The sequence below is a fragment of the Salmo trutta genome, chromosome 15 (genome assembly GCF_901001165.1).
Source record: "Salmo trutta chromosome 15, fSalTru1.1, whole genome shotgun sequence".
Taxonomy (NCBI): Eukaryota; Metazoa; Chordata; class Actinopteri; order Salmoniformes; family Salmonidae; genus Salmo; species Salmo trutta.
Genome location: NC_042971.1, coordinates 10,380,600 through 10,524,778, shown reverse-complemented (window position 1 = coordinate 10,524,778; position 144,179 = coordinate 10,380,600). Strand labels below are relative to the sequence as shown.

General features: G+C 41.5%; 2 protein-coding genes across 6 annotated transcripts; one reads left to right on the top strand and one right to left on the bottom strand.

The window, feature by feature from the left end:
- Window positions 1-279: 279 nt before the first annotated feature.
- On the top strand, window positions 280-1,513 carry LOC115148215 (insulin). Its single transcript, XM_029690187.1, has 3 exons — window positions 280-362; window positions 748-934; window positions 1,217-1,513. The coding sequence occupies exons 2-3, from the start codon at window positions 760-762 to the stop codon at window positions 1,357-1,359; spliced, it is 318 nt and encodes a 105-aa protein (XP_029546047.1). The 5' UTR covers window positions 280-362; window positions 748-759; the 3' UTR covers window positions 1,360-1,513.
- A 27,524-nt stretch (window positions 1,514-29,037) lies between these two features.
- On the bottom strand, window positions 29,038-122,903 carry LOC115148454 (glutamate receptor 1). Of its 5 annotated transcripts, none has more exons than XM_029690355.1 (16): window positions 122,477-122,903; window positions 122,137-122,271; window positions 89,850-90,089; window positions 68,672-68,859; window positions 61,748-61,801; window positions 59,305-59,463; window positions 59,029-59,196; window positions 58,370-58,474; window positions 57,379-57,489; window positions 53,405-53,611; window positions 49,905-50,395; window positions 38,240-38,438; window positions 37,685-37,932; window positions 34,976-35,090; window positions 32,763-32,897; window positions 29,038-31,151 (listed from the first exon to the last, which is right to left on the bottom strand). In XM_029690355.1, exons 1-16 carry the CDS (start codon window positions 122,559-122,561, stop codon window positions 30,987-30,989), a joined length of 2,805 nt encoding a protein of 934 aa, XP_029546215.1. In that variant the 5' UTR covers window positions 122,562-122,903; the 3' UTR covers window positions 29,038-30,986. The 5 variants fall into 5 exon arrangements, 4 of the variants coding, with proteins under 4 accessions (XP_029546215.1, XP_029546216.1, XP_029546217.1 ...); XM_029690356.1 differs by lacking the exon at window positions 34,976-35,090 and adding an exon at window positions 34,330-34,444; XR_003866678.1 differs by lacking the exon at window positions 29,038-31,151 and adding an exon at window positions 34,330-34,444 and having other exon boundaries at window positions 32,874-32,897.
- Window positions 122,904-144,179: the final 21,276 nt, after the last annotated feature.

Genomic DNA, 144,179 nt, shown 5'->3' with positions numbered 1-144,179 from the left:
GAATCAGGAGCAGGTAGACCATACACAGGTCACCAATCCCTGAAATCCTCTGTACATCTCAGACACAGGTCACATTAGTTATGTCCGATTCACTGGCCCTCTGCTTGGACCACTAATGTCCCTTAGTAAGACAAACATGCCTAACGAGGCGAACAATTGGATTGCCACTTACCATTTGATTTCATTGAGTGACTTCTCTTTTTTCCGCTGACACTGGCAAAGACCGCAGGCCCTTGTTCCGAGACCCGTCTGCTCCAGGGGTATAAATGGGGAGATGACCTGGTGTTCTGCCTCAGCTAATTCTTCTCTCAGCATTTTTGCTACTCTTCAATAGAGCTTCTTCACCACCACCAACTCCATAGGTAAGAGCTTAGGGGTCTATGTGTTTCACTGGAGGATTGGGAACGACAGGAGGGTTAGCGTGGTAGAGCTTGGGAATGCAACTAGAATATGAAAATGCCTCAGAACTCTTACTGTTTTCGTTGAACAAATGTATTTTTATGTACTATGTACTTTACTTCATCTAGTACCCAACAACTGTAGTTTTGTTGATGTAGGGATATGGTTTATTTTAGAACATATTGAATGACAATATATCAACAGGATATGGGTTGTCAGCATTACACAAAATGAGTAATATCAATCCAAGAACTAGAATAGAGATTGTTCTCATACATTGCATGAAGCTCCCATAGTGTACTGTAAGCAGTGTGAATATATCTGTTTCATTGTGTTTCCTTCCTCGAGCCTACCATCACTATGGCCTTCTGGCTCCAAGCTGCGTCTCTGCTGGTGCTGCTGGCACTCTCCCCCGGGGCAGACGCTGCAGCTGCCCAGCACCTGTGTGGCTCTCACCTGGTGGACGCCCTCTATCTGGTGTGTGGAGAGAAAGGATTCTTTTACAACCCAAAGAGAGATGTGGATCCCCTTATAGGCAAGACACCTCTAGCACTGTCTGAATTCAAAGACTTCATAGCTGCTCGAATACTCAACTTGATCTAAGACCACAAACTACTTTCCTGTTTTTGTGTGTGTAGAAATAGCACGTAGGAAACTCATGGTCACTATGAAGAACAATGTTGTGGAACCTACAAATATTTAAATGAATGTGAAGGCAATGATGAGACAGGAAAAGGCATATACAGTAGTCCATACAACATATGCTGGTTTATGTTGTGGTATAGCACTCACTCAAAATATTTTTCTCCTCTTGCAGGGTTCCTCTCTCCAAAATCAGCCCAGGAGAATGAAGAGTACCCCTTCAAAGACCAGATGGAGATGATGGTAAAGAGAGGTATTGTAGAGCAGTGCTGTCACAAGCCCTGCAACATCTTCGACCTGCAGAACTACTGCAACTGAGGCCTGTCGCACCACTTAGCCTGCTTTCACCCACTGCCACGGTCAAATTCTCAGAGACAGCATCCTATTTCAAAGATTTGCAAACATGTAGTGCAAACAAGAAATGGTCTAGACGTGTTTTATTTTTCCCAGAAAATAAAGTTATATGAAATTAGCAAGGACTTTGAGTTTTGCTTTTATGAATGGGCCTTACGTTCTGAGTAGGCTACTATGACTTCTGTGCAATTTGTGGTTTTGAGTTTACATATATTGTAAATGCATATTGCGGTAATTCAGACATGTTCATATCATGTCCTCTTAGTTGCCTCGATTGTGGTACTATGCAGCTAAGAGCGGCCTTGCACAATGACCATTTTGTTCCCCCTTTTTCTCCCAGGTATTGCATTCTTTTGACTGTCTACCTTATCATAATCAACTAATATTACAGTGTTTTCAAATCTATTATGCTCTTTGCTAACATCATTCAGTGTTTTTGAGATAGGCCTATGCACAGCTTCATTCACCTTGCTACTGTGCTTGGTTCATTCACCATCATGTTATAGCTCTCAGACAAGCTTTTGGTTTATGAAACTTTATTTAGTATTTGCTAATTATTATGCATTTTTCTGTCTTTAAAATTCATTCATTATTCACTTCTGAAATCTTAATCACGTGGGCCCAGTTTTTCAAAACTTTTCATCTGGATCTGAGTGGTCCGGATTCAGATCGATCGGGCTGTTTTTTAGAAGAAGAAAAAATACTGATATAACCCTCTCACCAAAGGTTCAGATAAATCAGCATGGAAATAATTGTGAAAAGGATGAACTTGTATGAAATTGACTCGTTAGGGGGGAAATGAGAAGCTAGGAATATTACTAATAGATATTTAAAGGCTAAGATTCCTGTTTCCAGAATGTTTTCCCATGTAATAAGAATAAATGCAGTATGACTCAATAAAAATACAACCACACACTGAATACAATTTGACTTGGATGTGTTATTACTGTTATGAAGAAAGACAATCAGAAATACAATACAATATATAAAAAAATTATAAATAAAACCTCCAGGTATTAGAGTACACTGTTAAAACTCAGTCACTGACACTGTTCGATCTAGCTTGCAAGCTAATGTTGGCGCGCATTGGAGATTAAAGAATGTTGATAGAAGACGATTCAGCGAATGAATGGGAAACCAAATGTTACTGGGAAACCATGTAGGCTTTCTGTGACATGTAGCATAGCAAAGTCCTTTTCAGTTTGATTATTGCCACTAAAATGCCACAGGAATCCTTACAAAAAGTAGGAATGTTCATTCAAATTGTTAACATGTTACATGTTCGCCACAGACGGAAGCCTTGTTGAACTTATCTCCGGTTACATTAATTCACATGAAAGTAAACTTACATTAGTTCACATGAACGTAAACGTCAAAACACTTACATTGAATTAAAACCAACCCTAATTCTTAAACTATTGGCATGTTGTTTCTTTGAAGATTGCACATGAAAGTAGCATAAATGTTTGATGCGATGCAAACAACAGGCTTTACCAAAATAGGCACGTCCTCATGACAAGTAAACTAGTGTAAAGAACATAATGTACAAACACAGGCAATGTGTCATTCCTTGTTTTCTGTTGCCTAGAGTATCTAAAAGGGCCTGAGTACTGCCTGTCAATGCAATAGAATGGCGAATCTTGATCATTTCCTGTGTTCTCTATGTTCTGTTTTTCCTGCAGTGGTCTCTGCGAGTTTGTATACAGCTTGCAACTCTTTATGTCAGACTTTTCTGATGCACCATCACTCGAGACTCCAAAGCATAGATCTACAGGTAACCTTGCTTCACGGCCAACATGATAAAGTACAGAGAATATCCGGTTGCTTTGTTCTGAGTGCAATTGTACGAATATACAAGATGTCTCAGGTTGAGGATCACCATAATGGTTAAATACTTCTCCCACAACCCTTTTGCAACCATGGATACTTTCTGATTCTTAGTAGGAAAGACAAGCATGTCTGATATAGCGATCTGTAATGACTAGGACATTTGCTGTGTTACTGGAATCTGGTTCAATGGACAGGAAATCCATGCAGACAAGATCCAAAGGTCCGTCACTATGTTTATGAGACAAAGGAGCAACTATTTAGTCTTTCTATAGATACAGTGAGCACAGGACATGCAGTAGTCTTTGACCTCTGGTTTCATATGTGGCCACTAGAAACTGTCTCTTACTAATCCATAAGTATTGTCGAAACCCCAGATGACCTGAGTCACCGTGTAGTGACTTCAACACATGGAGTGACTTCAACACCAAACTTCTCTGGCAGAAGTAGCTGCTTTCAGTGAGGTCTGTTTGGAGGATTTGCATAGCAAAATATATAGCAAATAGAAATCCAATATGGACGGTGTTAAGATTTATATGCGAGGGGTTGCATGGAGCTGTAGGGTGAGACGAATAACAACAAGAACACAAATGTAAAAGATTCTGAGTCTGTAAAATGTATATAGGTCCAGAACTTTGTGAAATTGCACAGTTAAAAATATATAGCAAATAGAAATCAAACTGGATGGACATCAGAAATAGATGGGAGAGGTGGAGGTTAGAGGAAGGCCAGGACTAAAAACAAACCAAATATAACTATTGTAAAATAGATTGTGTCAGTAAAAAGTATATAGTATGTATAAGCTGGAAGTAGAAGCCTAAGTGTTTTGTATGTATGTATGTACGTATGTATGTATGTATACATATATACATATATATATACATATATATACATATACATATATACATACAAATCCCGCAAACCCTACCACCCTTCCCCTAAATGGAGAAAACTAATAAACAAACTATAGTTTTGGCAAGCCGGTCAGGACATCTACTTTAAGCATGACACAAGTCATTTTTCCAACAATTGTTTACAGACAGATTATTTCCCTTATAATTCACAGTATCACAATTCCAGTTGGTCAGAAGTTTACATACACTAAGTTGACTGTGCCTTTAAAACAGCTTGGAAAATTCCAGAAAATGATGTCATGGCTTTAGAAGCTTCTGATAGGCTAATTGACATCATTTGAGTCAATTGGAGGTGTACCTGTGGATGTATTTCAAGGCCTACCTTCAAACTCAGTGCCTCTTTGCTTAACATCATGGGAAAATTTTTAAAAAATCACCCAAGACCTCAGAACAAATATTGGAGACCTCCACAAGTCTGGTTCATCCTTGGGAGCAATTTCCAAACGCCTGAAGGTACCACGTTCATCTGTACAAACAATAGTACGCAAGTATAAACACCATTTGACCACGCAGCCGTCATACCGCTCAGGAAGGAGACACGTTCTGTCTCCTAGAGATGAACGTACTTTGGTGCGAAAAGTACAAATCAATCCCAGAACAACAGCAAATTACCTTGTGAAGATGCTGGAGGAAACAGGTACAACAGTATCTATATCCACAGTAAAACGAGTCCTATATTCACATAACCTGAAAGGCTGCTCAGCAAGTAAGAAGCCACTTCTCCAAAACCGCCATAAAAAAGTCAGACTACAGTTTGCAACTGCACATGGGGACAAACATCATACTTTTTGTTGAAATGTCTTCTGGTCTGATGAAACAAAAATATAACTGTTTGACAATAATGACCATCGTTATGTTTGGAGGAAAAAGGGGGAGGCTTGCAAGCCGAAGAATACCATCCCAACCGTGAAGCACGGGGGTGGCAGCATCATGTTTTGGGGTGCTTTGCTGCAGGAGGGATTGGTGCACTTCACAAAATAGATGGCATCATGAGGGGGGAAAATTATGTGAATATATTGAAGCAAAATCTCAAGACATCAGTCAGGAAGTTAAAGCTTAGTCGCAAATGGGTCTTCCAAATGGACAGCATACTTCCAAAGTTGTGGCAAAATGGCTTAAGGACAACAAAGTCAAGGTATTGGGGTGGCCATCACAAAGCCCTGACCTCAATCCCATCGAAAATGTGTGGGCAGAACTTAGAAAGTGTGTGCGAGCAAGGAGGCCTACAAACCTGACTCAGTTACACCAGCTCTGTCAGAAGGAATGGGCCAAAATTCACCCAACTTATTGTTGGAAGCTTGTGGAAGGCTACCCGAAACGTTTGACCTAAGTTAAACAATTTAAAGGCAATGCTACCAAATACTAATTGAGTGTATGTAAACTTATTTTTACTTGTATTAAATGTCAGGAATTGTGAAAAACTGAGCTGAAATGTGTTTGGCTAAGGTGTGTGTAAACTTCCGACTTCAACTGTATATATATAAATATATTTACTAAACAAATATATGGGGGATTGGAAATTATGCAGACAATTAAGTTGATGGAAGTTACAATCTGTCCGCAAAATTAAAGCTGATCTACCCCTAATACATTTAAAAAGTGTACAGCACTCTGTCTTCAATCTTTAGTTTCTCCCATTCTTTTAGGAATAGAGAGATGTCTGAGATGCCTGTGTTCATGACTCTCGTGATATCATATTTTGCTAGAGCTGACCACATCTCACCAATGCAGGGATCTTTTGTTAAGACGCTGACAGCTCACGTGGACTCATCTTTGGCAACTGATGAGCGAGCACTCAATATAGTCAGGTTGCAGTATGATTGAGGAGTCGGTCTGATCCAAAGGGTTGGAACCAAAATAATTTTTCTATTGTTTCGTTCTGAACAGAAGCATTTTTTTTTCCGTTCGGCTGTTCCGAGCAGCAAAATAAAGTTCTGAACCGGTTCAAACCCAAAAAAAGTTCTCCATCACTCTCCTTGGTCAAATAGCCCTTACACAGCCTGGAGGTGTGTTTTGGGTCATTGTCCTGTTGAAAAACAAATGACAGTCCCACTAAGCGCAAACCAGATGGGATGGCATATCGCTGCAGAGTGCTGTGGTAGCCATGCTGGTTAAGTGTGCCTTGAATTGTTAATAAATCACAGACAGTGTCACCAGCAAATCACCCCCACACCATCACATCTCCTCCTCCATGCTTCATGGTTGGAAACACGCATGCGGAAATAATCCGTTCACCTACTCTGCATCTCACAAAGACACGGCGGTTGGAACCAAATATCTCAAATTTGGACTCATCATACCAAAGGAGAGATTTCCACCGGTCTAATGTCAATTGCTTGTGTTTCTTGGCCCAAACAAGTCTCTTCTTATTAATGGTGTCCTTTAGTTGTGGTTTCTTTGCAGTAATTCGACCATGAAGGCCTGATTCACAAAGTCTCCTCTGAACAGTTATAACTCTGGGTCTTCCTTTCCTGTGGCGGTCCTCAGTTTGGTGATGGTTTTTGCAACTGCACTTGAAGAAACTTTCAAAGTTCTTGAAATGTTCCACATTGACTGACCTTCATGTCTTAAAGTAATGATGGACTGTTGTTTCTCTTTGCTTATTTGAGCTGTTCTTGCCATAATATGGACTTGGTCTTTTACCAAATAGGGCTATCTTCTGTATACCACCTCTACCTTGACACAACACAACTGACTGGCTGAAACGCATTAAGAAGGAAAGAAATTCCATATATTAACTTTTAACAAGGCACAACTGTTAATTGAAATGCATTCCAGTTGACTACCTCATGAAGCTGGTTGAGAGAATGCCAAGCGTGTGCAAAGCTGTCATCAAGGCAAAGGGGAGCTACTTTGAAGAATCTCAAATATAAAATGATTATTGAGGTGTTTAATACTTTTTTGGTTACTACGTGATTCCATATGTGTTATTTCATAGTTCTGATGTCTTCACTACTTTCTACAATGTAGAAAATAGTACAAATAAAGAAAAACCCAGACAAGTACTTTGTTGGAAGCCACAATCTATTTGCATTATTAAAGCTGATTTACACCCGAAAAAAAATCTAGAAAAAATTACTTCACCAATGGATAGAGCAGCTTGCTATGGAGTGGGCAAGCTATGTATATCCATTGGACAGACAAGTGTAGTGTATGGTGCGACATGCGACTGAAATTTTGCGTGTGAGGAGAGCGCTGGACATGAAGTTCTGGGCCTCTTCTTGTTATGACATGCATCATTTGAATTATCTGTTGTCACCTCAAACATTTCTCCGTACAGGTAATTGTGCAGTTTACCAACGACGGCCCACTTCAAAACTTGAAATTCAAAGTTCAGACGGGGATGAACTTCTACTGATTAATGTGACTGGACGCCGGATTTGATCCTTGTATTCTCGTTACAGTATTCCGCCTAACGCTTAGCCGCTTACACCGATTTGTAGTATATATGGCTTTCAAGAGCCTGCACCAACCTGCACCTGTGCCGACACAGTGTCTGGTCTCGGCCATGTGGTTACTGCTTCAATCATTGATGGATCTATAGCCATTCGATCTTGGGAAACTGTGTCCAACATAGTTGACTGACTTCAGCAGAATTGACAAGGCAACGCTATTTGAAGAATCTCAAATATAAAATTTGTTTAACACTTTTTTGGTTACTACATGTTTCTATATGTGTTATTTCATAGTTTTGATGTCTTCACTATTATTGTACAATGTAGAAAATAGTCAAAATAAAGGAAAAACCCTTGAATGAGTAGGTGTTCTTAAACTTTTGACCGGTAGTGTAGGCCTACTGCAGCTCTAACTGGTTATGATGCACAAGTCTGTGTAGAGTACTGGCCTGAGTACTGCCTGTCAATGCAATAGAATCCTACTCCAATGTGCTTTGCCTACAACAAAATCTCTTCCATAGTTAGTTTTGCATACTAAAGCTTGCATAGTTTGTTTTGATTCAGTATGTTGCATTGAACGTGGCTAATGTTGCGTTGATTCGATCACAAATCCCAAAGTAAAGGGAAACGTTGATAGTGTTAACTAACGGAGAAAACAAGAAAGTTGAGTGAAGTTCAATCTCGTCCTTCTCTGCACAGGCTGCTTTCACGAGCAGTTTAGAGGTAATATTGCTCATAAGCCTCTTCGATGGTAGGATGAACTCTTAGTGTGCTCAGGCAGTCTTCACGTCCTTTCTCTTTGCAAGCCGTCATTAGCCTTCTTACCACATAAATGTTCATAGCAACCAGGATAGAGACTTACGCTTCCATGGCAGTGTCTGGACAAACCAACACAAGTGCTTCAATTGCCTCTGCTGCACCTACTACTGATTCTGAAAACTCTAACTTCAGCATCAAATAACCATCGTAGGGGTATGAGAGGACGGAGCTGCTCCAGACAGTATTCCGGGCAGGTCCTTGTCTATGACATCCTTCAATCCCAAGAAGCGTTCAGCTGTAAATATGATGATATTGATCTTTCTTGAGTTCTTATGGACTCTGGCAGTGCAGTTTATCACCATAGCAATAAATGCCAAAAATGATTATTTCACTATGAGGGTATCTGGATCCTACAGCTGACAAACAGAACTAGACTGTGGTGTCTCCGCCATGACAACTGACACACTTGCACTTTCTTTCACTATTTTGGGATTACTTCTCTGTAAATGTAATTTGCCTGATGATGCGCTAGCGGAGAAGGGTGATTCCTCACAAAACTGGAACAAAAAAAGACCATAGAGAGGTTTGTTGGAGGAAAGACATTGTTGACATATTTGACATTTATATCTTAAAGCATAATTGAGAAATCATTTATTGACTTTATTGAATATTTGAGACATTTTGGCCTCACTTAAGACACCATAATGTTTAATCTGTAGGTGCTACAAAGCAAAAGTAGGTGTCATATGGAGGTTTACAGCTTGCTCTGTAACATGAGTATATTCTTACTTAAATGTATGGATTCTGAAAAATATATAGAAAATAAACAGTTTTTTGATTTGGCAAATGTTTCTACATATTCTAGAACATAAAATACTCTACAACTGCAAAGTATTGAAAGGGGCATGGAATTGATTAGATGTGAAAGCAAAGCGCTGTATTTTGACGGAGGAAATTGGGCAAGCCAGACATACATATATACACATATACCTGAGCAGGTCAGGTTGACTTGTTTGTTTTGTTTGTCCACACTGGATGCCATAATAACCCTGTAGCATCGATTTGTTTTGGTTAAACATTTTATTTCTGCTTGGAATGAAAAGTCCATCCAAACTGTGTGGATAGAGAAGGAGCGCATTATTTTATACATCTCTTTTATTTTACCTTTATTTAACTTGGCAAGTCAGTTAAGAACAAATTCTTATTTTCAATGACATCCTATTAACAGTGGGTTGTTCAAGGGCAGAACAACAGATTTGTACCTTGTCAGCTCGGGGATTTGAACTTGCAACCTTGCGGTTACTAGCCCAACGCTCTTATTATTATTATTATTACTACTATTACTATTACTACTACTACTACTACTACTACTACTACTACTACTACTACTACTACTACTACTACTACTACTACTACTACTACTACTACTACTACTACTACTACTACTACTACTACTACTACTACTACTACTACTACTACTACTACTACTACTACTACTACTACTACTACTACTACTACTACTACTACTACTACTACGAGAGCTGTTGGATAGTAGCTTTAATCAACACAATGCAAGATCTTAATTTATCTGAGGATTCATGCCAAAACGGTAAGTTTACAGGCTTACACTTCTATATCATTATATTAAATGTAGGCTATTTCCTCTTTTTGAATGGAGGCCTACAGTATTTAGAATGCTTGTAGGTTATTGATTTACAGTAGTCTTATTCGTGAAGGGCGTTGTTGGCAGAGCCTAGAAAAGAAGAACTGTTGGGTTGACATACATGAATACACATAAAGCTGAAATAAAAAAAATATGATATTGTCAGAACGTCTTCATTTTGACCAGGACACATTTTAGGATAACAGCAGCTGATTTTGTGTGTGTTTTTAAAATGTTTTTGAATATTAAGTTTGGTTGTTCATGTCCTTGAAATATTGTGAAAGGCCAATTTTCAGGACATACCACTTGAAATGTCCATATAATTGGTGATTTCTAAACTCACGAGAATAGTCATCCGTGTGTTTAAGAACACCTTCGTTGACAGAGAAAACATGTCTTTGCATCATGCTACCAAAGTGTGGGCCTTTTTCAAATAGTGAGGTCATGTATTGAACTACAGAAACTGTCAGTCTCACTAACATGAAATGTCACATGGATTTCTAAAGTATCTTCTTACATTTTTGTCCTTCCGAAGAAATTGAGCCTCATTTTATTTGACCATTACAATATTTAATTGGGCTTTGTGTGGATAGGCTAGTGTTGATAAAAAAACAACATGAATACAATGGTATCATTCCGATAATTGTCATGGTTTTAACTGGTGTGACATAACAATCAGTCATCAAATAACCTCAGTAAAGATAGTCCTTAATTAAAACAATAACAAAGCGGATACCCTGTCACTGTTTCGGTAAAAAGGGATAAGCCTGGAGAAATGTAACCATTCTCAAATTCATAGACAGAGCTATGGATGCAAGGACTGACCATCCATGATATCCAAATGATAGTTTTAACCATGTTTTGAGGTTATACAATATTTGTTTACATTTACATTGTTTATAAACATAGCCCCCTTTTTTTCTATTTTCACCTAAATGACATACCCAAATCTAACTGCCTGTAGCTCAGGCCCTGAAGCAAGGATATGCATATTATTGGTACCATTTGAAAGGAAACACTTTGAAGTTTGTGGAAATGTTAACTGAATGTAGGAGAATATAACACAATGGATCTGGTAGAAGAAAATACAAAGAATAAACCAACCTGTCTTTTTCTACCACCATCTTTGAAATGCAAGAGATAGGTCTTAGTTATAGCCATCACTCTGTTTGCAATTCCGATAGTGTCCACAAGATGGCAGCAGTGTATGTGCAACGTTTCAGATGGATAACTTGAAAAATGAGTGAACAACAAGACTTTTAGTGTGAAGTCCCCAGGTACATTTGGGCAAATCGTGAAGGAGACATTCACATTCATATTCAATTTTTCTGCAAGAATATCGTCAAATCTATATACTTGGACTTTGATTTAGCTTTCCAAGTATTAGTAGCCATATTATAAGTTCAACATTTGCAAACAACCAATTTTCATAACTTCATAACTCTGAATATCCTTATAATTTTTGTCCAAAATGAAAAGGCATGCTGTAGGTAAGGTAAGGTAAGTAGCTATATTTTACGACATATACATGGTTTCCGGATACTCCCGTAAAGCCCAGCTCATTGGCTATCTAGCTAGCTTTGTTTGACCCCGATTGGTGCTTATTTGACAAAGGTACAGTTGTTCAAGTGATGGCCGCTCGCGTCATCGGCGTGCCATGAAGGCTTCGCTCTCTGACCAAATATGGTGTCCTATAGGACATACTATAACCCTAATGAAATAGTGAAGTCTAGTTACCTTCTAGGATCTCTGAGGAACAGATAGGAATGTGATTTGACTCATTTAAACAACGTTTAGGGTGAGATTTGCACAGATTCCTTTCTTGCAAATTGAACGAGTGGAAATACAAAATCGATCGTGCATGCTATATGGATCTTTTTAGGATATGAAAAAGGATTTTATCTAACAAAACAACACTTCATGTTATCTCTGGGACCCTTTGGATGATAAATCAGCGCATGATTTCAGAATGTAAGTACACATTTCACCTTCAGAGGTGAATTTATCAAACCACAAATCACAAAGAAAAAAGTGTTTTGTTGTTAGGAGGTCTCCTCAAACAATAGCATGCCATTTTTTCGCAGTAATAGCTACTGTAAATTGGACAGTGAAGTTATATTAACAAGAATTTAAGCTTTGAGCTGATATAATACACTTATATGTACCAATGTTTGTTGTGTATCTCAAATTTGCGATCTTGACAAAACGTGCTGCATGATTTACAACTGTCCCGTTGACGGAACGTCGATCCTTAAATGATACAATGTTTGTTTACATTTACATTGTTTACAAACATTGGAATAAAACAAGCTTATATTTTGGGTTCTGATTGGGTATTACAGTTGAACAAATGGGTATATATTATTCATTTATAAGTCCAAAGATGGACATCAACTAAGGATTCTAGCTTTAAAGGCCCAGTGCAGTCAAAAAAAACAATTTTGAAAAGACCGCCTGAAATGTTTGCCTGTTTTGGTGGGATGGAGTTATCTCCTGCCTTGTGACATCACCAGGTGCTGAATTAGTTAATAGACCAATAAGAAAGAGAGTTCCAAACCTCTCTGCCAATAACAGCTAATTTTCAGTTTTCCCCTCCCAACTCAGACCACTCCCAGACAGTCGTAACAAAATTATTGCTTGCAAAATTGCTCTTTTCCAAGTTATTTTTGCTTCTTTTTGACAATTTTAATTGAAAACATTCACAGTAAGGTACTTAATTGTTATCCAGAAATTATTTGATGTTCATATAAAAATGGCTGCATTGGACCTTTAAGCAATCTGCATCTCTATGTAGTCCATTATCTCTGTTGCTCATTTTAATTTGAACTGGGTGTTTTGGATTGGTTTCTTTTCAACAGATATTCTGATAGCAGGAATATACTTTATTTTACAGAAATACCAGGTATTTACTTAAAAAGTACATGGTAAATACACAATAATAGCATCATAGCTTTTATAAAGCTATAATGTTAAAAGTTACTGCACTCTGCTTGTTTTTCCAGGTTCCATAATGAGGCTGCTGTGTCTGTCAAAGACTGCTGTGTGTCTAGTCAATGGGGAGACAGGCTTACTTAACACCTCGTTCACTGACAATCACAATGCCACTGAGACAGGGCTATCAGCCGTCGGCAACAATTGGAGCAGTTATAACTTCTGGATTGGTTTGACCCTGGCGGTGCTGTCTGCCTTCCTGATTGGAGGAAGTGTGATGCTGAAGAAGAAGGCTCTGCTTCGTCTAGCCTATTTTTTTGCTCCTTTGCACCCCAGTATCTCAACTTGCACATCTATAACTCCAGTGTTTAATTGCTAAATTGTAATTATTTCGCCACTACGGCCTATTTATTGCCTTACCTCCCTAATCTCTACATTTGCACACACTGTATATATATTTTTCTAGTGTGTTATTGACTGTACGTTTGTTTATCCCATGTGTAACTCTGTGTTGTTTGTGTCGCATTGCTTTGCTTTATCTTTGACAGGTCGCAGTTGTAAATGAGAACTTGTTATCAACTGGCCCAACTGGTTAAATAAAGGTAAAATAAAAAATAGCTTGTGAGTGTCAAGAGCAGGTGAGTGTCTTCTCAGGAAACAATGTTTAAGGGTGTAGAAAAACAAAAAGACATCTACAGTATAGGGCTTTGTTCCTGTTCATTGAAATGAAGTGGTATCAACTGACAGTAGTTCTTGCACTATGACCTTACAGCATGATATTTCAGCTATCCATAAGGAAAGGGAAATTGAACAGTACATCCAGCCACTCTTAAAGGTTGTTGTAGCACTCGAAACTAGGCACGAACCCTGACCGGAGCAATGCGCTGTCTATAAAGGGTTCTCTTAGTCAGTTATATAACATTTGATTGCACAAACTGTACTAGCATGAAGGATTTCTGAGGGCATGAAACAACTTTATGGCCTTTACAGGAGGTTGTCTGTGTTTGTGCAATTGAAGGTGGTCATGGAAATGTAAAGGACTGGCTATGGTGGGGTGGCCTTCTAACCAGTGAGTTTGTTTTGTCAAGTAGCAAAATCTACTCTCAATATTCGCCAGAAGCACTGTAGGGCTGGAAATTGCCAGGGACCTCACAATACAATATTATCACCATACTTAGGTGCCGATACGATATGTATTGTGATTCTCACAGTTCTATGTGTATTGCGATTCGATACTGTGATTTAATTGCAATTTGATGTTCCAAACATAATGCTCACCATTATGTCTGCTGCAGAGAGACGAGAGAGAGCATGATACATTTTTCGGATCAGTCATGGAATTAAAAGTACTGTAAACATGTTGGCTCACTATTTAAAAAGGAGAACAGTCTATAGGATGAAAATACATTCGTTTTCACTCAGGTACAGCCAACAAGCTACTAGTGTTAGCTAACGCTACCGAACAATTTATTTATTTTTTACAAATCGATACTTGGAGTCAAAGTAATAATATTGCGATATGTAACTGTATAAATATTTTCCCCTCATCACTAACTATATGTCATGTGGGAATACTTGCATTTTATGAGTAGTTTCACTATATTTCTGTTGGGTTACATAAATGTTTGTTCTTTTCTGCTTCCCACAGTGGGTGCCGGCGAAGCGGCCAACTTTGCAGCATACACGTTTGCCCCAGCTAGTGTGTTGACTCCTTTGGGTACTCTGAGTGTCCTTATCAGGTACCCTTACCTCTCTGTTACCTGGCTTATATCTACATACAGCTAGCTATCATTGCATTCTCTCTGGTGCCTCACTTTCCATGACTGTGAAAAACCGAATACCTATGTCACAAACCAGGTACCCATCCAACATTTTTATGCGAGTAACAAGCAAAGTACATGTCAGATAAAAAAATGTCACGACAGGCCTGATGGAAACAGAACATTTGTCTGTAAACTTTCCAAATGTCGACAAAACAAAATATGCTAGACAAGAAGTGATCTTTTTGTGTCGGTAAAATTAATTATGCGAGAAATTTGGGTGGGAATGCTTTTATGTGCAAATATTGATATAATAACTATCATATCGAAGTAAACTTGGAGTCACGCGATGACATGTTGTGTGGTCGTCCCACAACGACTCGTCGGGAAAGCGTGTAGTTTATTATAGAGTAAATAAATGATGATGAACTTCACAGAGTGGTGAAAGTGCAAGGTGATGAGCTTGATGGTCCTTTCCAATTAATATTGAGGGTCTAATTCTGGTGACATAATCATCTATGCTTGGCTGCCATCTGACAAATAACATTTTAATTTTGTCCATAATAATTTCATCATGTAAGCTATACCTGCACTGCATCGGCGAGCTGTTGGCGAGAGAGCCTGTGCCAATACCAAAATGTGCACAGTTGCTATACACTGAGTGTACAAAATATTACGAGCACCTGCTCTTTCCATGACATAGATTGACCAGGTGAATCCAGGTGAAAGATATGATCCGTTATTGATGTCACTTGTTAAATCCACTTCCATCAGTGTAGATAAAGTGGAGGAGACAGGTTAAAGGATTTTTAAGCCTTAAAACAAATGAGACATGGATGGTGTATGTGTGTCATTCAGAGCGTGAATTAGCAAGACAAAATATTTAAATGCCTTTGAACATGGTATGGTAGTTGGTGCCAGGCGAAACGGTTTCAGTGTGTCAAGAACTGCAACGCTGCTGGGTTTCTCATGCTCAACAGTTTCCCGTGTGTATCAAGAATGGTCCACCACCCAAAGGACATCAAGCCAGCTTGACACAACTGTCAAGTCACCATGGGCCGATGAATTGAGGCTGTTCTAAGGAGATGTTTCTAATGTTTTGTGAGAAATGCACCATTTTTTGTGAGAGCAGAGTTGAAAATGCCATGGAATATTTTTTTATTCGGTACATGGTATTTTTATGTGCTATACCTCATCAAGCACAGCCTTTTATCTGCTACAAGTCAATTTGATGGAAACACATCTCTGGTGGGAAAATGCGCATATTGTTTATATGCACATTTTAGAATATTCGCATGAAAATCTGTTGCCAATTAGATGGAAACCTAGCTAATGTTATCATGTTGTACCCTTATGTTGGTATATGTGAACAAGTGCTGAGTGATTAGTGCTTTTTGAGGTCTGTTCATTCTTTTTTTTACATTAAATGCGCTATGCATTATGTGGGTTCAATGCTGTAACAACACAGAATAAAACAATTAATACAAGTCTCATGATGGTAGTGACTGTTCAATACTGCTTATCACTTATTTACCATCATTTATTCACATTTGTTTTATTTGATGACTTAATTATTTCATTCCAAGTCATCATCTCATCTCTATAGAGCTGCTGCCTATGCTGTCTGACAAATAAAAAACATTATTTTAGTTCTTCAAAGTAAATCAACTTAAATCTCGTTTACCTCATTTCTACCACCATGTTACATGTGCATTAAGAGAAAAAAAAACTCTAGACCACCTTTACTTGCTCAATACGGAAGTGGTCAGATGACGCAGATGCTAAGCTACAGGACTGGTTTGCTAGCACAGACTGGAATATGTTCCGGGACTCATCCGATGGCATCGAGGAGTATACCACATCAGTCACCGGGTTCATCAATAAGTGCATCAATGACATTGTCCCCACAGTGACCGTACGTACATAACCCAAATAGAAGCCATGGATTACAGGCAACTTCCTCACTGAGCTAAAGGGTAGAGCTGCCGCTTTCAAGGATCGGGACTCCAACCCACCGTAGCCTATGTGAGTAAGACCTTTAAACAGGTCAATATTCACAAGGCAGCAGGGCCAGACAGATTACCAGGATGTGTGCACCAAGCATGCGCTGACCAACTGGCAAGCGTCTTCACTGACATTTTCAACCTGTCCCTGGCCGAGTCTGTAATACCTACAGTTGAAGAAACAAAACGACCATTCATTGTGTAGCTGGGACCCTTGGGATTGCAAACAGAGGAAGATCTTCAAAGGTAAGTGATTTATTTTATCGCTATTTGTGATTTTGTGACGCCTGTGCTGGTTTGAAAAGGTATTTTGATGTGGCGCACTGTCCTCAGATAATCGCATGGTATGCTTTCGCCGTAAGGCCTTTTTGAAATCTGACAACGCGGTTGAATTAACAAGTAGCTAAGCTTTTAAATGATGTAAGACACTTGTATTTTCATGAATGTTTAATATTACAATTTTGAATTTCGCACTCTGCAATTTCACCGGATGTTGTCGTAGTGGAACGCTAGCGGTACACCGAGCCGTAAGAGGGCTTGTAAGTAAGCATTTCACGGTAAGGTCTACACATGTTGTATTCGGCGCATGTGACAAATAACATTTAATTAGATTTTTAGCTTCTTTACATATCTTTTGTAGAGGCATTGTTTTGTCTGAGTCACTTCATTGTGTGTGTGTGTTCGTGTGTGCTGGTGTCTGTGCGCACACGTGTGTGTGCCTGTACATGCGTGTGTGTGTTTGTTTTAGGAATTGGAGTCTAATAATTCAATCCACAGTATGTAGGATCTAATAATTTTGCTACAATATGAACACTATGATATTCCTCTTTGTAAACAGGATCCAGTACCATTTAAAAGTGAAATAATTACTGTAATGTGAAGTCATTATCCTTTTTCAACAATTTTCCTTAAAATAAGGTCAAGTGATTGAATGCCAACACAGAACCCCTTAAACTGTAACAGTGCAGTTGAACATTGAATTAATATTCAGTAAGTTATTCAGTGTACTTGTTTTGGCCTCCTAACTATATTCCACATTGTGACAAACATGTTTCCCTGCTTTCTTTCCAGGAGGAGGTGTGAACTGGTCCCAGTCAACAAAGAAGTGTCAGGTGTCTGCAGCACTGAGCTTTGTCAGGAGCAGAGCAGACTAACGATGTGGGTTTGTTATTAACGGCTGAGCTGAGAGCGGGACCATACTCTCTCAGACAGAGCCCAGGGACAGGTTGCTATAGAGCCCTCAGAAAGGTAACATACTAACATAATATCAACCCTACATAAAAAATACTACAGTTTACTATAAAATACTATACTACACTACGTAGTATGCCTCGATCATGTAGTGTTTAGTATATAATATTGTAGTATACTGTAGAATACTATACCACACACTGTATTGATATGCTAATATCAAGTTTGCATATGTCCCGCCCCTTTCCCTCCCTCTTAATCCAAATTGTGCCACCCATGACTGAAAAATTTACTGGCCAAGTATAGATCATATATTGTGATCCTTACATGTTATAAGGGAAAAAAGCAGAAGCACTGAACTGGTCAGACTGCAATCTGACTGACTGACCTACCTAGAGGTTATGGACAATTTGCACTTTTAGAGTTTGTCCAGTAAGGAGAAAGCCCCAAAAACAAAAAAATATATCATTAATATTACAGCATAATTTTCCACATGGGACGCAAATACACAAATGAGGGTTTCAGTGTGACTACACCATCACTGAAGTATCTAAAACCCACAGGTCATGTAAGGGTTAATGGGTAGCCTAGTGTTACTAAGAGATTGATTCTATCATATGGTGAACTAAGCCTGCTCTGGTTCCTTGTGTATCACTATCCCAGTTTCAGCAAGGTGTACTGTGGAGAGGAGTGCACGTTTCCCCCATCCTCACACTTCAATCCCTGTTCCCTTATGAAAATCCTCATCATATCCAATTATCTGATAGTAATTCAAAATAATACCACCAATAATTTGTTAAAACGCTCGTGGTCACGGTCTGTTCTTTACATTAATTGTATGACTTTTAAATGATAATCGAAGCCTTGGAGTTTTAGAACATTAATGGCTCATGTTTCACATTGGGCATTTAATATTAAGCATACAGTAGAAAATAAAGCTTGACTGATAGCCAAACTTAACAGCTCCAATAAAAGCACCAAGACATAATGATGTCACAAGCAATACACAAGATGTCCAGTAGATGGCGTTCCGCACCCAGTTATAGACAAGTCTAACCATTCTTCTGGTTTAGGCTGCTTATCACCCATACTACCATAGACGACAAGAACACAATACCAGCATGCAGAATAACAGATATGTTAAGTTCGTACATATCATATCATACAGCTTAGACTCTTAAGAGAAATGCCTACTTAGGGTGTATTAGGGACTATTGTACTATCTTAATATAGACGCATTAGCAGCCTACACATTAGTGACAGACATTATGAACCAGTCAGCATCAGTCAAAGGTCAGGGTTGTGGCTTAGAACAAAGTAGTTTAACTGCAACACAGATGTCAATAGAATTGTTGTCCACGATTTAGTTAATCCGCTCTTTGACTGTGAAGGGAGTTTATACTTGTGTGATAATGTCCCAGAAGCACAAGCAATATGGATATATATGACTTTCTATACTTTCCTTCAATTTGCAATCAGTATAGCTAAGAGATGATCATCTTGTGTTTTTCTTCTCCAATCATCGGCATTATGATTATGAGGAAGGGCTGATTATGTCGAAGGCTGAGGAGGAGAAGGACTCATTCTGTTCTGTAATAGAAAAAATAGAAGATATCGCTGTTGTTTGCTTCATTGACCATAATGTAGTGTTGATGAAGTTATTAGTCTCAGTCATTCATCAGCCAGTGCGTCAGTGAGCTCATCACACCCTGTTCCTCCTCATGTTTATCAACCAGTTGGTTTCTGCCTTTGATGGTCATTTAAATCCCTAATCTTCTCACAGGGATTTGTCTCGCCGCCACTCAACTTGAAACAACATTTTGGTCACGGTAATATATTATGTTGTGCTTCCCTCCTTCAATCGTTCTAGTTGTATATAGTGACAAAAACATGTTATTATCTGAAAGTGACAAAAGATTAAATGCATAGGCCTTCATAAGTCTGTGCATATTTCCTTTTTGTAAAATGCCTTTTGTTCACCCTCATTGTGTGTTGTGTTAATTACTGCGATCACTCACCATTGAGTCCCGCTCGGGGTTTCAGCTGCCTCCCACTCAAATGAAGGATGCACAGAAACTAAATGATCAACTAAACCACACTATAAATTGTCTACCGCTGGCTAGATTGTACCAAGTGGAGACATCTTTGTAATATACTCATAAAGCTTACATGTAGCTAACCATTACGTGCAGTAAGTACAGTGCATTCGGAAAGTATTCACTTTTTGACTTTTTCCACATTTTGTTACGTTACAGCCTTATTCTAAAATTGATTAAATAAAACAATTCCTCGTCAATCTACACATAATACACCATAATTACAAAGCGAAAACAGGTTTTTAAAAATGTTTGCAAAAGTATAAAAAATACAAAACAGAAATAACTTATTTACATACTGTAAGTATTCAGACCCTTTGCTATGAGACTCGAATTGAGCTCAGTTGCATCCTGTTTCCATTGATCATCCTTGAAATGTTTCTACAACTTGATTGGAGTCCACTTGTAGTAAATTCAATTGATTGGACATGATTTGGAAAGGCACACACCTGTTCATATAAGGTCCCACAGTTGACAGTGCATGTCAGAGCAAAAAAGACAGGATAGTGTCGAGGCACAGATCTGGTTAAGGGTACCAAAATTATTCTGCAGCATTGAAGGTCCCCAAAAACACAATGGCCTCCATCATTCTTAAGTGGAAGAAGTTTGTAACCACCAAGAGTCTTCCGAGAGCTGGCCGCTCGGCCAAACTGAGCAATCTGGGGAGAAGAGCCTTAGTCAAGGAGGTGACCAAGAACCCGATGGTCACTCTGACAGAGATCCAGAGTTCCTCTGTGGAGATGGGAGAAAGTTACAGAAGGATAACCATCTCTGCAGCACTCCATCCATTCAGGCCTTTATTGCAGAGTGGCCAGACGGAAGCCACTCCTCAGTAAAAGGCACATGACTGCCCACTTGGAGTTTGCCAAAAGGCACCTAACGAGACCTCTCAGACCTGAGAAACAAGATTCTCTGGTCTGATGAAACCCTGATTGAACACTTTGGCCTGAATGCCAAGTGTCACATCTGGAGGAAACCTGACAGAATCCCTACGGTGAAAATGGTGGAGGCAGCATCATGCTGTGGGGATGTTTTTCAGCGGCAGGGACTAGGAGACTAGTCAGGATCGAGGGAAAGATGAACGGAGAAAAGTACAGAGAGATCCTTGATGAAAACCTGCTCCAGAGCGCTCAGGACCTAAGACTGAGCCAAAGACCTTCCAGGACCTAAGACCTTCCAACAGGACAATGCAGGAGTGGCTTCGTGACAAGTCTCTGAATGTCCTTGAGTGGCCCAGCCATAGCCCGGAATTAAACCCAATCGAACATCTCTGGAGAGACCTGAAAATAGTTGTGCAGCGACGCTCCACATCCAACCTGACAGAGCTTGAGAGGATCTGCAGAGAAGAATGGGAGAAACTCATCAAATACAGGTATGCCAAGCTTGCCAAAGTCCAAAGGTGTTTCAACAAAATCTCCATTGATCTTTGTGGTTGAATCTGTGTTTGAAATTCACTGCTCGATTGAGTGACCTTACAGTTAATTGTATATGTGGGGTACAGAGATTAGCTACTTATTAAAAAGTCCATGCAACTTATTATGTGACTTGTTAAGCACATTTTTACGCCTACATTTATTTACGCTTGCCATAACAGAGGTTCAATACTTACTGACTCCAGCCATTTCAGCTTTTAATTTTTTATACATTTGTTAAAATTAAAAACATAATTCCACTTTGATATTATGGGGTATTGTGTGTAGGCCAGTGACACAATCTCAATTTTATCCATTTTAAATTCAGGCTGTAACAAAACAAAATACAGAAAAAGTCAAAGGGTGTGAGTACTTTCTGAAGGCACTGCAACTATATGATATAGGCAGCAAGGATAGTTGTAATGCATGTCATATAAATCCTTTGTGGATGTTATAGAAGTAATATGTTAGAAATGCTCGTCAATCTTCTGAACGCACAACTCAATTATCTGTTGACTATAGACTTTCAAGCCTCTCCAGATGCAAGTGGACCTCCAATGCCACCATAATCTGATTAACTTCAATCAGGCATTTCCCTCTCCTAATACATAGAAAATGCATTAGACGTTGTGGCGCTGTCATCCTAAGTACATAAGGAAGAGGCATTATAATGTGTGGTAAGGTCAATGTGCACGTGTCCATCTGTTAAACATCTGGATGTCTAGGCTGCCAACCGGAGGCAACACTTTGAAAGGATTTTCTTTATGCACACTTTATGGACAACACAACCTGTCCATGGACCAACTTTAGGCTACCTGCTATTAGAGAAATCTCTGTGTCTGTGAAATAATGTCCAATCATCTTTGTGCAAGGATTCGATCTCGTGCCTTATGGCACACTTGATATCGCACAGTTTAGCACTCAGTTTGAATACATTTCATAATATCACATTCTCGGCACATTGGGCTGAAGTTTACCATTGTGTAACAATAAGAGAGATGTAAGAAAACAGAAACGCTACTGACTCTGCAGCCACCAGGCTCATTCAAGGACTCAAGTCATGTCCGTAGAATTGCAAGGTTGGCAAGGCAACATTTTTGGGGGACTGAAAATGGAGAGGTAGAGTGTTAACACCTTGAAAAATGAAGTTCTCCTTGAGTGTGTAATGATACTGCTGTGCTGCCTAGGCCCCCTAGCCCACTAGTCTAAGACCAGACACAGACAGTTGACTTGATACAAAACCGGTTCATTCTTCTCCACCCTGGGCTCTGGGAGATCTGCTTCATTAGCCCATGCAGGCAATAAGGCTCAGTCCACTCTGGAGGGACGAGCTATTGTTAATTTGTTGTCGCCACATGGAACGATGGCCAGAGGTTGACAACACATTAGATCACGTGATGTACAGAGTGATTGAGCCAGCGCTCATCTATCCTGGAGAGGTCTTAGATGAAGATGCTATGGTTTATACAGTGCGTACTGCAAGCATTGCATAAGGCACAAGAGAGAAAATGAAAAAGTAAAGTCAACAACAACAGAAATCTTCAGCTCCTTCTCCTTGAATCAAAATTCTCTTATCAGCTGTAACAATGCTCCCATAATGCTCCCCACTCAGGGACTTATTCAACTGGAAGTGTGAAGGAGAGAGACAGAGAGAGCAAGAGAGGGATAATAAAGTGCTGTCATTATTGCGTGGTATATCAGGAATGGTGTCTTTTTTTATTTGATAAATACTTGCAAATATTCCTGAATATTCCTGATGAAAAGGCACCTTTTCATATGAGCTTATGGCGGCTATGCGATGTCAACAATCAGCAAGCTCACTCTGTACATAGTGAGTTTGGGATTTCAGCTGCAAACCTTTTAAGATGCAAAGGTGGGTGGAAGAGATAAGAGTGGGACAAAATTATTATATTTAAGAGCCCCATACTGTATGCACAAACTTATTTTACTCACAAAGGAAAATAAGTCACTTTACTACCTGTATGAAGATTTATAACTCTCAATAGCCTGTCAGTCCATGTAAAAAAGCCAGTTCATTCAAATTCAGAGGTTGGCAGTAAGTGTGACTGCAGATAAGGAAGGTTTTCTTTGGTGGATGATGGAGATCAGTTTGGCTCTCTAAAGCTAAAATATGAACTGCTTTAGAAGACGTCTAATGGTTGAAACTTGGAGAATACTGTCAACTAGCAAAATACTATACTGAACAACAAAAAATGTATAAATGGTCTCACTATCAAACAGTCATGAAATAATAAAACAATAATATTAGCTTCAAGAGACAATCAAGTGGGCCTAGAAATGTAACGGTCATATAACGGTCAGTTATCACTGGACCCAACGCTGCTAATAGAAATACAAGGGAGGGCACAAATATCATGTAAAGAATTATGTTTATTCACAAATAAATCCGATGGCATAACAGAATATATATATTTTTTTTAACTCAAATGTATATGCTCAGCCAAATTAAAATGCTAATAAACTATCTGTTTTAGTTAGCTAAATGTGAATGCTTCCATACAGCCGGTACACAGTAGGTAGGCTAAAGCATAGCAGAGAGAATGTTCGATCAACCTTAACTTGGCGATACTTAATTCCCGACTTGGAAGACTTCTAAACTTCCATGTCTAGTTGCAGGGGGTTCGTTTGAATTTAGAAAATGCTCCATTATTAAATTAATGTTTTGCTCCATGAACTAATCCAACAATGTGTACCCCTGTACACATTGTTGGATTACTTCCTCTCTTCCTAACACACTCACTTGCTGTATCAACTCAAAACAGGAAGGAAAAGGCGGGATCCTTGGGATGTCCAACTCGGACGTCACCCCATTGAAGTTGAAATGTAAAACTGTTAAGGTAAGGGTTAAGGTTAGGGTTAGGTAAGGGTTAATAGAGTTCAATTTAGGGTAAGGGTAGGGTTTAAGATTAGGGTTTAGGGCAGAGACGTCCCAAGGAACCGGTGTGGCTAGAGGATAACCAGGGTGGAGCCCAGAGACTATACACACTCAAGGAACCCTGGCACCTTGTGGGTAACAGATATATGAAGGTGGCAGCAGGTAGCCTAGCAGTTAAGAGCGTTGGGCCAGTAACCAAAAGGTCGCTGGTTTGAATCCTCGAGCCGGCTAGATGAAACATAACATTTGTTGATGTGCCCTTGAGCAAGGCACTTAACCCCAATTGCTCTAGATAAAAGCCTCTGCTAAAATATGAAGAACTAAAGTTGAAGTCGGAAGTTTACATACAGCCAAATACATTTCAACTCAGTTTTTCACAATTCTTGACATTTAATCCTAGTAAAGATTCCATTTTAGGTCAGTTAGGATCACCACTTTATTTTAAGAATGTGAAATGTCAGAATAAATAGAGAAAATTGTTTATTTCAGCTTTTGTTTCTTTCGTCACATTCCCAGTGGGTCAGAAGATTACATACACTCAATTAGTATTTGGTAGCATTGTCTTTAAATAGTTTAACTTGGGTCAAACATTTTGGGTAGCCTTCCACAAGCTTCCCACAATAAGTTGGCTGAATGTTGGCCCATTCCTCCTGACAGAGCTGGTGTAACTGAGTCAGGTTTGTAGGCCTCCTTGCTCGCACACGCTTTTTCAGTTCTGCCCACACATTTTCTGTGGGATTGAGGTCAGGGCTTTGTGATGGCCACTCCAATACCTTGACTTTGTTGTCCTTAAGCCATTTTGCCACAACTTTGGAAGTATGCTTGGGGTCACTGTTCATTTGGAAGACCCATTTGCGAAAAGCTTTAACTTCCTGACTGATGTCTTGAGATGTTGCTTCAATATATTCACATAATTGTCCTTCCTCATGATGCCATCTATTTTGTGATGTGCACCAGTCCCTCCTGCAGCATGGCACCCCCACATCATGATGCTGCCACCCCCGTGCTTCACGGTTGGGATGGTGTTCTTCAGCTTGCAAGCCTCCCCATTTTTCCTCCAAACATAATGATGGGCATTATGGCCATGCAGTTCAATTTTTGTTTCATCAGACCAGAGGACATTTCTCCAAAAAGTACGATGTTTGTCCCCATGTGCAGTTGCAAACCGTAGCCTGGCTTTTTTATTTGGACCAATGACTTCTTCCTTGCTGAGCGGCCTTTCAGGTTATGTCGATATAGGACTCGTTTTCCTGTGGATACAGATACTTTTGTACCTGTTTCCTCCAGCATCTTCACAAGGTCCTTTGCTGTTGTTCTGGAACGCACCAAAGTACGTTCATCACTAGGAGACAGAACATGTCTCCTTCCTGAGCGGTATGACGGCTGCGTGGTACCATGGTGTTTATACTTGCGTACTATCGTTTGTACAGATGAACGTGGTACCTTCAGGCATTTGGAAATTGCTCCCAAGGATGAACCAGACTTGTGGAGGTCTCCAAGTTTTTTCCTGAGGTCTTGGCTGATTTCTTTAGATTTTCCCATGATGTTAAGCAAAGAGGCACTGAGTTTGAAGTTAGGCCTTGAAATACATCCACAGGTACACCGCCAATTGACTCAAATGATGTCAATTAGCCTATCAGAAGCTTATAAAGCCATGACATAATTTTCTGGAATTTTCCAAGCTGTTTAAAGGCACAGTCAATTTAGTGTATGTAAACTTCTGACCCACTGGAATTGTGATAGTGAATTAGAAGGGAAATTATCTCTGTAAACAATTGTTGGAAAAATTACTTGTGTCATGCACAAAGTAGATGTCCTAACAGACTTGCCAAAACTATAGTTTGTTAACAAGTGGTTGAGAAACAAGTTTTAATGACTCCAACTTAAGTGTATGCAAACTTCTAACTTCAACTGTATATGGTCAAACAGCTCCATATCATTACATTTACATCATTTAGCAGACACTCTTATCCAGAGCGACTTACAAATTGGTGCATTCACCTTATGATATCCAGTGGAACAACCACTTTACAATAGTACATCTATATCTTTTTTTGGGGGGGGTTAGAAGGATTACTTTATCCTATCCATTAAGGTGACACAAATTTTTTATTTGACATTTATTTAACTAGGCAGGTCAGCTAAGAACAAATTCTTATTTTCAATGACAGCCTAGGAATAGTGCCCCTGAATTGCCTCGTTCAAGGGCAGAACAACAGATTTGTACCTTGTCAGCTCAGGTATTTGAACTTGCAACCTTCCAATTGCTAGTCCAACACTCTAACCACTAGGCTACCATGCTGTATGTAAGGTAGGAGTGGAACATGCTGTTTATCCAATCTGAAGCTTTTCTGACATGTTGTCTGACATTTTAGTCCAAGTGTGTAGATGATGTACAATTTCATGCAAATTGGTTCAGTGGTTGATTCCATAGCCATTGATACAGGTGCTTCTTCACACAGGCAGGTAGGCTTGAACCTGGGTGAATCTACAGTACTGATTTTTACAAATATTGTTATTTATTTAACTAGGCAAGTCAGTTAAGAACAAATTCTTATTTACATTGACGGCCTACCCCAGCCAAACCTGAACGACGCTGGGCCAATTATACGCCGCCTATGGGACTCCCAATCACGGTCAGATGTGATACAGCCTGGATTCAAACCAGGGACTGTTGTGATACCTCTTGCACTGAGATGCAGTGCCTTAGACCGCTGCGCCACTCAGGAGTCCACTCAGGATGCTGGAGTGCCTTATCAGTGGACAGCTACTGGAACATCCGGGAGGGTCAATATCTCCTATGGTTTTACTTGAAACTCTTCCATTTCTATATTTCGCTCTCAGACATTGTGATAAAGTTATTTTAGAATCCATTTCATCCTGTAGTGCTGCAATGCTGTGCAGATGATGTGTCTGTTATCTGTGTGCAGAGATACAGTAGGCTCACTGAATTAGATATTCATCTGAATAACATTTTTTACAGTGTGGGGTAGATCTACTAAACCATTCTAGTACCGTAGGCATGTGCAGATACTGTACGAATTGTACTGGCACTGTATGTAGGCCTATGGAACATTGACATACAGGAAACTGCAATATATAAAACATTAGAGATTGAACTAGTGACTTAGCCCTGTGACACTACAAGACTTCCCCAGAAAGTTTTAATGAGGGAACAATATAATGTAATGACCCATTAACTCACAATTATGGGCTGCTCAACTAATTGCCAGCTTTTTTTAGCGTGTCTCTCTCCTCCTGATGCCAGTGAAGTGATTAATGTTATGTTATGCTGTCTGATGCCTCCAGTTCACAACACAAAGAACAAAAGGTCCTGGACCAGGGATAATCAACTAGATTCAGCTTGAGCGGATCATTTGTAGACTGCAAATTCACAGCAAGAAGCCCAAACAAGCCCCCTTTTGCCCTCAGAACAGCCTTAATTCGTCAGGGCATGGAATCTTCAAAGGTGTTGAAAGCGTTCCCCAGGGATGCTAGCTCATGTTGACTCCAATGCTTCCCACAGCTGTGTCAAGTTCACTGGATGTCCTTTGGGTGGTGGACCATTCTTGATACACACACACAGGAAACTGTTGGGCGTGAAAAACCCAGCAGCGTTGCAGTTCCTGACTCAAACTGATGCGCCAGGCACCTACTAACATACCCTGTTCAAAGGCACTTAAATATTTTGTCTCGCCAATTCACGCTCTGAATGGCACACATACACAATCCATGTCTCAGTTGTCTCAAGGTTTAAAAATCCTTCTTTAACCTGTCTCCCCCTTTCATCTACACTGACTGAAAGAGATTTAACAAGTGACATCAATAAGGGATCATAGCTTTCACCTGGAATCACCTGGTCAGTGTCAGTGTCATACTCAGTGTATATCTCTCTGTTATGTGTGGGAATACTTTGAAACAGATTTCCAAAATTAAAATCACTTGGATATGCTGGTGTTTTTACAGTCCATTATGTCCAACAATAAAAATAAATGATCAGTAGCCAGTTGAGGAACCCTGTCCTAGATGCTTGATGCAATGGACATTTTGTCTCTTTAGTTTGAAGAGTAAAAACTCTTTCACTCAGAGAAAATAAGAGAAAGAAAGGAACAGAAAGGAACAGAGGGAAACAGAGAGATAAAATCTTAAACACTGCCATTTGAGGCCCAGTAGGTTTCAGCTAGCCCTGAAATTGTATCACGTCTGAACCTTTTTTTCTTTCTTTTAAAACCACAAAAATGCCTCAGGATGTTTCCTGTGTTTGGTATCGAGTGAAAATGGGCTGGGGTTTCTCCGACAGCGCCTTGCCTGGAAAGGTCAGCTCCGTGGGGGAAATGAAAGTGAGAACAAATGTGGCATTTATTATGATCAATACCCCACTCTGGGCCAACAGGAAGAGTCTCACAGCACAGCAGGCCATGTGAAAAGAAGACCATTGAGACAATGTATCTATGTACTCAACACCAAAACACATTCATGTACTGGTACTCACCTGTAGGGAAATCAGGGGAGGGTAAATAGGAGAAAAAGTGAAGACAAAGTTTTACTCCTACTTAGTAATGAGGTGGGATCCACTTGATACCTCCAGTTTCAGGCCTTTTGTGAGGATTCTAAAAGGCACTCTTAAAACAATTACCCATCTTCAGTTCACTGATTTAATGACACTATAGACTACAGAGATACACACAAGGGGAGAGTCTCTTTCTCTCTCCCCAGACTATTTTCACTCTTAGCCTCATCATCCATCGTCCCTAGAGCACTGAGTAAAGGAAAAGAGAATCCAGGGAAATCCCAGTCATGTGGTTACAAAAGTTATTTTTATTGAGAGCACTGTTACTAAACAAAGTTTTATTTCCCCACCTATTGAAATCCAAGTCACATCTTGGATTAGTCTTTTCTAAAAGCTATCTCTTGAGACAAATGTGAACACAAAGACATAAGGTAGCTTTTCTCTTGCATTTTTATAAGTAAATTAAACAAAGTAGTGGCAGACCAAAAATAGTATTTAAAGGACAATATACATTGAATCTCACTATAAATGCACAAAATGAATTGGACTGAAAATAGATTAAAACAAAACTGGCTGAACCAATAGTCAACTGAATGGAACACCATTTCAACATCATCAGGGTGTCTGCACATATAGTTCATATCATACAAATGTGGATATTATTTATTTTTTAAAACAAATTGATTAAGGTACAAAAACATTTTTGTTTATGTGACACTCCCTTTTATTGTGCTATGCCAAAGATGATGACAAATAGGGAGAAAATGTATAGAATACAATTACTCTCAAGTCATAGAGTAACATATTAGGTGATGGATAGTAACAGATACGATGGATGGCTGCTCAATGGACTATGAGATGATTTCCCTTAACAGTAGAATACCATGTTACAGTACATACAGTATAATATACAGTGTGTATTTTGAGTCCATTTTAAGAGTGTTCTTAAAAGGGAATCTTTATCACAAATCCATTCATGTACTGGTACTCACCTTGGATGTACTATGGATCAGCTGTGGAAAACTGTCTTCAATCATATGCCTTATTTCAAAATCACCGTCCACAAATTCATTTAGTAGGTTTAAAAGAATGAAACGTCAGTGGATTTGTAGAGTTAAATAAAAAGGCACACCTTCATTTGTGGGCTAATTCTGCCATCCTCTCACATCCGCTCATTTCCAGCTCTAAAGCCACTCTATTAATCATCTCATTAATGTCAAAGATGTTAAACCACTAGATGTTGTACTGCCATCTACTTACCAGCTAATTGGTAGTGGAACATTTCCATCTCTTTGTCAATGGCTTATACTTCAACCCTGAAGTATTAATGGAAAAATGCATCATGAAATAGCAGGTGGAAATTATTATCTCTTCTATCTGTACTCCGTTTAATCCTTTCACCTTAGTTTGAAATCTAGTTGGAATCTTGCCACACATCACTGCACTTAAAGGATATCACTGTGGTATCAAATGACAGGTTAATCGATTGCCCACAGACTGGTGGTTTAAGACATTTATGAACAGACAAAATGGTTGGGAAATATGTAATGGCTGCACAAAAACTTCTCTCTAAACAGCCATTTCAAAATGTCACATTTTTCTCCATATCAGGTGTTGAGCAAATTAGAGAGGAAATCTGTAAGTAGGAGGCATTCCATTTCAATGGAGTGACATTAACAGAATGACAGAAAAAATCATCCAGTCCTGTGATGTGTCCTTCCAGTACAAACATACAACAATAATTGTATTCAGCATACTGTATGCAACTATAGATAGTGTACTAAGTGGATGTGAGCCAAATGTTTGGAATTGGAAATGCTTGAATCTTTGTGTTTCAAGGAACAAAACCACTGTTCAGTATAAGGCAGACGACATAGCTGTTCATGACTGTTATTGACATATCAAAGTAAACAGGACAAACTGAATTGGCATAGTGCAATAAGTGTCACTATTCTTGGGTTGGGGAAGAGCTTCTCTTTTTAGATACACCACAATTATGCCCTCAATCAAAGTCCAAGACAGCCTCTTTATTGCAGCAGAAGAGATCCGAATAAATCTCTTCAGACAAGTCATTTTGTTCGTTCTTTCTATCTTCAGGAGTCCAGCGTGAGCAGTCAGTGAATCCTTTTGGCAGTAGTTCAGTGGCGGTTGAGCGAAATGCCGCAGTGCAACACTTTTCCACCTTCTCTTTTTCCTTTCCTCATTTTTGTGGGGTTTAGGGAAAGGCTGCCCGATCACATGCCCGTGGTGCTTAGGCCCATGCCCGCCTGGCTCATGCAGGGGAGAGTCTGTGCAGCTTTGGGGAAGTCATGGGCGACCAGCCGTCCGTTCTCTCCCCCGCTCCCTGTCCTGGTCATTCTGCTCAGGGTGGAGCTCAGCATGGCCGCATCAATGATTTGCTGCATGGGAGAGTTTCATTACACTACTGGGTTACATAACAACACAGAGAAACACATGATAGTTACGCATGAACTCTGCTGAACTCCACTAATGTTGAACTATTGAACTCTACTGGGTTCATTTTCCTTTTCTGAGTTCAATCCCTCGGTTATGCGTAAAAACAATAAAAAATGACTTGAAACAGCCACTAAGTCATCATTATCGGTTCAGTGACTTAGTCTAAAGCAGGGGTTTGCAAACAGACAATCCTGACTTCTGTACTCTGAGTCACTCAGTTGCTTTTATTCCTTCGTAAACTCTTGTGAAAGATGAGAGCATGAACTCATTCTCTCTGCTTATTTCTCTCTGTTTATTTCACACAGTGGAGAGCCATGTGCAATAATTGTACCATGCAAAATATGAGGCCGAACCCATAACAATAATGCAAGCAGAACCGCGCGGCGCTAGCTCCCAGCTTAGTCTCTTTTGCATTAGTTTAACATAATGAAACCCTGTAGGCTTGAAACTGGAGCTAATGATCTAGATGTGGGCTGCTACATCCTCTGTGTATAAATGATTTAAATCCAGCACACTTCAATGGATTCCGAGGATTATGCTCTCCGGATGATGCAGACTAATTGGTATATTCGCAGCAGCGATTTGTGGCTGTGATACTTTAAACACAGCAGTTATGTGATTCTGCTGTCTACACGACATGACAAGGAAGAAATTTCGACAGAATGGCTGTTCATGCTGGAGAGTTGAACGTGTACTGTAAAGCAGGCATGTATTATATACACATTGAAATATAATCATGTCATTAAATCCCTTTTGTTGCGCACATGCAACAACAACAAAAAGTCACCTAGTTTCATGTCTTCTAAACTGATGTAATAAACACACTTGTTGTAATGAATTAACTACTGTCTGCTAGAATTGGAAAAACCATAATGTTGTTTGGGAAACCCTGCACTAACTTGTAAGTAGTTCTGGATAAGAGGTTCTGCTAAATGAATACAATGTAAAAAAAAAATAATAATACATTCTAATATTAAGCATGAAGTTCATGAGGTTAATGAGAAGTTGCAAATGAAAGTTCAATACAAGTCTGAACTAATTCTCTGATAAGATGAAAAGATACCCACATCTTTGATCTAAATAGGAACTTCTACTGCAGCATGATCAAATGCATCTGCCAGTTAAAATGTGATTGTTTTCAAGGGTCATCAGAGACGGAGATTACAAACATAACACAAACGTCTCTATTTCCAGAAGATACAATACACCACAGGAGAGAATAAGTACTGTACAACTAAGAAGTGGTGTGACATATTCTCCACCTACACACAAACTCTTCAGCACAATTACTCAAATCATAGTCCTCTAGTAGCAGTAGGACTGCATAGAACCCTTCATTAAAACAGCTCTATGCCCCACAAAGTGCTTTAGTCTTCAGTCCTGTAGTTCAGGGGGATGTACAGTATCTCTGTATGAGTCATAGGGGCGGCATAAGTAGATAATAATGGGTGCCAAGGTAGAGTCATGAATATTGGCTCTTATTACATTACAGAGCCTTCGTCATTGCATAAAGACTATGGCAAGCGCTGCCTGTAATCCTGCACTTAGCTTACCTTCATCCTCCTGGACTCAATCCTGGACTTGTAACAGAACTCGACCAAGGCCACGAGCATAGCCAGCCCCAGCCCGCCAATCAAGATGTAGAACACCCCAGCCACATTGCTGAGGCTCAGAGCACTGGTCTTGTCCTACAGGCACAGAGACACAGGGTGAGATGCACCAAATAATGCCCAAGAAACACACCACATCACATCATAATACACAAGTATAAAGGTAGGATAACCATACAACTGCTCTCTAAGGCTACTACTATGTCATAGTGACCTTATAAGGCACATACCCTTAAGCGTGCCTTCATGATTAATCAAAAGGTTATTTTTTATCACCTATAAAGGTGCTGGCATGTCTTTCTAATTTAACTGACTACTATCAACAACAAACTTGATACAGTATGTATCTAAGACTGACAGAAACATGCAGAGTCATGCATATCTAACAAGCTTGGGGAGAACATATCCTCAGAAAGTAGCAAATTAATGTGCATTTATGGTATACTGTATCTTTTATATGACATAATGTCCAGTCAGTCAAAATCACATATGCATTAAAAACCATGAATTCCATTCTATATCTCCTCGCTTATTTATTTATCCTTTACTTAACCAGGAAGTCCCAGAATTATATGTAGTTGGTGTTGTGTATCCTAAATAATTCCAAGACTTGTTCTAGTAGAGTGGAACCATGCAAGAGGAAAAAAGGTCAACATTGTTTTAGGTTTACTTCATAGGTAAGGGTATCTCTATAAAATATCATTACATTTTCAAATAAATGCACCAAATAAGGGAGGGCAATTGGTTCGACAAGCCATGGTAGTCATGACATCACAAGAGGGGTTGTGCACATCCATGACATGCATAGTCTGGGTTTGGTGGCCGACAGGCCGTGCCTTGGGTCTTATACAATAGCATGCACACTGTCTAAATAAAAGACAGAGACGAGGAAAACAGCACTAAAGGGGCCGATTCTGGGAGAGAAGATCGAGATATGGAGTTGGTCTCGTATCAAGGGCTTTCTCTCCGCACCGTCATTTACACTTGTGTCTCTTTATTTGATTTTGAAAGTTAAGATCACAAATCAATCAAAATTTAATTCAGTCAGCAAACTCTGAATACTTTGTCCGTTGATGACTCAAGAATATCCCAGACATTGGAAAAGATGGTCTTGGAGCTGACAGTAACTTTATGGTTTTTAGCCATGTTTTTCATATACTATACAACTTCTATTGTTATCATTGCATCAGCATTAGCTACTCGGATTTTGGAGAAAAGAATCCAACCCTAGGTATACGTTTTGGTAAGATGAAACAAGCATTTGCCAAGATCTAATTACGGGCCGTTGACTTATCTATAGGATGTGAGGACACAGCAATTAACACTAATCACTAAGGTGTCTGAGTTCCACAGCTGACATGAATCGCAGTTATAAGGACACCAGTTTGGGTAAATGGCAGATTGGAGACAAAGAGAAAAAGTGCTGAGTGCTAGGGAGGGGACGAGGGACCTTACAGAAGTGCTAATGCTCAATCTTGGTGTTAAGTATAGGACCAACACATGGACTGACCTTTCTTCCGGAGTCCTTGCTTCCACACTCTCCCTTATCGTACCACCATTTGTTCTTTAGTTTGTCTAAGACGGCTTGCTCATTGAGTTTCAACACCGCTAGGTTTACGGGGATTCTTCAACCAGGGAAATAACATAAATAACATTACCCATGTTATCTTATGTTATTCAGCACATAGTAAACATACACCCATTATTATGTATAGATATCTAGATAGATAAACAAAAAAACACAATCACAACTTGAAACTGTCACTGCCAAAGTGATATGCATTAATACTCCATCTAGCTTTGTGTCCTTTCTCCCTACTGCAAGATGTGTATTACTATATCACTTTGGGTAACCGGCAAAATGTAAACACTCAGATATGCAAACCTGTCGATTATTGTTGCTCTATAAAAACAGTAGTTGAGAAAACATACTCAAAACTGTGTTCTTTCATGGGTTTGCTAATACAACTACTTTGAAAGTAAACGGCACATTTTTGAAGAATTTATAGTACAATATAGTTCTACGGTTACACAAACTAACGTCACCAAGGACGAAGGGGGATTTGTGGTATTGCAGCCAGTGTGTTTTTGAAGGTACATTGCCGGTTACCCCCATCGTCGTGGTTACCCGCTAGGTTTCTCATACTGGGGCTGACCTTGGAATCACCTCCCCCGCTGCCGCATTCGCCCTTGTCGTACCACCATTTGTTTTTCAATTTGTCCAACAGGCCCTGCTCGTTCAGTTTTAACACTGCCAAGTTTACTGGGTTTCTTGAAATGATAATAGAATAATACTGGTCAGCATTTATGGAGATGTGATGTGTGGCAGAGGTAGTTCAGAAATAAAGTCTAAATACTAAAAAGTAGGTACTGTCGTCAGAACAATGAGAAATGTATAAAAAATAAGTAACTAATAATGTGGCTGACACTGTACAATTAAGAAAAACATTTGTTTCTAGTATGTAAAAATGATATAATATGGCTAAACCATGACAGATTTTACCAAGCAAGACAAGGGTTGTAGGTAGGAGAACTATACATGTCAGTAATGTCTTAGATTTTAGTGTGTGATCATATCGCTCTATGAACATTTCCTGAAATAAGTAGTTCCCTGGATAAGGAAAAGACGTAAATAGCCAACTTGCTGATTCACTTTGCAATATTCAGTTTCCGTCAGTCATCATCATTCATTGTGTTATTGTTGTGGTCAAGGAGCACCATCCAAAGGATTACTGTCCATTGTGGTCCATTCCCTTGTCTTCACCCTTTGCTATTGCTGGTCCACTGTGGACAACCCTCTCATTACTAACATGGCAGAAGGTGCTGCTGAAAAGAAGACTAATGGAAACATATAGCAGCATGAACCTCAGCAAGCTAGTCTTTCTCAGTAAAACCCCTGAATTCTTTCTTATCAAGAGAGAATTGGAAAGAAAGAGGTCAGTCTGCCTTATGGATGAGTAAAAGAAATCCACATCCTGTATTAGGATTAGTAGCATTTATCTTTGAGAGCATCAGTTTTCTTGCGATGCAGCTGACAAAATGAAGGGATGTGAGTGACGTTGATGTGGGGAAAAACAGGAAGGAAGAACATTACGTTTTCAACTGGTAAGGCAAGATTAGGCAAGGGTGAGATGGAATGGTGGGCCACATCAGAAGCATAGCAATGAATGACTCTTGGTCCATTTGTGTTTCATGGATATTATAGAGAACTGATTACAGTTTACAACTTTATGATGGTGGACAAGGGTGTTGTCCGAATCTGACAGAGCAACATTGGTCGTATTTAGAACTCATGGTTAAGAGATTTTCCAAATGATCAAAAAAAAACAAAGTTCATATAGAATGCTGTGCATCTGATGTGGCACAGTTGCTACAGTTCATACAGTAGTTATTTCAACAGCATTTTCTACTTCCAACATACACAAACTATCATTAAAGTGCAAATATAGTACACTGTGGCATGGTGATCATTGATTGGTTAAAGCTAGTTTTAGATGCTTCGTTTTCAAGAGGAAGATTTTTACAACTTCAAGAATATAGAATAGGAAAACATCAATCCCACATACAGTACGTAAATCCAAATAAAGATCAATTCACATAATTGGCTCAGAACTTGATAGCGAATTTGAATTCCCAGCCACAGCGTGATACAAGACAGTTAATCTCAGAGCATGCATGAGGCAGTCCAGCCCAGTCTGTACCAGCCATCACATCAGTGAGTGTAACTATGAAAGCCTTTGTGAAACACCACTCTCTTCAGTCACATTGATACAGATATTATATGTGTATCAAACATATGTGGTGCAGGTAATGTGGAATTGGTAGACTATAAACTAGGTAAATGAGTGATCAATCAAAAAGGCTGCTAGGTGTGGTTGCCAAAGCCTATGGGCTTTGTGAATGGTTCATTAAGACGGGCATGTTAATATGAGGAAAATAAAACCTGATTGAACACAGATGCATGAAAAGTGGTGAAACTCATGACTTCCTAAATTTGACATAAATAAAACTGGGTCACAGTGCCTTTGCCCTGAAATAACTAGGCAAATACTGGCTAATAATTGTTTTTTGGTACTAAATTAAAATGGTAATTAAATCATGAGAGATGGTACAGGAAAGGTAACAACTAAAATGTAGGATTCTATTTCTAGGGCTCTTTCTTGCAAAAATGCTGATTTGATATTTACTACCAAAGTACACATCTCTTGTAGTGTCTCCATTGTCTACTGTGTTTCCAAATTAAGCAGTGTAACAGAGCTCGAAGGTAAAAAGCTGCAGGTCATAACATCCGGGCTTCATTTAAAGTTCCTTTTAATTGGCTTTCGTGTACTATATGTCAAGACTGAATTTATATTGTCATAACCGTTGTCGTCCCGTTTGCTTAGTTATTTAATGGAGAAAGACATTGTAACATGATATTGTATGAATAAGTAAAAGGACTGAACAGTAATGCTTCCAACATAAGTACGTGTTGATGATACTTTATTAACTGAGTTGAGACAGTGGGGACACAAGCATTCTAGACTTCTGGTGAGAGTGGTTACAAACCATAAGTACAGTACAGTTAGCTATGGCTGAATGAGATCTCACTATACCACTACATTAACTATTATGTAAGTATTATGCATTATTACTGAAACAGACAAAATGTGCATAATTTACCCATGAATTGTGAAATGAATATAACATTTAACTAAATGTATTGATCAATTATCTCTTCACTCATTATTATCTACTTTAGAATTACCACTGAAAAATAATTCATAATTTATGTAAGCTCACTCACCTCATTGTGTCTTTGGCATTCACATGTAAAACACAACATGTGGTCGATCGTCATGGTGATGTGACCAGCCTGTAATTACCTTAGTGCTGATCCCTTGGGCGTGGCAATGCCGTATCCTTTAGAGTCCAGGTTCCCGCCCACCTTCATAGTGTCACATGGTTTCCTCTGCTCGATGTACTCGTTCATGGTGGACTCCAGCAGGTAAGCATACCTCCCTTTGGACTTCCTGACCCGCACCACGCCCTCGTCTGTGGTCTTCACAAACACTGACGGGTCGGCAGACTTCATGTAGGACCACATCTTCTCAAACACGGCGATCTTCGATCTCTGGGGTGCAAAAACATGAATGACTTGAGTGAACTATAAAGGCTACAGATATAGCCACATCATGACTTGCTCCAGAGTGGAGCGGGCTAAGGCACTGCATTTCAGGGCTAGAGGCGTCACTACAGACCCTGGTTCGATCCCGGGTGTGATCGGGAGTCCCATAGGGCAGCGCACAATTGGCTCAGCGTCATCCGGGTTAGGGGAGGGTTTAGCCGGGGTAGGCCGTCATTGTAAATAAGAATTTGTTCTTAACTGACTTGCCTAGTTAAATAAAGGTTAAATAAAAAATTTTAGAGCAGCAGTTCACCCTGAAGAACTCTTTGGTGGAGCCTCCGTCTAGGGTACCATAGGCGATCTCTGTCTGCTTGGCCAGGTCCTCAGCGCTCTCTATGGGTGACACCATCCTCTCTACTGTGAGGAAAGCAGCCAGGTTGGCCGTGTAGGAGGAGATGATGATGAGGGTGAAGAACCACCACACGCCCCCCACGATGCGACCAGAGAGGGACCTAGAGAGAAGAGAGAAGTATCTTTAATGATCAAAACATTGCCAATCTACGATAGAAGCAAATGAAAAGCTAAAGTGTTGCGTGAGGGGAGTGACAAATCCATTTTTCAAAAGTAACACTAATCGTTTCTTGGCACACAATGACACTGCATTACATTCTGTTGACACTACGGATAATCACTCAATCAATTGGATAATCACAGTTTCTCACAATGTCACAGGTATAGTGAGATGTCTAACATACACAATATGAGCAAAAGACAAGCACTTAAAATATTAGCCATCAATCATAGCAATAATTCTACCTTCAAAAGACCTGGCACGTCATTTATCAACTGTGCGTACATTTCTCACAAAATTCTGGCATATGTGGAGATTCTAGGATTTGCGTACAAATTTTGGGGGTTTATCAAACTGTCACATGTAACATATACTCATGTTTTCATCGATAAATCAGAGTGTCACTCCCTGACCTTAGAGATCTTTTTATTCTCTATTTTGGTTAGGTCAGGGTGTGACTAGGGTGGGTAATCTAGATGTTGTATTTCTATGTTGGCCTGATATGGTTCCCAATCAGAGGCAGCTGTCTATCGTTGTCTCTGATTGGGGATCACATTTAGGCAGTTTTTTCCCACCTGTTGTTTGTGGGATCTTATTTTGAATTAGTGCATGTTGCACCTCTGTCGTCACGGTTTGTTATTTTGTTTATAGTTTATTGTATGTCTTGTGAAGTTTCACATATTAATAAAAATGTGGAACGATACTCACGCTGCGCCTTGGTCCTTCTCTACAAACAATCGTGACAGAAGATCCCACCAAAAATGGACCAAGCAGCGTGGCCAGGAGGAGCAGACATCCTGGACATGGGAGGAGATCATGAGTGGAGCAGGGCCCTGGACACGAAGTGGAGAGTATCGCCGTTCAAGGGAGCAGATGGAGGCAGCAAGAGAGGAACGGCAACGATACGAGGAGTTAGAACGACAACGGAAGCCCGAGAGGCAGCTCCCCCCCAACATTTTGGGGGGGGGGCACACGGGGAGATTGGCAGAGTAAGGGTTTAGTCCTGAGCCAACTCCCCGTGCTTACCGTGGGGAGCGTGTGACCGGTCAGCCATCGTGTTATGTGACGTTTCACAGTCCGGAACCTCCTGAGACGTTTCACAGTCCAGAACCTCCTGAGACGGTCCACAGTCCGGGACCTCCTGAGACGGTCCACAGTCCGGAACCTCCTGAGACGGTCCACAGTCCAGAACCTCCTGAGACGGTCCACAGTCCGAGACCTCCTGAGACGGTCCACAGTCCGGAACCTCCTGAGACGATCCACAGTCCAGAACCTCCTGAGACGGTCCACAGTCCGGGACCTCCTGAGACGGTCCACAGTCCAGAACCTCCTGAGACGGCTTACAGTCCGGAACCTCCTGAGACGGCTTACAGTCCGGAACCTCCTGAGATGGCTTACAGTCCGGAACCTCCTGAGACGGTCAACAGTCCAGAACCTCCTGAGACGGTCCACAGTCCGGAACCTCCTGAGACGGTCTACAGTCCAGAACCTCCTGAGACGGCTTACAGTCCAGAACCTCCTGAGACGGCTTACAGTCCAGAGCCTCCTGAGACGGCTTACAGTCCAGAGCCTCCAGCGACGGTCTGCGGTCCGGAGTCTCCGACGACCGTCTGCGGTCCGGAGTCTCCGGCGACCGTCTGCGGTCCGGAGTCTCCGGCGACGGTCCGCGGTCCGGAGTCTCCGGCGACGGTCCGCGGTCGGAGTCTCCGGCGACGGTCTCCGGCGACGTTCCGCGGTCCGGAGTCTCCGGCGACGGTCCGCGGTCCGGAGTCCCCGGCGACGTTCCGCGGTCCGGAGTCTCCGGCGACGATCCGCGGTCCGGTTCCTCCGGCGACGATCCATGGTCCGGAGCTTCCGGCGACTATCCATGGTCCAGAGCTTCCGGCGACGATCCTTGAACCAGAGCCTCCACCGATGATGGCGGATCTGCGAGCGGAGCGGGGTCTATGTCCCGCACCGGAGCCGCCACCGAGGCTAGATGCCCACCCGGACCCTCCCCTATAGAGTCAGGTTTTGCGGCCGGAGTCTGCACCTTTGGGGGGTACTGTCACGCCCTGAACTTAGAGATCTTTTTATTCTCTATTTTTGGTTAGTTCAGGGTGTGACTAGGGTGGGTAATCTAGATGTTATATTTCTATGTTGGCCTGATATGGTTCCCAATCAGAGGCAGCTGTCTATCGTTGTCTCTGATTGGGGATCATATTTAGGCCGTTTTTTCCCACCTGTTTGTGGGATCTTATTTTGAGTTAGTGCATGTTGCACCTCTGTCATCACGGTTTGTTATTTTGTTTATAGTTTATTGTATGTCTTGCGAAGTTTCACATATTAATAAAGATGTGGAACGATACTCACGCTACGCCTTGGTCATTCTCTACAAACAATCGTGACATATAGGTATACTATATTTGTGCGCTCGTGAACGAGTGCTACAACCCCACTTGGAAAATGCCTTCCATTCAACTTTTATGGTAACAAAAACCCTCATTTGCTGTATGATTTGGAAATGTTGTAACTGGGCCATGTCAGTTTCTAAAAGAAAGCACAATGGCTAATCTTTTTCAGTGACTTTTTCAAACTGAAAATGCACGCCGCCTATAACAAGTGCCAAACACTGGCCGCACAATCTGCAAGATCGATTGTGTATTCAAACAATTTCAATGTAAATGCTGCCTACAGCCCACACGTCTATGCAAAAGACGAATGACTGTGTTTCTATCTCCTGCCTCGGTATAGGCTCTGAGATTAAACAGGCTATGATGTCGCACTGCTTACACACAGAAATGCTGTAGTCTACCGATACTGTCAAATATTTTAAATAGGCTATTGGTCTACTTACATTTGAGCGTGGTTGACTATCAAATGAGCGATGGATAAATGGTAGCCTAATATTTGTTGTGTAGCGTGAATAAACCAGTCATGTCAGAAAAGGAGAAACATGCACTGTAATATGATTATGATTTAGGCCTATATAATAAAAGTAAAATAAATATATTAGGTGGGATGCTGCTATTTGATCTCCTCCAATGGCAAATGCATCTGTTTTATCATTAGGCCTACATTTTTATATTTTTATTAGACTACCATTATTATAATTCCTGTGCATCAAACAACGCTATTTTCCCCAAAATAACTATATTTGCTTGCAATGCAGTTGATCAACCGCTAGAAGTTGTGCGTACGCATGGTCTGAGATTTGCATGGAGATACGCACGCTTTCCCGTCAAGTTCAAAAGGGATCAATACCAACCTTTGCGGAAAACTGGCGCACGCAAACCTTTGATAAATGAACACCCTGAACCCATCCTAGGTCTAAATCTGAGAGCCTTCTACGTTCTGCTACAAATGTGTTCTAAACCGCAGCAGGGACAGAGATAGCTGCTGCAGCATGTCTGCTCCAAAGATCACAGTGTCGCTGCGAAACAGTGATCACATTTATGTAAACAGAAACACGTATTGTTGGATTGTCTTTTGTAGGCTGCACCCATCCAATTATTATGCATTGTATGAAACAATCTTCTCAAATTCAGGCAGATGAGGCGTAAACAAACATGAAAGTTGTGTGGGCTGAGGGGAAGATGGGGAAAGCTGATAGATCTGTAGCAAATGGCATTCAGCATTACAGGAGCACTGAGGGTAAATGCAGATTTCTCAAAGATGACACTTCTCTCTTGGAAGCAGCAAGGCAGCTAACCAAAGCAGAGTAATTGTGTGAAAATAAAAATAGCAAAGTGTTGTTCGCTGTTGTTTTATGCAAAGCAGAGGATAAGCTGACTCCAGTATTTGGATTCACCCTGCATATTCGGGGAGAAGAACATCCTCACCCACAGACCTGTTTCCAAATCCAGAAATCACGGCAACCGTTACTCTGGAAGATTTGCTGAAACAAAGCTCATTTTAGTTCCCTGAATCCCTGCTGCACAATGCAGCTCACACACTAAAAGAGAATTTAAAAACAGCAACAACAGAGGGAGCCCAGGAATAGGGGTGGGGGGGTGGCATGTGAGAATGCCACTGATAATACCAACAAAGGAAAGCAAAAACAACTAAAGTACATTTCCAGAAGAAAATGTGTGTTTGCTAGCTTGTGGTTGTGGAATAAGTTATAGTAGAGGAAGTAACTGCAGTAGTAATGGTAGTGACTTGTTAGAGTTAAAAAAGTAGGTAGATGGGAGAATTGATAGATTGATTCATTGATCGAATTATTCATAGGATATGATAGCTTGAACATGTGAAAGTTGTTTTTGGTGACTCTCTCTTAAACGATTCAAGAGTTGGTGGGTTATTTTATGCAAATGTATGCAAATATAAATAGATGTTAACGTTGTTTAAATGTTTGTAGATTAAATTGTTAAAGAGCAGTAGCATTTAACATGTTTACCACTGTGGTTTTATAGTTGGCATTGAACCCATTAAGTTATATGCTAATTTATGCAAATTAAATTGCTTTATAGTTCATAAAGATTTTAAAGTTGGTCTTGTAATTGGCCAAGGAGCAGGACCATTTGGAATAGCTACCACTGTAGTCCTATGGTTCTTATTCAAACCCATGTTATTTTATGCAAATCATATTTGTAATTGTTATTGTTGAAAAAAAAATATCTGAATTTTTCAGATTTAAAAAATCTGAATGCAAACAATATAAGTTGGGTCAGTCTGAATATCTCAACATTGGTTTAGTGTTGATAGCATAAACGGTGAAAGAGGAGATATTTTTACCATTAAAGTCTCGCCCCTTTTTGCCATTGAAATGCATTGGTAGCTAATTGAAGTATTATTGTAGTTTATAGTTTATATGGTTACAGAGTTATGGCTTTTGCTCTAATATGGAAATGTATGAACATTTTTACTCATTAACGGATGGAGAAATTAAATAATGAAGTTGATTTAGAGTTTCTATCTTGAACGGTTAGAAAGTAGTGGCACTGTGAAAATCTACCTCTTTTTGTTACCATTTACTGTAATGTAAATATTGTACGTTTTAAATACATAGCAAAAAGTATAAATAGTATCAAAAAGCTTTTGATATGAAATCTAAGTAGGGTCGTACTCAACATCTTAACGTTGGTTTAAACGGTGAAAGAGGAGATGCGTATCCATTTTCAAATGTTTCACCATTCAAGTCTATGGCTATTGACTTGCATTGAGTTTTATGCAAATATGGTTGTAGTAAAAAAAAGTAAAAGTGGTTTCAAAAATATGTTCTTATTAAGGAACCTGAAGTGGTCTGTCAGCACATTCTAACGTTGATTTGGTGTTAATAACTTAAGCAGTTTAAGTGCTAGATAGAGCGGAATAATAATAATAATAATAATAATAATGTAAGTATGTAAGAAATCTAGTGTTCTTGCCTTCAGCAGGCACACTAATAAGCCATTTCTTCTGTTCAACTTCAATTCATGACAGCTAACAGGCACAAGAACTGGACACAGGGGAATGCTCCAAATCCAGCCACAAGATGGGAAAAACCTCAGCATGGTCGTCCAGTTACACTTCCAGCATGTTAGCAGCAGGGAACTCTTCTAAAGTTGACATTTCTTTACTTACATTTTCATGAAAATGCAACTAACTGGTCAGCAGGGTTGATATGAAACGTGGATAGCTATAACACTGCCATCAATTCAATATAAGAGGTAATGAGGTACAATAACGATACACAAATTGCCAATGGCAACACTAAAATGAAAATTACATAATTTCCCAAGTGTGTGCTACAGCAAACACACATGCCCACACGCATACACACATAACACTAAGTTCTCCGTCACGGTGAACTGTCCTCTCCAAACATTTGAGCTCATTAGAGGGAGGCAGTGTTATGTCAGTAGGTCTTTCAGCCAAGTCTGAGCAGGTAACGAGTCTCCAGAGACAACGCTTAACTTCACAACTTACTTGCATTCTGTCGGTCTGTATTATCTGAACAGGACAGTGCAATGATAGCAGTACACAGCTCAGATGTGACGGTCATCTCTGTTTTTGACAGAACTGTTGTCATAACACTCAGGGTGACTGGGTCACCTCTGCACTGGGAAAGGGCTGTGAGGCACGCAGGGTTGAGTTTGTGAGTGTGTGTGTGTGTGTGTGTGTGTGTGTGTGTGTGTGTGTACGTGCATGCCTATGTGTGTATGTGTGTGTGGGTCGGGGAAACAGTGTGTACTGTAAAAGGAGGAGAATGTGTGAGTGTGTAAACGTTTGTAGCTATGGGATGGCTGGGTGTTGGGGTGTGTGTGTGTAACAGCAGAGCTGAAATGACAGGCTGTGCCTGGGGGAGGAAGAGGAGCGTCTGGGCATCTGGTCACGCTGATCACATCTGCCTGGGGCCTGGAGATCTGACCCTTTCAAGACCATGGCTCACTGCAGACACACAGACAGGAGGACAGGGGACTAGCCAATGATTACACAGTGATCCTTCTCCACTGTGTACACCAGCGGAGGCTCCTCAGAAGAGGACGGGGAGGACCATCCTCTTCAGTGAATTTACATTTTTTGTAAATTGTTAAACATTAAAAAAAAGTTGTCCTTTTTAGATAAAACTATACTAAATATATTAATGTCACCAAATAATTGACTAAAACACTGTTTTGCAATGAAGGTCTACAATAGCTTCAACAGGACTCTGTAGGGAAGCACCATGGTTTAGACACCTAGCTTCTATCCTCCTCTGGGTACATTGACTTCAATACAAAATCTAGGAGGCTCATGGTTCTCACCCCCTTCCATATACTCACACAGTAATTATGACAACTTCCAGCGGACATCCAACCTATCAGAGCTCTTGCAGCATGAACTGACATTTTGTCCACCCAATCAAAGGATCAGAGACGTAACCGACGTTATAACCTACGTTATAAACTTTCATTCATAGGCTAGGTTATAGCAACCTCATGATGTGTATAGGAAAAACTTGAGTATCATGTAGTAGCTTAATGTAGTAGCACTGTTACATTGAACTGGGTGAATGGAATATGAATGACAGTCATCCAATATGTTGTAATAGAAATGAGGGAGTGCTCATTCAAAAAAGAATAGAAAAGTGTCCTCTCATCTTAAATGGCACTGACCGCTACTGGTGTGCACACACGTACGTACTGTACGTATGCACAAACATACACGTTTCTTTCAGTAAGTTGATATCACCCTGGCTAGTGGCAAAAGATGTGCTGTCAGAAAAAGCCAGATTATATTTAATTATATTAAAACCCATCTTAAAACCCTTTCACAACTCACCTATCTACAGAAGCCTCTGTATGACATAGGTAAGTATGCAATACTTGTCCAGTAAATTACAATAATATGGTGTGAAACGTTACAGTAATGTTAGAGGTGCAGCACACATTCCTCCAGCAATAGAAGCGGAGTGTATGAGACAGAGTGAGAGGGGCGAGGCCTGGCGAAGGTGTTCATAATCAACACTGCCACTTCTTCACTGCCTCACTCAATCCCTCAGTAAAACTCAAACTATTAGATTGTCTCGTTGAATGGGAGAGAATCTCATCAGCTTTACACAGGGGAGAACAAAAAGGTTAGTGTTCGCTCTAAATCTATCTGTCATGTATACACTGAGTATACCAAACATAAGGAATACCTTCCTCATATTGAGTTGCACCTCCCCCTTTTGTCCTCAGAATAGCCTCAATTCATTGGTGTAAGGATTCTACAAAGTGTAGAAAGCATTCTAGAGGGATGCTGGCTCATGTTGACTCCAATGCTTCCCACAGTTGTGTCAAGTTGGCTGGATGTCCTTTGGGTGGTGGACCATTCTTGATACACAAAAGAAACTGTTGAGCATGAAAAAGCCAGCAGCGTTGCAGTTCTTGACACAAATCGGTGCGCCTGGCAACTACTACCATACCCTGTTCAAAGGCACTTAAATATTTTGTCTTGCCAATTCACCCTCTGAATGGCACACATAGACAATCCATGTATCAATTGTCTCAAGTTGTGAAAATCCTTCTTTAACCTGTCTCCTCCCACTCATCTACACTGATTGCAGTGGATTAAAACAAGTGACATCGATAAGGGATCAAAGTTTTCACCTGGATTCACCTGGTCAGGGTCAGTATGTCATGGAAAGAGCAGGTGTAGTTAATGTTTTATATAATTAATTAATTAATTAATTAATGATGGATGGATTAATGCAGCTTTATGTCTGTTAAGCTAATCAGTAATCTGTAATCAGCATGCATTAAGACATCACACACAGACATTTACCTCAGAAGTTAAACTAGGCGTTAAGCTGCTCCTGTGAGTTGCAATGTGACGAGCCCTCTCCGAGTGGCAGTGCTGACATTTACAGAGAACAAACACATTTTTACCATGAATAAATAGCTGGGGTTTGCCCACAAAGCTGCTCCTTCCGTCTCCCATTGCTCTTGTAAAGATGTTGTTCTTCAAAGTCACGTTTCGATCTGGCTGTTTGGAGATTATCATCATTATGCCCAACATGGCAGGTATGCTAGTTACCGCATTCTCTGACAAATAACATCCTGCCAAACGCAGCTGGCCGACCAGTCTTTAAACTGCTCCCTCAGAGCTGTTGTCTATATATAACATTTTAGTTGTTGCACTGCAGGCCTTCTCACTGAACTCCCCAGTATGGGTAGCTAGTTGACCTTTCTATTTATACTGACCTTCAGGTGACCTTTCACAATCCCCCACATCTCAGCAGCAAATTAGACCCCCTCAGAGATACAGTACCATCACTGTAGTGTACATACTCACTCAGCCTCACATTGCACACTGTGAAATGTATGCAATACTGAAGGACCTACATGTGTATACAAAACACTTAGAACACCTGCTTTTTCCATGACAGACTGACCAGGTCAATCCAGGTGAAAGCTATGATCCCTTAATGATGTCACTTGTTAAATCCACTTCAATCAGTGTAAATGAAGAGGAGGAGATAGGTTAAAGAAGGATTTTAAGCCTTGAGACAATTGACACATGGATTTGTTTGTGTGCCATTCAGAGGGCAAATGGGCAAGCCAAAAGATTGAAGTGCCTTTGAACAGGGTATGTTAGTAGGTGTCAGGCACGCATGTTTGTATCAAGAACTACAACGCTGCTGGGTTTTTTACGCTCAAAAGTTTCCCATGTGTATCAAAAATGGTCCACCACCCAAAGGACATCCAGCCAACTTGACACAACTGTGGGCCAACATCCCTGTGGAATTCCTTTGACACCTTGTAGAGTACATGCCCCCCAAAATTGAGGCTGTTCTGAGGGCAAAAGGGGGGGGGGTGCACAACTCAATACTAGGAAGGTGTTCCTAATGTTTGGTATACTCATTGCAGTTTCTTGCCATATACAATCTCAGAATGAGAAAGAGCGAAGCATAAGAGTCTTCAAAATAATTGGAGATGTGTTCTTATATAAGTAGTACCTCCATTGTGATGTGTTACTGATTAAGAGACCCCCTATGTGTGTGAGACATGAATGTAGCTCATCTGTGCTCTGGCTCAATGGGTAAAGAGCTCCTCATCCCACTGAGTTCTTTCATCACTGACTGACCCCCTGAGGTAGCAGGGAGGTGAATCACAACTGTGTCAGGCAGACCTCCTCTCCTCTGGCAGCCTAGGAGACAAAGTCAAATCACCCGTCCGCCCAGAGGCTTAGACTATATGAAACCCGAGAGACAGACAGAGAAAGAGATAGAGAGAGGGAGAGCGCTCCCAAGCAAGTCAACTGAGGAGAAGGCACTTAAATGTTGGGCAAAATAGCAGATAAGAGATGATCAACGCATTTGTAAAGATTTGATTTAGAGCAATCACCCATCTGCAGTACACCACCATGCCTGGTTGGAGAGTATAAAGGGACAGAGGAATAGGGGAGAGGGAAATAAACATGTACAGTACAAACTAAGACGGAGTGCTTGGGAGGTTCTTCTCCTGAAGCTTAACCATTCTGGCAGAGCTAAACGGACGCATCTATGACAGGGAAAACAACATCTGCCACAGGCAGCTTTCTGCAAATATAATCTAATTTGAGCCCATTAGTTCCCCCAAAGTAAAAGGATACACATGTCCTACCTAAATGTCAGACAGTGGCTGAGGAGCCAGCAGTTAGCACAAGCCAAGCGCCCAGAGGAGGAGGAGGCAGTGAGCCATCAGCAGGAACGTCACCAGACTGACCTGCACTATTGATCTTGTAAAGAATCCCCATATGACTTTATGAGAGAATAAATGTATAATACACAAATGTTAACTGAGCTGAGGTGACAGTGGAATATGAAAGAACAAAGGATGCCAGGCGAGGATCATAGTATCTTTACCTGCAGGCAGGCAGGCAGGAACGCAGGACAGTACGGTCAGTTGAAAACAAAGGCGCAAGGCGGGGAATTGTGATAATGAGAATGGAACTCCTGCCCTATGCCAAGAGAGCAGTACATAAGGAGACACATAGATATGACCAAAGCAATTGCAATCCGATATGTATATGTCATTTTCTTTCTGTGAGATACACAGGTGGCACAATGTCAAAAAAGGGTTGCTTTATTGTTAACTCACTGGAAGGAATGCATCAGGTAAGAAACATAACCGAATCTATCTAGATACTCCAATTCTTCTTTTGAAATGGACATATCTACTTACAGAGAAACAGCATGAAAAAGAAACCCTCTTTTGTGTCCCAAAAATAACACTATCTTAAGGAAACCTTTGGATATCCTCTCTGAGAAGCATCTGTTGATATCCCTGTCTGCCCTGATAAGAGCACAACAACTAGCCCCTCAAACAGCAGCCTCCTGGCCCAGACTGAACTCTGTGCACTAGGCCCTGGGGCTTGACCTGGGCTAGGGTACACCTGGCCTGGGTCTGACCTGGACCTCATTGCTGCTGCCTTGGGTTGTGAATAGAACATAACCTCCTCAAGGCCCAGTCCAGCCATACTGTCTGCCGGTCAGTCTGTCACTCTGCTCTGCTTCTGTTCTGTTCTGCAGGATGCCTCTGTATCCCGTCTGCTGATGACGCATCTCCGCTGTCTTCACTGTGGGGTAATTATTCTAACTACTTTTGTTCTTGACCTAATTCATCACCATGTGGAAGGGGGTATGGGGGGGACAATACATTTCATCACACTGGATGATTTATCTTTAGCAGAGTGCAGTTGCAGTAGATTGGCAATGGTCACCTGCCTTCATCAGTTCAAATGTTTTCACGCATTACCTGGGTTAATTGAATTTTCATTTCCTTGGTATTAATCATAATAATGTATTTTGTTGTAAGACATTGTATGGAGGATCTCACCGTTAACAAATACTGTATTACTCAAGTACAACAACAAAAAAACACAATTCAAGATTATGTCTGCTGATGATGACACACAGTAATACTGATGAATGAGGAAGGACGTTAACGTTGTTAATAGAAACACTACAGGTAACAGCGGGGGTAGAAAACAGATCACCTACCTTGGCGAGATGTCACAGCCCTGCTGCATGAAGGCGCCCAGCGAGAACCACAAGCTGTTGAATATCCCAAACTCATTGGTGTGCCCCTCGTTCTGCCCCTGGCCCTGTCCCTGTCCTTGGCCCTGGTTTTGGCCCTGTTGGGACTGGGACTGACCTGGCTCTCTCCTGGGACTGGAGGACGATGGCTGGTTGTGCTGCTGTCTCTGCTGCTGCTCTTGACCCTCCTCCCCATCGGAGTCGTCCCCCTGCCACTCGTACGGGCTGAAGCGACTGACCAGGAAGAGAACCACGCTCACGCCGATGTAAGCAAACACAATGCACATCCAGATCTCGTAGGCCAGAGGATCCAGGAAGGAAAAGACTCCAGGTTTGGACTTGGTAGGCTTCTTGATCATGATGGAGATGCCCAGGGACATGAAGGGCTTGGAGAAGTCGATCACCTCCTCTCTTACCAGGGTGATGGTCAACGGCGCTACTGCCACGTCCGCTTTCTAGGAGGCAAGGAGATAATTACGTGTTTATCTATGTATCCATCAATTCAATTCAAATCAATTCACCAACAGTATCCCTACACTCAGAAATCCCATCTCTGTACTCGTCCTTCCACCCATAAAGTCTTCAAGTGGAGATGACAAAAGTATTTCCTTAAGGTGAGGTGAAGGAATGTAAATAACTATTCCCATGGGCAGGGATTAGCATACACATCAGTAATAGTAAACTCTCTTTTCATAAGAGAGGACTTTCTGAGATAACTCTCTCTAGAGAGCTCCAGCTTACATAAACTCTCAGTCTTTTCAAGCTGAATAATAATGAATCGCTTTCAAGAAATATTAGGCTTACTACTCTGAGAGAAAAAACAAAAACCCTCCAAGCGAGACTTGATTTGGTTGAGTCCACCCAGCACCTCTGTCATTGTATGGACAGAACATATTCTACATTACCCTAGACCAAACTGTTAGAGCGTATCTTTCATATCAAGTTCCTGAGGGCAGAGAAATAGGGTTTGACATGATTCCCATGAAAAATGTAAGATATGGGAAGTGACAGTTTGGTAAGGGACATTTCAATAACAGACTTCCTGGAATACACATCCAGCAACTGTATTGTGCTCATTCTGTTGCCTGTTACTCAACTTTTGGGGGGTAACGGGTAACAGCTTTTGACTATTTGGTACCTTACCACTTCAACATTGACAGCCTATCTGGGCCCATCTGCATTGTGTAGTTATGTTTTGACATTGAGCTGATGGACATGTAAAGTGAGAGGTATAGACCTTTTGTCAGAACATATCTTAGAGCTCATAGGGACACATTGTGTCCTGGCTGAAGCCAAGCTGTGACACACTTCTCCAACACATTGTCATTCTTCTCAAAGATATTATGTTAACCCTACATAGTATTGGAAATAAATAAACTGCACTACAGTATGTCCTTTGTCTACAGCAGCAACATAACGTACAATGTAGATCTGTACGTGTTCCAGAGAACAGAATCTATACGAAAAGCCACATTGAATTTGTTTTGTGTATTTAGTATGTGACAAACATCCACTAATATGATCATTGTCTTTTGTAGACATTTGTTAGGTTAAAAATAGGTTTAAGGTAGTGTCTGGTTGAATATTGAAGCATATCACTGGGGAAGAGCTATAGTGAAGGTTGTGATGCAGGTATTCCCAAACTGGGGTATGCCCAAATAAAATAAAATTTTATTTGTCACATACACGTGGTTAGCAAATGTTAATCCGAGTGTAACAAAATGCTTGTGCTTCTAGTTCCAACCATGCAGTAATATCTATCAAGGTGTCTAACCTAACAATTTCACAACAACTACCTTATACACACAAGTGTAAAGGAATGAATAAGAATATGTACATAAAAATATATGAATGAGTGATGGCCACACGGCATAGGCAAGATGCAGTAGATGGTATAGAGTACAGTATATACATATGAGATGAGTAATGTAGGGTATGTAAAAATTATATAAAGTGGGGTACGCGCAATGCCATTGGAGGTACGCCAAATAAAAATGTGATTCACATTTGTGATTCACATTTTTTCTTCACATTTTCAAACAGTCCATTTATATTTTCCAACGGGGCTATACATTTGGGTGAGTTTTTTTTTTCCTCGCCTGAGTAGCCTTGTTTCACTGCCAAAAAATCGAATTAAACCATTTTGTTTTCAGCGAAAATACAACACAATGTCAAATACAGGTAGCCTAGTCAAATAATGAACATCAATCACATTAACCGTTACTCTCTCGCAGGAATTCCACTAACAGTCCGTATGTAGCCAAACGTAGCTGCTGCTCATGTTAGTATCTCTACTGATGGCGTGAAAGCCATGACAGCGAGACATAGTGGAGTGGTAACGCGCGTGCAAGTAGTTGTTCCCGACGCCACTTGGGTACACTGCAGCATCCACCAAGAGACTCTTGCTGCCAAGGGAATGCCTGATAGCTTGAAAGATGTTTTGGACACTACAGTGAAAATGGTTAACTTTGTTAAAACGAGGCCACTGAACCCTCGTGTATTTTCTGCATTATGCAATGATATGGGCAGCGACCATGTAACGCTTTTACAACATACAGAAGTGCGCTGGTTTACAAGGGGCAAAGTATTGACACGTTTTTTTAAATTGAGAGACGAGCTTAAAGTTTTATTTACTGACCATAATTTTGACTTGTCAGACCGCTTGCATGATGACAAGTTTCTCACAACTGGCCTATCTGGGGGATGTTTTTTCTCGCCTGAATGATCTGAATCTTGGATTACAGGGACTCTCTGCATCTATATTCAATGTGCGGGACAAAATTGAGGCTATGATTAAGAAGTTGGGGCTCTTCTCTGTCTGCATTAACAAGGACAACACACAGGTCTTTTCATCATTGTATGATTTTTTTGTGTGAAAATGAACTCAAGCTTACGGACAATGTCAAATGTGATACAGCGAAGCACCTGAGCGAGTTGTGTGAGCAATTACGCAGGTACTTTCCCGAAACAGATGGCACAAACAACTGGATTCGTTATCCCTTTCATGCCCTGCCTCTAGTCCACTTACCGATTTCTGAACAAGAGAGCCTCATTGAAAGTGCAACAAGCAGTTCTGTGTGTGTTGCAGGCTTACAATGATGGCAAAAAACAACATTTGAGAGTGTGCTGACCCTGGTGCTAGAGGGGGTACGCAGCTGGAGGTTGAATGTTTAAAGGGGTACAGGACTATAAAAAGTTTGCGAACAGGGATGGTAAAATGGTGTGTACTGTTGCAAATATTGTACCACATTTGCAGCATTCCATTTTAGTTACTGCAACTTTATAAACCGAATGAGGGGTTACATTAAAAATGAGTCAGGCTGTGTCAAATTAAAAAGCTATTATTGTCATTGCCATTGGATGAATTCCATGGACTGCTGTGTTGTCTGAGAGCGTATGATAAACACATTTGTCCTCTTAGAGCCTAGTGAGGTGCCCGGTATGTTCATGAGATGGTTACTAACCCCATAAACCAGCTCGCCCACCATCCCGTTCCACATCTTGGACTCAGCGTCTCTGGCTCCGTACTTGCCATCACTTACGACCTCTAGTTTATAGGTGTAGCCCACATGCTTGGCGATCTCGGCGGCCAGCTCCACACAATAGCCCTCATACTTATCGTTCCCCACCAGCTGCTCATGGTTCTTCTTTAGCATCACATATGGAGATTCCTTGGAAACATGAAGGACAACATTGATGCCTGGTTCTTTTAAACATTTTCGTCACATATTGCATGCATTCACCATGACTCTTTCAGGGGCACTTATTATAAAGCTTTCCTTGTCTACCTTTCTTTGGGATAATGTACACGGTACGGTATACTATATCACCTTCTATGCAAACATTGGGCAGTGGTATAGTGCACATTTTTTTATGATGTCATCATTTCTCAATCAAAGTTTGTACTGACAGATGTAGCCTATTGAATATCATTGTAGAATAGGCCTATGCATAAAATGCATCCTCCAATTGCAACATCTGCCTATGACCACAGAAAGCCTTAAGAAAATATAATCTTTTTTATATTCTCAAACAACAAGTTAGGCATAGGCCTACCTAATATCAAAATAGGCCATTATCACTGTCAATCGTGAATGATTATTCTTCACGTTTTACCAGTGAAATATCCAAACTGCATGCCTATCAACTGATCTCAATCAGTTTCATGGGAATATGCATTTAGATCTTCTTGAATTACTGTTTCATGAGCAAATTAAAGCAAATGGTGTTAACAAACTATTAGCCTTTCTTGTAGGCTTATTTTGTTTAAATCAAAGCATTTATCCTGCCCAGTGGCGCGTGCAGTTGATATTTTTTTGGTCTATTCAGCTTCAGATAAGAAATGACTGAGGTGTTTTTGGTGTAACATATTATAGGCCTACTATGCTACAGTATATGCTATTATACTGAACCAAAATATAAATGCAACATGCAACAATCTGTCAATTAGGGCCTAATGGGAATACAGATATGCATCTGTTGGTCACAGACACCTTAAAAAAAGGTAGGGGTGTGGGTCAGAAAACCAGTCTATCTGGTGTGACCGCCATTTGCTTGCCTCATGCAGCGTGACACATCTCCTTCGCATACAGTTGATCAGGCTGTTGATTGTGGCCTGTGGAATGTTGTTCCACTCCTCTTCAATGGCTGTGCGAAGTTGCTGGATATTGACGGGAACTGGAACACACTGTCGTACATGTCGATCCAGAGCATCCCAAAAAAGCTTAAATGGGTGACATGTCTTAGAGAAAATGCAGGCCATGTAAGAACTGGGATATTTTCAGCTTCCAGGAATTGTGTACAGATCCTTGTGACATGGGGCTGTGCATTATCATGCTGAAACATGAGATGATGGCGGTGGATGAATGGCATGACATCCATAAAATGCAATTGTGTTTGTGGTCCGTAGCTTATGCCTGCCCATACCATAACCCCACCGCCACCATGGGGCCCTCTGTTCACAACGTTGACATCAGCAAACCGTTTACCCACACAACGCCAGACACGTGGTCTGCGGTTGTGAGGCCTGTTGGATATACTGCCAAATTCTCTAAAACGACATTGGAGGCAGCTTATGGTAGGGAAATGGACATTAAATTCTCTGGCAACAGCTCTGGTGGACATTCATGCAGTCAGCATGCCAATTGCACTCCCCTCAAAACTTGAGACATCTGTGGCATTGTGTTGTGCGACAAAACTGCACATTTGAAATTGGCCTTTTATTGTACCAAGCACAAGGTGCACCTGTGTAATGATCATGCTATTTAATCAGCTTCTTGATATGCCACACCTGTCAGGTGGATGGATTATCTTGGCAATGGAGAAATGCTCACAAACAGGAATGGTAACAAATTTGTGCACAACATTTGAGAGAAAAACGTTTTTCTTTTGAGTATGGAAAATGTCTGTGATTTTATATTTTAGCTCATGAATCATGGGACCAATACTTTATATTTTGTTCAGTGTATATTTGGTTCTGTTCTGTAAAATACTTATGAATCATTATGTGATCTTGCGAGACATTGATTTAGCTTTGGTGTACCTTTACTAGTCGAGCATCATTGTGAGAAGTGATAAGCTTCTATTTGTAACATTACTATTATAATTAAGTGATGAGTAGAACTAATAGGCAACAGATCTTGATGAGGGTTATTTTAAGCGATTTGAACACGCTTTGAATCATGGTGGTGAAAGAACAGCACCGTAACCAAGTTCTCGCATATCGTTCTGGGTTCCACTGCGCAAGAGGGGTCCCGTGGAGCTTCATGAACGTCAAGGCAGACACGCTGTAAATTTGGATCCTTGATCTCGTTGGTGTGATGATGAGGTTCATGCGGTAGATCAGTTTGTCTGAATACGCAACAGAGGTGGTACTTTTCTGTAAGCTAAGCTCTCGGACAGTAGGGCGAGTTCAAGTGCCTCATACGTTAGCCCCAAGTCCATAACAAACTGTTTTGAAGACAGCCGTTTTAGAAACCCCTGGTAGAGTATTTTGTCTATCTTGCTTTGTTGGATTTGGCCCGCTCAAAGTGGTCAAGCGTCTGACCGACGGGCCTCCGCACACACACGACTATAGTTATTCACTGCCAGAGAGAGAGAGAAGACAGGGAGGAAACCACCATTTACCTACCTATAGGCTGCTATAACCTACATATTTATGTGGTTACTCGTTCTATCGTTTTCATGGAATTTTTGTGGTAATTAAATCAGAATAAAATGTACTGAAATATTTTTACCAGCCGTGCTATGGTAGCACTACATCCCTGGTCATGGGGCTTCACACCAATTGATGTACATTTCTTTGTGTAGCCTACACGAAGGGGCCTTCAAATGGCATTATTCATGGCCACCCTCTCGCACCTTCTCCTTAGTGTGGGTTGACTCAGATCTGATGGGCGAGCAGCACTCCTGCTATTTCTGGCTGGCCAGGCCGGTGTGACTGTAAAGGGGCTGTGTGGAGCTCTGCCCTCCAGATAAAGCAGAACAGAGCTGCTGTGAAAACAGCCCTCGTGGCAAGGCTACAGGTGGACAAAGCATAGCGTACAATCTGGAAATAGACCACAGTGTGGTAGAGATGGTGGTTTCAAAAGAACAGAATTAAGAGTTTAGATTAGCCCAGAAGCATTTTGAAACAGGTAAGGTCTCTCCCTCCCTGATCCCTTCCTACCTCATGTAGATGACTTGACCCACTGGTATTGATAGACTATTTCAACAGGGATTGCTTACATGGAGGAACGTGCTGTACGAAATAGAAACCCTGCAATTAGGATATGAAAAGTTTAAATAAATACACTCTCCAATGTATCTGGGATAGTTGCCAATCATTTCTATCCCTTTGTGAATCTAACCAAAAAAAATCCCTATTTTTCAGTATAGCCTTTCCACCTGGCCGTCATTCTCATGCCAGTTCTACTGGCAGTGTTATTCAGCACAGCCGACGGGACTGACCAGAGGTGACCTGAACCTCTCTGATGTGTTGATATGGCAGAGCTACAATGGAGAAGCTGAATGCAGTCACCATGCAGAAAGGGAAAGAGCATAATCAGCAGGCTTGCCAACTCTGACCGCTCGGACTTCATAGCCAGGCAGGAGAGTCGCTTCTGGGACAGCCCTCAAAGACACACTAATACCACGGCTTCTGCTGCCAGGGCATTGTCATATGACAACATGAGAGAATTTGTGTATCTGTTCTTTTGCTGCAGCTACCTTCTGTTTACAAAGCTGTGCAGATATCACTATGCCAAAAAAAATACAGACAGTTCTAAGGACTTTGTAACATTATACTGCACTGCCGTACTGCTACATGGGTTGATAAAAGCGACTCCACTGTTCTATGTTTCCATACCAAACACAGCTTTAAACAACTGTCGTCTTTTGGTCCACAGAACATTATCATCATACAAACATTGAGCCTTTCAGGTAAGCCAGTGAGACTTACAAGGATAGTGGTCACAACGTAGGTCCTGTTTTGCAGTCCGAAGAATTCTTCGACCACCGGCGTGTATACCGCTGTGTTCACATAGTTCTTATTCTCATTCCAGTAGCCCACCTGCAGTCAGAAGGGGTACAGTATATCAACACACATAGCAGAGGAAATCCTACACTTCTATTTATAGTGTAATAAATATGAATATGCTGTAGTGTTGTGCGGGGATAAGCACATCCCTTAACTCTTACGGTTAATCCCCTAGCTAGTCCTCAAACCATACTCCATGATAACCAACACCTCCTACTGTACGTCTTGGCCAGCCTGTCCTACTCTCAGGTTGTAAGACTGTCTTGGTGATAACATTAAAGAGAAATATACAGTCATCTTAATGCACAAACACCCTGCATACTAAATGATAAGAGGAATTTGCTCCACATATGCAAGATCACTAAGTTCTATAGCTAAGGTGCCACTGGTTGAATTCATGTATTTACTCTGATAAAATGTACATTTTGTCATGTGAAATATAAATGGGTATATTATAAACTCAAAGAACTAGGGTAACTCATTTTCTGATTCATTGTAAAGAAATGATTTGCATATGAATAAAATAATATGAAAATAAAACAACTACGCCATGAAAGCAAATACAGTATGTCACATTTTGACATGACGTGAACATTGGAGACACTCATTATAGACAATGCCAATTTGTTCATTTTACTGTTATGTTTTGTTTGGCTCCAGCTGTTCTTGATCCTGGGCATATTGCTAGTAAATGACCAGTCCATTTTTATTGAAAAACGATTTGTCATTAACATTAAATCAATCATTAAATCAAACATTTAAATCAAATCTGATGGATTTATCCTACTGTGTCTACTGTGCTTAGGTCAAATATCATACAGTATACTGTCTAACTGTACACAACAGATTTCCCCCGAGGATGATAAAGAGGTTGATTGATAATTATAGAGATTATAGAAAAGTCCCGATTCACCTTCAGTGGTCCACTTGGGCTCAGCTCCATTATGCTGACCGTGAAGTTGGTCCGATGGCCTTTCTCGTTAAACTGGACATGCCCAGTCAATCCCTCAATCCGAACCTGCGGGACAAACCAGATATAGACCAGGATTGGTACGAAGAACTGCTAACTCTAGGAGATATGTGCAACCTGGAATCTGAATAACACTCAAGGCTTTTTAAGTACAGTACACAAAGAAATCAACATCTGCTATATTTTCACATAATACTGTATCATAGCTACAAGCAAAAATAACATAACATCATTTTTCTTATCTCAAGAACACAAGATTGCTATCTCAGGATTGTAATATTACCAGCTGGTTGTGTTGACATTGCATGATGTCTAACATAATATACGTCTCCAGGTCACAAGATAACTATCTAAGAATTACATATCGCTCATAGGCTTGCAATTGCAGTTTCTTAAAATGTTGGTGGGCCTGAAACTGAGGGTTTTAACGCAATAGTACTTAATTAAGCTGGTATTGTATTTTATTGCATTGCATTTTATTGTATTGTACAGTATTTCTCATAGTCATACATGATTCATTACCTGTGCGGCTAGCACTGAGTTTAATTCCAAGTCATTGTCATCCAGCTGTGGCTGTGGAGTGAGTGATGCTAACTGCCTACCTGCTGTAGGGCTCTCTGGATGTCGATACCCTGGCCCCAGGGAGCTGGTGGGTTAGCCAGACACTCGCCAGCATTACCTCGCCGGGAAATGTCAATACGCTGCTTCCGAAGGTTCTGAAATGCAGTTGCCATGACGCTCACTCCGTCGTACGTGAGGGCTCCTGTGTACTGAGAGGGCAAATCCAAGGAGGCAACATTAGAGGCTAACATATTTTTGTTGTAACCAAGAAAACTTGAATAGAAAGATCTCTGAACAATGAGAAAGTTCGAGCATACCTTCAGTCTTCCCTTGGGTAGTTTGAGGTCTTTGCTGTCAAAGTCCACCCACTCCTCTATGGCCTTGCTGACATTTTCGTCTGAGTAGTTCATTAGTTGGAAACCGGTGATGTTGGCACCAGTCTTCTGGAACTCAGTGAAGTTCATGTCCAAAAAGCCCTAGGAAAGAAGGAATCAACTTCTTTCAAAACAGAAGCAAACTTGAGCTAAGTAAACAAAACAGAGCCAAAAATGTCCCAGCCGTAATGATGGTGCAGATAATTGTATGACAGTCTTTTCAGAGTGCTGGTATTGAAAGTTTTGATTTCTCAGAGCTGCTATTCAGCTGTTCAACCCCATTTGAGAAGCCAGAGATTAAAAGTCCAGGCAATCATTACAAATCTATGACAAAAAACACTTTTCTACAGTTCGACAAGCAATCTCCGCAGCTGTCTTTTCAACTTCATCTGCCCTCTTTTGCTATATTGATTTACAAATATGACTACAAAGATAGAATAACACATTTGTTTCAAGTCAAACACAGGACGGCACTCTCAGTCTTTGAGCATACGGGTAAGTGTGCATACTAAAACATACAGCAGACACACATCAAGAAAATTGCCTGAGGACTTAAAATTGGAACTTCAAATTGAATTGTTCCTAGTGCTTTCTTTGATTGACGTAGGGATATGGTGGGCAACCAAGTGGGAGAGACTCCCCTCACCGTATTTGCATTTAATTACCTGCATCTCCAGTCTAAGAGCATCAAACTACATTAAACCTCCCATCTGGAGTCATACTGCAGCTTGCCTCAGAAACAGGCTTCAGCAAACATTATTTTAATGCTTTCTTGAATGATAAAAAGTCCCATATTACATATTACATTCTTACCCTGAGGCTATAATTAATCAGAAGAGCGCTGGAAGTATAGGGAATCTTCACAGGTTGATAACTAAGATCAAGTCTTGTTACATAGGCCATGCTTAATCAATAAAAGAGAGGGAGTGTGAATGAGTTTGTGAGTTTATGTTTGTGTGTGTGTGTGCCCCCCTCCAGAAAATAGCTCCCATGGTAATGAACCGCAGGGATCCTATTTACACAGAGTGTTGCATCTTGCTGCCTTTATGATCATCATTATTTTAGAGTTGACAGCTCCCCCGTTTACTGGACCCAATTATAAACTAAGAAATCCTACTTGTACAATTGCAGTTTTGGGGTGTTTCTTTTTCCTATAGCACAATCCAATTATGAATTGAACAATCCTGCCTGTGAAGTCACTGTGTTTTTTTCTCTGTTTCACAGTCCAATTATGAGGTCTACCACAAATGTTTCCAGATCTCTGAGTTGAGCCCTCTGGAGTGCACTTTTAAACCATGCTCTTGACATGCAACCTCAAGCCAAACGTACAGCATCCTCTCCTGAAGAACCACTCTGTATAACACACCTAAAAGTTAACCCAACATACCACTAGAGCAAGATGCTAGCTTGTTGCCTCAAGGGCGACAGTTAACTTCAGATCTCTGTATGAAGCTATGCTAACGTGAGAGGCAACCAAAGAAATACAATAACTTACTACACATTACAGTTCTGTTTCCATGGAAACATATATGCTACAGTACACCTGGATACAGTAAGTGTAAATGCAGAAGCATTCTAACAGAGTCCCCTCTGCCTAATATTTATTGTATCTACTATAAGCTCATAAGGTCCCTGCTGAATTTGATTTACCGTCACAGTGCTTATCATTTTAGCCTACTAACAATAATAAAATGATGGTGGCCGATGAATATAAACATCAAGCAATGAATTGATCCCATTAATAATGGAGGAATAACTTCTGTTTAGTTATGCAAAGAAAACACACACACACACACACACACACAGAGATTCCAATACCAAATATATAAGCACAAGTATAGTGTAAACATGCACGCCCTTACTCTTACACACGCACACACACTTACACACGCACGCACACACATTTTCCTACACATAAAAAGCTCAGAGCCCCGCAATGCCTTGCAGGAGGATCATTCCCTTGCTCAGCGGGTAATCAGCCATCTGTCTACATTGTGTTCTGCATAGACAAGCAGAAGAGCTACAGTCAGTCAGATACAGAGAAGATGAAGAGGCACCAATACACGGAACAACGCCACCATCGATGAATCTAAACAATCAGTTTCTATCAATTCTGCATAAAAGTAAGCTACAGTTGTGCTTCAAAGTTTTTGATCCTTCAGTGCGGGATGGAGTTATTATTTTACTTCTCACTGTGGCATCTGTAGTGTTGTGAACAAAACACACATTCATACAACTTTCACAGTAGTGTTTCCTTACTGGGAGTTTCAGTAATATCTGCGATGACATTTGAAATAGATTGAAAATAAATAATGAAATTGTATTACGCAATGGAGCTTGCATATTGCATTAAAGCTTCCATCGTTTCAGAGACGGCCAGACTTACCAGGTTAGCCAATATGTAGTGATACTTTTTTAGGTTTTTCTTCTGAGCAGCGATCTGGAAAGGATAATAGAAATGAAAATGATGTAATTTGGATCAAGCATTTTGCATCACGTCTAATTAAAATGAGGCTATTTCATTACAGATGTGGATTGAAGCGTCCCATTAATCGTGGTCATCCCAAAATAGGAGCTAATTGGTCCCATATTTTAGGAATTAATTGCTCATCACCCATCTCTGCCTGGATGTCTGAGTAAAATATCAAGGCTCAGTAGAAAATGGGCAGCTGGAACAACTCACCGTGGAGGGCTGGGAAGGATCTGGCATATGTCACTGTGGGAAGCCCAATTAGATCTTTAATGAATACATGTGCACAATCTGCATCAAAATCACTAGCACACCTGTGATTGACAGGCCCGGGACAGCCTCTGGCTGGGGGACACAAAATGAAGCAGCCATCAGGGTTAATTGAGCCTGACCTCTGATTTCCAAATGCTCATCTGAAACCTACATGTTTGTGAACATACTAATTTCACTAGCTCTCTGTTATTCAGACACCACGGCTGCGTTTACACAGGCAGCCCATCTCGTATCTTTTCTACTAATTTGTATTTTCGAATAATTGGCAAAAGATCAGAATCGGGTGACCTGTTGGCAAAGTGGACACAGAGGAACATGTATGAGTACAGGGTCTGTTCTGCTCAATATCTTCATGTTGATGTCATCAAATTCTAACATCAGCATACAGCTTCTGTCCATTGGAAAAAGACAGTACTAAAGAGATCTTACATATTCAAAATAGCTCAAAGGAACTATTCTCTCTCTAAAACAAGATACACTACATTTATAAAAAGTTTTTTTTTTTTTTTTTTTAAATATACTCACTGTGGGGGATGACATTTCCAGTACAGTAAATTACTGTTACCAGGGAACTGTTGTTGTTCCCGGAGAACTGACTGATGTTATGATCTAAATCATACATATCTTTCTCTTCACTACAGACCTCTCTCCACTATCCCCTGTCCAGAGACCGGAAAAGTATAGCACAGAGACACTATCAACATTACAATGTGTTCAAACTGAACCCTTTTAACCGCTTACACTCTGGGGAATTGGACTATATGGATAGAGCTAAAAGGAAGTGTTTCGTACAGAAGAAATATGGAAATGCATAACCATGGTTGCAATTTTAAAAACAGAACAGTTGAGATTATGGGAACATTGGACTAAACGTGAGGACACAACAGTTCACTTGACACAAGATGGAATACAATCATTACTTGATTTTATGTGCATTTGATATTTACTGTACTTTTTGCTGCATTTGTTGATAACTAAATCTGAAAATACACTCAGTAACAATATTCTTGGAAAATTTGGGGTAGGAACTGTCCAAAGTGTGCACAGTTCCTAAGTAATTTCAATGCACTTTTGTGACACAAAGAGTCTTCAACTACAAAGTGCTTTTTGAGCTCTCCTAGCTGTGTCGTTGAGGAACTAGAACAAGCACACTTAGTTTTGTTTGGAACACAGGCCTGCATCCCCGCCTTTACACAATTACTGTTGTTTACACAATCCAAAAACGGCCCATTATAAATCGCAATCTGGGTCAGGGGGAATCATTTGGAAGCGTGTTCTACTGCCAACATGACTAGTTAAATTATAAAATACAATGTTAGTGTTAGGCTTTTCAGAAAAGCGGGTTGTCATTATTGTGCGCATAGAATGGAGTAATTAACGGGTTCAGATGTGCGGTCCATCTCAAATTTTCTTAAAAATACGAACATAGGCATTCTGTTCAGGACAACTCAGGGTTTAACACCATGGCATCTTGTAACTGTACATCAAACAGTGATCATGAACGTTGACACTGTATATTACTTGAGTTTTATGGAAATGTGAAGTGCACTTTGACTCACTGATGTTTGGCTTGTTTGTGACATTAGAGCGGAATTTATAATCCTTAACGTCTCATCTTTCAAAATACATCGAGTCCTCATAATTTACAGCATTTCCCTTACTCAGACAACAAAAAAATTGCAAAAGTTGCCCAATTACCGGGAGGGATGGGATCAACTTCTTGTTCCGTGCACGATGTTCAAGTTCTGAACAGTTGTATAGCAAAACCCATACAAAGTTGCGAAATACATTTCCTGAGCTCTAATGTCATGTATAACGTTACTGCGTTCCAATTTAGGCACTTAGTGTCCAAATCTGCCATTTTCAACCAGTATAAAGGTAGAAGTGTAAAGGGCTACCTGAACCCTTGTCAATACCTTGAGTTGGAAAAGTTAATGTAATGATGACGCCGTGAGTCGAGAAGCAGGTGCACGTAAAACGTTTAATGAAACAAGACAGTAACAGAAGGAATGAACAAAAGGAATGGACCTATAAAGGAGAGGTAATGAGGTCCAGGTGTGAGTCATAACGATGAGTGCCAGGTGCGCGTAATAATTCCCAGGACCAGTGGTTAGTATTCCGGTGACGCACGCCGGAGGGGAGGAGCAGACATGACAGTACCGACCAGGAGGATGACCCCGGGGACGAGGAGCGGGTCAATTCGGGTGGTGAAGGTGGAAATCACAGATGATGTTGGGATCCAGAATGTCCTCCACCGGAACCCAACACCGCTCCTCAGGGCCATACCCCTCCCAGTCCACCAGATACCGGAGCCGACCCCCACGACACTGGGAATCCAGCAGAGATCTGAAAGCATACGCCGGACTGCCCTCGATGTCCAGGGGGGGTGGTGGGGTGTCGTGGGGGACAGCAGCCGCTAGGGGACCAGGAACCACAGGCCTGAGAAGGGAGACATGAAACGAGGGTGAGATACAGTAGTGATTGGGCAGCTATAACCTATATGTCCTCTCGTTGACCCTCCTTGAAAGGCCTTGAAAGGCCCCACAAACCAGGGGGTCAGTTTCTTGCAGGGCAGTTGGAGGTTCCTGGTAGAGAGCCAGACGCGATCCCCAGGGTGGAACACAGGGGTCTCACTGCGGTGGCTGTCTGCCTGTTCTTTTTTTACGATGGACGGTGCGCTGGAGTCTCAGGTGAGCGTCGCTACACACTTCTGCATGCTGGAACCACTCAACCGCAGGAGCCTCGGTCTGGCCCGGAGTCCATGGAGCCAGGGTCAGCTGAAAACCCAGAACATACTGGAAAGGAGTCAACCCAGTGGAGGAGTGTTGCAGCGAATTCTAGGCATACTCTGCCCATGGAAGGAATTGTGCCCACTGCCGGTCCAGACAGTGACTCCTTAGGAACCTCCCCAGCTCCTGGTTCATCCTCTCTACCTGCCTGTTGGACTGAGGCTGATACCCAGAAGTGAGGCTGACCGTTACCCCGAGCTTCTCCATGAAGGCCCGGCATACTCGTGATGTGAATTGGGGGCCACGGTCAGAGACGATGTCCTCCAGAAGACCATAATGACGGAAGACCTGCTGGAAGAGTGCCTCACCAACCTGGAGAGCAGTGGGGAGACCTGACTTCGAAAATCTATCCACCACCAGAGGGGAGATCGGTTACAAAGTCAATGGATAGATGAGACCAGGGTTGCTGAGGCACGGGAAGCAGTAGGAACTTCCCTGCTGGAGAATTCCAGGGAGACTTGATGTGGGCACATACGGAACAGGAGTTGAAATAACAGTGAAATCCTGTGCCAAGGTGGGCCACCAGTACTTCTCAGTGATGGAGTGGATGGTTTGAGAAATACCTGGATGTCCAGCGACGACAGCTGCGTGTGCCCAGGTCAGCAGCCGATCCCTTATCCTTGTAGGAACGTAGGTGTTCCTGGGAGGACAGTTCAGGGGTGCGGGCTCCCTCTCCAAAGCCTGGCGACTCTCCACATATATGTCCCAAACCACAGGAGCTACTATGTCCAAGACCACAGGAGCTACTACTCGGGAGGATAGGATTATAGGCTCACCCAGGACAGGGCCCTCTCCCGAATCATAGAGGTGGGACAAGGAATCGGCCTTGATGTTCTTTGAGCCTGGGTGACAGGTTAGTGTGAAGTTAAACCTGGAGAAGAAAAGGGCCCACCTGGCTTGGCGCGGATTCAGACTCCTCGCTGTCCGTATGTACTCCAGGTTCCAATGGTCGGAGAGAATGATGAATGGTTCCCCTGTCATTGAGACAAAACTGCCCCACGCCTACCTCGGAAGCGTCCACCTCCACCACAAAGGATATCGTGGGAGCTGGATGTTTCAGCACTGGGGTGGAGGTGAAACGTCCCTTGAGAAGACAAAAGGCCTCATCGGCTGCTGGACCTCACACCAACCTACGGGGGCCTCCCTTAAGGAGAGAGCTGAAATTCCTGATGATCGACGATAGAAGTTGGCAAACCCCTAAATCCGTTGTAACCCTTTATTAAGTGTGGTTGGGACTGGCCATGACCTGACTGCATCTAGTTTCTTGTCATCCATCTTCACTCCCTGCTGGCTGATTTGGTAACCCAAGAAGGAGACCGCCCTCTGATGGAATTGACACTTCTCAGCCTTGACGAACAGTTGATGGGCTAGGAGGCGTTCCAGGAATGCTCGAACGTGTGTGATGTGATCCTCCAGATTAACTGAGTAGATGAAGGTGTCATCAATGTATACGATCACCTGGCGTCTGAGCAGGTCCCTGAACACCTCGTTGACGAATGCCTGGAACACTGCATTGGCTAAGCCAAGGGGCATGACCAAGTACTCGTAGTGACCAGACATTGTGCTGAATGCAGTCTTCCACTCATCCCCCTCCCGGATACGGATGAGATTGTAGGCACTCCGCAGGTCCAATTTGGTGAAGAAGCGGGCCCCGCGGAGCTGCTCGATGGCAGACGGCACCAATACTTCATCAAGTCCTCTGTAACCAGTGCAAGGGTGTAATCCTCCACCCTTCTTGGCCACAAAGAAGAACCCAGCTGATGCAAGAGAAGTAGACATGCGGATGAACCACTGTTGGAGCGCCTCCTGAATGTAATCCTCCATGGCCTGGGTCTCAGCCACAGACAGAGGGTAGATGCATCTGCACGGAGGTGTTGCATCAGCAAGCAGGTTGAAGGCACAGTCCCAGGGGCGATGAGAGAGACAGGTGGCCCGGGTCTTGGAGAATACCTCCCTCAGATCCTGGTATACCTCCGGGATGTTGGGCTGAAGGGCAACCAACGGGCTCTCAACCAACGTGGAACCACAGGGAACAGGTCCTCTGACATTCAGGTTACCAGTCTGTGATTCTCATCCTCGCCATGAAATGGTGGGGTTATGGCGTTGAAGCCAAGGTAGGCCAAGGATGATCTTGTGAACTGGTGATGAAGGGGATATTCTCCTGATGATTGGACTCCACAGTGAGGGTAAGTGTTTGAGTGATGTGTGTAATGGTTCCGGATCCTAATGACCAACAATCGAGGTCTTGCACTGGAAAATAGAGGAGAGCGGGTATGAAGTAATATTGAGAGAGGCGGCAAGGGTCTGATCTATAAAATTCCCTGCGGCACCGGAATCCACTAAAACTGTTGACACAGGACATGAGGGACAGTCAACCAACAAGATGGACACCAAAAAGAGCCTAGCAGGAAGTGATGAAGATGGAATATTCACTCCTGGCCCAGGGGATGGCAGATCACGTGACCGTCCCTCTGTTCTAGTAGATACAGGATTCAGACGTGCCGGACACCAATGGAGTCTGTACCCTCCTTTACCACAGTACATACAGAGCCCCAGTTGTATCCGTCTGCAGCACTCCGCCACGGGGAGGTGTGACCCCTACCTCCATGGGTTCAGGCTCTGATTCCGAGTGTTCGCTGAAGGAGGGAGAGAAGCGATGAAAGTGCCGACACTCCCGGACAAAGTTATGAGCTCGTCCAGGGTAAGGTTGTCATCTCGGCAGGCCAATTCCGTCTGGACCTCGTCGTGCAGACCTCTTCTAAATAGTGTGCGAAGCGCTGGAAGGTGAGCGCGAACTCAGCAGCCGCCTGATCTCTCTGCCGTGATTGAAGTAGATGCTCACTTCCCTCTCTACCCTCCGGGGGATGATCAAAGATCCATTTAAACAGAGCCATGAACCCCTCGTGAATTTAGCTCCTCTCCTCGACTGCCGTAGCCCATTCCAATGCCCGCCCTGTCAGCAGAGAAATAACCGTGGCAACCTTACACCTCTCGTGGTATGGGTTTCCATCTGGTGTGTAACATAAAGTGTGCACTGAAGTAAGAAGCCACGTCATTTGGATTGGGTACCGTCATATTTCTCTGGGAGGGATAAATGGGCATCGCTGACCTGAGCAGTTTGCTGAATGGGCTGTTGGGCTGGCTCACTGGGTAGGCTGGTTCTAGAGTATTCTCCACCTCCCGGAAATGTTTGAGATCCTACAAACTGCGAAGGACCTCATCCATGGGCATCCCCAGTTGTGCCAGCTGGTCATGGTGCTGAAGCAGAAGGTAACCCTGTTCGTCGACCGTCTGAGAGATATCCTGCTGCTTCCATTGTTTGAGTTGGTATTCTGTAACAATGACACCGTGAGGCAAGAAGCAGGTAAAACGTTTAATGAACACAACAAACGTGAAACAAGACAGCATGACAGAAGCGAGGTAACATGAACACAGGTGCAATACTAACTGAGGAATGAACAAAAGGGACCTATAAAGGGGAGGTAATGAGGTCCAGGTGTGAGTCATAACGATGAGTGCCAGGTGCGCGTAATGATGAGTGCCAGGTGTGCGCAAGGATGATTCCCAGGACCGGTGGTTAGTATTCCGGTGCCGTCGCACGCCGGAGGGGAGGAGCAGGAGTAGACGTGACACTTAAGAGGAGAAAGGGTTATTTTGTCACTCTAGCTGAGTGGTTCTCTTGTTGGAGTGAACCCATCCCATCATTGAAGTAATGTGTCTAGTTTACATCTATCTCCCTTTTCATTACTGGACAGTCTGTCAATCCAATGTTATTTACCAGGTTGAGGATCATGTTGAGTCTCTCCAGCTCACAGTCCAGGATGATGTTGTACTCCTTCTTATTCTCTAGGTCTTGAACCACCTTCAGGAAGGCCGCCTGATCCATACCACTGTCCAGGTTCACTGATGTCACCTGCCATGTCTTTTCTGCTGCCGTGTCCAGAATCTTCTGGAGTACTGTCAGGCCTAAATGACAAGAAACACCAAAGATAAATACTAATTAGTCTGAGCATATTTGAGTAAGTAAACCAAACTTAGGTATATATACTGCTCAAAAAAATAAAGGGAACACTAAAATAACACATCCTAGATTTGAATTGATGAAATAATCTTATTAAATACTTTTTTCTTTACATAGTTGAATGTGCTGACAACAAAATCACACAAAAATAATCAATGGAAATTCAATTTATCAACCCATGAAGGTCTGGATTTGGAGTCACACTCAAAATTAAAGTGGAAAACCACACTACAGGCTGATCCAACTTTGATGTAATGTCCTTAAAACAAGTCAAAATGAGGCTCAGTAGTGTGTGTGGCCTCCACGTGCCTGTATGACCTCCCTACAACGCCTGGGCATGCTCCTGATGAGGTGGCGGATGGTCTCCTGAGGGATCTCCTCCCAGACCTGGACTAAAGCATCCGCCAACTCCTGGACAGTCTGTGGTGCAACGTGGCGTTGGTGGATGGAGCGAGACATGATGTCCCAGATGTGCTCAATTGGATTCAGGTCTGGGGAACGGGCGGGCCAGTCCATAGCATCAATGCCTTCCTCTTGCAGGAACTGCTGACACACTCCAGCCACATGAGGTCTAGCATTGTCTTGCATTAGGAGGAACCCAGGGCCAACCGCACCAGCATATGGTCTCACAAGGGGTCTGAGGATCTCATCTCGGTACCTAATGGCAGTCAGGCTACCTCTGGCGAGCACATGGAGAGCTGTGCGGCCCCCCAAAGAAATGCCACCCCACACCATGACTGACCCACCGCCAAACCGGTCATGCTGCAGGCAGCAGAACGTTCTCCACGGCGTCCCCAGACTCTGTCATGTCTGTCACATGTGCTCAGTGTGAACCTGCTTCATCTGTGAAGAGCACAGGGTGCCAGTTGCAAATTTGCCAATGTTGGTGTTCTCTGGCAAATGCCAAACGTCCTGCACGGTGTTGGGCTGTAAGCACAACCCCCACCTGTGGACGTCGGGCCCTCATACCACCCTCATGGAGTCTGTTTCTGACCGTTTGAGCAGACACATGCACATTTGTGGCCTGCTGGAGGTCATTTTGCAGGGCTCTGGCAGTGCTCCTCCTGCTCCTCCTTGCACAAAGGCGGAGGTAGCGGTCCTGTTGCTGGGTTGTTGCCCTCCTATGGCCTCCTCCACGTCTCCTGATGTACTGGCCTGTCTCCTGGTAGCGCCTCCATGCTCTGGACACTACGCTGACAGACACAGCAAACCTTCTTGCCACAGCACGCATTGATGTGCCATCCTGGATGAGCTGCACTACCTGAGCCACTGTGTGGGTTGTAGAATCCGTCTCATGCTACCACTAGAGTGAAAGCACCGCCAGCATTCAAAAGTGACCAAAACATCAGCCAGGAAGCATAAGAACTGAGAAGTGGTCTCTGGTCACCACCTGCTGAACCACTCCTTTATTGGGGGTGTCTTGCTAATTGCCTATAATTTCCACCGGTTGTCTATTCCATTTGCACAACAGCATGTGAAATTTATTGTCAATCAGTGTTGCTTCCTAAGTGGACAGTTTGATTTCACAGAAGTGTGATTGACTTGGAGTTACATTGTGTTGTTTAAGTGTTCCCTTTATTTTTTTGAGCAGTGTATATATAATTTCTTTTCATCCTTTGTAGCCACTTAAATTGCATTTACACCTGCTTACTTGACTTCACCTACTGTATGGAGCAAGTCACAACAACCTACAAAACCTATTGAATTGACAGAGTTGATTTTCTCTAATCAGCTTCTATAGTAGAGTGCCTTCATAAAGTATTCACTCCCTTTGACTTTTACAGCCTGAATTTAAAAAGTATTAAATGAAGATTTTGTGTAACTGGCCTACACACAATACCCCATAATGTTAAAGTGGAAATATATTTTTCAAAAATGTATTAAAAATGAAAGTCAATAAGTATTCAACCCATTTGTTATGGCAAGCCTAATTAAGTTCAGGAGTAAAAATGTGCTTAACAAGTCATATAATAAGTTGCATTGGCTCACTCTGTGGACAATAATAGTTTTGAACATTTTTGAATGACTACCTCATCTCTGTACCTCACACATACAATCATCTGTAATGTCCTTCAGTCGAGCAATGAATTTCAAACACAGATTCAACCACGAAGACCAGGGAGGTTTTCCAATGCCTCTCAAAGAAGGGCACCTATTGGTAGATGGGTAAAAAAAGACAATGAATATCCCTTTGAGCATATTAATTACACTTTGGATGGTGTCTCAATACACCCAGTCACTACAAAGATACAGGTGTCCTTCCTAACTCAGTTGCCGCAGAGGAAGGAAACTGCTTAGGGATTTCAATGGTGACTTTAAAACAATTACACAGTTTAATAGCTGTGATAGGAGAAAACTGAGGATGGAACAACATTGTAGTTGCTCCACAATACTAACCTAAATGACAAAGTGAAAAGAAGGAAGCCTGCACAGAACCCAAATATTCCAAAACATGCATCCTATTTGCAATAAGGCATTAAAGTAAAACTGCAAAAAAATATGTCAAATAAATGTACTTTATGTCCTGAATACAACGCATTGTGTTTCGGGCAAATCCAACACATCACTGAGGACCACTCTCCATATTTTCAAGTATGGTGGTGGATGCATCATGTTATGGGTATGCTTGTCATCGGCAATGACAAGGGAGGTTTTTTTTGGACAGAAAGTGAGGCCCGCACCAACCCAGAAGATTGGGTGATCTCGCTCTCCGGGGCCGACTTGAGTAAAGTCTTTAATCAGGTCAATACCCACAAGGCCGCGGGGCCCAATGATATTTCAGGGTGCATTCTCAGAGCATTTTCAGAACAGCTAACCCGTATACTCAAGGTCATTTTCAACCACTCCTTGTCCCAGTCTGTAATCCCTACATGTTTTAAGATGACCACCATCATTCCTGTTCCCAAGAACTCGAAGGCTTCATGCCACAATGAGTACCGGCTTTAGCGCTCATATCTGTAATCATGAAGTGCTTAGGCGAGGCTGGTTATGAGACAGATCAACTAGATCCACTCCAATTTGCATACTGTCCCAACGGAGCCATAGACAACGCAATCTTAATTGCACCCCACACTGTCCTCACCCAACCTAGATAAGACGAATACCTATGTTAAAAATGCTGTTCATTGTTTATAGCTCACTGTTCAACACCATTGTCCCCTCCAAGCTCGTCACCAAGCTTAGGACACTGACGGAGTGAGACTGAACACATCCCTCTGCAAACTGGATCCTGGACTTCCTGATGGGCCGACCCCAGGTGGAGAGGGTAGGCAACATCGCCTTGCTAAGCTGACCCTCAACACAGGGACCCCACGGGGGTGTATGCTTAGTCCCATCCTGTACACCCTGTTCACCCAGCATCACAAGTTTGCTGACGACAAGACATGGTAGGCCAGATCACTGGCGACGATGAGAGCATACAGGGAGGTGGTCAGTGACCTGGCAGTGTGCGGCCGAAAGAACTACAGGAAATTTGGGCATGAGCACGCCCTCATCCACATTGATGGGGCTGCAGTGAAGCGGGCCAAGAGCTTCAAGTTCCTCATGTCGAAATCACTAAGAACTTAAAATGGTCCACACACATGCGCGCAGTCGTGAAGAAGGCGCGTTGAAAAGGTTTGGCATGGGCCGTCAAATCCTAAAAAATGTATACAGTTGCACCATTGAGAGCATCTTAGCTGGCTGCATCACTGCTTGGTATGAAAATAGTACTGCACTCAATTGCATGGCGCTACAGAAGGTGGTGCAGACAGCCCATTACGTCACTGGCGCCGAGCTTCATGCCAACCAGAACCTCTATATCAGGCAGTGTGAAAGGAAAGGAAAATTGTTAACAACTTCAACCACCCAAGCCATAGACTGTTCTCTCTGCTTCCGCACGGCAAGCGGTACCAGTGCATCAAGTCTGACATCAACAGGCTCCCGAACAGGTTATGATCCCCATACCATATGACTGGTAAGTAGGTAACAGCTGAGTTGACATTTTGTATTTTATTCTTATTTTTTTCACTGTCTATTCACATGACCCTACACACTAATCACATTGATACTCCAACACACATACAAACACTCACTCCATAATTTGCTCTCACACACATAACATGCACATGCATGTATAGTGACTCTACACACATCCACTCACATACAATCATCATATACTCTGCTGCCACTGTTTCATATATCCTGATGCCTAGACACCTTAGCCAAATACATTTAAACTAAATTTTTCACAATTCCTGACATTTAATCCTAGTAAAAATGTCATGTCTAAGGTCAGTTAGGATCACCACTTCATGTTAAGAATGTGAAATGTCAGAATAACAGTAGAGAATGATTTATTTCAGCTTTTATTTCTTTCATCACATTCCCAGTGGGTCAGAACTTTACATACACTCAATTAGTATTTGGTAGCATTGCCTTTAAATTGTTTAACTTGGGTCAAACGTTACAGGTAGCCTTCCACAAGCTTCCCACAACGAGTTGGGTGAATTTTGGCACATTCCTCCTGACAGAGCTGGTGTAACTGAGTCAGGTTTGTAGGCTTCCTTACTCGCACACACTTTTTCAGTTCTGCCCACAAATTTTCTATGGGATTGAGGTCAGGGCTTTGTGATGGCCACTCCAATACCTTGACTTTGTTGTCCTTAAGCCATTTTGCAACAACTTTGGAAGTATGCTATTTTGTGAAGTGCACCAGTCCCTCCTGCAGCAAAGCACCCCCACAACATGATGTTGCCACCCCCATGCTTCACAGTTGGGATGGTGTTCTTTGGCTTGCAAGCCTCCCCCTTCTTCCTCCAAACATAACGATGGTCATTACGGCCAAACAGTTCTATTTTTGTTTCATCAGACCGGAGGACATTTCTCCAAAAGTACAATCTTTGTCCCCATGTGCAGTTGCAAATGGTAGTCTGGCTTTTTTAATGGCAGTTTTGGAGCAGTGGCTTCTTCCTTGCTGAGCGGCCTTTCAGGTTATGTCGATATAGGACTCGCTTTACTGTGGATATAGATACTTTTGCACCTGTTTCCTCCAGCATCTTCACAAGGTCTTTTGCTGTTGTTCTGGGATTGATTTGAACTTTTCGCACCACAGTACGTTAATCTCTAGGAGACAGAATGTGTCTCCTTCCTGAGCGGTATGACGGTTGCATGGTCCCATGGTGTTTATACTTGCGTACTATTGTTTGTACAGATGAACGTGGTACCTTCAGGCGTTTGGAAATTGCTCCCAAGGATGAACCAGACTTGTGGAGTTCTACCATTTTTTTTGGATTTTCCCATGATGTCAAGCAAAGAGGCACTGAGTTTGAAGGTAGGCCTTGAAATACATCCACAGGTACACCTCCAATTGACTCAAATGATGTCAATATATCTATCAGAAGCTTCTAAAGCCATGACATCATTTTCTGGAATTTTCAAAGCTGTTTAAAGGCACAGTCAACTTAGTGTAGGTAAACTTCTGACCCACTGGAATTGTGATACAGTGAATTTATTAAGTGAAATAATCAGTCTGTAAACAATTGTTGGAAAAATTACTTGTATCATGTACAAAGTAGATGTCCTAACCGACTTGCCAAAACTATAGTTTGTTTACAAGAAATTTGTGGAGTGGTTGAAAAACGAGTTTTAATGACTCCAACCTAAGTCTATGTAAACTTCCGACTTTAACTGTATACTACCACCGTTCAAAAGTTTGGGATCACTTAGAAATGTCCTTGTTTTTGAAAGAAAAGCACATTAAAATAACATCAAGTTGATCAAAAATACAGTGTAAACATTGTTAATGTTGTAAATGACTATTGTAGCTGGAAACTGCTTTTTATAAATTAATATCTACATAGGCGTACAGTCTAAAGAAGGCCAGTTTTATTGCTTCTTTAATCAGGACAACAGTTTTCTGCTGTGCTAACATAATTACAAAAGTGTTTTATAATGATCAATTAGCCTTATAAAATGATAAACTTGGGTTAGCTAACACAACATGCCATTGGAACACAGGAGTGATGGTTGCTGATAATGGGCCTCCGTATGGCTATGTAGATATTCCATTAAAAGTCAGACGTTTCCAGCTACAATTGTCATTTACAACATTAACAGTGTAGACAATGTATTTGTTATCAATTTGATGTATTTTAATGGACTTTTTTTTGTTGCTTTTCTTTCAAAAACAAGGACATTTCTAAGTGACCCCAAACTTTTGAACGGTTGTATGTATGTATGTATGTATGTATGTATGTATGTATGTATGTATGTATGCATGTCGATCCAGTATCCCTTCACATTGTAAATATGGTACTGGTACTGACCCTGTATATAGTTTGCTTGCTTACTTTATCATGTTCTTATTCTTATTTCTCGTATGTTTTGGTTTTAACTTGTTATTTTTAGTTTTACATTGTTATTGTTACTTCATTGTTGGGTTTAGAGCTTGCAAGAAAGGCATTTCTCTGTGCATGTGATATCAAAACTTGAAACTAGAGCTAAGCACAGGCAAAATCCTACAGGATAACCTGGTTCAGTCTGCTTTCCAACAAACGCTGGGAGCCAAATTCACCTTTTAGCAGGACAATAGCCCATAACACAAGGCCAAATGTACACTGCAGCTGCTTACCAAGATGTCATTGAATGTTCCTGAATGGCCTAGTTACAGTTTTGACTTGAATCGGCTTGAAAATCTATGGCAAGACTTGGCTGTCGAGCACTTGACAGAGCTTGAAGAATTTTGTACAATCCCGGTGTGCAAAGCTCTTACAGACTTACCCGGTAAGACTTGCAGCTGTAATCACTGCCAAATGTGTTTCTAACATGTTTCATTTTCAATTCATTTGCTGGCGCCGACAGAGATGGCCGCCTTGCTTCGCGTTCCTAGGAAACTATGCAGTATTTCGTTTTTTATGTGTTATTTCTTACATTGTTACCCCAGGTAATCTTAGGTTTTATTACATACAGTCGGGAGGAACTATTGGATATAAGAGCAACGTCAACTCACCAACATTATGACCAGGAATACGACTTTCCCGAAGCGGATCCTCTGTTTTGCCCACCACCCAGGACTATGGATCGGATCCCAGCCAGTGACCCAAAACAACGACGCCGTAGAAGGGGCAGACGGAGTGGTCTTCTGGTCAGGCTCCATAGACGGGCACATCGCGCACCGCTCTCGAGCATACTACTCGCCAATGTCCAGTCTCTTGACAACAAGGTAGACGAAATCCGTGCAAGGGTAGCCTTCCAGAGAGACATCAGACACTGTAACGTTCTTCGTTTCACGGAAACATGACTCACTCGAAACACGCTATCGGAGTCGGTACAGCCAGCTGGTTTCTTCACACATCGTGCCGACAGAAACAAGCATCTTTCTGGTAAGAAGAAGGGCGGGGGTGTATGCCTTATGATTAACGAGACGTGGTGTCATCATAACAACATACAGGAACTCAAGTCCTTCTGTTCACCTGACTTAGAATTCCTCACAATCAAATGCCGACCGCATTATCTACCTAGAGAATTCTCTTCGATTATAATCACAGCCGCATATATCCCCCCAAGCAGACACACCGATGGCCCTGAACGAACTTCATTTGACTCTATGTAAACTGGAAACCACATACCCTGAGGCTGCATTAATTGTAGCTGGGGATTTTAACAAGGCTAATCTGAAAACATGGCTCCCTAAATTCTATCAGCATATTGATTGCGCTACCAGGGCTGGCAAAACTCTAGATCTTTGCTCTTTTAAGTTCCACGACGCATATAAGGCCCTCCCCTGCCCTCCTTTTGGAAAATCTGACCACGACTCCATTTTGTTGCTTCAAGTCTATAGACAGAAACTAAAATTAGAAGCTCCCGCGCTCAGGTCTCTTCAACGCTGGTCCGACCAATCGGATTCCACGCTTCAAGATTGCTTCAATCATGTGGACTGGGATATGTTCCGCATTGCGGTGAACAACAACATTGACGAATACGTCGGTGAGCGGGTTTATTAGCAAGTGCATCGGCGATGTCGTACCCACAGCGTCTATTAAAACATTCCCAAACCAGAAACCGTGGATTGATGGCAACATTCACTCAAAACTGAAAGCGCGAACCACTGCTTTTAATCAGGGCAAGGTCACCGGAAACATGACCGAATACAAACAGTGTAGCTATTCCCTCCGCAAGGCAATCAAACAAGTTAAGCGTCAGTATAGAGACAAAGTAGAGTCGCAATTCAACGGCTCAGACACGAGAGGTATGTGACAGGGTCTACAGTCAATCACGGACTATAAAAGGAAAACCAGCCCCGTCGCGGACCAGGATGTCTTGCTCCCAGACAGACTAAACAACTTTGTTCGCTTTGAGGACAATACAGTGCCACTGACACGGTCCCCTACCAAAAACTGCGGGCTCTCCTTCACTGCAGCCGATGTGAGCAAAACATTTAAATGTGTCAACCCTCGCAAGGCTGCATGCCCAGACGGCATCCCTAGCCGCGTCCTCAGAGCATGCGCAGACCAGCTGGCTGGTGTGTTTACGGACATATTCAATCAATCCTTATCCCAGTCTGCTGTCCCCACATGCTTCAAGAGGGCCACCATTGTTCCTGTTCCCAAGAAAGCTAAGGTAACTGAGCTAAATGACTACCGCCCCGTAGCACTCACTTCCGGCATCATGAAATGTGTTTTGAGAGACTAGTCAAGGACCATATCACCTCCACCCTACCTAACACCCTAGACCCACTCCAATTTGCTTACCGCCCCAATAGGTCCACAGATGACGCAATCACACTGCACACTGCCCTAACCCATCTGGAAAAGAGGAATACCTATGTGAGAATGCTGTTCATCGACTACAGCTCAGCATTTAACACCATAGTACCCTCCAAACTCGTTATCAAGCTCGAGACCCTGGGTCTCGACCCCGCCCTGTGCAACTGGGTCCTGGACTTCCTGACGGGCCACCCCCAGGTGGTGAGGGTAGGTAACAACATCTCCACCCCGCTGATCCTCAACACTGGGGCCCCACAAGGGTGCGTTCTCAGCCCTCTCCTGTACTCCCTGTTCACCCACGACTGCGTGACCATGCACGCCTCCAACTCAATCATCAAGTTTGCAGACGACACTACAGTGGTAGGCTTGATTACCAACAACGATGAGACGGCCTACAGGGAGGAGGTGAGGGCCCTCGGAGTGTGGTGTCAGGAAAATAACCTCACACTCAAGGTCAACAAAACAAAGGAGATGATCGTGGACTTCAGGAAACAGCAGAGGGAGCACCCCACTATCCACATCGATGGGACAGTAGTGGAGAGGGTAGAAAGTTTTAAGTTCCTCGGCGTACACATCATGGACAAACTGAAATGGTCCAACCACACAGACAGCGTGGTGAAGAAGGCGCAGCAACCTCAGGAGGTTGAAGAAATTCGGCTTGTCAACTAAAACACTAGCAAACTTTTACAGATGCACAATCGAGAGCATCCTGACGGGCTGTATCACCACCTGGTACGGCAACTGCTCCGCCCATAACCATAAGGCTCTCCAGAGGGTAGGGAGGTCTGCACAACACATCACCGGGTGCAAACTACCTGCCCTCCAGGACACCTACACCACCCGATGTCACAGGAAGGCCAAAAAGATCATCAAGGACAACAACCACCCAAGCCACTGCCTGTTCACTCCGCTATCATCCAGAAGGCGAGGTCAGTACAGGTGCATCAAAGCTGGGACCGAGAGACTGAAAAACAGCTTCTATCTCAAGGCCATCAGACTGTTAAACAGCCATCACTAACATTGAGTGGCTGCTGCCAACATACTGACTCAACTCCAGCCACTTTAATAATGGAAAAATTGATGTAATAAATGTATCACTAGCCACTTTAAACAATGCCACTTCATATAATGTTTACATACCCTACATTACTCATCTCATATGTATATACTGTACTCTATACCATCTACTGCATCTTGCCATCTTGACGTAATGTATCACTAGCCACTTTAAACAATGCCACTATTATATGTTTACATACCCTACATTACTCATCTCATATGTATATACTGTACTCTATACCATCCACTGCATCTTGCCTATGCCGTTCTATACCATCACTCATTCATATCTTTTTTTTATGTACATATTCTTATTCATTCCTTTACACTTGTGTGTATAAGGTAATTGTTGTGAAATTGTTAGGTTAGATTACTCGTTGGATATTACTGCATTGTCGGAACTAGAAGCACAAGCATTTCAATACACTCGCATTAACATCTGCTAACCATGTGTATGTGACAAATACATTTTGATTTGAAAATGTTTCACTTTATGGGGTATTGTGTGTGTATGTGTGTGTGTAGATGGGTGAGAAAAAACAAACAATTTAATCAATTTGGAATTCAGGCTGTAACAAAATGTGTAAGTCAAGGGGTGTAAATACTTTCTGAAGACACTGTACATACTATGTGTACTCTTGCCTTTAAAGCCACCTTGGTAAATAAACGGGTATTAAAAATTCATAATGCTTTTTGATCAGGAGTGGTTTGTTTAGCACAGTGCCACTGCATAGAGAGAACAGAGGATATCACCGAGATAAACAGCATACTGCGTGCGAGGCAGAGCTGCCCAGGTTGTTTTCACACCAGTCACCTGAAATCACTGTCACCACACCTAAAATTGACAGCCAAGCTGAGGCACCATGCTGCTGTCTGCATGCCTATTTATTCTCCTCAGCCAAATTAAATGTGCTGCTTCGTATCTGCTTTCCCAAAGGCCCAAAGTTTAAAAATGGACAAATTTAGCATTTCAAATGGCTTCCACCCCATTCAATACTGGAAATGGAAAGGCTGAGTATTTTGAAATGAGGAAGACAAGAAGGAAGTATGTTTGAAGACAGTTAATCTGAAGACATTATGCAGTTGGGGGTGATCACAGTAAAAAGGGCCTATGAAGTGGAGAGAACTACTTCAGTGGCCCCCCTCTCCCCGTCCTTCCCCCATTCACGTCTCTTCTCTCCTTGAGGAACATGACTTGGAACTTAGATGGGTGACGTGCGACTGCAGCTGAACCATCTGAATTAATGCCATTCCTTCCCTGTATAAATGGCTTTCCTTCCCTGTATCAATAACACCGGCTCATCAATATTCCCCCCATATAAATTCCCTCCGATTTAAGTTCACCCGTATGTTTAATGATGTGGTGGAGGAAGTGAGGCTTGGGTTTTCTTTCTAGTGTACCCTTCTGTTTATGTAAATCCGTTTTGAAGCAGAAGTATTAGCATGAAAATAAGGATCTTCTGTTCTGAGACAGTGTTTCTGACATATCGTACACTCCCCTACACATTTAATGTATTTGGACAGTGAAGCTAAAATGTTTAATTTCGCTCTATATTCCGTCATTTTTTGGGATAAAATGTGTCATATGAGGTGACAGTGCAGAATGTCACCTTTTATTTTAGGTTATTTTCATACATATTTTTTTACCACTTAGAAATGAAAGCATTTTATGTACAGTTGAAGTCGGAAGTTTACATGCACTGAGGTTGGAGTCATTAAAACTCGTTTATCAACCACTCCACAAATTTCTTGTTAACAAACTATAGATTTGGAAAGTCAGTTAGGACATCTACTTTGTGCATGATACAAGTAATTTTTCCAACAATTGTTTACAGACTGATTATTTCACTTATAATTCACAGTATCACAATTCCAGTGGGTCAGAAGTTTACATATACTAAGTTGACTGTGCCTTTAAACAGCTTGGAAAAATCCAGAAAATGCTGTCATGGATTTAGAAGCTTCTGATAGGCTAATTGATATAATTTGAGTCATTTGGAGGTGTACCTGTGGATTTATTACAAGGCCTACCTTCAAACTCAGTGCCTCTTTGCTTGACATCATGGGAAAATCAAAAGAAATCAGCCAAGACCTCAGGAAAAAAATTGTAGATCTCCACAAGTCGGGATCATCCTTGGGAGCAATTTCCAAACGCCTGAAGGTACCACGTTCATCTGTACAAACAATAGTACGCAAGTATAAACACCATGGGACCACGCAGCCGTCATACAGCTCAGGAAGGAGACGTGTTCTGTATCCTAGAGATGAACATACTGTGGTGCGAAAAGTGCAAATCAATCCCAGAACAACAGCAAAGGACCTTGTGAAGATGCTGGAGGATACAGGTACAAAAGTATCTATATCCACAGTAAAACAAGTCCTATATCGACAAAACCTGAAAGGCCACTCAGCAAGGAAGAAGCCACTGTTCCACAACTGCCATAAAAAAGCCAGACTACGGTTTGCAACTGCACATGGGGACAAAGATCGTACCTTTTGGGGAAATGTCCTCTGGTCTAATGAAACAAAAAAATAACTGTTTGGCCATAATGCCCATCGTTATGTTTGGAGGAAAAAGGGGGAGGCTTACAAGCTGAAGAACACCATCCCAACCGTGAAACACGGGGGTGGCAGCATCATGTTGTGGGGGTGCTTTGCTGCAGGAGGGACAGGTGCACCTTACAAAATAGATGGCATCATGAGGAAGGACAATTATGTGGATATATTGAAGCAACATCGAGCAGTGGCCATACCAGGCAGTGATGCAACCCGTCAGGATGCTCTCGATGGTGAAACTGTAGAATCTTTCTTGAGGATCTGAGGACCCATGCCAAATCTTTGCAGTCTCCTGAAGGCGAATAGGTTTGTTATGCCCTTTTCAGAACTGTCTTGGAGTGCTTGGACCATGTTACTTTGTTGGTGATGTGGACGCCAAGGAACTTGAAGCTCTCAACTTGATCCACTACAGCCCCATCAATGAGAATTGGGGGCGTGCTCGGTCCTCTTTTTCCTGTTGTCCACAATCATCTCCTTTGTCTTGATCACGTTGAGGGAGAAGTTGTTGTCCTTGCACCACACGGTCAGGTCTCTGACCTCCTCCCTATAGGCTGTATTGACGCTTTGCCTGTTTGATGGTTCGTCAGAGGGCATAGCGGGATTTCTTATAAGCTTCTGGGTTAGAGTCCCGCTCCTTGAAAGCGGCAGCTCTACCCTGAACTCAGTGCGGATGTTGCCTGTAATCCATGGCTTCTGGTTGGGGTATGTACGTACAGTCACTGCGGGGACGACGTCCTCGATTTACTTATTGATAAAGCCAGTGACTGTAGTGTACTCAATGCCATCGGAAGAATCCCAGAACATATTCCAGTCTGTGCTAGCAAAACAGTCCTGGAGTTTAACATCTGCTTCATCTGACCACTTTTTTTATAGGCCGAGTCACTGGTGTTTCCTGCTTTAATTTTTGCTTGTAAGCAGCAATCAGGAGGATAGAATTATGGTCGGGGGATCTGGGCCTGGTTGGGTGTCTGTAGTATATCCCTCTCGTCCAACTCATTGAAGAACTCCTCGTCCAATTTGAGGTGTTCTGAAGTCCAGAAGCTCTTTTCGGTCATAAGAGACGGTAGCAGAAACATTATGTAGAAAACAAGTTACGAACAACGGGGCAAAAAAAATGTGCATGGTTGGTTAAGAGCCAATAAGATGGCAGCAATCCCCTCTGGCGCCATCTTGATAGCCTACGCTGCTATCATGCCAAACAAGGAGGACAGAATCACACGTACGCAGTTGAAATACATTTTAAACCAACAAACAAAATGTCTACAGGAAGCTGTTAAAACTGCAGGAAAATAGCTTCACAAGCTTTATCCAAATACTGGCAGACTCAATAAAAAAAAGAATGGCCGATCTGACCAGAGAGGTCCAGGACCTGAAAAAACTGTCTGCATTTCTCTTAAGGAGAGCTTGATGAGTTGAAAAAGGACTGCAGCAACATGAGAACTGTGAGTCCTCGAGAAAAAACATCAACGCTGTCTGTAAATCGATGTTAATAATGATAGAGAGCAGGAGTACCTAGAAGGACAATTAAGGCAAAATAACTTTGTTGAGGATGGAATCCCAGAGTCTCCACATGATACCTGGATGGAGTACGAGGAGAAAGTGAGAAAAATCATTGATAAACTGGAGATGGATGACCATCCGGTTCTTAGTCACCTCCCTGACCAAGGCCCTTCTCCCCCGATTGCTCAGTTTGGCCGGGCGGCCAGCTCTCTGAAGAGTCTTGGTGATTCCAAACTTCTTCCATTTAAGAAAGATGGAGGCCACTGTTTCCCTGTGGCTCAGTTGGTAGAGCATGGTGTTTGCAACGCCAGCATGGTGTGTGCAACGCCAGGGTTGTTGGTTCGATTCCCACGGGGGCCAGTACAAAAATACATAAAATGTATGCATTCACTACATTTACATTTTACTTATTTAGCAGATGCTCTTATCCAGAGCGACTGCATACATTTCTTTTTTTTTTTTGTCTTCTGGTCCCCCGTTGGAATCGAACCCACAACCCTAGCATTGCAAACACCATGCTCTACCAACTGAGCCACACGGGCACTACTGTAAGTTGCTCTGGATAGGAGCGTCTGCTAAATGACTAAACTGTAACTGTGTTCTTGGGGAACTTCAATGCTGCAGAAATGTTTTGTTACCCTTCCCAAGATCTGTGCTTCGACACAATCCTGTCTCGGAGCTCAATGGACAATTCCTTCAACCTCATGGCTTGGTTTTTGCTCTGACATGCACTGTCAAGTGTGGGATCTTATATAGACAGGTGTGTGCCTTTCCAAATCATGTCCAATCAATTGAATTTACCACAGGTGGACTCCAGTCAAGTTGTAGAAACATCTCAAGGATGATCAATGGAAACAGGATTCACCTGAGCTCAATTTCGTGTCTAATAGCAAAGGATCTGAATACTTATGTGAATAAAGTATTTCTGTTTTTTATTTGTCCCATCGCTGCTACTCTCGTACGGACTCGGGAGAGGGTAAGGTCAAGAGCCATACGTCCTCCAAAACATGACACTGCCAAGCCGCACTGCTTCTTGACACACTTCTCGCTTAACCCGGAAGCCAGCCGCACCAATATGTCAGAGGAAACACCGTACAACTGGCGATCGAAGTCATTGTGCATGTGCCCGTCCCGCATGTATTTTTACATTATTTTTAATACTTTTGCAAAAATGTGAGAAAAAAAAGGTTTTCACTTTGTTGCTATGGGGTATTGTGTGTACATTTTAGAATAAGGCTGTAACGTAACAAAATGTGGAAAAAAGAGAAGGGGTCTGAATACTTTCTGAATGCACTATAAGCTGGAAGTAGAAGCCTAAGTATTGTTGTCCATTACTTCAATTAGGGGATGGTGGTAGGGTTAGGGGAAAAACAATAAAGATGGAAAATATATTTAAAAATCTATATATTTATGGAGGATTGGAAGTCATGCAGACAATTGAAAAAAAAGTCAGCTAAATTCTCACTTCAAAGAGGCCCCCATTCTACCTTTACCTCAGGTCCAGAGTGACTATCTTCAAATAACATTTTTGATCAAAACAGACAGTCTCCTACAAAGTACTACTGCTAGGCAATCTTGTTAAGGCAACAATTAACAATACAGCTAAAACAAAAGTATCAGATGCAATTTAAACACACCACCTTCAGCTCTGACCTGAAAATGACCCACCTGATAAATTACTTTATATTTCATCAGGTAAGTAGGCTACTAAGCATTTTCATACGCTATAGTATAGAGGCAATTCCAGGCATTGTTAAAAAGGCAAGCCGCCACCTTTAGGATTTGGTGGAGGATCACATTCAACTTTTAGGTGCCGTCACCGCCACCTACTGTACTAGTGTGTGACCTACCTACATTAAATTCTTCATACGGTAATACAAAATTATTAGCCCTCTCAACAACAAAAAAACACCACCCATTCCACTATTTAACCCTATCTAATCCTCCTCCAGACCAACGGTCTGAGAGGACAGAACACACTCGAATTCTGTCATTCTGCCCCTGAGCAAGGCAGTTAACCCGGGTGCCGATGACGTGGATGTCGATTCCGAGGGGTTAGGTTAAATGCGGAAGACACATTTTAGTTGAATGCATTCAGTTGTACAACTGACTAGGTATGCCCATTTCCTTTTACCACTCAACACCCCCTGCAACTGTTTTGTAGTAAATCGTCGCAATCCCAAGTACTTCTCAGCTGGTGCCACGACAACCTTTATTTTCTGTGACTTCTGATCCATTTATGCAGTACAATTGACAAGCATGGCTATGAATGCTAAAAAGCCCACCTTACTGAAACACATATTCTTCCCATCGCTCTCTGTCTACTCACAGGAATCCTTTCAGTATCCCTCACCCTGCAACCATCTTCCTCTACCACGCTCTTCACTGCTTCGGCATACGACACTTTCTCTACTACTCTAACCCTGGCAACCTCAACCTGCCTTTCTCTCACCGGACACCTCGGATCTCCAGCCCCATTGGCACCCCCACAACTTTCTTCACCGATACTACACATTCCTTCGTCTCATGCCCTCCTGCACACTTTTCATATCTAGGAGTCTCCCTCCTACACACTGCTGCAACATACACATAAACTTGACACCTTAAACATTGTAGTATTTCAGAACAAAAGCTCTCAAGGGATAACTTACACTTCCTAACTTGTCCTTGTCAGGCAAAGACTCTACATCAAAACACAGCAGGACAGACAATCACTTCTCTGTTACCCCACGCTCTCCACCGGGGGTCTGTGTCGCACCAAATGGCGGGCGTCACAGACACCGGCAATATTACATTTCTGATCCTCCTCAACACTTAATGCTACCTCTGTTATCACTTTTTTTAAAGGCGCCCTGCTCCGGAGAGCAAAGAAAGTCACATTTCTTGTCCCTAATCACGTGATCCTTGGCACCCTCTCCCTCTGGACTGAAGAAATACAATAAATCATCACTATTCCACTCCGAGTTACTCTCACCAACTCAAAAGTCCCCAACCTCTTTTCCACCCAACCTTACACCACATTCGGATCAGCCAAAATGCAAGGATCAATTCTCGCCACAAATCTCACTCCCACTGGGCCAGAATGATCCTTTTCATCCTCGGGACGAGGCCCGACCTCGGCGGTCCTTACCGCACGTACTACATCCATACTTTCGGCAGGTTCCATCTCTGAGAAACTCGAACCTGTATGCCTCTTTTTGTACTTGGCGCCAACCTTCCTCACCACACCGCTTCCCTCTACACTCAGCTCCTTCTCAGCAGTCATCACTGTTCCGCCCCCACAATTAATTCACCCTCACTCTCTTCACGTTCACTTTCCTTCTCTAACTCTTCCAAAAGTTCCGTGCGATCCTCCATTCCGTATTCCCTCAAAACATAATCCACTTTTTTTCTTTTTCCTTATCCGCCATCTTCTCCATCACCAGATCTTCCAGAAGTCTTGTGCACTCCCCCACTCCATTTTTCTTTGTCCTTTCGTCTTGTCCAAGGCCGCTTAAGGCAAGCCTTCTCAACCTAACCCTAGAGTAAAATACCCATAGACTTAGACAACATTAGTGCCCAAAAGCCTGTTTTAGCATGAGGACTTTCACCAACTGGCTAGGGACTCAGACGCCATAACAGGACAGATAAAATGAAGTGTGCTTTAAATACCTGAGAAAGGTGCACTAACTGAAGTGGAAGGAGACGGGGGTCTGCAATGCAACCAAGCGTCTTGATTGGTTTTGAAAATGGCAGTAGTGTGCTAGGACATTGATAGGTGATGTGAAGTTGGTGGTGAGAACAGTTCACTTGAGATGGCTGGCCTTTTTTTTTTACAATAATGAAGTTGAAATGATCCTTATTGTTAGTCAAGTAAAACAGTAACTATGGGTTAGTGGTTAAGAGCATTGGGCCAGTAACCGAAAGGTTTCAGGTTTGAATCCCAAAGGCGTAAAAATATTCCATTCTGCCCTTGAGCAAGGCAGTTAAGCCCTAATAATTGCTCCCTGGGTGCAGATTTAAGGTAGCCCCCCAAAACCTCCTTGGCATGAACAAAGTGGGAGATGATTTCTTTAGTTGTGATGTGGGAGAGATTGTTGTTGTTTTCTCTGGCCCTCTGTTTATAGTAGTGTTTGTTGTCTGAATCAACCAGTGGGCGACCTCAGTACCAAAGTCCTCAGAATTCTCTCTAAAACAACAGCTTTGTTCAGGAGGAAGAGCATAAGATGACATTTAGGTCTGGGTAGAGAGGAAATTATAAATATAGATATCTTTCTACACCGCATATGATTTGCATAAACATTAACAATGCATATAATTTACCAAAAATACCCAAGTACACCCAAATGGAGATCATACATTTGGAACCACAGCAAGCTGCTGCCTTTTCTATATCAAGCTATCACTGGAGCCATGCAGTCTATGTATTAATGCACTCATTAAATTAGTCACAGCTTTTAATTTGTATGCAAATAGAGCAATTACATTATGCATTCGTGATGCACAGGGCTAAGAATTTTTCCTGACCATTTGACCTGACAAAGAAAATCTCCTAGTGATGTGTGCTATGTATAATACTTTTGTCTTTGCATTCATTAGCAGTAAAAACCAAATATTTCATGCTCTGAGAGAGATTGAATGGTTAACTAAGTCTGTTATTTTCTGTCATATATAGAAACAGAAAGTGACGTTTTTCTAATTTTAGTTGCGACATGGATTACGCAACAGATGACAAAAGTAGGTTGTCAGAAGTAACAGTGAGGTTGAAATGCATTTAATGTTAATTAAAACACTTTGTCGAATCAAATTTTTAAACTGCCTCTGCCTCTGTACACTTCCTGTCGTCTCTTTACAGGCACATAGAGCTTGTCTCAGCAACTGTGAAATTGTCTCACACTGGAGAGCAAACCAGCTTTATCATCCACTGAGCAGCACTAACCTGCAGATAAACTAGGGAGACAAACGCTGTGCTCCCTCTATCTGCCTAGCGCTAGCAACGTGTCACACCACTGCAGCAGTGAAACGGAAGAGATCAGTGTTGGGATTGGCAAAGCAAGCAGCCTGGGCTCCTATCGGCCCCTTTCTCTGCTGCTTTCACTGACCTGCCCATCACAGTTCCTCTCAAATGTCGCACAAACACAAATTCAATTTCCGCATTGTCTACATTTGTGTAGTGTAGATTTTTTAACCCCCATAAGTGTTTATTTAAGCGGATTTTGGTCTTTATAATATAGTCCCTGTCTAGGTTAAGAGGCTGAGCCTTTGTTGCAAAACAATAGAGTTGCCTTCCTTTTTACTATTGCAAACATGTGTGTAAACTAGCAAGGCAGGAAAATAAGGGTTAATCTAATCAAACTTCATCCACCTCTACCAAAGAGGTTAGGTCTGCTTCATGTTTGAAGTTTAGCCATGGAAAAAAAATATTGTGAAACTGCTATCGTTCCAGCCCTAGCAATCATACTGTAATGTAGCACTTAAGGGAAAGTGGGATACCTAGTCAGTTGTACAACGGAATGCATCTTCCACATTTAACCCCTCTGAATCAGAGCGGTGCAGGGGGCTGCCTTACATTGACATCATCTGCACCCGGAGAGCAGTTGTTGGGGTTAACTGCTTTGCTCAGGGGCTGAACTACAGAGTTTTACCTTGTCAGCTCAGGGATTTGATCCAGCAACCTTTCAGTTACTGGCCCAATGGTCCTACCCACCAGACTACAGGGAATCATGTCTTGTTGTATGGTTACAAAACTGTTCTCTGGAGTCTAGCCTTGAGGCGTCACACTACTGAGCAGGGCAGTGTGGCTTCTGGAGCCTTGAGCTCTGGCTTTAGAGTTAGAGTAAAGCAGGAGTGATTCATCTCTGGTTATATCCTGAAGAGTACATATGTAATGTAAGCCTCAGCGCACACACACACACACACACACACACACACACACACACACACACACACACACACACACACACACACACACACACACACACACACACACACACACACACACACACACCTTACACAGACACATAGTCACAGACATAAACATTGGAGTGAAGTTCCCTAAAAGGCTTAAATAACCACTGACTGTGCGGTGCAGTATCCAGGCAACAGGGCTTGAATCAATGGCGGCGAGGGGGGTGTGTCATTCGGATGTGTCATGAAGAAGTCGACAACCTTGAGTTCCTTGTCCAAGACTAAAGTGCTACGGCTAGAGAAACAAATCGATGGAGCATTTGTCCCGCTGCATGGATCTCACCGGAAATATACAACAACAAAAAACGATCCATTGTCAAAGAACCACTTATGTGCAGATCAAAGACTGTACATATTAAAAATAAGCAAGCAAGTACACATTATGTAATTATATTTGTTAATCTACGGTTCAGACACTTAGGTCTACGTGCCTTTGGCACATCCACTGCATCAACCAGACTCTGCATCATTAAGCAGTTCACATCTCCTACTAGCTGCATCTGTTTCTGATGGCACTGAAGTTGAGTGAAGGTTACAGTTGAGTGGCTGCAAATTGAAGAGGAACACGCACCAGGGGCTCATTTCCCATAGGAGACCATCGCAGTTAAATATGCCCATCCAAGCACAAAATGTGCATTGAGGACGTACAGTTTACAGAGTACAGCTTACACATCTAGAGGAGCTTCTGGCAGAATACCAAACAATGCATTTAACAAACACAAATACGTCCACAGATGTTGTACAACAATATTACATACCATATACAGCATGGCAACACTCGTAGTCAGAGAGGAAACAGTACAGCAAACTTTAATTGGACGAGTCTGACTGTGCAACATTCCAAACCATTTCAATTAATGTCACTCTGAACTGAGAGAGAATACATCTAACAAATATCAACAATATATCCACAAATACTTCAATAATAGAACGTATCCAGAATAATAGCTAGGCTACTTCAAATGTATCCACAACAACAATTGCAGAGATGCTTGAGCTTAACATTGATCAACTGTGCTTTATCTGTGTATTGTGAAAGTACGCATCTCTTTTTGCCAAGAAGCCTACTGTACAGTTTGACTTTCTCAACAGGTTCCACAAAACAAATATGACAGAATGATGAACAGTACCTGAATGTGAGCTGTACATGTAAACGAACTTGGTCCATTTGTAGTGCTGAATCAGGGCAATGAGGGGCTCCTGGAGTTCCGGTCTCAGCTGGATTACAAACTGGTTGTTGGTTTCTATGGGGAAACTGGGTGTCACAAAGCAGACGTGGAGAGCCCCACAGAACGACATGAGCATGTTCATGGTCTTCCTGTCATACAGTCCGATGATGGCATAGACTCCTTTGGAAAACTGTGAACAAACTGTGGAGAGGAAAAAGAAAGAAGAGGAGAGGTGATCACATCTGATTGCTATGTTTATTCATGAAAAAGACTGAACAGACAGAAAATCGGTGAGACATAAGAATGGGTGTAGGCATACAGGTTAACCGTTAACTCCCCGAGAACAGAGATGGGACCGCCTTAAGTAGGCCCGGGGATACATTTTTTTAAAGGAACTCAGTCGGGGTCTCAACTTACTGTATACACAAAGTGCAAATTCGAAATTTGTTTGTGCATCAGCAATTTTTCTCTTGTGTCAGTCACTGATAGTCACTCAATTAGCCCTTCTCAGCAAAAAAAAATGTGATCGGTAAGTTAGTCTAGCCAGCTTTCTAAACATGTAGTGATCGTGGTTGAATTACCGACCCGGGCGGCCCCCATTTTGATTTTGTTAGTCACTCTCGGATGTCATATTAAAAACGGCAAACATTTCTCTCCACCCTATGGATCATTAGAATGGCATGAAGTCACGTATGAAATGTCTAAATCTTCTCTCTGCCCCATGGCAAAATTTGTCAATTGCAGCAACCTTGCTTTAAGTTCTATTTAGGGTTTTATCTATTGGGATGATAATGTTTTTGATAAATAAAAATGTTATTTAATTATTTTAAATGAAATATCCTTGGAATGTTCTCCTAGCATTCACTAAAATGTTGTGCACAACCTCTGTAACAACCACCGTAGAACATTCCCAAAAAGGTCTCATTAGGTTTCCAGGTGATAACACAATGTACCTGTAATGTTTTCCAGAACATTGGTCAAGGTTGTGGCAAATGTTTTCATAACACAAAAACTGTCTAGTTGTGCTGTTGATTAGACAATGTTTGTATAAAACATTTGCCAGAACACATTTTGTCTGTTCTTTAAAGGTTCACAGAATGTTTCATTAGGTTGTGGGAACAGTCTGATGGGTACATTGTGAGGACATCACAAAAGATATGTTCCCAAACCCCCAAAACTGTCCAGTTGTGTGGATGATTATACAATGTTTCTTTTAGGCTACAAAAAACATTCACCTGATGTTACAAGAACATTCTCAGAACACATTTTGTCTGATATGTAAAGGTTCTCAGAATGTTTCTTTAGGTTTTGGGAACATTGTGGGGATATGACTAGAGTTCCAAAACACAAAAGTGACTGAAACATGGTCCTGCTCCTCTTTTTTTAACCAGCTCATGTTTAAAACAAATACAATGTGTTTAAACACCACTGGAGATACAGCTCAATACTATACCTGTGCCTCTGCTCTAGCCATTTTGTTTGCCTCCCTGTTGTGCTGTCTATCTGTCTCAGCATCTTTTCTGCTGTCATTATGTGCTTCTTCTTGTTCTCTGTCTGTCTTTATGCCTTTATGTTATTAAAGCCAAGCTAAGGACTTAAGATAAGTTGCAAATTCATGCCTGTCATGTGTTTTCCTACCCTAAGTTTTAATTAGTATTACAGGGCTCCCGACTAACATTTTCCCCTGGTATCACTGGTGCCATTAAATTTTACAGTTTGTGGGACCAGCCCATGATTTGGTCAGACCCAAAATCATGAGTAATCATCTTGTGAAGTCATTCATAGTGCTTTATCAAGAAGTATGATACATAGACTACTGAGGTATTCAATAAATAAGTTGTTTCATCTAACAGTTCCAAGCAGGAATGCATGATTCAAGATATTTTAATGGGCAACTTTAATCCAGTGATTATCATGAATTTTGGGTTGACAATTAGACTATAGTTACTGTCTAAATAGGACTGCATAATGTCTTGATTTCTTTTTGTACAATAGAGATACATTTTTATGTGCACTAACTTATATCCAAGCTGGTCATTAGAAATAGACGTTGATTTGAAAAGGTCGTAGAACGTCCATATATACATTTGTTTTTTAAAAGATCGCCCAGCACTGGGCGCGAACTCATAGATCATCCTGATCTCGCAGGCTTACATTCTGTTTTGCTACAAATATAGTCTGGCCACGACCAGATTCAAACTATTTGAGCCCCTCCCTTCCATCCACTGTATGGCCGGACCTGTATGGCCGGCATCCTCTGATAATCTGTGGGGGTGGTTTAGATGATGACGACAACGAGAAGCGTCTGTACTGGCTGCAGAAGTCAAATCATAACAAAACTGGCTGCTCTTGAGGAGGTTGGTGTTGATGCTGTTATAGCAGCAGTTATATCAGAACTGGAGGGCACAGCTTAATTTAAAGAAAATAAATAACAGCATTGAAGGCTTTTCTTAGGGCTGAAGACATATTTGCCTTTTCCCGACGAGTTCGCCAAGAGCTTGATTTACCAGCTAGCTCCGATTGGTAGACAATAAAATGGGACGGATCGAGTGTCGTCATTGGTCGCCCTCATGGAAGTTCACGTCACATACACATAGTAAATATACAGCGCATTTGGAAAGTATTCAGACCCCTTGACTTTTTCCACACTTACTTTACAGCCTTATTCTAAAATTGATTATATAGTTTATTCCCTCCTCAAGCAAAAACTGTTTTTTAGAAATTTGGGCATATGTATTAAAAATAAAAACTGAAATATCACAATTACATAAGTATTCAGACCTTTTGCTCAGTACATATTACAGCCTCGAGTCATCTTGGGTATGATGCTACAAGCTTGGCACACCTGTATTTGAGAAGTTTCTCCCATTCTTCTCTGCAGATCCTCAAGCTCTGTTGGGTTGGATGGAGAGTGTCGCTGCACAGCTATTTTTTCAAGTCTCTCCAGAGATGTTCGATCGGGTTCAAGTCCGGGCTCTGGCTGGGCCCCTCAAGGACATTCAGAGACTTGTCCCGAAACCTCTCCTGCATTGTCTTGGCTGTTTGCTTAGGGTCATTGTCCTGTTGGAAGGTGAACCTTCACCCCAGTCTGAGGTCCTGAGCGCTCTGGAGAAGGTTTTCAACAAGGATCTTTCTGTACTTTGCTCTGTTCATCTTTCCCTCGATCCTGACTAGTCTCCCTGTCCCTTAAGCTGAAAAACATCCCCACAGCATGATGCTGCCACCACCATGCTTCACTGTAGGATGGTGCTAGGTTTCCTCCAGACATGGCACTTGGCATTCAGGCCAAAGAGTTCAATATTGGTTTCATCAGGCCAGAGAATCTTGTTTCTCATGGTCTGAGAGTTCCTTACGTGCCTTTTGGCAAACTCCAAGAGGGCTGTGATGTGCCTTTTACTGATGAGAGTCTTCTGTCTGGCCACTCTACTTTAAAGGCCTGATTGGTGGAGTGTTGTAGAGATGGGCGTCCTTCTGGAAGATTCTCCCACCTCCACAGAGGAACTCTGGAGCTCTGTCAGAGTGACCATCGGGTTCTTGATCAGAACCAAGAACCTGATGCATAATTTGCATAATTGCATAATTTGATATCAAACGAGTCCTTGCTATCGATAAAAGACAATACTGTGCAGTCGTCTTCATCGACCTGGCCAAGGCTTTTGACTCTGTCAATCACCGTATTCTTCCAAGACTCAACAGCCTTGGTTTCTGCACAATACTGTGCAGTCGTCTTCATCGACCTGGCCAAGGCTTTTGACTCTGTCAATCACCGTATTCTTCCAAGACTCAACAGCCTTGGTTTCTCTAATAACTGCCTCACCTGGTTCACTAACTACTTCTCAGATAGAGTTCAGTGTGTCAAATCGTAGGGCCTGTTGTCCGGACCTCTGGCAGTCTCTATGGAGGTGCCACAGGGTTCAATTCTTGGGCCAACTCTTTTCTCTGTATATATCAATGATGTCGCTCTTGCTGCGGGTGATTCTTTGATCCACCTCTATTCAGACGACACCATTCTGTATACATCTGGTCCTTCTTTGGACACTGTTTTAACAAACCTCCAAACAAGCTTCAACGCCATACAACACTCCTTCCATGGCCTCCAACTGCTCTTAAATGCTAGTAAAACAAATGCATGCTCTTCCACCGATCGCTGCCCGCCCAACTAGCATCACTACTCTGGACGGTTCTGACTTAGAATATGTGGACAACTATAAATACCCAGGTGTCTGGTTAGACTGTAAACTCTCCTTCCAGACTCATATTAAGCATCTCCAATCCAAAGTTAAATCTAGAATCGGCTTCCTATTTCGCAACAAAGCCTCCTTCACTCATGCTGCCAAACATACCCTCGTAAAACTGACTATCCTACCAATCCTTGACTTCGGCGACGTCATTTACAAAATTGCCTCCAACACTCTACTCAGCAAATTGGATGTAGTCTATCACAGTGCCAACTGTTTTGTCACCAAAGCCCCATATACTATCCACCACTGCAACCTGTATGCTCTCGTTGGCTGGTCCTCGCCACATATTCTTTGCCAAACCCACTGGCTCCAGGTCATCTATAAGTCTTTGCTAGATAAAGCTCCGCCTTATCTCAGCTCACTGGTCACCATAGCAACACTCACCCGTAGCATGCGTTCCAGCAGGTGTATTTCACTGGTCATCCCCAAAGCCAACACCTCCTTTGGTCACCTTTCCTTTCAGTTCTCTGCTGCCAATGACTGGAACGAATTGCAAAAATCACTGAAGTTGGAGACTTATATCTCCCTCGTTAACTTTAAGCGTCAGCTGGCAGAGCAGCTTACCGATCGCTGCAGCTGTACACAGCCCATCTGTAAATAGCCCATCCAACCAACCATCTACCTCATCCCCATATTTGTTTTTCTGCTCTTTTGCACACCAGTAATTCTACTTGCACATCTATCACTCCAGTGTAAATTGCTAAACTGTAATTACTTCGTCGCCTTACCTCCTTACTTAATTTGCACACACTGTATACAGATTTTTCTATTGTGTTATTGACTGTACAATTGTTTATCCCATGTGTAACCCTGTTGTTTTTGTCGCACTGCTTTGCTTTATCTTGGCCAGGTCGCAGTTGTAAATGAGAACTTGTTCTCAACTGGCCTACCTTGTTAAATAAAGGTAAAAAAGTTGAACATTAATTGTACTCCTAGCTAGCAGTGGATAAGTAACAGGACTTCCCAAAGACAATAAGCTAGCTAGCTTAGTTAGCAAACTGTAGCTAGCTATATGACTTGCTCTAACATAACGTTGCAACGTTATGGACAGTAATGGACAATATGATGACTTCTGTTTGCAAGTCCATAAATATGAATGTTATTGGTATACTTTCTCATGTAGACTCTTTTGGATCTTATTTTCTTTCAAGTCAAATGTTTGTCACATGCTTCGTAAACAACATGTGCAAACTAACAGTGAAATGCTTACTTATGGGTCCTTCCCAACAATGGAGAATACAATAAAAGAATGCAATAATAACAGAAAAACATAGTAACACGAAGAATAAATACACAATGAGCAATGATAGCTTGGCTAAATACATGGGGTACCAGTGCCGAGTTTGTGTGCAGGGTTACAGCAGCATAACACCCTGCATCCCACTGCCTGCTTGCCTCTGAAGCTAAGCAAGGTTAGTCCTGGATGGGAGACCAGATGCTGCTGGAAGAGGTGTTGGAGGGCCAGTACGAGGCACTCTTTCCTCTGGTCTAAACACATATATATCTCAATTCCCCAGGGCAGTGATTGGGGACATTATCCTGTGTAGGGTGCTGTCTTTTGGATAGGACGTTAAACGGGTGTCCTGACTCTGTGGTCATTAAAAATGCCATGGCACTTATCGTAAGAGTAGGGGTGTTAACCCCGGTGTCCTGGCTAAATTCCCAATCTGGCTCTCATAATATCATTTCCACCTAATCGTCCCCAGCTTCCAATTGGCTCATTCCTCTCCACTGTAACTATTCCCCAGGTTGTTGCTGTAAATGAGAATGTGTTCGCAGTCAACTTACCTGGTAAAATAAGGTTTAAATACAACATGTAAATGTGTACATAGGAGAAAAGTGACTAGGCAACAGGATAGATAATAGACAGTAGGTGTGTATGTGTTGGAGTGTCAGTGTGGGCAGAGTCCAGTGTGTGTGCATAGAGTCAAAAAGGGTTAGTGCATGGGTCAAAGCAGATAGTTAACCAAATAGCTACCCGGACTATTTTAGCAATCTTATGGCTTGGGGGTATTTGTATTTGTTATCGCTCCCCATTAGCTGCTGCCAAGGCACCAGCTACTCTTCCTGGGGTCCAGCAACATTTAAGCAGTTATACAACAATTTTTAAACATTACAATACATTTCACAATTTCACAATACATTGTGTGTCATCACACCACTACATCATATATACAACACAAAATCCATGTGTAGTGTGTGTATAGTGCATATGTTATCATGTGTATGTGTGTGTCTCCTCACAGTCCCCGCTGTTCCATAAGGTGTATTTGTATCTGGTTTTTCAATCTCATTTTACTGCTTGCAAGAGTTACAGTATCTGATGTGGAATAGAGTTCCATGGAGTCATATCTCTACGTAGTACTGTGCACCTCCCATAGTCTGTTCTGGACTTGGGGACAGTGAAGAGACCTCTGGTGGCATGTCTTGTGGGGTGTGCAGGGGTGTCTGAGCTCTATGCTAGTAGTTTTTACATCTCAGTGCATTCAACATGTCAAAACTTCTCACAAATACAATAATGTATTTGGGATGCAGTTAATCTCTCCTCTACTTTGAGCCAGGAGAGATTGACATGCATATTAATGTTAGCTCTCCTTGTACCAGTGTTGTAGTACTCGTCTCGGTCTCGAGACCTCATATTGAATGTCTCGGTGGATACATTTGTACTCGGTCTCGGACAGTGAGGACTCATAATTTCCTCCCAATACGAGCGGAGACCAGGCCAAATATATATTTTCTTTTTATATATCTTAACAGCCTTTATATCTATTATAGACATTTTTGCGAAGTGGTGAACCTATAGGCTTTCAGTGTGTAACAGGTTTGTGATTCAGAAAGGACAGCAACCATAATACCTGTGAACTCATGTAGGAGAGTGCACTTTTTGTAAAACACAAAGGGCCAGTGGTGGAGAGGAGGCTACACTTAAGCAATAAGGCACGAGGGGGTGTGGTATATGCCAATATACCACAGCTAAGGGCTGTTCTTAGGCACGCGCAGACAGCGTTTAGCCATGGTATATTTGCCTTATACGACGAACCCCCGAAGTGCCTTATTGTTATTATAAATTGGTTACTAAACTAATAAGAGCAGTAAAAATAAATGTTTTGTCATACCAATGGTATACGTTGTAATATACCACGGCTGTCAGCCAACCAGTATTCAGGGCTCGAACCACCCAGTTTATAATCAGGTATATGCCGTATACCCATATACCCAGGTAGGAAAGAGGTTTCAACTTGTATCTACTAGTAAATGCTGACCATTTGAGCGTTGCAAAATAAATGTACACATACATGTTACTCAATCATTGCATCCAAACTGCTCGCGCGTGTCAACGAACGTCTGCGTAGCCAGGCACAAAAATAGAACTTGGTTCTATTTGTGACTCTTGACGTGCTGCAAGTCCCGCCTCTCCCATCTCCTCATTGGTTTTTAAGAACATATTCTCACGTGGGTGATTGAAAGATGAACTGAGGTCCACATTACAGTGCAGTTGGTGGTGGTAATGCACCTTAAAGTTGGTTGTCAACCGCCATTTGAAGAAGAAGAAGAGATTACTAGAAACAAACTCGGTTTACCATTTTATCTGTGGATTAATTGTCAGAGTAGAGGACCATGTGCATTTCAGGTAAAATAACAACCCAATGTTTATATCCCAGGAAAAATTTGCTAGCAACAGCAAATTAGCTAGCTAAATTGCCATGATTGTTTAATGCTTTTTGACCTGTCCCCAAATTAATATAGTTGATTCAGAGTTCATTTTGATATTTCATCCTGCATGTCTTGATCGTGTCTGGTGTGGATGGACAAAATCAACATGCACGCAGACACACGCACGTGCCAGGTCTAGTCAGCATGTAAAGGCAACAATGGGTATGCAAGCCAGTTATTGAAAAAGTTTATTCCGAAGTGGTGGTTTGTGATGCACAATGAATCAGGGGTGTAGACATGTATGGGCCTGGGTTGACAGAGACCCACCCACTGGGGAGCCAGGCCCTGACAGGCCCACCCAATCAGATTGATGTGGTTTAAGCATTGTTGTGGACTTAGAAAAAAATATATAAAAAATGTGATGGTCTATGAAAAAAAGTGTGATTTTTGAGATTGAAAATCAAAAAAATCTATAGGAAAACTTTGTAAAACATTTTTCACACAAGGTGCCTTTCCTTCGCTGGGCGGGCCGTTTGGGAACTTCTTGGCAAAATTAGAGTACAGTATATCCACTTCTCCAGGCTCCACTACACCACTGCATAGGGCAGATGGGAAGACAGCAGTCACACACAGCATTATGTTAAAGGATAAGTAGTCAATGAACTCGGACATAATAAGCCAGTAGGTCCCAATCATAAGAATACAAAAACACAACCATTAAGCCTTTCCCAATCGAAATGTAGAACTATTACTTCCCATTGCAAAAAACATTTCACGTTTAGCACACAAAGTAACAGGTGACCTAAAGTTTAAAACTCAAGTGGAATTGACAGCGTTTTAACTACTTTGCAGATTTGAAACAGACAATCATAATATCAGTAAAAAATATAAAATTCCCAGTTTTTGCTACAAAACCAACTATATAAGAAATGTAAAAAATATATACAGCATATTTGACTCAACATAGATGGAGGCAGTTCAATGCATGATTAATATAATTCACCAATACATTTCTAGGCAGTCCCCAAAATATTGCTATCAGGTTGTAAATCACAGCTGGCCTGCTACATTGTTTGCTGCCTTCATTCGGGATGCACTGTTTCAGTTTCAATGACTCAATATTGTGGACAAAAACGGACGAATGTAACTAAGGCTGGGAATGTCAATACAATCAAACTAACAAGGGCAGTGATCACAAGTCAGTCATAATGTGGCTAATAGGCTAGCATTTCTATTTATGTATAATAATAAAAACACGGAGCCTAAGAGTGTACAAAGCTGTCATCAAGGCAAAGGGTGGCTACTTTGAAGAATCTGAAATATATACATTATATTTGGATTTGTTTTAACACTTTTTTTTGGTTACTACATGATTCCATTTGTGTTATTTCATCATTATTATTCTACAATGTAGAAAATAGTACAAATAAAGAAAAACCCTTGAATGAGTAGGTGTGTCCAAACTTTTTAAAGTCGCACTGCTTCAATTGCCTGTAAACACACAGTCCAGTTCAAAGGGAATGGTGGCAGGCCTGTCTGGCAATGGCTTGTTTGCATAAAGGCCTTCAGTAGCTCTGATTTGGCTATGTTGCACCGGTCTGCGTACACTCCGGTCCTGGACGAGTTGGATGTTTTTATTTGTTTTTAATTACTGCAGTGTCTATTAATTGTCCAAACACACGGCCGCTTTCCCACTCTTATATTGCTAGAGGAGTTTCACAAATGCCTTAGTATACGTAATTCCCAAACATTTCTAAGAATTTATGAAAATGTGATAATGACCATGTCTACATTTATTTTTTATTTAACCTTTTATTTAACGAGGCAAGTGAGTTAAGAACAAATTCTTATTAACAATGACAGCCTACCCCGGACGACGCTGGGCCAATTGTGCGCCGCCCTATGGGACTCCCAATCACGGCCAGATGTGATACAGCTTGGATTCAAACCAGGGACTGTAGTGACACCTCTTGCACTGAGATGCAGTGCCTTAGACCGCTGCGCTACTCAGCACATGGCCTGTATAGAACGCTTTGATGTACGGATATCATCTGCTAGCGACTCAGCTGCCTTCATTCAAGTAGATAGAGCTGTTCAGTGGAGAAAGAAAACAATGCTAACCAAAGAGTACATTTTTAAAGGGGCAATCTGCAGTTGCTACATACATTTTTGGACTTAAAGTATTGTTATGTACCCATTTTGATTCTTATAGGAATGTCCTAAGTTAAAAAAAATGTGGAAGTGTCATTCTTCCTGGGGGTGTATATGAACAGATTTTTTATAATATTTGTTGCTAAAATGCTATCAGCTCCACTTTAAACCTAAAACAAATATGTTATGAATGTCATAAAAACAGAATTACTGTATTTGGAAATTGTGCAATATTGTGGGAATGTTCTGTGGAAACTGTGAATATCACAAGAATATTCTTGCAACATCCCAGACAACTCCTATAACTTAATTAAATATTCAAAAAAAATTAAAAATAACTTAGACCAGGTGTTCTTGTCAACATTCCTACAACACTATAGGAATGTCCTTTGCAACCTAACACATGTCAACACAACTGAGCATATCTTGTGTTTTGGGAACCTCTCTTGTAAATGTACCCACACTGTTCCCACAACCTAATGAAATGTTCTGGGAACCTTTTAAAGTACTCAACGTCTTTTCTGTAAACATTCTAGCAACATCAAAGGACTGTTTTGTTCACCCTGATACAAAAACTATCTGAATGTCAGCACAACTGGACAGGTGTGGTGTTTTGGAAACCCATAATGTTCTCACCAGACTGTTCCCACAACCTAATGAAACATTCTGGGAACCGTTTAAAGAAGAGACAGAATGTGTGTGGGATGGGATGTTTGTGACAGCTGTCTTTGCAGTCCTCCATTGATTCTCTAAGCTGGTGTTCCTTTTATCTTATTCATGTCTGTGTATATATTTAATTTCTTTCCATAGTTTAGCGCAATCATTTCTGCACTGTCAATCATTGTTGCATCTCTCTGCAGGTTTCAGTTTCAATTGTTTGCTTGTAATTCAATATGAGTCTCATGCAGGGAGTCAGCCTGGAGCCAAAAGCCATCTAAAAAGACAAGAGCTGCTGCCATAAAATGACATGATAAAGGACTGCAGCAATGGTGCTGTATACACATGGCCTATATAGAACGCTTTGATGTATGTATTTCATCTGCTAGCGACTCAGCTGCCTTCATTCAAGTAGACATGGCTGTTCTGTGGAGAAAGAAAACAATGCTAACCAAACAGTACCTTTTAAAGGGGCAACCTGCAGTTGCTACATCAATTTATGGACTTAAACCTGTTTGGGATAGGGGGCAGTATTGAGAATTTTGGAAAAAATATGTGCCCATTTTTAACTGCCTCCTACACCAACTCAGAAGCTAGAATATGCATATTATTGTTCAGGTTTGGATAGAAAACACTCTGAATTTTCTAAAACTGTTTGAATGGTGTCTGTGAGTATAACAGAACTCCTATGGCAGGCAAAAGCCTGACAAGGTTTCATGCAGGAAGTACCCTGTCTGACAAGGAGTCGTGCGTCTTGCATCTGTTTATTGAAAAGTAAGGATCTTAGCTGTAACGTGACAATTCCCAGGGCTCCGATAGGCTCTCAGAACCCGGGAAATACCTGAAGGTTGACGAGGCAGCCTCAGGCTGAAACACATTATCGCCTTTGGTAAGTGGCGGATCAGAGGACCTTTGAATGAGGCGCGTGCACGATTCGCTCCTGAGGAGAAATTTAATTCGGCTGTTTAGGCTCAATGCATATTCCCGGTCGGAATATTATCGCTTTTCTACGAGATAAATGGCATAAAAATTGGTTTTAAACAGCGGTTGACATGCTTCGAAGTACGGTAATGGAATATTTAGAAATTTTTTGTCACGCCAATGCGCCATGCGCGAGACCGTGATGTTGCATTCTGATAGTGTCTAGAACTCACGAACAAAACGTCGCTGTTTGGATATAACGATGGATTATTTGGGACCAAACCAACATTTGTTATTGAAGTAGAAGTCCTGGCAGTGTATTCTGACGAAGAACAAGCAAGGTAAGAAAATTTTTCTTATAGGAAATGTGATTTTGGTGGAGGCTGACCTGGGTGGGTGTCTAAATAGCTAGCCCTGTGATGCCGGGCTATGTACTTAGATTATTGCAAAATGTGCTTCATCCGAAAAGCTATTTTAAAATCGGACATATCGAGTGCATAGAGGAGTAATGTATCTATAATTCTTAAAATAATTGTTATGCTTTTTGTGAACGTTTATCGTGAGTAATTTAGCAAACTGTTAGTAAATTCCCCGGAAGTTTGCGGGGGTTATGCTTTTTCTGAACGTCACATGCTAATGTAAAAAGCTGTTTTTTGATATAAATATGAACTTGATTGAACAGACATGCATGTATTGTATAACACAATGTCCTAGGTGTGTCATCTGATGAAGATCATAAAAGGTTAGTGCTGCATTTAGCTGTGGTTTGGGTTTATGTGACATGATATGCTAGCTTGAAAAATGGGTGTCTGATTATTTCTGGCTGGGCACTCTGCTGACATAATCTAATGTTTTGCTTTCGTTGTAAAGCCTTTTTGAAATCGGACAGTGGGGTTAGATTAACGAGATTCTTGTCTTTAAATAGCTGTAAAATAGTCATATGTTTGAGAAATTGAAGTAATAGTATTTCTAACGATTCAAAAATCGCGCCACTGGATTTCAGTGGCTGTTACGTAGGTGGGACGAGTTCGTCCCACATGCGCCAGAGAGGTTAAATTATTGGTAGTTACCCATAGATTTTTGAAGAATATAAGTTATAAATGCCTCATGAGCTAAGTTTAACTGTCGTAGCCCATCAGAACACAAAATATAAGCTTGTTTTACTTCAATGTGTCACGTCCTGACCATAGTAAGTTGTTATTTTATATGGTAGAGTAGGTCAGGGCGTGACAGGGGGTGTTTGTCTGTTTTGTGTATTTCTATGTTTAGTTTCTAGTTTTTGTATTTTTAGATTAGTTTTTGTTTGGCATGACTTCCAATTAGAGGCAGCTGTTTGTCGTTGTCTCTAATTGGAGGCCATATTTAAGTTGATGTTTGTCTCACTGGTGTTTGTGGGTGATTCATTTTGTGAGTAGTGTATGCCTGCTCTGCGTCACGGCTTTCTTATTTTGTATTCCCAGTTTATTGTTTATTGCATTTAGTTTCACTATTGAATAAAATATGTGGAACTACGATCATGCTGCGTATTGGTCAGATCCTTCTAACAGCCGTGACACAATGTTTGTAAACAAAGTTAATGTAAACAAACACTGTATAGCCTCAAAACATGTATTTTTTTTAACTATCATTTTATATCATGAATGGTCAATGCATCCAGACCCATCCCTCAGCTTATTACCGAAATAGTGGCTACGAGAACGCTTTGTTATTGTTTCAAATTCAGATTTCCCCTTTAGGGGAGACGGACCCAAAAAATAATCAGAATTGGAGTGACTTGTGTAATGCTGATTTGAATTAATATACGTATGCTAATTTGTCTGATTATATTGTGCTGATTTGATTAGCTTTACTGTGTACGCTATGTTGTTTCCATTTAAATCACAACTACTGATTAATTTGTCCTTGTAAAAGCCAGGGCCATTTTTCCTCCAATGCCAAAGATACCAGAAGCTGACAAAGTATATTTCATTACTTTCAAGATACACATCTTTCTCTTTAGCAGATACAAAGGCAATACAAGACTCCACAGTTCTGTTATCTCCTTTTACCACAGTACATTTTCCCATGTACCTTTTAATCTCGTCATAATTTACCCGGCATTGTATTTCATACAAACTACAGTGAGGGAAAAAAGTATTTGATCCCCTGCTGAATTTGTACGTTTGCCCACTGACAAAGAAATGATCAGTCTATAATTTTAATGGTAGGTTTATTTGAACAGTGAGAGACAGAATAACAACAAAAAAATCAAGAAAAACGCATGTCAAAAATGTTATAAAATGATTTGCATTTTAATGAGGGAAATAAGTATTTGACCCCTCTGCAAAACATGACTTAGTACTTGGTGGCAAAACCCTTGTTGGCAATCACAGAGGTCAGACATTTCTTGTAGTTAGCCACCAGGTTTGCACACATCTCAGGAGGGATTTTGTCCCACTCCTCTTCGCAGATCTTCTCCAAGTCATTAAGGTTTCGAGGCCGACGTTTGGCAACTCAAACCTTCAGCTTCCTCCACAGATTTTCTATGGGATTAAGGTCTGGAGACTGGTTAGGCCACTCCAGGACCTTAATGTGCTTCTTCTTGAGCTACTCCTTTGTTGCCTTGGCTGTGTGTTTTGGATCATTGTCATGCTGGAATACCCATCCACGACCCATTTTCAATGCCCTGGCTGAGGGACGGAGGTTCTCACCCAAGATTTGACGGTACATGGCCCCGTCCATCGTACCTTTGATGCGGTGAAGTTGTCCTGTCCCCTTAGCAGAAAAACACCCCCAAAGCATAATGTTTCCACCTCCATGTTTGACGGTGGGGATGGTGTTCTTGGGGTCATAGGCAGCATTCCTCCTCCTCCAAACACGGCGAGTTGAGTTGATGCCAAGGAGCTCCATTTTGGTCTCATCTGACCACAACACTTTCACCCAGTTGTCCTCTGAATCATTCAGATGTTCATTGGCAAACTTCAGACGGGCATGTATATGTGCTTTCTTGAGCAGGGGGACCTTGTGGACGCTACAGGATTTCAGTCCTTCACGGCGTAGTGTGTTACTAATTGTTTTCTTGGTGACTATGGTCCCAGCTGCCTTGAGATCATTGACAAGATCCTCCCGTGTAGTTCTGGGCTGATTCCTCACCGTTCTCATGATCATTGCAACTCCACGAGGTGAGATCTTGCATGGAGCCCCAGGCCGAGGGAGATTGACAGTTCTTTTGTGTTTCTTCCATTTGCGAATAATCACACCAACTGTTGTCACCTTCTCACCAAGCTGCTTGGCGATGGTCTTGTTTCCCATTCCAGCCTTGTGTAGGTCTACAATCTTGTCCCTGACATCCTTGGAGAGCTCTTTGGTCTTGGCCATGGTGGAGAGTTTGGAATCTGATTGATTGATTGCTTCTGTGGACCGGTGTCTTTTATACAGGTAACAAACTGAGATTAGGAGCACTCCCTTTAAGAGTATGCTCCTAATCTCAGCTCATTACCTGTATAAAAGACACCTGGGAGCCAGAAATCTTTCTGATTGAGAGGGGGTCAAATATTTATTTCCCTCATTAAAATGCAAATCAATTTATAACATTTTTGACATGCGTTTTTCTGGATTTTTTTGTTATTCTGTCTCTCACTGTTCAAATAAACCTCCCATTAAAATTATAGACTGATCATTTCTTTGGCAAACGTACAAAATCAGCAGGGGATCAAATATTTTTCCCATCACTGTATACAACACATTGCTATTCATGAGCATGACCTTGGACTGTTCTCAATTGAGGTAGTTCATGTCACAGCCTGGATTAAGCAGTGAGAAAAACAGGTGTTTCTCCTGGGGTGTTTTTGGGAGATGCAGAACGCTCCAGAAGTGAATGATCCTCTCTGATCCTCTGGCTCCCCAGTGAAGATCAGCTGATGGCAGCTGGGGCTCTCTGTTCTGGCAGCCTGCTCTCTTGCTACAGAGAGGATCAAATAAAGACTGGCCGTCCAGTTGGGACTGTCTTACACAGCCGTATCATTGCTGAAGCACTTTGTGTTGACAAACAGTGATAACACATATTGACTTGTACGAGCATCATGCTGGAACTGGAGCCAGGCCTCATCATGAATCAGAGCCAGAGCTCAATACAATCCACTTCTTAGGCCTCAACTCAGGCTCTTAACGTGAATTGTAATGCTTTCAATCTGCCCTCATGTTCTGCTGGCTTTGGTGCAAAAAAAGTTAACTTGTTACAGAGTTTATTGAGTGAGATTTGGTGCTTTATGATTCCCAAAAGATATCTGCCATAGCCACTATCAGTAGAGCCAGACTGCACCAGACTATAGCTACATGAGCTCTGTCAATTGTGTGATTTGCCTTAGTGACACTCCCAACTGTTGTGACACTAATTCACACAGTGTAAGAAGGATACAGACATAATGTCACTTAATGTGGACCAAGTCGTTTAGGGGTTCTAAGCCATTTCATAAAATAGGTCTGAAATATGGCCATACCACGTATAACTAAATACTTAAAGCTCATATATATATGAGTGGACTGAAAAAACAGACAGTATATCTGAACAACCCTGCACAAGGAGACCAGCTGTCCTCTCTGACCTTGGGCCTGTTCCTGTCGGCAAATTCTATCAAGCTAATGAGATATGTCACATACAATCAACATAGAACCCCCCTAAAACCAACCTATTCCACAACAGCGAACTAAAGACAATGCCCAAGTGTGACAGCGCTTTATTTTTAAAGATCCCAGAACCCTGCTAATAGGGCCTGCAGGGCCTGCAGCTTGTCCTTGCTTCAGAGACAATGCCTCACAAAATGTAGGTGTTGGCTGCATGATTCAGAACCTTCAGCGGTAGTGTGTGGAGAAAGAGAGCCAGGAAGGACTTGTTGTTGAAAAGACTGTGGGGAAGGAGAGAAGAGAGGCTTTCTGCTCTCTGTGTGTGTTTAACATAAACACTGCTATCACCATGTAGGCTGCTGTGGGGCTGTGGTTGAGTGACATGACTGGGGCGTCTGGCTTGGCTGCATGTCACCACCATGAAGGAGCTGACGTGTTGGGAGGATGACCAAAAGCACTCTCTGACGGATGAAACGAACACACCGGACTGCCTGACACAAGGATGACGGGCTACTAGTGTGGGTGTCCTGACAGGACTGAACAGTGGGGACTGAATTTATTTGTGCCTCTCTCTTACTGCTGGAATGCATAGTCCTACACATCTATTGGAAACACCTTGACTTAGAAAAATACAAGGCCCTATGTCATGCTCAAACTGAGAAAGACAATGTGTACAGGATTGCACATGTTAGTCCAGATGTCCTATTCATGTGACAAAACGCACACATACACAGATTCAAAATTTTACAACATGACAATTGTTTTATACAGACATATTGTACATTAATTCCCTTAGGCCTCAAGAGTTACCAAGATCAATTGCTCTGCATTTTCTATAGAAAGCAGCTGTTACAGGCATACACAATATGGTGCCTTTGTTCAGAATCAATGTAAATTGATGCTGCTGCATCAGACAATAAATTAGATAGTCACGTTACTCATTCCTCAATATTCTAGCCACACCTTTAGGCAGGAGGCAAACAATGCACTCACATTGATGGATGTATGCCACACAATAGAGAGACAGTAGTCTGAGACTGACAAGCATAGAATACCCAAACAATGGGAGGAGACCAGGGGCTTAAGGCGGCACAATATCTTTGCCTGTAATGGAATTAAACTGAGACTCTTTGGACAATGACTATTTTGAACAATTTACACAGTAAATACAAATCTAAAAAACATTTACTGGAAAAAATGTGCACAACCAAAGTTTGGTAACAGAATTATGGTAAAATCTCCCTCAGTTTGTATCTGGACAGTTCTTAATGTAAATGTGTTTTTGTAAAATTTTCTGTGGAAATAGTTACAAGTAGTCTTTGTGCGTAAAGTGCTTGGTTTGTTAAAGTTTTGAATCAAAGTTTTTTTGTTTGGTATACAATTTAAAGTGAAAAGCTGAGTCTCAGCGTAATTCCGTTACCATGGAATTGCCCATGCGCACTGGAGAGGACAACAACATGTAGCCTTTGATTCCCACGTTACTCTTCTGTCCAACTGCCCACATTGAGGTCCGTGTCATGCCTAGTGGCCACTGCCATCCCCCGAAGGACAACACCACAGGCTCCTGATCAAGCATGCTGCTCCTGCGCCCTATTTGTATCAGATCACATTGTCATTTTCTACAAACAAGCAATGTCTTGCCACTGTTTATGGAGTATGGCTATCATCTGGATACCTGCTACTCCCCTTGATATCGTAATCTAAGCATTACAGAGCCTAACCACAGGAGAACATATGTCCTACAGCTGCTAAATACTTTCAATCCCCTCCTACTTAAAAAGATTTTTAACAACTGCACTTCCCCTTCTGCATTACCCCAGAGTTAATACCACATATTCACAATTCTTAACTGCAGAAAATAATCAGTTTAGTTATGATGTAATGAATAATAGATTAACCCTTTGACGTGTACGATCAGATATTTGTGATCATTGTTGAGTGGTCCCTGCGGCGTACTATCGCACATACGTGATTGGAACAGTAGCAACAGAACATATGATGCAAAAAAACGTGTGTAAACAGCATTCTTGTCTGAAAAGCATCTAAACAATGTTTTGTACTGATGAGAAATAAAGGTCTTCACAACTTTAGTCCTCAGTTTGATCTTTTATTGTAAAAGATAAATGCAAACTTCATCATCCAAACATCACATGGAACACATCCACAGCCAAACTTATTCCATAACCAAGTCTAAATAACAGGTTGCGCTGACAAAAAAATTAAACCTAATTTAGCGACCAAACAGCTAGACTTGTTTACAATGTATCACATCTCTGGTGAGCACAAGGGAGAAATGTGATATTGTTTAGAAAAGAGATATGTGTCAGCTCAGCTAACGGCAGCCAAATTCTTTATGATGACAGCCATGTTTGTTTATATTTGACAAGCGAAAATGCCCTAATCCCAGAATGCCATTCACTATAAGAGGCAAATAAATAAAGTCAAAGTCAATATGACTGCGCCCATTGCCTGAAAAATATTAACTGAGTACTTGTTACAGTGTATACAAGAACCGGAGCACAGATTATGCACAGATTATCGGTGGGGGTAAAGGACGAGCTTGCAGCCCGGAAACTACCGATGGCTCTCGATTCACTCATCACCTTAACCATCCAGATCAATGGACGGTTATGGGAATGTAGGAGGGAGAAGAGGTCTGATTGCCGTCCCAATCGCTCACTCAAGGAGCCCACCTTGCATCTGATGAACTATGGAAGACCCCGAGAGAATCCAAATTTACCCGAGTAAATCCAAGAGCCTCTGAAGACCGCCGAGTTGCCTCTTCCCGAGCCGATGCAGGGCTAGGCTGCCTCCAGCGTCTGAGCTGGGCATCCCCAATCAACCCCTCTCCATTCCCATGATTTTTCTAGAGCTCTGACTTTCCGACCTGAAGATCACTGACGTCATGATTTGACCTCATATTTTTCCGAGTTCCCAGTTGTCTTGTTAGCACCATAAGTTAGTCGAGTGAACTATCCCTTCACCTCCTTTTTTTCTAACACCTTTGGTCTGACAGACCCTTAAGTGGCAACCAAAATGCATTGTATAATGTCAACAAACATGGCACCACACATAGCTGGACAAAAGCTTAGCATAAGCTCATAATCAGTACAACCTTCAAAGTATTTTACACACGTGTCTATTACAATCTATGCACGAATCAGAATGCATGATTTGTCACCAGTACTTGAAGAAATTAGAATAAAACACAATTCATTATTCTCCATACATACATACGGTATGCAATAGTAGAAAGGACAACACGATATACAGAAAATAAGGGACTTACTTTGATAATAACGCACACATGTTATTTGTAAGGGAAACAATGGAAGGCAATGTGGCCGCCAGACAGAAAATGTTCAGGGGGAAAAAGTTAGTGCAAGGCCTGTTCTGACTAGATGCGCAATGTCTTCATACTTAATTGGGGAAACGCTTGGGCTCTCGTCAAAGAGAGAAGTTTGTCCGCCTCAAACATAAATTTGAACACCGCAACAGTGAAAGGGGCTACTTCTTATGTGAATTAATGAGGCGGAACACACCTCAATTCAAACTGTTGTAAGAAAATCTAATTTGTTAGAAATTTATTTGAAATTGACAAGTTGAAACATAGCCTATAGATAACTAGCAGGCAGCGTACCTTGGTTTGAGGGCAGTGTGGGTTAACTGTCTTGTTGCATTCAATAACATTTTGGAACAGTGAGTGCATTCTGACGTCACGTGAATAAAACAACTCACACTGGGGCGACCGTTAGAGATATTTGGAACTCGCGCATGAGAAGGTTAAATGGGTTCATTGAGGCAGGGCCCCGCTAAACAATTCACATAACAGGCACAAGCTCCATGGAGACATCAACGTCACTTAGGTAACAATTTCTTGCTATATCAAAGAAATCACACAGGATTAGTTCTGTATTACACATGGACCTTTAACATGATTGTCTTTCCAGCTATGACTTTTCACAACTGTCATGAGGGGAAACAGGTGTGTACTGTAAATATGCTGTTCACAACTTCCACCACACACACATACTGTAGCTTACAGCTCAGTTTTCCCTATAGCTGAAAGTATTGGCTTCAACATAGTGATAGCACTAAACCATGTACAGTACCAGTCAAAAGTTTGGACACACCTACCCATTTAATGGTTTTCCGTTATTTTGACTATTTTCTACGTTGTAGAATAATAGTGAAGACATCAACACTTTGAAATAACACATATGGAATCATGTAGTAACCAAAAAAGTGTTAAACAAATCAAAATATGTTTTATATTGTGAGATTCTTCAAAGTAGCCACCCTGTGCCTCGATGACAGCTTTGCAAGGTGCCTTGCAAAAGTATTCACCCCCTTGGCGTTTTTCATATTTTGTTGCATTAAAACCTGTAATTTAAACATTTTTATTTGGATTTCATGTAATGGACATACACAAAATAGTCCAAATTGGTGAAGTGAAATGGAAAAAAAAAATGGAAAAGTGGGGTGTGCATACAGTGGGGGAAAAAAATATTTGATCCCCTGCTGATTTTGTACGTTTGCCCACTGATAAAGAAAGGATGTAACGACTGCCATGAGAGAGAGTGGACCAAAACGCAGCGGAGTTTGTGTTCATCTTATTTAATTCTTAAACGGACCACTATACAATTACAAAACAAGAAACTGACAGCCAAACAGTCCTGTCAGGTGAAACACAATGACAGAAACAATTACCCACAAAACCCCAACGGAAAAACATGCACTTATGTGTGACTCCCAATCAACAACAACGAACTTCAGCTGTGCCTGATTGGGAGCCACACACGGCCCAAAACAAAGAAATACAAAAACATTGAAAAAGAACATAGAACGCCCACCCAATGTAACACCCTGGCCTAACCAAAATAAAGAACAAAAACGCCTCTCTATGGCCAGGGCGTTACAAAGGATCAGTCTATAATTTTAATGGGAGGTTTATTTGAACAGTGAGAGACAGAATAACAACAAAAATATCCAGAAAAATGCATGTCAAAAATGTTATAAATTGATTTGCATTTTAATGAGGGAAATAAGTATTTGACCCCCTCTCAAACAGAAAGATTTCTGGCTCCCAGGTGTCTTTTATACAGGTAACGAGCTGAGATGAGGAGCACACTCTTAAAGGGAATGCTCCTAACCGCAGCTTGTTACCTGTAAAAAAGACACATGTCCACAGAAGCAATCAATCAATCCGATTCCAAACTCTCCACCATGGCCAAGACCAAAGAGCTCTCCAAGGATGTCAGGGACAAGATTGTAGACCTACACAAGGCTGGAATGGGCTACAAGACCATCGCCAAGCAGCTTGGTGAGAAGGTGACAACATTTGGTGCGATTATTCGCAAATGGAAGAAACACAAAAGAACTGTCAATATCCCTTGGCCTGGGGCTCCATGCAAGATCTCACCTCGTGGGGTTGCAATGATCATGAGAACGGTGAGGAATCAGCCCAGAACTACACGGGAGGATCTTGTCAATGATCTCAAGGCAGCTGGGACCATTGTCACCAAGAAAACAATTGGTAACACACTACGCCGTGAAGGACTGAAATCCTGCAGCGCCCGCAAGGTACCCCTGCTCAAGAATACATATACATGCCCGTCTGAAGTTTGCCAATGAACATCTGAATGATTCAGAGGACAACTGGTGAAAGTGTTGTGGTTAGATGAGACCAAAATGGAGCTCTTTGGCATCAACTCAACTCGCCGTGTTTGGAGGAGTAGGAATGCTGCTTATGACCCCAAGAACACCATCTCCGCCGTCAAACATGGAGGTGGAAACATTATGCTTTGGGGGTGTTTTTCTGCTAAGGGAACAGGACAACTTCACCGCATCATTTGACGGGGCTATGTCCTGTCAAATCTTGGGTGAGAAACTCCTTCCCTCAGCCAGGGCATTGAAAATGGGTCGTGGATGGGTATTCCAGCATGACAATGACCCAAAACACACAGCCAAGGCAACAAAAGAGTAGCTCAAGAAGAAGCACATTAAGGTCTTGGAGTGGCCTAGCCAGTCTCCAGACCTTAATCCCATAGAAAATCTGTGGAGGGAGCTGAAGGTTCGAGTTGCCAAACATCAGCCTCGAAACCTTAATGACTTGGAGAAGATATGCAAAGAGGAGTGGGACAAAATCCCTCCTGAGATGTGTGCAAACCTGGTGGCCAACTACAAGAAACGTCTGACCTCTGTGATTGCCAACAAGGGTTTTGTCACCAAGTACTAAGTCATGTTTTGCAGAGGGGTCAAATACTTATTTCCCTCATTAAAATGCAAATCATTTTCTAACATTTTTGACATGCGTTTTTCTGGATTTTTTTGTTGTTACTCTGTGTCTCACTGTTCATATAAACCTACCATTAAAATTATAGACTGATAATTTCTTTGTAAGTGGACAAACATACAAAATCAGCAGGGGATCAAATACCTTTCCCCCCACTGTATGTATTCACCCCCTTTGCTATGAAGCTCCTAAATAACATTTGGTGTAACCAATTACCTTCGGAAGTCACATAATTAGTTAAATAAAGTCCACCTGTGTGCAATCTAAGTGTCACATGATCTGTCACATGATCTCAGTATATATGCACCTGTTCAGAAAGGCCCCAGAGTCTGCAACACCACTAAGCAAGGGGCAACACCAAGCAAGCGGCACTATGAAGACCAAGGAGCTCTCCAAACAGGTCAGGACAAAGTTGTGGAGAAGTACAGATCAGGGTTGGGTTATAAAAAAATATCAGAAACTTTGAACATCCCACGGAGCACCATTAAATCCATTATTAAAAAATGGAAAGAATATGGCACCACAACAAACCTGCCAAGAGAGGGCCGCCCACCAAATCTCACGGACCAGGCAAGGAGGGCATTAATCAGAGAAGCAACAAAGAGACCAAAGATATCCCTGAAGAAGCTGCAAAGCTCCACAGTGGAGATTGGAGTATCCGTCCATAGGACCACTTTAAGAAGTACACTTCACAGAGGTGGGCTTTACGGAAGAGTGGCCAGAAAAAAATAAGCAAACATGTTTGGTGTTTGCCAGAAGGCATGTGGGAGACTCCCCAAACATATGGAAGAAGGTACTCTGGTCAGATGAGACTAAAATGTAGCTTTTGGCCATCAAGGAAAACGCTATGTCTGGCGCCACCCCAACACCTCTCATCACCCAGAGAACACCATCCCTACAGTGAAGCATGGTGGTGGCAGCATCAAGCTGTGAGGATGTTTTTCATCGGCAGGGACTGGGAAACTGGTCAGAATTGAAGGAATGATGGATGGTGCTAAATACAGGGAAATTCATGAGGGAAACCTGTTTCAGTCTTCCAGAGATTTGAGACTGGGATGGAACTTCACCTTTCAGCAGGACAATGACCTTAAGTGTAATGCTAAAGCAACACTTGAGTGGTTTAAGGGAAATATTTAAATGTCTTGGATTGGCCTAGGCATAGCCCAGACCTCAATCCAATTGAGAATATGTGATTGCTGTACACAAGTGGAACCCATCCAACTTGAAGGAGTTGGAGCAGTTTTGCCTTGAAGAATGGGCAAAACTCCCAGTGGCTAGATGTGCCAAGCTTATAGAGACATACCCTAAGAGACTTGCAGCTGTAATTGTTGCAAAAGGTGGCTCTACAAAGTATTGACTTTGGTGGGTGAATAGTTATGTACACTCAAGTTTTCAGTTTTTTTGTCTTATTTCTTGTTTGTCTTATTTTGCATCTTCAAAGTGGTAGGCATGTTGTGTAAATCAAATGATTACAACCCCCCCAAAAAACATTTTAATTCCAGGTTGTAAGGCAACAAAATAGGAAAAATGCTAAGGGGTGAACACTTTCGCAAGCCACTGTACGTACACTTTCAGTCATGAAATAGTGAACCAAAAGATTAACTAAATGTTTAATTAGTTTTATGGACAATTTCTGTAGAAGCGAGGGGTCACCAGGAAGTGACATTTCAAAGACCTCTCACACTTTCCTTCTGTGGCTGTGCAGACAAATTGGAAAAAAAGTAATGATGTTTCTGTCGCTTAATTTGTCATGTTGTTAAAGGTTCATAATGTGCAAAAGTACAATGTAAGTCTTCAAATAGTAAGATAGATACCATTGTTAACTAAATGTTTTATGAGTTTTATGACGATTTTGTAATGTTTATTGACCAAGTTGGAAAACGTGTTGACATTGCCAGGGGCTTAGCTAGCTGCTAGCTAGCTACATTAGTGAATAAGGGGGAAATGCTAGCTATCTTTACCACCCTGTGTAAGTATGTTTTACTCACTAAAATTGTTATTGCGAGCTACGAGTCTGAAATGGGGAATTGAATTTCAATGCAGTGAATATTTGTTGAAAGTCAAACTGAAAAATGTCAATAGTAAGATTCTTCGGCGATCTCCTCAGCAAATGTTTTATGTGCTACATCTGGAAAATTGATATAAAATGTTAATATTTCCTTTACAATTCAGTGTTGTGTCCGTGTTCTTTTTAAATTCTTCATAAATCCATTATGAATGGGAAAATATAAATTAAATTACATTGACTGCATTGAATTCATATATAGATGTTTAATGTTGTTATAGAGCAGTGGCAAACTGTACAATTGATTAATATTAAGTGCTTAGCTATAAATGCTTTATAAATGGAAACATAGATTTTACTTTAACTTGACTGAACAAAAATATAAATGCAACATGCAACAATTTCAAAGATTTTACTGAGTTACAGTTCATATAAGGAAATCAGTCAATTGAAATAAATAATTCCCTAATATAGGATTTCACATTATTTGGAATACAGATATGCATCTGTTGGTCACAGATACCTTAAAAAAAGAAAACCTGTCAGTATCTGGTGTGACCACCCTTTGCCTCATGCAGCGTTACACATCTCCTTCACAAAAAGTTGATCAGGCTGTTGATTATGGTCTGTGGAATGTTGTCCCACTCTTCAATGGCTGTACAAAGTTGCTGGATATTGGCGGGAACAGGAACATGCTATCAAACACATTGATCCAGATTATCCCAAACATGCTCAATGGGTCACATGTCTGGTGAGTATGCAGGCCATGGAAGAACTGGGACATTTTAAGCTTCCAGGAATCGTGTACAGATCCTTGTGACATGGGGCCATGCATTATCATGCTGAAACATGATGTGAAGGCGGTGGATGAATGGCACGACAATGGGCTTTAGGATCTCGTCACAGTATCTCTGTGCATTCAAATCGCGATCGATAAAATGCAATTGTGTTCGTTATGCGTAGCTCATGCCTGCCCATACCATAACCCCAATGCCACCAGGGGGCACTCTATTCACAACATTGAAATCAGCAAACCGGTCACCAGAAACAGACGCCTCACAAGTCGTCAACTGGAAGCTTCATTAAATAACACCAGTCTCAACGTCAACAGTGAATAGGCGACTCCGTGATGATGGCCTTCTAGGCAGAGTTGCAAAGAAAAAGCCATATCTCAGACTGGCCAATAAAAAGAAAATATTAAGATTGGGCAAAAGAACACAGACACTAGAGGAACTCTGCCTAGAAGGCCAGCATCACGGAGTCGCCTCTTCACTGTTGATGTTGAGACTGGTGTTTTGCGGGTACTACTATGTCAGTTGAGGACTTGTGAGGTGTCTGTTTCTCAAGCTAGACACTCTAATGTACTTGTCCTCTTGCTCAGTTGTGCACCGGGGCCTCCCGCTCCTCTTTCTATTCTGGTTAGAGCCAGTTTGCACTGTTCTGTGAAGGGAGTAGTACACAGCATGGTACGAGATCTTCAGTTTCTTGGCAATTTCTCGAAAGGAAAAGCCTTCATTTCTCAGAACAAGAATAGACTGATGAGTTTCAGAAGAAAGTTCTTTGTTTTTTGGCCATTTTGAGCCTGTAATTGAACCCACAAATGCTGATGCTCCCGATACACAGCTAGTCTAAAGAAGGAAAGTTGTATTGCTTCTTTAATCAGGACAACTGTTTTCAGCTGTACTAACATACTTGCAAAAGGGTTTTCTGATGATCAATTAGCCTTTTAAAATTATAAACTTAGATTCGCTAACACAACGTGCCATTGGAACACAGTTGCTGATAATCAGCCTTTGTACGCCTATGTAGATATTCCATTAAAATTCTGCCGTTTCCAGCTACAATAGTAATTTATAACATTAACAATGTCTACACTGTATTTCTGATCAATTTTATGTTATTTTAATGGACAAAAAATTTGCTTTTCTTTCAAAAACAAGGACATCTGTAAGTGACCCCAAACTTTTGAACGGCAGTGTGTATATATAAATAAAGAATATATACACTGAGTACAGCAAACATTAAGAACACCTTCCTAATATTGAGTTGCCTAAAGGTTTTGGTTTCATTTTGTTAAGACAGTCCAGGACGGTACTTCTACATAGCAGATTGTGGATAAATCCTTTTTTCATTTTTCTTTGTAAAATACTACAGAAAGGTACAGTTGAAGTCGGAAGTTTACATACACCTTAGCCAAATACACTTAAACTCAGTATTTCACAATTCCTGACATTTAATCAGAGTAAAAATTCCCTGTCTAAGGTCAGTTAGGATCACCACTTTATTTTAAGAATGTGAAATGTCAGAATAATAGTAGAGAGAATGATTTATTTCAGCTATAATTTCTTTCATCACATTCCCAGTGGGTCAGAAGATTACATACATTCAATTAGTATTTGATAGCATTGCCTTTAAATTGTTTAACTTGGGTCAAATGTTTCGGGTAGCCTTCCACAAGCTTCCCACAATAAGTAGGGTAAATTTTGGCCCATTCCTTCTGACAGAGCTGGTGTAAGAGCTGGTCAGGTTTGAAGGCCTCGTTGCTCGCACACGCCTTTTCAGTTCTGCCCAAAAAATGTCTATGGGATTGAGGTCAGGGCTTTGTGATGGCCACTCCAATACCTTGACTTTATTGTCCTTCAGTCATTTTGCCATAATTTTGGAAGTATGCTTGGGGTCATTGTCCATTTGGAAGACCCATTTGCGACCAAGCTTTAACTTCCTGACTGATGTCTTGAGATGTTGCTTCAATATATCCACATAATCTATTTTGTGAAGTGCACCAGTCCCTCCTGCAGCAAAGCACCCCCACTACATGATGCTGCCACCCCCATGCTTCACGGTTGGGATGGTGTTCTTCGGCTTGCAAGCCTCCCCCTTTTTCCTCCAAACATAACGATAGGCATTATGGCCAAACAGTTCTATTTTTGTTTCATCAGAACAGAGGACATTTCTCCAAAAAGTACGATCTTTGTCCCAATGTGCTGTTGCAAACTGTAGTCTGGCATTTTTATGGCGGTTTTGGAGCAGTGGCTTCTTCCTTGCTGAGCGGCCTTTCAGGTTATGTTGATATTGGACTCATTTTACTGTGGATATAGATACTTTGTACCTGTTTCCTACAGCATCTTCACGGGGTCCTTTGCTGTTGTTCTGCGATTGATTTGCACTTTTCGCACCAAAGTACGTTCATCTCTTGGAGACAGAACACGTCTCCTTTCTGAGTGGTATGAAGGTTGTGTGGTCCCATGGTGTTTAAACTTGCGTACTATTGTTTGCACAGATGAACGTGGTACCTTTAGGCATTTGGAAATTGCTCCCAAGGATGAACCACACTTGTGGAGGTCTACAATTTTTTTCTGAGGTCTTGGCTGATTTATTTTGATTTTCCCATGATGTCAAGCAAAGAGGCACTGAGTTTGAAGGTAGGCCTTGAAATACATCCACAGGAACACCTACAATTGACTCAAATGATGTCAATTAGCCTATCAGAAGCTTCTAAAGCCATGACATAATTTTCTAGAATGTTCCAAGCTGTTTAAAGGCACAGTCAACTTAGTGTATGTAAACTTCTGACCCACTGGAATTGTGATACAGTGAAATAATCTGTCCGTAAACAATTGTTGAAAAAATGACTTGTGTCATGCACAAAGTAGATGTCCTAACCAACTTGCCAAAACTATAGTTTGTTAACAAGAAATTTGTGGAGTGGATGTAAACTTCCGACTTCAACTGTAGCTAAAATACATTTTTGGCATTTTTTTTTAATGAAATGGTATCTAGAATAAAAGTTTGACAACATATCAACAATTCCCTATGTATTCGTCTGGAGAATGCGTCTAAGGATAACAACACAAATGTGGTGAATACAGATGCTTCTGAGGCTTAGAAAAATTAGTTGGTGTGTGGAAAATGGCAGTAAAAGACAAGTGCACTACCAAACCCCAAACACCTATTTAGAACCAATCACCATCTCTTCGATGTATGTCACTACATATATTCCAGTTCGTAACATTTTATATGAAATGGCCTTTTAAAAGTAATTGCAATTCATGACATTTTGATGACGGTAGTATGATATGACTTTTTGAAAATACTAATTTTAAATCATCGAAATACCCAAATCTCAAAATGTCATTTTAGCCTGTGGTGCCTGGTCTTAAGATGAGATCCAATAGATCCAATAGAATGTTCGAGTATTGTTTTTTGATAAACTCATTTTCAATGAGCATGTGAATGTTCCTACTTGTCTCAACAATCCTGTATCAAAAATCTGCCTGTGAACATTCAATTGCATAGACTCCCATACAACAAGACATATATAGGTGTGAAAAACAAAGTTAAGTACATTTTTGGAGAGGTTATCATATATCAATTTGATCAGGGGCTTGTGGGGAACAATTTAATACCATCAAATCTTTGCCACCCCAAAGTGGACAAACTTCTAGTCTGACCCATGGACTACTGAGGAAACTTCTTCACTCAAGGAGGATTAGCTTCTAGTACAATGTATAATTCAACAAAACAATACTCCAGCACTGATAAATCATACAGATAGCGGTTTGCATCTTTATCTGTTTGTGCCTCCAAAATGAATGACAATTCTAGACACGATTAATTAGTTAACTAGTATATCTAGTCAATGAAATTGGTTTTCTCAACCTTTTCACTGGAAAACCAGTCTTTTGAATAAACAGCACTTGGTTTTACTGGACTAGAATACACTGTAACCATCACCACTTATTTTGTCTATGCCCCAACATTGCCCTCTATAGGCCTGATGTCAGGATACAGGGCATGACATTATGGCTTCAACCTATACACTTGTGGTGGTTAGCTTTAGGTGGTCAGAGAGTCTGCACTGGAGCTATCAAGTATTTATAGAAATGTTTGAATACCTTATAGGTCTTTTAAGACCAGGCTGAAATGCCATTTTTGCATCGAACTATCAATTTTGATGTGTTGGCATTTTGGTCCGTTCATATTAGTATTTGCAAAAAATAAACATAAAAATGTCAAATTTTGAATTTGAACCACTTTAAAATGTACATAGATCATTCATTTCAAAGCTCGCTATATTGAATTACACATAATTTAAAAGCCCATTTCATACAGAATGTTACAAACTGGACTATATTCGCTAACTTACTTGAAGAGACGGTGACTTGATCTAAACCGGCGTTTGGCATTTGGTAGTCTTATTTCAGTGTACTTGTCTTTAACTGCAATTTACCAAAAGTCAGACTCTTCCCATATGGCAATTAATTTTTCTCAGCTTCAGAAGAATCTGCATTCACCACATTTCACATTTTGTGTGGATATGCTTAGCTATATTATCCAGACCTGCCCAGAGGGAATTGGTTAATATGTTGTACATTTTTTATTCTAGATAACATTTTCTTTGGAAAAATGCATTTTACGTAAATGTTATGTCTTACGTACATTTTATGTCTTTAGTATTTTACAGATAAAAAGATTAAAAGTATTTATCCATAATCTGCTCTGGACAAGTCCTGGAGTGTATTAACAAAATGTAACCAAAATATTTAGGCCGACTTCATTCATGTTTCCAGAAAAAAAACATGTTGCAAATATGTCAATTTCTAATTAGATATTGGCAAATTCTACTTCCCCAGAATCAGATGAACCCATGGATACCATTTTGATGATTCTGCATCCAGTATGAAGGTAGATCTAGTTTTGTGTGCCAATGCTAACTAGCATTACCGCAATGACAGCATGCAAGCAGTTAACATAGACTCCCAGTTATTGCGGTGAAGCTAGTTAGCAATTGCGCTAACGTTTGTTAGCAACCTCCTTCAAACTGCACGCAGAGACATAACATTTTTATCCACAAGTTCATCTGACTCTGGGGAATTGCCAAAATCCTGAAATATCCCTTTAGGACATGTAGCTATGTGGGACACCTTAGGTCATGTGTGGCACAAGAGACTGTCAAGAGTCCACTAACTCCATTTCCCACGTGTGTCCGAGCTCTCTACCAGGTGAGTGATACTGTGCTGACGCGGAAAAACAGGCAGCTGTGTCTGCACTTCCTGAGACCCTGGCTGTAGATGTGTGTGAACGTGTTTGTGATGCATGCAGACACATTAGCCTGAATAACCTCAATGCATTCCGCATTAATCCTTCACCATGGTAGGCATCAAGTAGTTTCTCTGAGTTATTGGTAGCCTAGAAAATGGTTCTAATAGAATAATTGGATGTTATTATTATTCTACTATACAGTTATTATTGTAACTGTTATTATGGCTCTCCATGTCTTGTCATTCCTCTCACTCACCCTGGGCAATTCAATTATGTTTTTCATGATGATGGTTGCTAGATTATGGCAACATAGCCATCTGTCTAAAGTAAATCTGACAGTACCATAACGATGACAAAAAGGGTTTCCTACTAATGGTTTGCTTTCTTTAAAAATATCCTTGTATTCCCAAGACACTATAGTGTACTTAAGACAAAATCATCATTGGCCCCCATTGAGAATGCCTGGGGCAGCACAGTCAGAATGGGAGTCAGTCGGGCTGAGAACGTCCTTAACAATAGAGTGACGCGACCGTGAAACCCATCAATAGGTTGTCTCCTGTCTTATACAGCCAAGTATCAGAATGACGTTGATCATGACTAAGATCAACTGTGCTATCTGAAGAAAAAATGTCATTTACAGTGCATAACCTACATAGTCTACGTCTTTTTAAACGCACAATACATAATCTAGCTGTGTTAGTCCACACAGCTAGGTTAGTCCAGTCTATTTCAATGTAAAGTACAGAATCTAGATTGTCCAGTCTATTTAAATGTAAAGTACAGAATCTAGATTGTCCAGTCTATTTAAATGTACAATAAATACAATACATACACGTAACCTAGATAGCCCAGTTCATTTACATGTACAGTACATAATCTAGACAGACATTGACTATTTAAATCAACTGATAAAAACACAGCTTCTCCTTCCTAAAGCAAATCCTGATATCCTGAACAGCTCACACTAATGTCAAGAATCAGGAGGCATTGACAGGAACAATACTGAATCACTGATCTCTTATAACAAGAGCCCTGAACACAAAGCCACCGTCTGGTAGTCGAATTTCTTTTATGTAGACAGGGCTGAGGTTAACATTCTTGGAAGCTTGAGGAAAACTTAGGAAGACAGCCTGAACTGTTTTTATTATAGGCTACTCAATTGAGCAGGTTGTGTATTTTTCAGATAATTTGCTTCTCATATTTCGTAAATGATGGTTCCCCGATAGTGCTGTTGCACATCATTTCCCCCCCCCCCCCCCCCCCCCCCCACAGCTCAACTCCCCCTGTTGGTTGACACATTTCATGACTGAAATGATTAATAAAAGAACACCTCTCAGTAGTTTCTGGCGCCCTTAATGCCCATAATTCTCCAACTGTTGGGCAGCTTCCTTAGACAAGTAGTTGCATGATGCCAACATACGGTTCATTAAAATGTTTTCATCTATCAGAAAACTGCAGATTTATGGAGGTATGTGTGCCTAGGTAGGATCATTTCCTACCTCCAAAATCAAAATGTCAGAATGTAGAAGGGGTGAATGACATTATCTTTGACGTTTATTAAAGCAACAGATGTTAATGCAATCCAGGCAGCATTTGAACACCTTGAACACTAACTGTCATCAAAGTGGGAACACTGCAATTACATGTACTCTTCATTCGGGAGATAAAGGCTAAACTTACATGCATATGTCATAGCAAAGCTACTTGCGGTGTCGACCATATCCACTTGTGGTACCAGTTTGGGGATATCCTGGTGATGGGAGAGTGCAAAATGAAAAACCTCATTTTCATGGGAGCCCTTTGGGAACAATCCCCCTGTTAGCAAGACAAAGAAAATCATTGAAGACAAGGTTGAAAGTAGGTTCACGTCAACTGTCATCATACAACGAATATTTGAATGTATTACAACATTTGACGTATGGAGACTGTCATGCAACTTTGGGAATACGCAGCAGTTTAGATGTCAAACTAACAAGATGTAGTAGTGATATAATAAGCATTCCGTGTTGATAATACTCACCTATATTTATATTACTTGGGAAACTTGACCCATAGCAAAACCCAACACAAAAACTGACAAAGACCAAGGTAAAGCTTCGCTGCATATTTCCTTTTGCATTGGCGACGAACAAAGAGACAAATTCCAAAAGGTCTGCTTCTGTTCCTCACAAGGCTCTGTCAGTTCACTGACTCACAATGCATCCATAGTTGTAATAGACCAACTGAATTTGCAGAACTGTATTGCAGCCTGGTCTCATAGCAGCGTCAGAACCGCTCTCTCCCTATGGTAGCGCTCACTTTCGCTGACTCTGCTGTGCGCGCAGACCTAAGAAGAATAACCATGCCAATAAACGAACCGACTGAGAGCCCTACCTACATTAGATATAGTCTGCGGAGCTTCAATTATTATATCAGTATGAAATGGGAGGGAACGATGGTTTTATCATTCTAGCGCAGTATTCACCCACTCTGAAAATGACGGTTAAATAAATTGGTACAGCACTGGGAATGTCCAAATCCCTTGCCCAGAATGTACTACTTTCGTAACTGTTAAAGTAGTGGAGTTGCCAAGACGTTTATGGCATAATGATTGTGCATGCAGCTCTTTACCTGTCTATTTTTGGTAAAAAGTGTAACCTAAACGGATTAGTTAATAATGATATTTATGTACACAAGAATAGTAAAAATATTGACACTTTATTAGGTTATTGCAGATTCTAAAATGTATAGCCCAATCAACTGCTCTTTCACATAATAGCATATAGGACAAAGTGTTTTAAATTCCGCTGCTGGAGCAGAAATAAGAAAACAAGACGTCGGATTTGTCTTCACTGGCAACCGAGATCAACTCTGCGCGCACTATTCAAGGACATCGGAAAAGAATGGGCGCCTGATTGGCCTGATAATAACCTCCTTACAGCCTTGTTTGAACCCACGACTGTTCTCTTGTCTGGAGCCTTATGACTTTGGATCATGGGAGAGACACTGACAGAGAATATATTTTAGAGTGTTTGCTCTTTTTGGACAGCATAATATTTGTTTTTCTGTTTAGATTGGCGGATTTGGCGCCATACTGTAGGTTTTTGCAAACGGCAGAAACAATTGGTCCTGTCTATTCGAACACTTGAAAGGCTTAAAACAATATATATTTTTTAGAATTTAGTAGACGCTCTTATCCCGAGCAATTTACAATAATGAGTGCATATATGTTCATACTTTTCCCCAGTGGGAATCGAACCCACAACCCTGGCGTTGTAAGCACCATGCTCTACCAACTAAATCAAACCCATACTGCTGACGTTGCAAGTAGCTGTAACGGCTGTCTGAAGAAGTAGACCAAGGTGCAGCGTGGAATTTGTTCATCTTTTATTTTGGATGAAAAAAGGCACTTCACAAAGAAACCACAAACGACAGCCAAACAGTCCTGTCAGGTATCCCAACACACTAAACAGAAATTAACTACCCACAAACCCCAAAGGAAAACAGGCTGCCTAAGTATGACTCCCAATCAGCGACAACGATGTACAGCTGTCCCTGATTGAGAGCCATACCAGGCCAAAACAAAGAAATACAAAGTATAGAAAAAAGGACATAGAATGCCCACCCAAATCACACCCTGACCAACCTAAATAGAGACATAAAAAAGTCTCTCTCAGGTCAGGGCGTGACAGTAGCATACTCTACCAACTAAGCGACACGGGACAATACAGCGATACAAAGAGGTTCAACATTACTTAAAACTGCAGAGCAAAAGTAAAACCATAGGTAGTAAAACATCCCCTTGGCAGGACAACTCTCCAATTACTTCTGACACAGGTTAAAAATGCATGTTCCTTTACTAGGTAAAAGCATGTGCACCTATGTCAGTCTGAACAACCAATGAGAACACAGTAACAAATGACAAGACTATTATCAGCAGTGGTGTAAAGTACTTAAGTAAAAATATTTTAAAGTGTTACTTAAGTAGTTTTCTGGGGTATCTGTACTTTACTATTTAGATTTTAGATTTTTATAGTTTTACTTCACTAGATTCCTATTGAAAATAATGTACTTTTTACTCCATACATTTTCCTTGACACCCAAAAGTATTCCTTACATTTTAAATGCGTAGCATGGCCATCCCTACTGCCTCTGATCTGGCAGACTCACTAAACACACATGCTTCGTTTGTAAATTAAGTCTGAGTGTTGGACTAACAATAAAAATATGTCGTCCGGTTTGCAAAATATAGGGAATTTTAAATGATTTAAACTTTTGCTTTTACTTTTGATACTTAGATATATTTGAGCAATTACATTTACTTTTGATAATTAAGTATATTTAAAACCAAATACTTTTACTAAAGAAGTATTTTATTGGTATTTTTACTTTTACTCAAGTATGACAATTGGGTAACTTTCCCACAACTGATTAGCAATTGTGGTGTGCGTGGCAATCAGCGCAGGCTATATGGAATGTTTGAATGGAATGGCAAATACAAAGACAAACACATTACTTGCTTCAACGGTTAAATAAAGGAGTCTCTAGTCCAAGTGAAGACTCTCTCTCATTCACACTGGATTTGTGTAAGGCCTACTCTGATAAAAAAAAGACTGAGTTGTTCATCTCTTACATATCTTTATCCACATCCCAGAGTTTACAATGTTTCCATGCTAGCAGTAAAGCAACATTTTAAAACAACATTGTTGTCAGGAGCATCTACTGCGCAGTTCTATACATTGAAAACTCACAGCAAGAGCTCATGAATGATTCATGTTAACTTACTATTTTCCATAAACTACAGTGGGAAGCCAGGAAATTAATAAATTATGAATGCATTGTGCATACACAGCATCTATAAAATGCAGAATGACAATGCATTACAAACCTGAGAAATTAAACGCTGTTTAAATCAGTTCTGCTATGTGCTGTGGGCACAGTTTGCAGCAGGGAGCGGGAGTAAAGCCCATTCATTGCTCTTACATCCATGGCATGTTGTTTTGTGGTATTCATAACACATTATGCAAGATGCAGTGTCATCCAAACACATTTCCTCACCTTGGATTCTAGATTAAAATGTACATATCGTAAATACAGCAATATAGTAGTACAGAGTAAAGATGGCATTTTCACCACCACAATGAATCACAGAATTTCACAAGCAGAGTGTCAGCCATTGTTAAATTCACAATGCGTACAAGAAGATAAATATTTCTGAAATATGAACATTTCAGTGTATTGGTTAGAACACAAACACTATGTGGTAAGAAGGAATATGGTTTGACTTGTGAATGTGTTTGGAGACAGTTGAGGGTGAGTGTGGATGTCACCTCAACAGGAATGTCACCATGGTACTGGACAATATAGAATGACTAATGAGATGAGTAGGAGGAGGAATGCAAGGTACCACTGTCACTTCATATGTATCAGAGATGGTTCACTGAACCACTCCTTCATGAAGAGTATAACCTTAACTCAGACCTGAAGACTTGTGTTAGCTCCAAAAACCAATGTCTTGGCTTTAGCTCACCGGGCTATACTGTCATCTAGAGTTGTGCAGATGGTAAAGGGTTTGATGCCTGTCATCGGCAACACATGCACAAGTGATTATCACTTGATGTTCTTAGTTGAAAATAGATTTTTTTTAAATACCCAAATAATATAATGGATGTTTTACAATTGATGTGTTCATTGGACACTTGATTTGTTTAATTTAAACTACAATGACTGATATAACAAACACTCCTACAAGGCTAGAATGTTCAAGATCTGTATTATTCACTTGGATGCGAACGCTCTCTTTCATATCCAAGCAACAGATAGAATGCTGAGCTCTTACGGTGTGTTGTTAAAAGTAATTAAAAGAGAGGTGTGCACGAGCACTACCAACTGGGAGATCATTAGATTACATAGGGAAAGAACAACTTTGCTTTGGAATGCCATTTTACTAAACAGTGTCTTGTTAGTTTACAATTATGGCTTTTGCTGTTTAAATATTAAATTTACACATAGCAGTAACACCAGGGTGGCATCAAAAGGCCTCTACATTGTGGAATTCACCCGGCTCTCCCATGGTAATTTTGCTTCTGAAGCAAGTGCCAGGAATATGCCTTATGGGAGTTAGTTACTGTAGTTGTTGAGATTCGGTTGAAACACAAAACAAATATATAATTGAGTATTCCTAAATAATACATTAATGCTCTAAATTTAATAATTTAGTTTGGCCTGAGGGTATGTAATCCTTGTGTGACTATATGTAAGGTGACTACAGAGTGTGTACTGCCCTTTTGGGGGAAAGAGACCCTAGTGACAGAAAAGGAGAAAAGGACAGCTTGTCTCACGGCCTTGTGTGGCACTAAACTTTTTGAACCATTTATTTAGCACTGACATGCCCCCTACAGTATACTAAGCAAGTCTTATAAACAAAGTAATTGTCCATTTGGTAAATAACATAGGAAATAGGACTGGTATGTTTGTGCAAGAGATTTTAACATCAGACCATGTTTTTAGCCCTCAAAACTGGCTATTAAAGTGCAAGGACATAAACCTCACCATTTCACCCACTATGTTAAAGATCATGGGATGGTGATGCATCATATGTTCATGTGTTTGTTGCTGAATGAACCATCTAGGATTTGAATTGTCTCTAGGTAAGTCCCGCTGACCTCTTGTCTGTGTCAGCAATAAATAATCAGATCCACAAAAGCACATATCTCTTTGGGATTTACATTACCACATGAATCACTGAGGGCTGTAATTTGTAAATTATGTAGTGCGTGCATTGATCACACCAGTTGACCACTAAAATCTCAAAGACTGTTTGAACCTGAGGCGTCGATCGCCAGGACAAATAGCCCCAGACAGGCAGGCCCATTTTGTACATTGTGTGTAGTAATTGGCCAAGTCCTGCGGCACGACACGTTTCAACATGGCACCCATTCATGTAAAGAGGCCAATGGATGAAATATTAAACAGATGAATAATGGAACAAACCATCCGACCAGCTGACATCCATTATTCTTCAACTATGTGTCGCATTGATTGTGCATTTTTGTTCACAGCGCAATCAAAACGCTGGCTATTTTAGCTTCTCTCCAGGTCCTGACTGTTTTCCCTGGCTTGCGAGAAAGGTGACAGAGCATGGCTAATTCACTGGTGCTCAGAGGTAACATTTGCAGCTTTAAAAGCCTTTCACCTTTGAAAAGCAGACAGTGAGACAGGTGGTCTCAGTTGCATTCACCCTATAGAGGAAGGAGAAGGGCTATTACTGTCATTATTACACAAAGTAGTCTGTGGTGCAAAAAAAGCCTCCTGCCTTTCATATTAAGTTTGCTTTGGCATCTCAACTGTCATATCTTGTTATTGCTGGAGGCGAGAGGAGAAGCAAGTGTTTGTCTCAAAATGAGGCGCACAGGATTTTTTCACAAGATGGGATGATGAGGGGTAAGAATCATACTGTCAAATCTGTCTGTGAAGGACTGGCTACATCAGCTTTTCCTGTTCAGTCCTTGATGTGAGAAGAAGAGAGCGAGCCTTTGATTGTGCATCTTTGATTTTTAAGTTGAAGCCTTTATAAGCCATTTCTATACACACTATATCGAATAACATATGATAGCTCTAACTGTGGCTTTTGTACTGAGTGTACTGCTAGAATGAGAGTTTTGATTGTTCTGATTAAATCAAACACTGTGTGAATCAAAAGAAACTCAACTATCAAGTCAGCACTCTCCCAGTGCATGAAGAGTGTTGATATACCTTAACCCAGGAAACTCTGCATACTCTGAAGACCTGGATATCTGTAAACAAGTGTTACCTAACATGTGTTACTCAACAATGGAAGTATGGTGAATTAATTTCCAACGCTACCTCTGAAAATAGAGACATTTGACATAACTGCAGGAAACAGAGATTATGGAGTGTGTTGCCCTTTTAAATTTGGCCTGTGAATTTTGCTGTATCAAGTCTGGATTGACAGGTATGCAGTGGATTGACAGGTATGTCTGTTAATGTCCTCAAAGACCTGGTATAAAGAGACATAATGTCACGTCCTGACCAGTAAAAGGGGTTGTTTGTTATTGTAGTTTGGTCAGGGCGTGGCAGGGGGTGTTTGTTTTATGTGTTTCGTTTTTTTTGGGATTAATGTTCTATGTTAGTATATTTCTATGTTCATTCTAGTTTTTCTATTTCTATGTTTAGTTTATTTGGTTTGACCTTCAATTGGAGGCAGCTGTTTCTCGTTGCCTCTAATTGAAGGTCCTATTTAATAGGGGTGTTTTGTCTATGGGTTTTTGTGGGTAGTTGTTCCTGGTATAGTGTTGTGCCTTACAGGACTGTTAGTGTCTTCGTTATTTTGTTTTTCTGTGTTCACGTTTTCTTCACAATAAATAAGAAGATGAGTTTACACATTCCTGCTGCGCCTTGGTCCCATCTTTACGACGAGCGTGACACATAAGCTACACATGGTTATAGCTCTATTCCCTGTTGCAAGGGCACTTTATCAGTAGGCCTATGGCCTTATGAGTCTTCTCAAGCACCCCCTGCGGATAGGCCAAATACCCCCCAGGGGGCCTAGTACCCCTGGTTGGGAACCACTGCTCTATACTCTCAGAACGTACATAGTTCTGAGTGGCAATAGTAACCAGCATTCACAGAGTGCTTGAGAACAGTATGCCTCCTCTTTGGGCATTGCTTATCCACAGTGTATCAGATCAGTCAGACTTTAAAGCAGATCAACACTAAAGGTCAGAGAAACACCATCAAAGACACTGCAAATGCTACCCCTCATCGGAGACCTTTAGGAGCCCAACGTGATAGAGGATCTGTCGAGAGCTCATTTCTCTAATTTCCCTTGAACTACTAACACTTCTCAGAATATACTGACCTCCATCCTCTGTGTCTCAAATGTTATTACTGGAGAGCCAGAGGGGAAGATAGTGTCCTTACCATGAAGTGTAGAGATGTCAAATTACTCCGCTGATTGAAGAAGACTGGGATGGCTTTGTCACCGTCATGGCAGAGAGGAAGTGGATGAGCACAGCAAGTCACCTCATGAAAGAATTTTGACTGAGTCAGTCTATGAGTGGCAGACCTGAGGTTCTCAGGTGAAACATGTTTTGAAATCTTTTCTTGAATTTCCTGTAGGAACTGCAAACGTTCAAGCTGCTATTAAAAGTTAAGGCCTCATACAATGAAAGTGATTGTGATGGCAATATGAGTCAGTAATTATATTGCAGTAATGTGAACACTAAGTAATTAAAGTTACTCAATAGATGTCATGTTTTCTGGGGCTCCCGAGTGGCGCTGCGGTCTAGGCACTGCATCTCAGTGCTAGAGGCTTCACTACAGACCCTCGTTCGATTCCAGGCTGTATCACAACCGGCCGTGATTGGGAGTCCCATAGGGCAGTGCGCAATTGGCCCAGCGTCGTTAGGGTTTGGCCAGGGTAGGCCGTCATTGTAAATTAGAATTTGTTCTTAACTAACTTGCCTAGTTAAATAAAGTGCCATGCCATGAGACAAACTTTAAGCTCAAAACGACATGCCAGGAAAACCACTGTTGGCCTCTTTGTTAATCTATATTTTGATTCTATGTCCATGAGAAGGAAGACTATGATTCATGGTTCAAGGGAACCTGATTAAGTAAAAGCATGGTGATTTGCAGGTAAAACATCTTTGGGGGAGGAGTTCTAAACCAAGATGTGGGTGACTCCATGGGCTACCTTGAAATTCCGTCTCATCAGCCTTTTCTCCTTAAATCATTTATAATTGATTTAATGGTGGTTGTCATGACAACCGTGTCATTACTAAATGACTGAGAGTTTGACTGTGTGATATTAGGTTGCTTCTTGTGTAAATATGTTCCATCTGGAGTTTAATGATTTGTATTTTAATTACATTTTTAATTTAATTTAACTTTGATCAGGTGTGATTTTTTGTTGTTGTGGTAAGTATTGTTGGAGCTATGACATATCCAGTCAGTGTGAGGCCTGAGGTTTCACCAGCTCGTAGCGAACTCTTTGAAGCCATTTTATTGCTTCTGGGGGGGGGGGGTTGTAATGACTTTCAACTTTATAGCACCACAAATAGACTGTGCAGCGCTGGAGCATAAACATTGTGCACCCTGGGCTTTGTGAAACAGAAAAACTGACACGCGTAGAGATAGAGGAGGCGGAGAAGGATAAAAATGAGATAAAGACGTGACAGACACCTGCTGTGAGGACTTGCTAATGAAGCCCGTACAATGAGACGAGAACCTGCAGCTTTGCAAACACAACAGGCAGCACATAGTGAAACTTTTTTGAGAGGGTTCTTTCAGCTTTCTATTGTCTCTGAGATGCTTGACAACAGGAAACATACGCCACTAAGTGAATCTGGCAGCCAGAACTGAGGCACCCCAGAGCTCATCACACATCATGGAAGCCTAATTAATACGGTAATGGAGTCAGTAGTTTTATGCTGGAATTAAGATATCGGCTGTCAAAAAACTCAATTACTGTAATTCAATGGAAGCTGCTTTAAGTGATGGATCACAGAAGAACAGGAGCAGATGGCATCCCTAGCCGCATACTCAGAGCATGCGCAGACCAGCTGGCTGGAGTGTTTACAGACATATTCAATCTCTTCCTATCCCAATCTACTGTCCCCACATGCTTCACCATGTCTACCATTGTTCCTGTACCCAAGAAAGCAAAGGTAACTGAACTAAATTTCTATCACCCCATAGCACTAACTTCTGTCATCATGAAGTAATTTGAGAGACTAATCAAGGATCATATCACCTCTACCTTACCTGACACCCTAGACCCACTTCAATTTGCTTACTGCCCAAATAGATCCACAGACGATGCAATCGCCATCACACTGCACACTGCCCTATCCAATCTGGACAAGAGGAATATGTATGTAACAATGCTGTTCATTGACTATAGCTCAACATTCAGCACCATAGTACCCTCCAATGTCATCATTAAGCTTGAGGCTCTGGGTCTGATTCCCGCCCTGTGCAACTGGGTCCTGGACTTTCTGACAGGCCTCCCCCAGGTGGTGAAGGTAGGACAAAACACCTCCACTTTGCTGATACTCAACACTGGGGCCCCACAAGGATGTGCTCAACCCCCTCCTGTACTCCCTGTTCACCTCCAACTCAATCATCAAGTTTGCAGATGACACAACAGTAGTAGGCCTGATTACCAACAATGACGAGACAGCCTACAGGGAGGAGGTGAGGGCCCTGGGAGTCTAGTGCCAGGAAAATAACCTCTCACCCAATGTCAACAAAACAAAGGAGCTGATCGTGGACTTCAGGAAACAGCGGCGGGAGCACCCCCCATCCACATCGACGGGACCGCAGAAGAGAAGGTGGAAAGCTTCAAGTTCCTCGGCGTATATATCACTGACAAACTGAAATGGTCCACCCACACAAATTTGGCTTGTCACCTAAAACCCTCACAAACGATGTCACAGGAAGGCCAAAAAGATCCTCAAGGACAACAACCACCCGAGCCACTGCCTGTTCACCCCGTTATCATCCAGAAAGTGAGGTCAGTACAGGTGCATCAAAGCTGGGACTGAAAGACTGAAAAACAGAATCTATCTCAAGGCCATCAGACTGTTAAATTCTGTTAAATAGCCATCAATAGCACATTAGAGGCGGCTGCCCTGTATACATAGACTTGGAATCACTGGCCACTTTAATAATAGAACACTAGTCACTTTAATAATGTTTACATATTTTGCATTACTCATCTCATATGTATATGCTGTATTCTAACCTATTCTGCTGTATCTTACACTCTGACATTGCTCAACCAAATATTTATATATGCTTAATTCCATTCCTTTACTTTATATTTGTGTGTATTGTTGTGAACTCGTTAGATATTACTGTTAGATATTACTACAATGTTAGAGCTAGAAACACAAGCATTTCGCTACACCCACAATAACATCTGCTAAACACATGTATGTGACAAATACAATTTGAATTGTATTTGAATTGATTTGAGATGGAAAACTTTTTGAGTGTATATGTGTGTGTTTGTGTGTTACCAGACACCCAACAGGAATATTTAGGACAGCCTCTGTAATGGTAGCTTTTTAAGTGCTTCCTTTGTCTATTATAACCCATAGCTGTAGTACTGACTCTGATGTTCCTCCTCCATCAGCCATTTCGCTGAGAATAAAGTGAGACTAAAATATGTAGCTTAGGGAATGGTTAGTAGGGGTTCCAGCTAAGCTGTGGCATGGAAAGAGGGGGAACTTGAAAGTAGAGAGAAGAGTGGTTCAGAACAGTTGGATATTCTCAGACAATCCTCTGCAACACTCGTTTTCTTGTTTTCTTCTGCTCCATCAGTAAATCACTCATCTAACTAAAGGGCCTTTTCTTTTTGCGGATGATTCATTGAAGTGCCAGCACAGAACTGTAACAGTGTTGTTCCTTTTAGAAGGCAGCTAAAAGAACAATCTACCAGATATATTTAAATGATTAATATCAGTTACAAAACTGCATACTCAATAAAAAAAAACTGTGTATAAAAACGGAGTGTACAAAAGCAAAACAAAAGATAGAACAAAATAGTTTACAAAGTTGCCATGACTAGATACAGTCATTTGAGGATAACAACTTTGTTTTGCTTATTCGGCTGCCGTTTCCCACCCATCTGTCAGATACCTGTTATTGGACGCGGAGGGAGAGCAGAGAAGCAAACACGCCTAAAGTCAACCTTACATCACTCACAGTGTTCCATTCCAGGCTTCTGCTGTGGTTGCAAGCTGATGAATAACTCATCAGATAATGTGATTAATAATTTGTAATATGACAATTAATGTGTTGGAGGTTTCCTGCTGAAAGTTGGCGATGAAGTCAATGCTTTATCCATGTTTTTTTATGTTGTTATATTCGGAAGCTAGAAAGCAGAGTTTGCAGAAGAAAATAAAAATCAACAAGAAAGTTATGGGGAAATAGAAATGTGACTCATATCAACTTGCAGGCAAATTGCTACAAAGTGCTGAAGAAAATGAAACATGGAAGTTTATAGCTTGAAACAGCTGTATTTAGACATTTTAGAACTGCAAACTGGTGAACATAATTTCTTAGAGTTTCTCTTACAAGAGAAAACTGTACTGTAAAGAGTTGGATAACACCATATTCACATGTATATTTAAACATAAAAACAAAACATACTTTTTCAGGTTCCATAAATCCAAATGTTTATAGTGTTATGCATGAAACCACATAACATAATACATTTTCATAACATAATATATTGTTACATTTGGTGTATTGAGCATGCCCAATACACCATTTTAAAACGTTAAATGTATCATCATTACTATCATCATGTTAACTTTTAAATATGATGGTTAACTAACCATAGTGTTTGGCTAAATCTATATATTGGGCCGTTCTGGCTTGGAATTACTAACTTTACTAAGTAAAGCTTACTTACTTACTTACTTACTTTACTTTTATTTACTATACCTGTATATTGCAGGTTCTTGTGGAGAGAGCAGAGCAGGAAGTGTAGTCAGTGCAGTGCGTACTGTCAGCAAGGGTGTCCTGCACACTTTGTCTCACTTAAGCACCATCAAACATTAAAATACATCCTTCAATTAATATTTAAAACGATGCTCTTTGCCAGCCATCCAATCTAATTGTTCATGGCACAACATTACTATTTTGGGAAGGAATTATTTAATAAAGGTGGAGGCTCTGGTGTTATAAACATTATCTGTGCTCTTTATTGAATATTGATAATTCAATGTGCATTCACTTTTCATGCTGTCACAAAATACTGTCTTTTTTTGGGCATGATTGGAATACGTGTTGTCAGATTTAACTTATGACGGTAATAAGTTTTACATTGTGTCATTGTGTCAACTCATATGGATAATGAACAGAGTGAAAATTGATTGAAAACACATATAGCCTAAATAAAATAGCCTCCTCCACACATGCTCCTAGACTCCTCAATCAAAACACATCATAAAACATGCTCCAAATAAGACGGGGGAAAATGCATATCTGACACTTTCATCTGCTTCGCAAATTTGCCTGCAGTCACTTGTTCAGTGGAGTGGAACTCAGAAGGTAACTAATTGCAATGTTTACACAAATCTGGAACGCAAACTTCCTGTCGCTGCCAACAATCAGTCTGTTGAGCTAACTTAGCTTGCCTCTACATATGGCAGACAGAGTTCAGTTCTGCTGTGCAGTCTGTGCAGAGGGGCGGTCAGCCAAGGAAGACCTCAGAGAGAAGGGGAGAGGACAAGCAATACAACAAAGGCACTGGAGTTGGACCTGTTCTCCCTGAGTTCCTTCTCCTTCAATCACCCTGCCATGGTTTTCATCAGTATTAGTATTCCTACACACCCATGATCACCCCAGCTCTAACCTAGGGCTCATATCAATTTGGATCATATCCCAACCTAAAGAAATGACCCCCAGTCCAAACCTGGGGGTGGTTCTGATTTTCTTCTTGCTCACCACTCAAATACAGTATCTGACCAAACATTTTTCGGGAATACTGGAAGTGAAGTATGTGATTACTTATTAAGATCTTATTACAATCAAAATTACTATTCTTTACTATTCTTTGAATCTAGATCCAGATGAATACATAATGTATAATGTACAATAATGTACATCATGCACTAAAGAGCATACAAAGGTTGATCTGTTTTACTACACCAGTTAATGAGTTTCACTACTGCAGGGATTATGGTACGCTGCTCATTAAAACAATGTGTAGGTCATCACTGCAGAGCTTTCAGGATACACATTTTCTTATACTCTCTAACAGGAAATCACTGATTACTCCATTAGGTGTCATAAATAAACATGGAACCCAGGCTGCTCACAGTGGTGCTCCAGCCCATTAGAGGAGACCAAGGTCAATCAGTGTGCTCACGAAGCATCAGCAGCTTCCCTAAGTCTCCTGCCTGTCTGTGACCTGTTTCATCACATTCATGTGACGTACAACATACTTTCAGGGTTGCTTTTGGCTTAGTTCCCCAAATAAAATAAATTAATTCATAAACTTTAATAAAATATAAATATTTTACATTAAAATCTCTCCCTGCGTAACAGGGTTGGTTATGTTTCCACTTGACACTGCATAAATATGTATTTGACATTTATATATTCTAATTGGTTGGTTCAAGTCAGATGTCAATAGGGTGTTATGCCATTGGTCATGCTTGCAGATGGGGGAGATCGCAAATGTAAATTCTTCCCAGTCTGATACTGACCTGCAAGCGTTAGGTCCCATTCTGAAATACTGTATTCTATTTTCATATTTACAATGTGTAAGAATTAACTATGCACTGATGTGTATATACACTGATCAAAAATATAAACGCAACATGAAACAATTTCAAAGATTTTACAGTCCATATAATAAAATCAGTCAATTGAAATCAATTCATTAGGCCCTAATCTATGGATTTCACATGACTGGGAATACAGATATGCATCTGTTGGTCACAGATACCTTAAAAAAGGATAGGGGCGTGGTTCAGAAACCCAGTCAGTATCTGGTGTGACCACCATTTGCCTCATGCAGTGCAACACATCTCCTTCGCATAAAGTTGATCAGGCTGTTGATTTTGGCCTGTGGAATGTTGTCCCACTCCTTTCAATGGCTATGCAAAATTGCTGGATATTGGCGGGAACTGAAACACGCTGTCGTATACGTCAATCCAGAGCATTCCAAACATGCTCAATAGGTGACATGAATGGTGAGGATGCAGGCAAAGAAAGAACTGTGACATTTTCAGCTTCCAGGAATTAGGTACAGATCCTTGCGACATGGGGCCGTGCATTATCTGAAACATGATAATGCACGGACCTCAGGATATCGTCAAGGTATCTTTGTACATTCAAATTGCCATAAAAAAAATGTATTGTGTTCTTTGTCCATAGCTTATACCTGCCCATATCATAACCCCACCGCATTCTGTTCACAACGTTGACATCAGCAAACCGCTCGCTCACATGACACCATACACGCTGTCTGCCACCTGCCCGGTACAGATGAAACCGGGATTCATCCGTGAAGAGCACACTTCTCCAGCGTGCCAGTGGCCATCAAAGGTGAGCATTTGCCCACTGAAGCCAGTTACAACGCCGAACTGCAGTAAGGTCAATACCATGGTGAGGACGATGAGCACGCAGATGAGCTTCCCTGAGACGGTTTCTGACAGTTTGTGCAGAAATTATTCAGCTGTGCAAAACCCACAGTTTCATCAGCTGTCCAGGTGGCTGGTCTCAGATGATCCCGCAGGTAAAAAATCCAGATATGGAGGTCTTGGGTTGGCGTGGTTACACTGCCAAATTCTCTAAAATGATGTTGGAGGCGGCTTACGGTGGAGAAATGAACATTACAGTTCCTGGCAACAGGTCTGGTGCACATTCCTGCAGTCAGCATGCCAATTGCACGCTCCCTCAAAACTTGAGACATCTGTGGCATTGTATTGTGTGACAAAACTACACATTTTAGAGTGGCCTTTTTTTATTGTCCCCAGCATAAGCTGCACCTGTGTAAGGATCATGCTGTTTAATCAAATTATTGATATGCCACACCTGTCAGGTGGATGTATTATCTTTCCAAAGGAGAAATGCTCACTAACAGGAATGTAAACACATTTGTGAGGAATAAGCTTTTTGGGCATATGGAAAATATCTGGGATCTTTTACTTCAGCTCATGAAACATGGGACCAACCCTTAACATGTTGCGTTGATATTTTTGTTCAGTGTATATGTGTACTGTACCTGTTAGATATTGAGGCATCCTGGGATTTTTTGTCTTAGGGTAATTTCATACAGGCATGATTTCTCCCTCCCAAAGCCATAATCTTGTTGCAGCCATGCAGGATGCCTGTGACTCTGCATGACTTAACAGGCAGAGTGGAAAGGTATGGCCCTAATCCGCTGACAGACTCAAATAGCGGATTCATCCTCAAAATTCCACGAGTGAACTACACACGCTTTTGATCTTTCAACAACAGAGGTGTTCTGCTTGTGTATGTGTGAGTGTCTCATCTGTGTCTGTGTCTGAATACTGCAAGTAACATTTGCACTTCTGTTACAGACATATACCGAAAGGTGACAATGAGAAGTCCACACTTAAAGATCTTTTTGATTGATCTGCTCCCACTGTTTTTAACTCAAGGTGAAATAGAATGTGTTTAACGTTAGGTAAATAAAGCCATTATTCATTGTTCCTTCTCTTGCCAGTAGTGGCTTTTGGAAACTTTGACCCAAATCCTTTTTTTCTGTCTGAACCGCATGTCATGTGTTTCTGTCTGTCGGTATCCTTGTTGTTGTTTATCCCGATGCGTCTATCCTTGCCGTTGAGCATGAGATGCCGTGCAGGAGAGATAGCACCACGTTCTCTCAGTAGCAGGATTGTGTGACTCATTTCAGCCCTGTTGTGTGACTATGACCCACTGAACTCATCCCCTCATTCCTTTGAACCAAGATCTTTCCACAGCCCCTGCCTGGAAGGTGCACTCATATGTGGAGACAAATAAGATGCTATTAACTTAGCTTTCTGCCCTGCTGCCTATTGATGTGTGTGTGTTGGGGGGGGGGGTTCCAGGTAAAAGTACATTTCAATTTTCCGTGTGTGTGTGTGCACAGTAAAAATAAATTTGATTCAACATAAGGCAGGCAACCAGCTGCAATAGGTTTGTGAGTTTGCTCAACATTTGGCATATACTGTAGCTCAACTAACATACATTCTCAAGTGGAATTGTAAGTTCACTCAGCATTGAATTTTATGTTGAGTGACCATACATTTCAACTTGAGAATTGATTTGACCTTATTTGCATATTTCCCAGTGCCTTGCCTTTCAAGTAAATTGTAGTTACCACCCATGACTGTATTTGTTAGCGACAGATTCAAGGTTGTTGTATTCAATGGCTTTCAGTCCTGTAGTCTTCACCAAGTGAGTGTCTAAGTGAATGTTATCACTCAAATTAAACTCTTTATGACAATATGTTACATATATCATAAGGACTTTCATTGAAGGCCTACAGTGCCTTGCAAAAGTATTCATCCCCTTTGGCATTTTTCATATTTTGCTGCATTACAACCTGAAATGTTAATGATTTTTATTTGTATTTCATGTAATGGACATACACAAAATAGTCCAAATTGGTGAAGTGAAATGAAAAAAAATATTTATTAAAAAAAAAAAAAAAAAAAAAAACAGGAAAGTGGTGTGTGCATATGTATTCACCCCCTTTGCTATGAAGCCCCTAAATAAGATCTGGTGCAAACAATTTCCTTCGGAAGTCACAAAATGAGTTAAATAAAGTCCACCTGTGTGCAATCTAAGTGTCACATGATCTCAGTATATATACACCTGTTCTAAAAGGCCCCAGAGTCTGCAACACCACTAAGCAAGGGGCAGCACCAAGCAAGCGGCACGATGAGGACCAATGAGCTCTCCAAACAGGTCAGGGACAAAGTTGTGGAGAAGTACAAGTCAAAGTTGGGTTATATAAAAATATCAGAAACTTTGAACATCCCGCGGAGCACCATTAAATCCATTATTTTAACATGGAAAGAATATGGCACCACAACAAACCTGCCAAGAGAGGGCCGCCAACCAAAACTCACAGACCAGTCAAGGAGGGCATTTATCAGAGAGGCAACAAAGAGACCAAAGTTAACCTTGAAGGAGCTGCAAAGCTCCACAGCGGAGATTGGAGTATCTGTCCATAGAACCACTTAAGCGGTACACTCCACAGAGCCGGGCTTTACAGAAGAGTGGCCAGAAAAAAAGACATTGCTTAATGTGGTCGCCAAAAGGCATGTGGGAGACTCCCCAAACATATGGAAGAAGGTACAAAAGATTGAGCTTTTTGGCCATCAAGGAAAACGCTATGTCTGGCGCAAACACCTCTCATCATCATCCCGAAAATACCATCCCCACACTGATGCGTGGTGATGGCAGCATCATGCTGTGGGGATGTTTTTCATCGGCAGGGACAGGGAAACTGGTCAGAATTGAAGGAATGATGGATGGTGCTAAATACAGGGAAATTCTTGAGGGAAATCTGTTTCAGTCTTCCAGAGATTTGAGACTGGGACAGAGGTTCACCTTCCAGCAGGACAATGATCCTAAGCATACTGCTATAGCAACACTTGAGTGGTTTATGGGAATACATTTAAATGTCTTGGAATGGCCTAGTCAAAGCCCAGACCTCAATCCTTTTGAGAACCTGTGGTATGACTTAAAGATTGCTGTACACCAGCGGAACCCATCCAACTTGAAGGAGCTGGAGCAGTTTTGCCTTGAAGAATGGGTAAAAATCCCAGTGGCTAGATGTGCCAAGCTTATAGTGACATACCCCAAGAGACTTGCGGGGGGGGGGGGGGGGGGGTCAATAGTTATGCTTTTTTTCATGGACCTCTTTGTTGCTGATTCTTGTGTGCAAAAGTTTCCCCTCTCTGGATTTTTTCTATAGTTAACTGAAATATTGATCACTCTTAACAGTGGAATATTCAAAGCAAAGGCAGCGGCGTAGGTGCATAGCCCTTGTTTCTATGTGCAAATGCTTTTCCTGTCTTTTGGGAATATTAGAAGATCCACAATATGCCACACTTGATGTTGCAGCAGAAAAGTGTATTGTTGCACGGCTCATTTAAATTTCCCTGGATAAGACCAAACACTACGCCACGCCCACGGACATTAGTTTCTTATCTGCATTGAGTGGATCTAAAGTACCTCCCCAACCCTTTACCGAATGCGGGGAATTCGGGCCGTCTGATTGGTCCAGAAAGCAATGGGTTGGGCCAGAACACACGTGGGTAAAGAGGCATTTTGAAAATCTGTCATTGGCTTTGATACTCTGATTGGTTAGAGAAGATCCAATCATTGGTGACTTTGTTTTGTAGAACACCTCTCATGCCCTTCGTCACCACAAACAACTTCAATGTTGGCAGTCTCAGACTAAAGTATGTAGCGAACGACAGAGCAGTGGAAGAATTTAGTGTGATTCGTCAGGCTATATTTAAATAAGGCTTCTGCTGGAAATGGCTGGAATCAACTGCAGAGAGAGACTCCATGAGTTGTGCACATGATGCCTTCTGATGTACAGGCTAATTTCATACACAGTACATCAGCACATGTGGCAGATACAGGGGATCAGGCATTGGGGCATCATGTGAATCCCTGCAGTCAGTAAAAGAGCAATCAAAGACTGGAAAATTGCATGCTTATATGAATATGATATTAATGCCGCAGGGTAGAATATGTTCTGTCCTCCATCTTCAACATGTCAAGTTGTGGCGTAAATCATCTTAATTTGGCCCCATCTGTATTCATATTGGCTAATCATATTTCCCCATGTAAAGGCTTATTTTCTCAATGGAAGTGCCATTTAATATGTAGACTGCGCTCAAAGATTGTGGGACTGTGTTTGTGTGTTGAGTCCCATGTACTAATGCTCTCAGTATCTCTTGCTGTCATTCTCCATCTTACTCACACAGATACAAACAGATACACACACTATAAAAAAAGACATCTTAAACAGCGGTTGACATGCTTCGAAGTACGGTAATGGAATATTTAGAATTTTTTTGTCAAATTCTGCGTCATGCTCGTGGCCGAGATTTAGCGTTGGGATAGTGTCTAGAACGCACGAACAAAACGTCTTGATGGAACATAACGATGGATTATTTGGGACCAAACCTACATTTGTTATTGAAGTAGAAGTCCTGGCAGTGTATTCTGACGAAGAACAAGCAAGGTAAGAACATTTTTCTTATAGGAAATGTGATTTTGGTGAAGGCTAAACTGGTTGGGTGTCTAAATAGCTAGCCCTGTGATGCCGGGCTATGTACTTAGATTATTGCAAAATGTGCTTCATCCGAAAAGCTATTTTAAAATCGGACATATCGAGTGCATAGAGGAGTTCTGTATCTACAATTCTTAAAATAATTGTTATGCTTTTTGTGAACGTTTATCGTGAGTAATTTAGTAAAATCACCGGAAGTGTTCGGTGGGAATGCTAGTTCTGAACGTCACATGCTAATGTAAAAAGCTGGTTTTTGATATAAATATGAACTTGATTGAACAGACATGCATGTATTGTATAACATAATGTCCTAGGTGTGTCATCTGATGAAGATCATAAAAGGTTAGTGCTGCATTTAGCTATGGTTTGGGTTTATGTGACATGATATGCTAGCTTGAAAAATGGGTGTCTGATTATTTCTGGCTGGGTACTCTGCTGACATAATCTAATGTTTTGCTTTCGCTGTAAAGCCTTTTTGAAATCGGACAGTGTGGTTAGATAAAGGAGAGTCTTGTCTTTAAATAGCTGTAAAATAGTCATATGTTTGAAAAATGGAAGTTTTCGGATTTTAGAGGAGTTTGTATTTCGCGCCCCGCCCATCATTGGATATTGGAGCAGACGTTCCGCTAGCGGAACGTGTAGATGTAAGTTAACCATTTGCTTAATCAACGTTATTATGAGTGGACTTCAAAAGGTCAAGAATTTGAGCTAATGTGTTCAAGTTTGTTTACTCAGCAAACTCTGCTCGAAGTGAGCTGAATTTGAACAAGCTTTTTGAGTAAAATTACAAATTCATGTTTACTCAAAACCACACCCATCATCATATTTCCCAGCGTGCTCTATTGCAGGTTGATTTTCAGACCTCTTTGTTTTAATACCTGTGTTTTTACATGTACACTGTATGTGTTGCATCTCATCTCTGTTCGTTTCTTTCTGCAGACAAGTCAACAAATCCACACTCAAACTCACCCTCAACATCGAAGATACCATTGTCTCTCCCTCCCACCACGCATGCAACTTGGCGTCATCCTAGATTCCACCCTCTCTTTCAACCACCACATCCGACAGACTGTCAAAACCTCATTCTTCCACCTCTGCAACATCTCCAGAGTCAGGTCCTCCCTCTCCCGTCCTGGCTCTAAAACCCTCATTAATGAATGTATCTCTTCCCAACTAGATTACTGTAACTCACACTGTAACTCACCCCCCCCCCCCCCCCCCCCCCCCCCCCCAGGGACGCCACCTGGTGTCCTACCCGGGCAAATACCTGGTTGAATTCAGCGATGAGGGCTGGGTCCAGGATGTTCCTAGCGGGGACTCAGCACCTCTGCTCTGGACCATAACACTCACAGTCAACCAGGTACTGACCCAGGAAGCGTTGCAGCTGTATAGAGAACCAGGCCTCACGGACCTGGTTCTCTATACCTCAGATGAGTGCAGCTGTGAGACAAGAGGTAGGGAGGATGGTCTCTAGGTCCTATGGTGTAGCAGCGGGGCTATAGATGCATTACAGTGCATCCGGCTTCACATTCTTGGACCATGGGAGGTAGGAGATGTTGAAGTTGAATCGAGTGAATAGCAGGGTCCATTGAGCTTGCCTGGAGTTGAGGCACTTGGCAGTGCGGAGATATTCCAGGTTCTTGTGATCTGTCCATACTATGAATGGGTGTTCTGCCCCCTCTAACCAGTGCCTCCACTCCAACGCCATCTTCACCGCAAGTAGTTCTCGGTTACCCACGTCGTAATTCCTTTCCGTGGTGTTGAGACGATGGGAGAGGAAAGCGCAGGGATACAGCTTTTGGTCTTGGGCCGAACGATGGGACAGGACAGACCCCACTCCAACATCTGAGGCGACGACCTACACCACAAATTGATCCGGATGGATTAGGATGGGGGTGGTAGTGAATTGGTATTGAGGTCCAAGAACATCGGTCTGCAGCTGGAGACCACGTGAATGGGACCTTGGGAGGGGTGAAAGGGGAGAAGGCAGGATGCTGTAACCCCGGATGAACCTGTGGTAGAAATGGGCAAATCCCAGGAAGCGCTGCAGCTGCACTCTGGAGGTGGGTTGCGGCCAATCCACCACCGCTCTCACCTTTCCAGGATCCATCTGTATGTTGCCTGCAGCTATGATATATCCAAGGAAGGAGGTGGTGGAGCGATGGAATTCACATTTCTCTACTTTGACGAACAGCTGGTTCTCTAGAAGACACAGGAGGATATTCTTGCGCCGAGAGGAAAAAAATGAGATTGTCATATCCGTGATTTCATTCAGGCCCCGGTAGTCGATACACACGTGCAGGGTTTTGACCTTCTTCTCCACAAAGAAGAACCACTAATACAACATTACATTTCATATCCTCAATCCTGTTGGCCCAACTAACCGAATAGGGGTCATAACCTTAATGACAGTGATAACCACATATCGGAGGTAGCTAAATGTGGTTATCATACCAAAATATACCCAACAGACATGAAAATCATCATTAGACTTGCCACCCCAAAGTGGCAGAGCTATGGTGTGGTTTTAATGGAAATCTGGGCATGCCCTCTCAATTTGTGCATCAGTTGGTGTCCTATCCTTTCTCAATTCCCCTGCACAAGTATTAGTCACAATGCCCTCCAGTAAAAAAAGACATTACCATAATCTGCCATTGAGGATGATTAAAATGAAGGCAACAAACTCATACATTTCCAATGTGCTGTTCATAGCAAGGCATGTTTCATTTAGATTCCAACATGGGAAATTCAATGGAACTTTCCATGTTTGCGCCAAAATCCCCCTTATCAGCTAATTACAGATTGGATGAGAGAAGAATGGAAATAAATTGCCTGGGTACTTTCTAGTCATTTGTTTTGTGTGTGCATAAAAATACATAATGTCAAACATTGTTTTGCAATCCAAAAAATAAAGACTGAACTTGGAGTCTTCCGT

What these genes read in the sequence shown, in the direction of transcription:
- LOC115148215 (XM_029690187.1), top strand. Translation starts at nt 760, where the DNA reads ATGGCCTTCTGGCTCCAAGCTGCGTCTCTGCTGGTGCTGCTGGCACTC. An exon ending in AGATGTGGATCCCCTTATAG is followed by an intron (nt 935 to 1,216) that starts GCAAGACACCTC and finishes CTCCTCTTGCAG; the next exon opens with GGTTCCTCTCTCCAAAATCA.
- LOC115148454 (XM_029690355.1), bottom strand. Translation starts at nt 122,561, where the DNA reads ATGCAGCGAAGCTTTACCTTGGTCTTTGTCAGTTTTTGTGTTGGGTTT. An exon ending in CTTTGCTATGACATATGCAT is followed by an intron (nt 90,090 to 122,136) that starts GTAAGTTTAGCC and finishes TCCTCTCCACAG; the next exon opens with TTTGTTCACAGTTTTCCAAA. An exon ending in CCACCAAAGAGTTCTTCAGG is followed by an intron (nt 37,933 to 38,239) that starts GTGAACTGCTGC and finishes TTTGCACCCCAG; the next exon opens with AGATCGAAGATCGCCGTGTT.